At 46.1% G+C, this 144179-nt stretch overlaps 1 long non-coding RNA gene across 1 annotated transcript; it reads left to right on the forward strand.

Annotated features, from left to right (window-relative positions):
* The first annotated feature begins 739 nt into the window (after positions 1 to 739).
* On the forward strand, positions 740 to 78485 carry LOC115091679. Its single transcript, XR_003856793.1, has 2 exons — positions 740 to 1073; positions 78207 to 78485. It is a non-coding gene; the product is annotated as an uncharacterized LOC115091679 (long non-coding RNA).
* The last annotated feature ends 65694 nt before the right edge of the window (positions 78486 to 144179 follow it).

Raw genomic sequence — 144179 nt, forward strand, 5'->3', positions numbered from 1 at the left:
CTGTCCCAGGGTCCCATTATCATTCAGCATTCTTAAACTTTATCACTCGACATGTGCTCATGTTTTGGCAGATATGATTGCCTTTGTCAGGGATTACCAACTCTAGAACAAAACAAACAGGTTAAAAACATTAGCAAAACTTCTTTATTATGCAAAAAAACACACACAAGATGTATTGAATACCTCTCCTCATTATACCCTCCTCATTATACCCTCCTCATTAGACCCTTTCAAAATGGCAACCAGCTCAAATATGGGGCACCAGCTTATATAAGGGTTAGTACAATTTAAATCTCACGGCTGACATAACGTGCGTGAATGTCAAAGCAATGTCAATCTCAATGTCAAAAACAGATGTATATAAATGAATTCATTTTTTGGCTCCAAATGCCATCAAGCCAAAGCCATTCAATTTAGATGTTAACACATGCACCAATCTGTCTCCGTATTAAGACCATGTTGTTGGACCGTATCAAGAGTGTATATCTATCATTGTTTCTTGCGGATCAATAAAGAATCCAGATTGCCTCCAAATATACCCTCTTTAACCATCTCTAAAACAGCAAAGGTGAAATCAGTAAACGAAGGCTGTGCGGCAATGTGCAACCAAAGGGGCCTCGATCCTTTGTTGAGTAATTGAGCTATGATGCTCTATCATTTGCATACGAACAGGATTTGTTTTGCATAATAAAGAGGTTTTGCTAATGTTTTTAACCTGTTTGTTTTGTTCTAGAGTTGCTAATCCCTGACAAAGGCGGCCATGTCGGCCGAAACATGAGCTCACGTCGGTGATTCATTTCAAGAATGCTGAATGAAAATTGGACCCTGGGACATTTTTTTATTTGAGAAAAGTGCACTATTTGATTTTAATGATCAGATATTTTGAAATTTTAATAAGGATGTTAATAAAAGTTTGGTACAGAAAGGATATTGAAATTAGCAGTCCAGAACTGGCAAATGAATGAAATTGTAGAATGCTCATGCTGATACTAATTGGGACCCATTGTGCGGCAAGAGGAGATGGATGAAAATCTGAGTGGGACCTTAGAAAAACTCTGATGCCGTGTTCTTGAGTGAGTATATTGCATACTGTAATATTAGATGGTTTTTCTTGATTTTTGATACTTCAACTGTGTGAAAGTTACAAACCTCCTTTTTTGTGATAAATAAGATTATCTTAATTTGTCCATATCAGACTGTTTCACTATGTAAGTTTTTGTTACTGTTTTATTATGAATGTTATTTGTAATCCTCTGATATTTGTGAATCAGGGGACTATAAATTTTATTAATAAATAAATACATACATACATATTTTCAAGGTCAAGCACAAAGCAAGACTCTTGGTTTGCAGCCACTTGTCACTGCTGACCAACAGGATGAACCAGTGAATTTATTACTTATGACAGGTTCTGAATTGACATCACTTGAAAACTAAACTCCTCCATTTATCCATAGGTACAGCACAGGCAGTATAAATGCAGATTTTCTTACTTGGCCCTACCAAGGTGCCTCAACCTTGTTCTGGAGGGCCCTGTCTAACAGTGAGGGGGTAAGTCAGTCTCTAGAAATGCAGTCTTTGGGCTCTCTGCTGAGACTACCCTCAAAGGTAACAATTAGATGCCAGTTTTTATTTTTCATAGTAGTTGGGCTTGGTAGATCAATTTTAAGTCTATAGTAAATAAAATAGAATTTTATAACCTTATGTAAGTGGGGTAAGTAATCTAAATTGTTGAAAAGACCTCCCTGGAAGCTTTGTTTTTTGCTCCCATTTTCAAGATTGGGTCACTGGTAAGCAACTCATTTCAGAATTTACATTGACATTCAAAATTGAGATGAATGGCAACCATCTGGATAAGGAATACATTAACCACTAATTTCCTTTTGCAAGGTTTTACCAATTGCAACTAATGGATTAGGAAGTTTATTGTGACTTGAGACTGCTCATAGATTGAAAAAAGATTTTTGTCTTTCTAAGAAATAAGCATTTAGTACCAGCAGGATGGGTGAGCAGGAAATTTACTTGAGGTGACTTATGAGAACCATGAGAGAGGGGGAGATCAATTAAAATTAGAAAGAAAAAGTAATTTTATAGGAAGAATCCCAAAGTTCCTGGCTCTGGCAAATAATTATTCAATTATGTGTAGAGCCCCATTGGGATCCCTACTAATAAGCTTGGCCTAGTAGCAAGGTCATGCTGTGTAATGTAGATTAGAGCAGCGGTTCTCAACCTTTTTTCTGTTGGGATACACCTGATAGGTGATGCTCACATGCATGATACACAGAATACATGACCATCACAGGGATAAATGTAAACATATATTCTGCATCCACAGGAATCCCCAGACCGCAAGAATGAGTGCAGAGCAGAACTAGAATATTTCCCATACAATTCACCATACAAAAATATATTCTTATTCTGGTGTCATCTCAGTAACAGCAACACAAACTCTCTCTACTACCAGGTGCATTGTAAAATACAAAATTTGAAAAAATCCCCACTCAGCAGTAGCACACGTGTAGCAAAAGTGCCATACCATAGAAGCACTAACTCTAAGGGCTCAAACAGCAATAGCCCTGCCTATAAAAAGGCAGCAGACCAATGCATATCCTATTGAAAGAAATCAACAAATAAGACTGATACAAATGTCTACATGCTAGTGAAATACCTAACCTCGGTCACACACACACAGAACCGATCTTCATCAAATACAGAATGAAAAACATAAATCACAAATGTGGAGATAAAAACTGGAATGAAAATCCTAAAAAAGCACTCTGCATACAGTGCAAAACTGGAGAACTAGAAACAGAAATACATTTCCTGCTACACTAAGCAAAATACAAAGACAAGAAATGCACCTTTCCAAAACTCACACAGTATGGCTCTTGCACCCCATCACTCCTCTTCCATGCCCTCATCATCCTTCACTTCTCCCAATTATTCCCTATCAATTATCCCCTCACACTCACATCCCTACCATCTGTAACCCTTAGCGTGCTGTCTAGTCCCAAGGGCAAATAAACCTAATGCTCCTCCCATGGCTTGTACTCTCTATCCCAGAGGTGGATTCTTTTTATGGGGGGAAACTCTTGCTCATGGCCCAGCAGTGGAGTGTTATTCCCTGTCTGTTTTTAGCTGCAGCATCACAAGGGGAGAGATGCTAGGACAAACCAGGCAGGACAAGGCACTGGGTGTCAAATTATTATAAGTTTACTGATCTGTTAAAAGTCAAAATAAAATCCATTTTATCCATTGGTATGAAATTATGGATAAAATGAATTGGGTATAGATATGTGTCTCTCCTCTGGATAAGAACATAAGAACATAAGATATACCATACCAGGTCAGACCAAGGGTCCATCAAGCCCAGTATCCTGTTTCCAACAGTGGCCAAACCAAGTCACAAGTACCTGGCAAGTACCCAAACAAAAGATAAATCACAAGCTACTATTCCTTCTTAATTACCATAATAACAGTTTATGGGGGAGTCACGTGGGATGATCTGCTAGGGAGGCCGCGTTCTCCCTGAGCTCCGGGTGCCACGGACATAAATCTACAGACATCATCCCCCCGAACTGGCGATCAGGTGCGAGGCGACTCATTTTCTGCACAGCTCATGTCGATTGCGCATTTCATTAACAAATCCCCACAGCCGATGGCCTCCAGAGGGGGAAAACATGATAAAGACAAAGACAAAACGAAGGCCGCGGATCCCAAAATGGCGGCGGGACCGGGAGACATGGGTCCTACGGTGGCGACACCACTCACAGTGGAAACATTAAAAGCTACGCTGGACGCCACACTTGATGTTAAACTGGCCGGGATCACTCACCAGCTAGAAGAGGTAAAATCCTCGCTAGCGGAGCTACACTCGTGGCTTGATATTTTAGAAGGGAGAATAGTCGGGTTGGAGGAGGGGCTCAAGGTCAATGTTGAGAAGGTCAGTGTGCAGGAAACGGCCATCAAAGACTGCTTACAGAAAATGGACGACCTAGAAAATTGCCTACGCCGGGACAATTTAAGATTTCTGGGTTTGCCCAAGGCAGTGGATGATCAAGGTCTTGGTGAATTCTTAGAAGGCTGGTTACCGGCAGCAGTGGGCCTCCCTGACCTGCAGGGCACCCTCAAAGTTGAAAGGGCGCACAGATTGGGGATCCGAAGCGACTTGGACATGCGTCCTCGTATCGCAATTGCGAAAATTCTAAATTCAGCTATCAAGCAGAAAATCTGGATGGATTATCATCATAACCCAGAGGTAAAATATAAAGGACACAGGGTGCAGATCACACAAGACTACTCCGCCCAAGTCTCACAACAGCGGAAAAAATTCTCCACGATCTATTCACAACTCTTTGAAAAACAGCTGAAATTTGCCCTCCTCTACCCGGCAACGCTAAAAGTATGGTGTGAAGGTAAAGCGCATATCTTTAAACTTCCGGATGAAGCGCAAACATTTCTGAGCACCCTGAAGGCAGGGCACACACCGGCTCCTTGATATGACACTGTTTCGATTCCAAAAACACTCAACTTGAAACTTTGGCGAGGCTAGCCCAGCTGGAGTGGGCATTAGCTCAGTTATCACCTTGATGCCACAACTGTCTACATCAGACATGGGCGCAGCTAGCCCAGCCGGAGTGGGCTCTAGCTATACTTCTGCTCAAAGAACATTTTGAGAGACTGATTCCTCTTGGTCGCAGAAGCCTGAGACCTACATAGGTGATGTAGAGAGTTTGGACCTTTGACTAATGTTCTCTGATACCATTGAACGACTCCTCAGGCACTGACCAAACCAGGGGACTGGCTCCGATCTACTGTTGTCCGTGGCACCCGGACATCCTAAGCGGACCCTCCTGATCGGGTATACCCTAGGGTATTCGATTGGTGTTAATTCTTTGTGCTGCAGGAGGGAAATGGGACAGGGGGAAGGGGGAAGGGGGAAGGGGGAAGGGAATGAGGGCTATGGGGTTTACAAGGGTGGGATGGGGCAAGGCTTGGGTGATTCAACAGGGTGGGAGAGGGGTGAGCTGTGTGGATGGGGAATATATGTGTGCGGTGTGCGTGTCAGACAAATTCAAAGTGCATGGCGTCAGCGGTTGACTACTGAGGATCTTGAATTTACAACTCCTAACTGGGGCAGAGGGCAGCTGGGACCCCCTACCCCAGACCTCTTTTGGGTATTCACAGGAAATGTTGCTTTCATGACTGTAGACTTATGCTTAAATTGGCTTGGGATCCCCTATTAAGCGAAAGAAAATTTTATCTCATTTAAAACGGTTGCATGGGGACATTGCCTGTCTGCAGGAAACACATCTAACCAATGTAGAAAGCCAAAAGTTGAAACGAGGCTGGGTACAGGACTGCTTTTACGCAGCGTCATGCCACCATAGAGCGGGAGTGGTTATACTAATTAGCAAATCTACGGAATTCGTGTTAGAACGTATTATCACTGATCCTGAGGGACGCTATGTGTTGGTGATAGGGAGGTGGAAAGGCCAGTTGGTTACCATTGGCAATGTATATATGCCTACCGATAGTCCACAGAGGTACTTACGAAAATTTGTGGAGGTAATACTATCCCATAGAGAAGGCCTCTTACTTATTGCGGGAGACCTCAATTGTGTGATGGATAGATAGATCCTCACAAGGAGCCCGTTTTGGGAAACATGGGGAAGGTGCGGGAGGTTTTTGTGAACAGACAGGAGTACTTGATGTCTGGCGAGTAATGCATCCCACAGAACAGGAATATACATTTTATTCCAATCCCCCACCAATCCTTCTCTCGAATAAACCACATACTATTCGCAAGTGAAGCCTTTGCAAAAATGACTCGGACGGATATTGAGACTCCAGTAGTATCAGACCATTCCCCCATTTCAGTGTCCATATCCTTAGGACCTAAACTGGTGGGCTCCAAATGGTGGCGTTTTCAATATAATCTGCAAGGGGATAAAGAGTTTCAAAAGTTTTTAACAGACAAGTGGCTAGACTACACAAAGAACAATGCACAACATGCTACAGATCCCCAGTTGTTTTGGGAGTCGAGTAAAGCTGTTATACGTGGCGAAATAATTGGCTTTACTAGCGCCCGCTACAAACGCCTCACTAAGGACATTCTCCACTTAGATAGCCAAACTAAACAGGCAAGGAAGACCCTCATCTCCAACCCATCGGAAGATCATCGAAAGGCTTACTTTCACCTACTCAATAGGCTCAACACGGCATTACGCATCCGCGCCAGCAACACTTTACAAGTGGCCCAACATAATTTTTTTCGCTATGGCAATAAAGTGGGAAAACCCTTGGCTAACTTGGTGCAGGTGGCAAAAGCACGGACTACGATACAGGCTATGACAACATTACAGGGCCAAAGAGTCTCAGATATTAAATCCATTGGGGAAGTTTTCTGCAACTTTTACTCCACTCTTTATACAGCCGACCCGGCCCACTCAGGGGTTGAGGAACAGGATATTTTTTCTGACCTGTGCCTTCCTAGTTTGTCTACCTCTCAGAGAATTTCTTAATCGACCTATTCAATCCTACAAAGTACTAAAAGTTATAAGTACATGGCTTCTGGAAAGTCACCAGGGCCCGATGGTTTTTCATATGATTTCTACAAGATGCTGAAAGTCCATTTGACGGCTCCCTTGACCAACTTTTATGTAGACGATCTAACCAAACACAGCTTCCCACCAGACTTTAATAGTGCAAACATAATAGTCTTGCCAAAACCGGAAAGGATCCCCAAAAACCAGAATCGCATAGGCCCATATCCCTGCTGAATAGTGACTTAAAGATATTGGCGAAAGTATTGGCTGACAGGTTCGCGTTGGTTATCCCACACTTGATAGCAGACCAACAAGTGGGCTTCATTAAGGGTCGCTCTGCTACCAGCCATATAGTCAAAATACTATCAGCGATACAGCTATGCCAGCAGCAAAATACGTCTGTGCTGGCCATAGGTTTTGATAGTGAGAAAGCCTTTGACAGGGTGTCATGGCAGTATATGTTCTCCACGCTATCGCGCTATGGAGTGACAGGAGAATTTGTTAACTATTTACACCTACTGTATACTAACCCACAATCCCGAATTATGGCGAATGGCTCACAGTCAGACCCAGTGGATATTCAAAGGGGGGTACGCCAGGGCTGCCCATTGTCTCCTCTCCTGTACATTCTTACCATCGGCCCCTGTTACGCAAAATTATGGCTCACTCAGATATTCATGGGTTTGCAAAACAGGGCCAGACCTTTAAAGTAGCGGCGTTCGCCGATGACGTCTTGGTGTTCCTGACCCACCCACAAACCACCTTAAGACACCTATTACAAGTGCAAGAGAGATTTGGTATATTTGTGGGTCTTAAAATCAACAGAGACAAATCTGAAGCAATGGATGTAGGACACAATCTACGATCAGGTTGGTTAGGAATGTTTCCATTAAAATGGGCACCTGATGCTCTCAAGTACTTAGGGATTATAATACCCAACAATTTAGATTCCATTTATCACCTAAATATCCACCCGAAACTGCAATATACGATTGATACCCTAAACAAGTGTAGGGGATTGCCATTATCCTTGAGAGGTCGAGTGCGTCTTTATCAAATGGTAATTGTGCCAAAGTGGCTCTATGCCTTTCAAATGCTCCCGATTTGTCTCTCCTCGCCAGACATACACAATCTTGAACAGCCACTTCGTAGTTTCCTGTGTGTGTGTGTGTGTGTGGGGGGGGGGGGGGTAAACGGGCTCGCATACCCTTAAAAATGCTATACCTCCCCACACAGCAAGGTGGAGTGGGATGCCCCAATATATGAACTTACAATCTAGCCTGCACTCTGCACTACGTCAGAGACTGGATTTTTGGTTCCTCTTTCTATCTCCCCAGCACAGTCCTAAAGCTGTGGTATGAAGTGCCATCCTTAAATTTTTTGATACACGCGAAAATAGCTGACGTTCCATCACAACATAAGACTAATATCAGTCTCCACATGTAGGAAGACCTGGGCAACCCTATGTAAAAGGATTCATCAACCACTGCGAATTACACCCTTGTCACTTATACACAATAACGCTTATTTTCCTCCTGGGGTTGAGGACACTCCTTTTCACTGTTGGCATGCAGAGGGTTTAAAATTCCTCTCTCAACTGATCACTCTGCTGACTGGGATATTATATAGCTTCACAGAGCTTCAACAGCAATTCCATATCCCACATACAGATTTTTATGCCTTCTTGCAGATTCGACACTTCATGCAATCTTGGGTACCTAACTGGCAAAATACCTTAATTACTGAAGCCTGCAGAAAATTCTCAATACTAGAGCGCATAAAAGGCCCAGTATTTCCACCTTCTATAAGGAATTGGCCCCGACAACTGGGGAGCACCACCTACGGCTTCTCTACCAAAAATGATCCAGCTGGAGTGATTTCAGTCTTGCCTAAGACAACTTCTTAAACTGTTTTTCAGCAATCCCAGACATTTCCATTAATGAGGATCTGCGGGAGACCCAATATAAATTTTTATGTCAAGGGTTTGTAACTCCTGTCCAAGCCTTCAAATCAAAATTATGTGATTCCTATTTTTGTAAAAAATGTGGGGTTATTCTGGATACCTATTCGCATGTTTTCTGGGAGTGCTCGGCTGTTCAAACACTATGGTTGGAGATTAACTCCTTCTGCATGCGCATCTGGCATTGCACAATCCCGCTGACATCCAAACTATGGCTGTTTGGGGTTTTGGGATGGGAAGTACTCTCGGGTCACAAACACAAACCACTAAGAGCTTTTCTGAACAAAGCAGCTATAGTGGGGAAGAAAGTGATTCTTACCAAGTGGTTAGAAGGCTCAGCTCCAACCTGGGACCTTTGGTTCAAACTGTTCCTCAGGCTCTATACACATCAAATGTAAGCTTATCACCATCAACATACCTCTAAGCAGCTCGACACTGAACAAATTTGGGAACCATTTCTAACCTATCTTCAACCTAAGATACCGAGGGCCTAGACGTTATGTTAAAGACAGCCCTATATGTATTTATGCTATGTAATATTCATCCAAGCGGGGAAGGGGGGGGGGGAGGTAGGTAGGTGGGGGGGATGTGGGGTAGGGAGACGATACGTGGGAAGAGCAAGGGACAACAGTAGAATATGTAGGTATGACTATATCCACTGATGTTATTTACCTTACCATTGCCAGCCCATTCAGGGCTAGAGTTGGCACCTGTTGTACATTACCAGATCTTGATGTAATGTTCTCTTTATATGTTCAGTAACGAATGTTATAACAAATCATTCTACTGTTGATTGTTTATTGCTTATTATGAAAAAAACCCAATACAGTTAAAAAAAAAATAGCAGTTTATGGATTTTTCCTCTAGGAACGTATCCAAACCTTTTTTAAACATAGTTACACTAACTGCTTTAACCACATCCTCTGACAATGAATTCCAGAGCTTAACTATGTGCTGAGTGAAAAAGAATTTTCTTTGATATTTTTAAATGAGCTACTTGCTGACTTCATCGAGCGCCCCCTGGTCCTTCTATTATCTGAGAGAGTAAATAACTGATTTACATTAACTTGTTCATGTCCTTTCATTATTTTGTAGACTTCTATCATATCCCCCCTCAGTCGTCTCTTCTCCAAATTGAACATTCCTAACTTCTTCAGCCATCCCTTCGGAAGAGACTCCCCATTCCCCAAAAGGTTCCCCAGTTCCTTACAAAACTGAATCCCTCTTCCTTGCACCATCGTCTCATCCCCACATTGAGACTCCGGAGCTCTGCTTGTCTCTGGGGACCTGCGTGTGGAACAGGGAGCATTTCAGCGAATGCTACCCTGGAGGTTCTGGATTTAAGCTTTCTACCTAAGAGCCTAAATTTGACTTCCTGAACCTCCCTCCCACATTTTCCTATGGTGTGCACATGTACCATGACAGCCGGCTCCTCCCCAGCATTGTCTCTCTACATTTATAGTGGGGGTGGAAGGGAAATAGAACCAAAAGGTTACTAAGAGCCAAGAGTAACAGATAAGTATGAGAAAAAAAAAGTGCGAAACTTGCTGGGCAGACTGGATGGGCCGTTTGGTCTTCTTCTGCCGTCATTTCTATGTTTCTGTGTTTCTATGATTGGCCTTCTCCACAAGTTCATGCAACCCCTTCCTGCTCAACAGCCCCCATACTCTTGCTCTCTCTTCCACCACAAGGCTCCTCCCTTTCCTCCACCCTATTCAATATATACATGCTCCCCCTCTGCAAACTCCTCTCCAGCCTAAACCTCCACTACTTCATCTACGCAGATGATGTTCAGATACCACTCCCCATGAAAGAAAACTTACAACACACCTTACTGCTATGTAAACCTACTCAGCCCAAATAAATAACCTCCTCACGCAGCTTTCCCTCACACTCAATCACTCAAAAACAGAAATACTATGTGAATCGGAACTGAAATCGGATCCGATTCTGGTTCCGATTCACATCTATAGAGATGTGAATCGGAACTGAAATCGGATCCGATTCTGGTTCCGATTCACATCTCTAATACATAACAAACAAGCACCACACAAAGAACATCCAGGTTCCACACCCACCCAACCACCCAGCCGATGCATTACCGAAGTAAAAGACCTAGGCATTACATTGGACTCCGAGCTCAACCTAAAAAAACATATCACCGCAACATTAAAAGACGGCTACTTCAAGCTACAAGTCCTCAAGAAAATCAAACCCCTCCTCTTCAATCAAGACTACAGGACAGTATTGCAATCCCTCTTATTCTCCAAACTGGACTACTGCATCTCCCTTTTACTTGGACTCCCTTCATCCACCCTCAAACCCCTGCAACTACTCCAAAATGCAGCAGCCAGATCCCTAACAAACAGCAGTCGCTCCACCCACATCACACCCATCCTCAAAGACCTTCACTGGCTCCCAATATTCCACAGAATCCAATACAAAGCCCTTACCCTACTACACAAATCAATATACAATAAAAACACAGAATGGCTAAAAGACACCCTCCACCACCATCACACCCAAAGAAACCTCAGATCTAAAAACAACGGCCTGCTAAACATACCCTCCACAAAACAAGCATACCTCACTGCAACCAGAGAATGTGCTATATCAATAGCTGGCCCTTCTTTATGGAACACACTCCCTGAACAACTCAGATTGGAGACTTCCACCCAGACTTTAAAAAAAAATCTGGCTATTCCAAAAAAACCTTTCAGCCCTCAAGCCTAACTCCCCACCCCACCCCACCTTCCCATCCCAACCTCACAATAAAATGGAATTGTCACAATCCTACTTAACCTTTAGACATGCCCGCGTACCTCAATAAGCCCCACTATGCCTCCTATGTACAGATTTCCCCTATGTAAATAACTAGAGATGCCTACCTCCCAATGCAACTATAGTTATTGCCCTATTGAACTGTTTGAATCAATTCTTTTCAATGTTCACCACTGTTAAAATGTAATTGTATTAACTGTTGATTTGCCTCCGTTCCATGTAAAAATAGTAAGACACGTTCGTCCTACCGTAAAGATGGAACCCTGTGTTCCGGGTAACGGTATGTAAAAATTGCATGCAATAAATAAATAAATAAATATTTCCCCACGTTAACATGTAAACCGATGTGATATATCCCAATGAATGTCGGTATATAAAAGCAAATAAATAAATAAATAAAAACCTCACCCTGCCTAGCATCTCCTACCTCTACCTGCCCACCCCCTACAGGATGAAGAGAGCATTAGCAGCATCACTTCCAGGTCATCAGGGGAAGATAACATTGGTATCCTATTGGGCCCAGAAAAGCAGGTTTGGCAATGCCTCACTGTGATCTGGGTGAAAAAGGAATCAGCTTCCCATTGGGCCAAAAAGAGGAGAAGTCACCCAGACTAAGGAGGAGAAAGCAGCCTCCTGTTGGCCCTGAGACACACTTCCTAGGACCTCGAGATGCACCAGTGTGCCCTGACACCTGTTGGGAATCACTGGATTAGAGGAATGCACTATGTTTACTACAGCACCCCCCATTGAAGGCTGCTGCAATGATCCAATCCAGATTTTATATCAGTGAGCCTTTTACCTCCTGTCCCACCACATACAATCTGCAGGTCTAAAGCCTCGGTCAGGAGCCTAAGCCTTGGGTAAAAGATGTGTTACTAATTTCATTCTTCATGGCTAGTGAGCTACTTATTTTATTTATTTATTTAATTTATTTAAGAGCTTTTATATACCGGTATTCGTGGGGAACATCATATCAGTTTACAAGGAACATTAATGCAATACATGGAACATTGAGTGTGGGAACTTGGAGGTAGTCAACAAACCATGATAACAGGGAAATATACAGTTATAATACAATTAGACGAGTGATAATAGGGAAGAGACAATGTAGAATAATTGTTAAATAAGATATAATATAGGATAAATAGAGTACTTCTGACCTCTTGTAATTTTGGTTGTGAAGGGAAGTTGTATTCGACCCTTCCCATGCAAGGGAAAGGGCAGAGGCCGCTTAATAGCTGGACTAAAGCCTCAGTTTTTCTAGGGCCTTACCTCCTGTAAGATAAACCATGATATTATTTTATTTTTTGAAGCAAGGAGTTTTGTTTAATGACTGGAGGTTTTCCTGAGGTCTTTTGGAGCCCTTTCAGTCGCCCCTGTGCCACTCTGCCAATCAAACTCAGTTTCCTACTTGGTATTTCTTGGAAAAAGAAGTAGATACTCATCAGGTACCATAGTGGGTAGAGAACTGAAGGAGAAAAGTTACCAATTTGGTGCTCACCTGGCGGAGACACAAAAGGGGTGCCAACCTGGTATGAAGAGAAGAGAAGAAGAAAGACGTCTAATCAAGCACGTGGATATCTTGTATGGAAAGGGGAGCTATTCACAATGCCCAGGGACAGCTCTAGAGGTCCAGGAGGAAACAGAGGGAATCCCAAGGAATAATTCAAGGGACTACGGGCACAGATTTGAAGACATTTACTTATTATTATTATTTATGTAAGGTGAATGACAAGAGGAAAATGTACACATTGCCAAATAGTTATTATTAACAAGTGATTCAGTAATATTTATATTGGAATCCTATCCTGCAGCTCTGACACTAGAGTATACATAATGCCTTGGGCCTTGAAGATGTATCCTTCCCCCAAGAGAGGACTTGCATTCAGGGCAGACAGAGAGAAAGACAAGGGCTTAGCCCTGGCATTGAGTGCAAGCCCTGGTCACCTGAAGGATGGACCAGGATGGTGTTACATATGTAAAATTATGACCAGCTGCACAGGAAACCTGGGTTCAGTTGCTGCTGGGGATGCTTGAGAGGCAATGTCTACTGCCCCTGGGAGGGAGTTCCTGTCACACCTGCTGGTCTAGCTCAGACGAACTGCAGGAAACCATGTTACATGGCTCCTGGCTGAGGATTGCTACTGTGGTAGTTGGGCTACACAAAGAGAGGGTGAAGAGGGGCAAATGTGAATGAGGCTTAAGCACCACAGCCCCAATTGAGGCAAACTTCTGTTTAGCCGTAAGCCCAAAGTTCAGGAGAAAACTACTCTAGAAAAACATAATTGAACATATCTCTGCCTGAACATGCTACTTGCTGTCAGTTTGAAGTGACTTAAAGAGTAGAAGAGTGCAAATGTTGGGTGGGGGTGAACAAGTCTTTTCAGTATAAATACCACTTCCTCAGCACACATTATTAATTAAATAACGACATTGTACAAATGATCTTTTACTGGTTTTCAAAGCTACAACCCAACACCCTCTGAAAAGCACCTGAATTTATTAATTTGGATTTTTATATTCTGCTTTTTGGCACTTCAAATTAGATTACATTCAGGCACTATAGGTATTTCCCTATCCCCATAGGGGATTTTATTTTGTACCTGAGGCAGCAGAGGGTAAAATGACTTGCCCAAGGTCACAAGGAGCGACAGTGGGATTCAAACCCTGGCTTCCCTGCTGCTCTAACCACTAGGCTACTCCTCCACTCCAAAAACTGAACTGGAATCTGACACATATTGTAGTATTGTAGATTGCAATGTTTTAAGATAATTTATTATTATGGAAAATGTATTAAAAGAGATCATTGCACAAGTTATGTCCATGTGAAGAAATACATTTTTGTTTCATTTTGAAATTCAGTAGAATAGGAAATCATCTACAACCATAGGGGCAGATTTTATAACCTGCGCGCGCGGGGTACATTTGTGCGCGCTATCCAGTGCGAACAAATGTACACCCGATTTTATAACATGCATGCGCAGCCACGCGCATGTTATAAAATCCAGGGTCGGCGCATGCAAGGGGGTGCACACGTGCACCTTGCACGCACCGAGCCCTAGGGGAGCCCCAATGGCTTTCCCTGTTCCCTCCGAGGCCGCTCTGAAATCGGAAATTGGAGCGGCCTCGGAGGGAACTTTCCTTCCACTCCCCCCCCACCTTCCCCTATCTAACCCACCCCCCAGCCCTACCTAAATCCCCCCCTACCTTTATTTATTTGCAACGAGGGTTCAGCCATTAGGACTGGACATAAGGCCTGGACGGACAGGCAGAGCAAGCGAGGTCAAACACTTGTAGGAACATAAGGCTTGGACTGACAGGCAAAGCAGTTGAGGACAGAAGTCAATCCCACCTAGGGACATAAGGCCTGGACTGACAGGCAAAGCAGTCGAGGACAGAAGTCAATCCCACCTAGGGACATAAGGCCTGGACTGACAGGCAGAGCAATCGAGGTCAAACACTTGTAGGAACATAAGGCCTGGACTGACAGGCAACGCAGTCGAGGACAGAAGTCAATCCCACCTAGGGACATAAGGCCTGAACGGACAGGCAGAGCAATCGAAGTCAAACACTTGTAGGAACATAAGGCCTGGACTGACAGGCAAAGCAGTCGAGGACAGAAGTCAATCCCACCTAGGGACATAAGGCCTGGACTGACAGGCAAAGCAGTCAAGGACAGAAGTCAATCCCACCTAGGGACATAAGGCCTGGACTGACAGGCAGAGCAATGGAGGTCAAACACTTGTAGGAACATAAGGCCTGGACAGTTGATGGTCAGGCACAGCGTTTGAGGTCAGGCCCTTGTAGGGATGTACGGACTGGGCAGTGGATGGTCAGGCACAGCGTTTGAGGTCAGGAACATGTGCTGCAGTGCTTATATTATCTGGAGCATAGGAGGCAGTTGGAGCTGCTGCAAGGCTTTGAATTGCTTTTATTCATCTTGCCATTCACAGGGAAAATTTGGAAACCCAAGCAAAGGCAGGTTTACTTTCAAAAACACTAGCATTTCCATCAACTCTGGTGCCAGCCTTGAGCGGTGAGGGCTCATGATATCCCCTGTCATTGAAAAGACACGTTCACTGGGCACACTGGGTGGTGGACATGACAGATATTGCTGAGCCACTTTGGCTAGGTGTGGCCAGACAGTGGACTTGTGTGCCCAGTATGCCAGCGGATCTGTCTGCATATTCTCTATCGACTCTGAGAGATACCGTGTCACTGACAGCTGTGTTGGTGTCTCCATTGCTTGGGCGGGCTCAGAGTCCCTCATGCCAGCTGCTTTCTCTCTCGCCCGTTGCACAATTGATGAATCTTTATGGGCAACATGCCTTGGGCGTTCTGACGTGGAGGAGGAGGTACTATCTGTCGCTGACACAGTGCTGCTCCTGCTTGGGCTAGCAGCACAACTCTCTGAAGTGCCTGCTGTTTCCACCTCTGCTTCAAGCCTAATCTGTCTCCGCCTATGGCGCTCCTGTTCATGGACTTTTGCTAACAGCAGCTCCTTCACAAATGACAGACAATTGGACTGTAGGGCGAGTTTCCCTTTCACATGGGGATCACAGACTGAAGTGAGCATGTATGTGCGGTCGTCTGTTAAAGGCCTTAATCTGTCTTTCACCTGCTGCTGCAAAACATCCAGACACGGCAGCACCTCAACTGTCATTCCCTCTTCCCGTTTAAAGGCCTCCAAATGTTCATCCAGGAAATTAACTATAGGGATGATGTCAGCCAAGGTGGCACTTCTGGAACTCAGCTCCTCCGTGACATCCTTGAAGGGCTGCAGGATTTTTACCAGCTGAATCATGACTAACCAATCATGATGCCCTAGGGGATTCTGCACACCTATGTCCATTGTACCAGAAAGTTCATGAAGGGGTGTCTGCAGCTCCAGTAACCTCTCCAGCATCATAAAGGTGGAATTCCACCGGGTGGCAATGTCTTAAATGAGACGCTTGTGAGGCATATCCAAATCAGTCTGCTTTTGTCAGAGAACCTGCCCCGCCTTGACACTTCAGTGGAAGTGTGCTGCTATGTTCCTGCACTTCTGTATTAACCTATGCAGGTATTCATTCTCTTTGTCATTGGACTCCAAGCCCAGAGCTGACTTCACTACCAGGTGCAGAGTGTGTGCAAAACATCGGATATTCTTAAAGCGCCCATCGGTTATTGCCTTAACCATGTTTGCACCATTGTCTGTGACAAAGAACCCTGCCTGCATTTTCCTGTCTTGCTGGTGTAGTTGCCAGCCCTCCAGCATCTGCCTGATGCATGCTAGAATATTGGCTGCGGTATGGGCCTGGTCCGTCAGGTGGGTGTGCAGTAAAACCCACCTCCACCCTGATACTTCTTCAGTAATAGAGCTGCTGGCTGTCCCTGCCTCAGCCATGTCCCACCAGTGTGCTGTCAGAGAGAGGTAAGAGTGTGCAGCATTCATGGCGGTCCAGATATCGCAGGTGAAATGCACTCTTCCCTCTGCCTTAGCTAGCAGTGCTTGCATGGAACTGCGACACTGCTTGTACAGGCTGGAGATGACCTTTCTACTAAATGTGGTTCTGGAGGGGATTTTGTAATTTGGAAGTATGACCTTCAAAAAATGCTTGAAACACACATTTACCACTAACTGCAAGGGCTGGTCATCAAGGGCAATCATTTCCTCAATGGTCCTGGTTACAACTTTTGAGGCTGCCTGCCTCCTACCCCGGGATAGCCTTACCGCACTCCACCCCATTTCCTCCATGGTGGATTGTCGCTTCTGCCACATGTCAGGGGGTTGCTGGCCTGCCACCTGACTGCTAGAAGGGGATGAGGGCATGGGCTGACTCTGCTGCTTTCCTACCACTGCACACTGGTTGGAAAAGGTCCCCCCGACTGGTACTGCCACCATCCCCAGATGGCAGTAATCTTGTTGGGTGTTGCCTCTTCATATGATGGTTCATGCCAAAATTAGATAGATGTCCCATTTGCTTGCCTCTGCTAATATCCCTGGTACAGTAATTACACCGAGCATAAAGTGGGTCTTCCGTCACTTTAAAGTCTCTCCAGATTTCAGATGTCTTTCGTGATCCTCCCCTCTCTAACACCTTGGGGGTGGATGCTGGCACTGGAGCTGAGGTAGTGGGTGCACCCTGAGAAGCAATGCCAAGGGGGTCCTCAGTCACCCTCTTTGCCTGTGCTGACTGCTCTTCCTCCTCCTCCTTATCACTTTCATCTCTCCCCTGCTGCATATTTGGGGAGGCTAAGACAGGACTGATTCTACCGAAGATTCGTCAGCTATTACTTCTTCCGTTTCTGATGAGAATCCCACACAAGAAGATTCTTCATCTGAATCAGAAGCAAACAGTGACTGTGCTACCTTGTCAACGCTAAGTGTTAGTTGAGACTTCTATCCCCCTGCTGCTTTTGGGTGTCTACATTTTGTCTGGCATGACTCTGCCTCCCCTTCCCTCACCTCCAAAACTACAGGGCCAGAAACAAATGGTGGCGATGGCAATGCATCATGGCCAGATTTCATTTTTTTTGGCATGGAACTGCCATCCGCTACAAAGAGTTTAGATTGCGACAGTTGCCTTTTTAGCTGTACTGGTGGTGTTGCACTAGTGTCTTTTGAGGTGCCTCCTCTGCCAGTCCCAATCACTCGACTACATCTCTCTTTCCCTGACATTATGGATTTAATGTCACTAAGTAGTAACACTGCCCACTGTCACGGTGCCTGGCTGTGCACTAATGTGTGTGGCGTGTACACAGAGATGCTGCTTGCTTGTAAGCACAAAAGAGGCAGACTCCCTGGGCACTTGACTGCACAGACCCACCCAATAGTTAGGTTCAGTCTGTTAAAACTACCCACTGCCCACTGTCATGGTGCCTGGCTGTGCACTAATGTGTGTGGCGTGCACACAGAAGCGGCTTGCTTGTAAGCACAAAAGAGGCAGACTCCCTGGGCACTTGACTGCACAGACCCACCAAATAGTTAGGTTCACGGTGCCTGGCTCTGCACTAATGTATGTGGTGTATACACAGAGACGCTGCTTGCTTGTAAGCACAAAAGAGGCAGACTCCATGGGCACTTGACTGCACAGACCCAACAAATAGGTTCAGTCTGTTAAAACTACCCACTGCCCACTCTCATGGTGCCTGGCTGTGCACTAATGTTTGTGGCGTGCATACAGAAGCTGCTTGCTTGTAAGGACAAAAGAGGCAGACTCCCTGGGCACTTGACTGCACAGACCCACCCAATAGGTTCAGTCTGTTAAAACTACCCACTGCCCACTCTCATGGTGCCTGGCTGTGCACTAATGTTTGTGGTGTGCATACAGAAGCTGCTTGCTTGTAAGCACAAAAGAGGCAGACTCCCTGGGCACTTGACTGCACAGACCCACCCAATAGTTAAGTTCAGCCTGTTAAAACTACCCACTGCCCACTGTCACGGTGCCTGGCTGTGCACTACTGTGTGTGGCATGCACACAGAAGCTGCTTGCTTGTAAGCACAAAAGAGGCAAACTCCCTGGGCACTTGACTGCACAGACCCACCCAATAGTTAGGTTCAGTTTGTTAAAACTACCCACTTCCCACTGTCACGGTGCCTGACTGTGCACTAATGTGTGTGGTGTGTACACAGAGACGCTGCTTGCTTGTAAGCACAAAAGAGGCAGACTCCCTGGGCACTTGACTGCACACACCCACCCAATAGTTAGGTTCAGTCTGTTAAAACTACCCACTGCCCACTGTCACGGTGCCTGGCTGTGCACTAATGTGTGTGGCGTGCACACAGAAGCTGCTTGCTTGTAAGCACAAAAGAGGCAAGACTCCCTGGGCACTTGACTGCACAGACCCACCTAATAGTTAGGTTCAGTCTGTTAAAACTACCCACTGCCCACTGTCACGGTGCCTGGCTGTGCACTAATGTGTGTGGCGTGCACACAGAAGCTGCTTGCTTGTAAGCACAAAAGAGGCAAGATTCCCTGGGCACTTGACTGCACAGACCCACCCAATAGTTAGGTTCAGTCTGTTAAAACTACCCACTGCCCACTGTCACGGTGCCTGGCTGTGCACTAATGTGTGTGGCGTGCACACAGAAGCTGCTTGCTTGTAAGCACAAAAGAGGCAAGACTCCCTGGGCACTTGACTGCACAGACCCACCCAATAGGTTCAGTCTGTTAAAACTACCCACTGCCCACTCTCATGGTGCCTGGCTGTGCACTAATGTTTGTGGCGTGCATACAGAAGCTGCTTGCTTGTAAGCACAAAAGAGGCAGACTCCCTGGGCACTTGACTGCACAGACCCACCCAATAGTTAGGTTCAGCCTGTTAAAACTACCCACTGCCCACTGTCATGGTGCCTGGCTGTGCACTAATGTGTGTGGTGTGTACACAGAGATGCTGCTTTCTTGTAAGCACAAAAGAGGCAGACTCCCTGGGCACTTGACTGCACAGACCCACCCAATAGTTAGGATCAGTTTGTTAAAACTACCCTCTGCCCACTGTCACGGTGCCTGACTGTGCACTAATGTGTGTGGCGTGTACACAGAGACGCTGCTTGCTTGTAAGCACAAAAGAGGCAGACTCCCTGGGCATTTGACTGCACAGACCCACCCAATAGTTAGGATCAGTTTGTTAAAACTACCCACTGCCCACTGTCACGGTGCCTGGGTGTGCACTAATGTGTGTGGCGTGCACACAGAAGCTGCTTGCTTGTAAGCACAAAAGAGGCAGACTCCCTGGGCACTTGACTGCACAGACCCACCCAATAGTTTCAGTCTGTTAAAACTACCCACTGCCCACTCTCATGGTGCCTGGTTGTGCACTAATGTTTGTGGCGTGCATACAGAAGCTGCTTGCTTGTAAGCACAAAAGAGGCAGACTCCCTGGGCACTTGACTGCACAGACCCACCCAATAGTTAGGTTCAGCCTGTTAAAACTACCCACTGCCCACTGTCACGGTGCCTGGCTGTGCACTAATGTGTGTGGCGTGTACACAGAGATGCTGCTTTCTTGTAAGCACAAAAGAGGCAGACTCCATGGGCACTTGACTGCACAGACCCACCCAATAGTTAGGTTCAGTCTGTTAAAACTACCCTTTGCCCACTGTCATGGTGCCTGACTGTGCACTAATGTGTGTGGCGTGTACACAGAGACGCTGCTTGCTTGTAAGCACAAAAGAGGCAGACTCCCTGGGCACTTGACTGCACAGACCCACCCAATAGTTAGGATCAGTTTGTTAAAACTACCCACTGCCCACTGTCACGGTGCCTGGCTGTGCACTAATGTGTGTGGTGTGTACACAGAGATGCTGCTTTCTTGTAAGCACAAAAGAGGCAGACTCCATGGGCACTTGACTGCACAGACCCACCCAATAGTTAGGTTCAGTCTGTTAAAACTACCCTCTGCCCACTGTCACGGTGCCTGACTGTGCACTAATGTGTGTGGCGTGCACACAGAAGCTGCTTGCTTGTAAGCACAAAAGAGGTAGATTCCCTGGGCACTTGACTGCACAGACCCACCCAATAAGGTTCAGTCTGTTAAACTGCCCAGTGAAGCCCAGTGCACAGAGAGACTAAGTAATTTGAATTAAAAAAAATCAGTTTAAAAAAGCTGGAATTTTTGTCACTCCAGAAAAATGGATGAAATTGAAAATAATATATCTCTCCAAGCCAGCCCAACACCCTAAATGGTGGTCAATGCTAGCTGACCTAGCACAGCTTCTCATCTCAGAGATCACCAAAATAAACAGCTTGAAAGAAACAGGACTAGCTGCCCTGCCACTGCAGCAAAACAAAGAATAATTAGCTTTTTCTTTCCTTAACTAGCTTAACTAGCCTATCTCTCAGTGCAGCCTTCTCTTACACCCAGCCCACCTCCCCACAGCATCGCTGGAAATAAGTGCGTGGCTCCTCGTGCTGATGTTTATATACTGCTGGCTCATCAGTAAAATCGACAGAGAGCACTGAATGACCGTGCTACTGGCTGCATTCAGTGCATGTCAGAAAATGTGAGAGCGGATACGCTGCATTCTGGTATCCATGTCGACCTGTCCGACCCTTTCCTGTGAGTCACAGTGACTCATAGGAAAGGGTCGGATAGGTCGGCATGGATACCAGAATGTAGGGCATGTGCGCTGCCATTTTGTGAAAATCATAGGTAGCTATTAGCTAATGGGGGCAAAGAAAAGCACGCGCCGCAGGGCACACCGAATTAAACTGATAATAAGTTAAATATGTGGGGAGTCGCGATGCGTTTTGCCTCCCCAAGTATTTAACGGATAGGACAAAATACGTTGCGGATCGCCACCCCTACCCTGTAGTACTTCATGGGACATAAGACAGGGGATATGATTAATATATAAATCAGGCACAGGAAGCAAACTTTTCTCAGAGGAAAATACCGTGTTTCCCCGAAAGTAAGACAGCGTCTTACTTTCTTTTTACCCCAAAAAGTCCCACTATGTCTTACTTTCAGGGTATGTCTTATATTGGAAAAAACCTGTAAGACATCCCCCGAAAGTAAGACGTAGTGTTCAAAAAAAAATAAAATTTTTTAAATACCTGTCGGAGGGCCGCGTGGGTCCAGGCGGCCGGCGGCGGGAGCCGGGTGGTCGCGTGTTAAATCTAGGCCGCGGGCGGGTGGGCGCTTGTTCCCGGGGGGGGGGGGGGGGCGGGTGGACGCGCGTTAGTTCGAGACGGCCGGCGGGCGGCGGGTGGTCGCGTGTTACATCTAGGCCGGGTCGCACAGGCGCGCATTCATTCACTGCCGGTGGGGGCTGCCTCGGCAGCCCCCCCCGGCAGTGAATGAATGCGCGCACAGGCCCACAGCGCCTGTGCGACCCCTGCGATTCGGCGCTGGGGGCTGCCGGTGGGGGCTGCTTTCGGCGCTCAAGGCAGTCACATGCTGTGACGTCACGGCATGTGACTGCCTTGAGCGCCGAAAGCAGCCCCCACCGGCAGCCCCCAGCGCCGAATCGCAGGGGTCGCACAGGCGCTGTGGGCCTGTGCGCGCATTCATTCACTGCCGGGGGGGGCCGGCCTAGATGTAACACGCAGGGGTCGCACAGGCGCTGTGGGCCTGTGCGCGCATTCATTCACTGCCTGTGCGACCCGGCCTAGATGTAACACGCGACCACCCGCCGCCCGCCGGCCGTCTCGAACTAACGCGCGTCCACCCGCCCCCCCCCCCCCCGGGAACAAGCGCCCACCCGCCCGCGGCCTAGATTTAACACGCGACCACCCGGCTCCCGCCGCCGGCCGCCTGGACCCACGCAGCCCTCCGACAGGTATTTAAAAATTTTTATTTTTTTTTGAACACTACGTCTTACTTTCGGGGGATGTCTTACATTAGCTGACCCCCCTAAAATTCCCACTACGTCTTACTATCAGGGGTGTCTTACTATCGGGGAAACACGGTATCATCCAGCAGCACAAGAGGTCACAGCATGAAGCACCAAGGGGTAGATTTGGAAGCGAAATGAGAAATTATTGCTTCACAGAAAAGGTGGTGGATGCATGGAAAGGTCTCCCGGTAGAGGAGGTAGATACAAAAACACATGTGGAATTCAAGAAAGCATGGGATAAGCACTGAAGATCCCTGGATGCAAAGAATAGAGAGATCACGTGGGGGTCTAGATCACTGCACCAGGAATGAAGATGGGCAGACTAGATGGGCCTTATGGTTCTTATTCGCCATCATGTTCTCTTTTTCTTAAAGTCACAAAAAGACAAGTCCAGAACTAGTCTCTTTATTGCACAGCATGATCAGGTAATATGCATACCACAAACATTTATTTTATTTTACTTTTTTGGAAATTATATATTAGATTATTGTAAAGAACTCAAAATAAAATGAAACACTGAAAAAAGAAATTTTAATAGCCCATAAATCCTGTTAAATTTCATGTCATGTTTGTTTAGCCTGGAAGCTGAAGTATCAATCTTTTCATCCAACAGAGGGCTTCCAAATGTAGCCATGCATTCAAGCTTTATGTTCTGCAACTTTATCCCATCAGTGATATCCTGTTTTTACTTCACTTTTTGTTAGCTTACTAAAAGCAATGCTGTACAGTCCTTTTTAACTGAATGTTAAAGATTGTTCCAGTTAATGCAAGTTCTAGATAAAAGGGAGTTTTCTGGATAATGGAATATATGAAACCAACCAATTTTTGGATAATAAAAGCTTTTCTGGATTACAGAACATGGGCCAAAGCCTACGGTTTATTTATTTATTTATTTGGGATAAGGGTAGTAGTCTTTGAATATAGGGGCTTTTGGTATAGGATGCTCTGTTGCACTTTTATGGGTGAATTATAAAAGAGTTGTTCACATTAAAAGGCCTATAAACATGAGTATCTGGGCTGAGCACAAGGAACTCATACTTTAAATTCAGCAAATTATGTGCATATATGCGTGAGCGCAAGCTACCCAACGCACAGAAAAAAGGGCGGAGTTAGGGCAGGACAGGGGCATTACAGGACAGTGCCAACATTTATGTGCATAAATACGGAGTTTAAATTCCACGCCCACAGCATATGTCTGGCGGTTACCCTTATTTATTTCTGCTCTTGATGAGTCTGGAGAACAAGTCTGAAGAAAACCCATTTTAAGCCTAAAATGACTTGGTGAAGGATTAGGCTAAACTGGGGGGGAGTGCAGGCTGAAGAATCCGAGGAATCTGGATGACCTAGAGATAGACTGGGCCAACTGGTGGACTAATTGGTCAAAATGGCTATTTCTTTTACTTGCACATTTTTAAAAATCTGCTTAGCTGTGCTTGTTAAAGCCAACAAATTCCTAAGGAAGATACGCAATTAACATTTGCTCATGTAACCACTCAAAATTAGGAGCACACATACGCACGCTATGTGTATTTTAGATAGGATGATTTACAATTCTTGCATGTGTGCTTGCTCGCACATACACACGTATGTGGGCACATGTGTGCTCATTTTAAAGTCACCATCTTGGTTTTTTAATAGAATCGGTTTTAATATGAACATAACATAAGAACATGCCATACTGGGCTAGACCAAGGGTCCATCAAACCCAGCATCCTGTTTCCAACAGTGGCCAATCCAGGCCATAAGAACCTGGCAAGTACCTAAAAACTGAGTTTATCCCATACTACTGATGCCAGTAATAGCAGAGGCCATTCCCTAAGTCAACATGATTAATTGCAGTTAATAGACTTCCCCTTCAAGAACTTATCCAAACCTTTTTTAAACCCAGCTACACTAACTGCACTAACCACATCCCCTGCAACAAATTCCAGAGTTTAATTGTACGTTGAGTGACAAATAACTTTCTCCGATTAGTTTTAAATATGCCATATGCTAACTTCATGGACTGCCCCCTAGTCCTTCTATTATCCAAAAGAGTAAATAACCGATTCACATTTACCTGTTCTAGACCTCTCATGATTTTAAACACCTCTATCATATCCCCCCTCAGCTGTCTCTTCTCCAAGCTGAACAGTCCTAACCTCTTCAGTCTTTCCTCATAGGGGAGTTGTTCCATCCCCTTTATCATTTTGGTTGCCCTTCTCTGTACCTTCTCCATCACAACTATATCTTTTTTCAGATGCGGCGACCAAAATTGTATACAGTATTCAAGGTGCGATACAGAGACATTATGACATTTTCCGTTATATTCACCATTTCCTTTCTAATAATTCCCAACATTCTGTTTGCTTTTCTGACTGCCGCAGCACAATGAACTGACAATTTCAATGTATTACCCACTAAGACGCCTAGATCTCTTTCTTGCGTGGTAACTCCTAATATGGAACCTAACATCGTGTAACTTATAGGATGGGATATTTTTCCCTATATGCATCATCTTGCACTTATCCACATTTAATTTCATCTGCCATTTGGTTGCCCAATTTTCCAGTCTCACAAGGTCCTCCTGCAATTTATCACAATCTGCTTGTGATTTAACTACTCTGAACAATTTTGTATCATCTGCAAATCTGATTACCTCACTCTTCGTATTCCTTTCCAGATCATTTATAAATATATTGAAAAGCACGGGTCCCAGTACAGATCCCTGAGGCCACTGCCCACCTCCCTCCCCAGAGCCTACTCTCTGTTTCCTGTCTTTTAGCCAGTTTGTAATCCATGAAAGGACATCGCCATCTATCCCATGACTTTTTATTTTTCCTAGAAGCCTCTCATGAGGAACTTTGTCAAATGCCTTCTGAAAATCCAAATACACTACATCTACCGGTTCACCTTTATCCACATGTTTATTAACCCCTTCAAAAAATGAAGCAGATTTGTGAGGCAAGACTTGCCCTGGGTAAAGCCATGCTGACTTTGTTCAGTTAAACTGTGTCTTTCTATATGTTCTGTGATTTTGATCTTTAGAACACTTTCCACTATTTTTCCTGGCACTGAAGTCAGGCTAACTGATCCGTAGTTTCCCGTATGGCCCCAGAGCCCTTTTTAAATATTGGGGTTACTACTCAATGTTGCGTGCCCAGTCCGCGCCCGGCCCGCACTCGGGCCTGCTCACCTCACTAGCTCCTCTGCAGGTCATGAGTCGGCCTCCCCAGCGGCAGCCGCGAGTTCCTCCAGGCTTTGGAGTCCTGTGGTGGCAGTTGCCGGGCCTTCCACTCCGCACCAGGCCTCACGCCGGATTTCGGCATCCTCAGTAGCGTTGGCCACGCCCCTATGCACACGCACGCAGACTGCCCGGCCTCTTGTAGGGCCGGGGCGGGTCCTAGCTCCGCGGCGTGCCCTGATTGAACCTGATTGAACGTACGATATAAGGAAGTCTCTGCCTGCACTTCCTTGCCTTGGCAATCGGGTCTGCACTTTAAGTGTACTAGTTTGCCTCCACGTTCACAGTCCTGTTCCAGTCTTGTTCCAGCCTTGTTCCAGTGTCCTTCTGTTCCAGCATCCTTCTGTTCCAGCGTCTGTCCTTCCTGTCTCCCCAGGTAGTACCCTCGGACTGTCTCTCTGGTACTGACCTCGGCCTGCTCCTTGACCATTCTGTTCACTTCCTGGATCCTGACCATTGCCTGCCTTGTGACTTCGTCTGACCTCTGGAACCTGACCCCTGCTTCGTTGACTACTCCTTGGACTGATCCTCGGATTCTGACCCCGGCTGCCATTGACCACGTCTCCTGATTTTAGCTTTGTCCCTTGCCTTGTCATCACCTACGCTGTACTGGCCTTCCTTGTTTCTCCAGACCTACAGCCTAGTGACTGACCGCGCTCCCTTGCTGCTCGTGAGCACACCTCTCTACTACCTGTCCGGGAGACCTTGCGAGGCCCACCTAAGTTCAAGAGGCCCGGGTCCCTAAGGGCTCCACCCTGGGGGACCGCGGGCTTCCAGTGGTGAAGCTCATCCTAGCCTCCGGTACTCCGCCCCCTGGGGGTAGGTGCTTCCTGGTCCCTACCAGGGAGCCGTTCTCTACTGCTCCAGGACAAGGGTCCACCTCCAAGCGCAACACTCAAGGGCTAAACTCATTTCTCAAGTGTGAATATCCAAAACAATTAAAGCATATTTGCTGGGAAGGACTACAGCTCTCTAACAAAAAATCAGTAGCAGGGTTTTCTCCACATCAGCTAAAGCTGAGGTTATCTTGTTATTGAACAACACAATCAAATAATTTTCCCACCATGAATGTTCTGTAAGGAGTAGATCTTGTTCCATAATAAATTAATAAACAAATAAATTATCTAGCTAGCTATTTATTTATTTCAAATCATTTGTATTCTGTACCCTCCAAAGTTTGGGGCGAGTAACATAGAAACAACTATAGTAACTGCTTTTGTTGTACAACACGATGAAATAATTTTTCAAACGCAAAATCCTTCCCCAGCCCCTGATTACATACACAGCCATAAAAGAGAACATTGAAAACAAATACCAAAGCAAAGGAAATTCACAATAAGCTGCCGTTCCAGTCCCTCATGACTCCTGCAGCCTGGCAGCCGAAGGGAGGCTCATGAGTGCACAGATGAAAGGACCCCGGTGCTCTTCTGTAGTCTCTCTCTCCTTCCGATTGTCTTTCCCAGAGACTGATATTGTAAAGCTTCAGGCTGATCACATAAGCCATGCAAGTCTAAAAAGGTGAAATGGGAAATGTAATTTAGAAGGCTTTTTGTTTGGTCCCCAGCTTGGTTTTGCTTTTCCATTTTTTCTTTAATGGGAGGTTGGGAGGTGGGGGTAGAATGTTGTTAGGGAGAAAGTTTAAAAAAATGCGGAATGTAAACCAGTGGAAATGGAAGAGGCAATACAAAACTAAAGATTACATCTTAGGAAAATAATTTTTTTCATTTTACACCTATGGAAAAATTGTTAGTTTAAATAACTTATGTCAAACCCTTAATTAACATTGTTTGAATAACTTGCAAGTCCATATTTATTTATTTAACTTTTTTCTATACCGATATTCATGATACAAATCATATCATATCGGTTCACAAGGAACAAGGGGGTTATAACATTAACATTGAAGAAGAAGCAAAAGTTACAATAAAACAAGGTTGTGGGAACTTGGGAGCAGAAGAAGCCAGAGGCAGAGGTTTAAGGTAGTAAACTTAACAAGGATATACTGGAAGTGCCTTGTGTCAGATATAGAGTGCTCTGTACAAGTGGCACTTATATATATACTTATATATATATGATAATTTTATTGGACTGGATGCAGGTTATCCAATAAAACTGCATGCCGATGCTGTCATCTTTCATGCTGCAGTACTCCATTAACTTTCCTTCCAGATCCGGCTCAGGGTCATGGACTAGCACAGCACTGAGTGGTATTCACTGGCAGGAGATGAAAACTGTGCCCAGTGTGTGGTGGAGAACAGCTGCTGAAGTGGGAAAAAGAAATATGTTTTAACACAAGGGAAGGAAGGGGTGTTAGAGGTCAATTAAACGCAGGATCTTGCATGCTCAAATATCCAAGAGAGTGAAGTACAAAGGAGGAAGATGACAAACACAGTCTCTTAAGCATAATATCCTATCCTATAAGTACTCGTTCTCTAAGACTAGCAGCTGGGTTACATCCTTTATCAGTTTGAACATAAATAACTGGGCTGGCTGGACAGGCCAATTGGTCCTTTTCTGTTGCCATTGACTAGGTTACTCTGTAAAAGCAAAGAATTTAAACTGTTGCAGGACATATGACTTCACTGTATAAGTTAATGGGAGATTGGGAGATGGGGGAAGAATGTTGTTGGGGAGACAGTTAAAAAAATGCTGAATATAAATCAGTGGAAATGGAAGAGGCAATATAAAACTAAAGATTACATCTTAGGACTGGAAGGCTCATCTGCATACTGCTTCCAGCATCCCCCAGGAGAGGAGTCCAGAGGTCACCGCAAGCGATCCAGGGATTGAATTCCACAGCCCCAGCTTCCAGAGGGCCCGCACCCTTTGCATTTGAAGAGGACCAGAAGGCTCATCTGCATACTGCTCCCAGCATCCCCCGGGAGAGGTCACCGCAAGCGATCCAGGGATTGAATTTCACTGCCCCAGCTTCCAGAGGCCCTGCACCCTTTGCAATAGAAATGACCTGGAAATATTCTTTAGGTAAATATCAATTTAAGGGTGTTGTAAATCTGATGCCTGGTGGGCGGAGCAATCAGATAGGAGGAGCGATCTGTTATGGATCTGCTAAGAATTTAGCAGTCTGTTATCAATTCCCCTCCAGAGGGGAGGAATAGTAATCTGTAGTAGAGTGACTCCTGTCAAAGGAAAGAGTAATTGCAATCTGTTAGGAACTCCATGAGGAGTTAGCAATCTGCCATGAACTTGCTCCTATGGAAGGAGGAGGTAGCAGTCTGATATGCTCAGCTCCTGTAGAGGGAGTAGTAAACTGTTAGAGTTAAGACTGCGGAGTAGCAATCTATTATGAATCTGTTGCTGAAGACTCCTGATGGAGAGAGTAGCAATCTGTTACCAGCGGAGTGCTTGAAGAAGGCACTCAGCTGTAGAGGAAAGTAGATAGGTGGGTCCTTGGGCCTATGGCAGATGACTGCGCCCCCAGGAGGATATCCTGAGAGGGACCACTGGCTAGGCTGGTGTATGGAGACAGACACAGAATAGTTCTTTTATTAGACAGGTTAGTAGAACCACCAGAGGTGGCAGTAGTGAGCAGATATGCCCAGCAGGGCTGAAGTCCCTCAGGTACTGGAACAGCGATCCCAGGGTTTTTGTGCTGTAGAGAAACTATAGATAGTGAGTAGATAGTGTATGCTGTGTTCTTATAGCCAGAACTAGATGTCAAAACTCACATTTGGTCCGGATCTGCGAGGGCGACGAGTGGACGACCGCCTTTAACACACGCGATGGTCACTTTGAATACCTTGTGATGCCGTTCGTTTTTCAGAGATATGCTTTACCAGTGTGAGGTGTATACCTCGACGATATCCTCGTCTTCTCTCAAGACCTCCCAAGCCATCACCAGGAAGTCTCTCGTGTCCTCCAACGACTGCAAAATAATCAACTTTTCACCAAGCTTGAAAAGTGCTCCTTCGAACAAGAGACCGTTCCTTTCCTAGGTTACCTAGTGTCCAGTCAGGGGTTTTGAATGGATCCTCAAAAATTAAAGAGCATTCGTAATTGGCCTCAACCTACAGGCCTCAAGGCCCTCCAAAGATTCCTTGGCTTCACCAATTACTATCGCTTTTTTATAGAGATGTGTATCGTGTGATCGATCATCTTAATGATCGATTTCAGCTGGAGGGGGGAGGGAATCGGATCGTCGCGGTTTTGTGTTTTTAAATATCGTGTAAATCGTAAATCGGGGGGAGGGCGGGAAAACCGGCACACTAAAACATCCCTAAAACCCACCCCGACCCTTTAAAATAAATCCCCCACCCTCCCGAACCCCCCCAAAATGTCTTAAATTACCTGGGGTCCAGTGGGGGGTTCCCGTTGTGATCTTCCACTCTCGGGCGTCGGGCTTAAAATGGCCGGCCATATTGCCGTACAGCAAAATGGCGCCGGCCGTACGGCAACACGATTCGAGTGCAGGAGGTCGTTCCCGGACCCCCGCTGGACTTTTGGCAAGTCTTGTGGGGGTCAGGAGGCCCCCCCAAGCTGGCCAAAAGTCCCTGGGGGTCCAGCCGGGGTCCGGGAGCGATCTCCTACGCTCGTGACGTCGGGGAACAGGAACCAAAATGGCGCCGGCGCCATTTTCTATCAACGCGCCCGACGCCCGAGAGTGGAAGATCACAACGGGACCCCCCCACTGGACCCCAGGTAATTTAAGACATTTTGGGGGGGTTCGGGAGGGTGGGGGATTTATCACCGACACAAGCCGCCATGATCACATCACTCCAGCTCTTCAATCTTTGCACTGGCTACCTGTGGCTTACAGGATAATTTATAAATCTATGTCGCTGATACACAAAGCCATTCAAAACAGAGAAATGCACTGGTTCACAGATCAACTACAATTCAAAACGTCTTCCCGCCCAATGAGATTCCAGAATTTAGCCAAACTAAATATCCCAGCACCCAATCTGACTAAACTTTCTAGTACAAAAGAACGATCTTTTATCATTGCTGGATCAACATTATGGAACACCATGCCCTCTGAATTACGCCAGGAACTCTGTCACAAAAAATTTAAACAAAACCTTAAAACCTGGCTATTTAAAAAAGCCTACTATCAATGATCTGAATCCTCAACTACTCCTCCTAACTGCCACAATCTCTCATATAGTGCTTATATTCTATTAATACAAAGTTATATACTATATTGTATTCGTTCAGTTACCATGTTATATTGTAAAGCGCAATGCTGAATTACTGTTTGAATGTAAACCGAGGTGATGTTATTCACGTACCCCGGTATAGAAAAATCTATAAATAAATAAATAATAAATAAAATAAATTTTAAAGGGTCGGGGTGGGTTTTAGGGATGTTTTAGTGTGCCGGTTTTCCCGCCCTCCCCCTTCCCCCGATTTACGATTTTTGACGATAAATCAGGGGAATTCCTATTAAATATCGCCTCTAACGATTTTTGACGATTTAAAATATATCGGACGATATTTTAAATCGTCAAAAAACGATTCACATCCCTACTCTTTTATCCACCATTATTCCACGCTGACCGCACCACTCACAGCCATGACTCACAAGGGGGCCAACCCCTCCCAGTGGTCACCTGAAGCGATGACCGCCTTTCAGGACCTCAAGTCTACTTTCCTTAAGGAACCCTGTCTCTGCCATCCGGATCCTACGCGCCCGTTTGTGGTTGAGGTCGACGCCTCCGATGTTGGAGTAGGAGCCATACTGAGCCAATACTCCACTACTCACACTCTACACCCCTGTTCTTTTTTTTCCTGACGCTTCTTGCCAGCGGAATGTAATTACTCCATTGGGGCTAAAGAGTTGTTGGCCATCAAGCTGGCTTTTGAGGAGTGGCGGCCCTGGCTCCAAGGTGCACAACACCAGATTACCGTATACACGGATCATAAAAATCTCGAGTATCTACATCATGCTCAGCATTTAAACTATCGCCAGGCCCGCTCTTCTTTACTTGATTCAATTTCATACTGCGTTATCGCCCAGCCAATAAGAATGGTGGTGCCGACGCCCTCTCAAGATCATTTGTCGCTGAGGATGTTCCTGATACCCCTCAGCATATTATAGACCCTGCCAAGTTCATTTTGTCTGCCACCTTCCCAGTACCACCGGGAAAGACAGTGGTCCCTCGCCCCTAAGACGAAAGGTTTTGCAATGGGCTCACGACTCTCTGACCTCCGGACATCTGGGTTAGTCCAGGACCCTCTCCATTCTTCAGCAGTACTACTGGTGGCCTACAATTTGGAAGGATACTCAAGCTTATGTAGAATCCTGCCCTACGTGCATCCATTATAAACCTCCAGCAGGAAGACCTTGGGACTCTTGCAACCACTTCCCATTCCGAGCGAACCCTGGACCCATATCGCAATGGACTTTTTTGTGGATTTTCCTGTCCCCAAAGGGAATAACACCAAATGGGTCACTGTTGATCATATGGGTTTGTGGCTTTACCTGGCCTTCCTATGGTGCCCCAGCTGGCCAAATTGTTCTTTCGGCATGTGTTCTGGCTTCACGGTCTCCCCAAACATATTCTCTCGGACCATGGGGTTCAATTCACTGCACACTTCTGGAAATCTTTTTGCAAGAAGTTTAATATTTCATTAGATTTCACCTCGGCTTACCACCCTCAATCCAATGGCGAAACATAGAGGACCAATAGAACTCTAAAACAATTCTTGTGAGCCTACGTGAGTTTGCAGCAACGTGACTGGGCTGATGTCCTTCCTTGGGCGGAGTTCGCTTTAAATTCCCATCTGTCCACTTCCACTGGGTTATCGCCCTTCCAAGTGGTCTATGGGCGCCAACCTTTGCCACCACTCCCGCTCCCGCTCTCTGTGGCATCTCCAGCAGCACAAGCAACTGCCCAAGAATTGCATCGATTGTGGCAAAACACCCAACAGCTACTCAAACAAGCTGCCCAGAGATCAAAGTAGGCCTTCGATGCCCATTACCGTGCAGCACCCGTTTCAGCCTGGGGATAAGGTATGGCTCAGTACCAAATTTATTTGGCTCAAGCTGCCTTCAGCCCACTTTGCTCCTAGGTACATTGGCCCCTTTCTGGTGCTCCGCTGACTGGGTCTGTTACCTACCAACTCTATCTGCCTTCCTCGCTCAAAATTCACAATGTCTTTCATGTTTCTCTACTCAAGCCTCTGATTCTGTCAGGATTTTGTAAGAAACCACCGGACCCCTTACAGCTGTCCTCAGAAGCAGATGTCACCTATTGGGTCCGAGACGTCCTGGACATTAGGAAACATGGAAGAAAATAGGAATATCTCCTCATGGTCCTGAGGAAAACAGCTGGGAACCCATGGCCAATATCCTGGACAAGGATCTCCTTCGGCAATTTCACGATAAGCATCCTCGCAAAACCAAACCCCCGGGGAGGGTCCTTAAGAAGGGGGGCACTTTTATGCCCATCGGATGCAGACGGCTGCGACCGTGCTTACTTATATCCTGCACCATTCTTCAGCCCTCCCCAGGTCTGCTCGCAGCACAGGCCAGTCTCTACCGCCCCGTTCCCCATGGATCCTTGTGATGGCTCAGATGCCGCCGCCACCCACGTCGTCTCTGGGCCTTCCTAAGTGCATGTGCGTGCCACCGGTCCCTCCTTTGAAGCCTCTTAAGCGGGAACCTCGGGGTGTCCCTGTTTGATGATGTCATCAGATCAAGGTACTTAAGCTCCACCTTCACCCTCAGCTAGCCGACTTGGCAACAAGTTCCATATGTCTCTACTATCTCCTGCTCCTTGTTCCTGTGGCTACGCTATTGGACTTTGTTGGACCTTGGACTTTGTCTGGTACCCGCTCCTTGGGGGCCAGTCTGCACTCTCTAGAGGGACCTTGTCTCCTGGCCTCCCCTGCTCCTCGCGCTGGCCCTGCGCTTCCTGAAGTTCTACTCTGCAAGGCTCCCCGTTCCTCGGGGCTGCCCCCTGGAACACACTTAACACTCAGGAGTTTACTATTGTGTTTCCCCGCTCCTCAGGGTTGTGCCTATATGCTGTGTTGGATTGTTAGTGCTTCCCCGCTCCTCGGGGCTGCGCCCTCGTACTATACAAGAGACTCTCAGCACCGTCCCGCTCCTCGGGGCCGTGTTCTCATGCTACATTGAGATTGTCCACGCCTCCCTGCTCCTCGGGGTTGCACTTACTTGCTACTAAGATTGCCAGCACTTCCCCGCTCCTTGGGGCTGTGCTTCTCTATCATACTGAGACTGTCTGTGCTCCCTGCTCCTCGGGTTTCAACCTACATCATCGTTGGAGACCTGACTCAGGCTTCCCTGCTCCGCGGGTTGGCCTACGTCACTACAGCTGCATCTTCCTCGCTCCACAGTTCCGCCCCTTGGGGGTGTGTCTCCAGTATACCTCCTGCACGCCAGCCTCACACCTGCCCGCTCTGCAGCCTGCCTGGCACCTTCCCTCTCGGGGGTCTCAGTCCAGGTACTATCCTCAGCCTGCTTGTGTACTGGGGAATTCCTCCTGACTCCTCGGGACTTCTCCACAGTCTCACCCAGAGCTCCCTGCCATGCCTGACCTCGCCTCCCGACAGTGTGGGCCTGTGGGGCTCCTCTCCACAGGTGGTAAGAACTCATACCTCGGGCCAAGGCTTCCACATACCCACAAATCATAACAGATAGGGAGGATCAACTTGGTGGGGGGTGTGGCACTTTATGTACGGGAGGGTATAGAGTCCAACAGGATAAAGATCATACAAGAGACTAAATGCTCAGTAGAATCTGTCTGGGTAGAAATCCCATGTGTGTTGGGTAAGAGTATAGTGATAGGAGTATACTACCGTCCACCTGGACAAAATGGTCAGACAGATGATGAAATGCTAAGAGAAATCAGGGAAGCTAACCAATTTGGCAGTTCAATAATAATGGGAGATTTCAATTACCCCAATATTGACTGGGTAAATATAACATCAGGACTTGCTAGAGACATAAAGTTCCTGGATGTTATAAATGATTGCTTCATGGAGCAATTGGTTCAGGAACCAACTAGAGAGGTAGCTATTTTAGATTTAATTCTTAGTGGAATGCAGGATTTGGTGAGAGAGGTAACGGTGGTGGGGCCACTTGGCAATAGTGATCAAACATAATCAAATTTAAACTAATAACTCAAAGGGGGACAATAAGTAAATCTACAGCTCTAACACTAAATTTTCAAAAGGGAAACTTTGATAAAATGAGGAAAATAGAAAAAAAAAGAAAGGTGCAAAGGTTAAAAGTGTTCAACATTCACATTCCGGATGACTCCCTCTCCCAGCATGAGCAACTCTTTATACATCAAGTCTGTACTGCTACAAAGCTAGAAATCGCCACAACCTTGAAAAGGCCCCACCCACCGACTTTGTCTGAGCTGTTGACTCGAATAGATAGGATGTGCTTGATCTATTGTCTGACGGCTTTCAAATACCATAATCTGCACAAATTTGATCTCACTTGGAACTCATACCTCATTTGGAGACAACCGAATTCAACGCTCAACACCACTTGAAGAACACCCATCTTCGATTCCACCTGATTCGATAGACTTATAATCATGTATAACTCTGTGTAGCATGAAGGGGGGTGGGGGGTGGGGAGGAAGACCGTGAGTTAGTTATGTACATAAGAACATAAGAATATAAGAACATGCCATACTGGGTCAGACCAAGGGTCCATCAAGCCCAGCATCCTGTTTCCAACAGTGGCCAATCCAGGCCATAAGAACCTGGCAAGTACCCAAAAACTAAGTCTATTCCATGTTACTGTTGCTAGTAATAACTGTGGTTATTATCTAAGTCAACTTAATTAATAGCAGGTAATGGACTTCTCCTCCAAGAACTTATCCAATCCTTTTTTAAACACAGCTATACTAACTGTACTAACCACATCTTCTGGCAACAAATTCCAGAGTTTAATTGTGCGTTGAGTGAAAAAGAACTTTCTCCGATTAGTTTTAAATGTGCCACATGCTAACTTCATGGAGTGCCCCCTAGTCTTTTTATTATCCGAAAGAGTAAAAAACCGATTCACATCTACCCGTTATAGACCTCTCATGATTTTAAACACCTCTATCTTTAGTCTTTCCTCATAGGGGAGGTATTCTAAAATTCCCTTTATCATTTTGGTCACCCTTCTCTGTACCTTCTCCATCGCAATTATATCTAGCTTAGGATAAATGTTATGCATGTTTTATTATTGTTACTGACTGACAGCAATAAAACTGTTAATAAAAAAAAATAAAAGTGTTCAACATGCATGGACATTGTTTAAAAATATAATTCTAGATGCACAGTCCAGATGTATTCCATGAATTAAGAAAGGTGGAAGGAAGGCAAAACAATTATACTGGTAAACAAATTTATGGTAGCATTTTGTTTCCTCCACAACCTTCGATGAAACAAGTAGATTTTAACAAGCTGAAAACAAATATGCATTTATTATGTCTGTATCATGTACCGTTTGCCAGAAAAGTGCGATATACATTAAGAATTGTTACGTGTCTGTAGTGGCATAAGCTATAATGGCAATGTTGGCACCAGAAACACCAGAAACAGTCAGTTATATGATCTTTCTGTTCCCTCCATATCATTGGGATGGCAAATGGCATGAATGGTCGCACACCTTTCAGCCAAGCTCGCATACTGGCACAAGATGCACAACATATGGTTCTAGACGATATCATCATAAAACCAAGAGAAAACCTCAAAGATCTAGGAATATGGATTGACCCTGAACTGAACCTCATACATCACATAGCTATGAAAATTAAAGAAGGCTTCTACAAATTACTGATCCTTAAGCACCTAAAACCACTTCTGAATCCACCAGACTTTAGAACCATTCTCCAATCCCTGATCTTTTCAAGCTTCGACTACTGCAATGCCCTACTCCTTGGACTCCCCAAAACTACCACACACCCATTCCAAATTCTTCAAAATGCCACCGCAAGAATTCTCACCGGACACAAAAAATTCAACCACATCACACCAACTCTAAAAGAACTTCAATGGCTACCCATCGAAAAACGGATAGAATACAAAACACTACATAAATCAATGCAAACACTGAATTCACCACCCTAAAGAACATTCTTCAACAGCATAAACCTCGACGAAACACTAGATCCACAAACAAAGCTCTATTCGCAATACCCCCAGTATCATCTGCCAAACTAACCACCATAAGACAGAGGGTTTTATCAATAGCTGGACCCCTGCTATGGAACACACTACCAGAATACCTAAGGATGCAAAACAATTAAAAAATATTCAAAAAAACACTAAAAACATGGCTATTTCAACAAGCCTACAAAGACGCATTGGTTAAACAACACAGGCACATGAATCTCAATGACACATTCACTCTTCTAAAACCAAGCACTTCTTTCACATTATGATTTGAATTTCAATGTACTTTCCACCTTTGTTCATATCTAGATCTTAATGTATTAACTACAGACTATCATCCATTACACTCACTGTGATTAATATTATATCGATGTCCAATTACAATTTATTATATATTGTTTATTATATATTGTTATATTGTATTATTATATATTATATATTGTTTATATATTATATATTGTTTATTATATATTGTTTCAGCAGGCATAAATCTGGCAACAAAGGTAGGAGGGGGGGTTTAGATAGGGCCGGGGGGGTGGGTTAGGTAGGGGAAGGGAGGGGAAGGTGGGGGAAGGGTGAAGGAAAGTTCCCTCCGAGGCCGCTCCGATTTCGGAGCGGCCTCGGAGGGAACAGGCAACGCGCGCCGGGCTCGGCGCGCGCAGGTTGCACAAATGTGCACCCCCTTGCGCGCGCCAACCCGGATTTTATAAGTGCGCGAACAAAAGTACGCCCTCGCACAAATTTATAAAATCTACCCCAATGTTAGGAATTATTAGGAAGGGAATGGTTAATAAAATGGAAAATGTCATAATACCTCTATTTTGCTCCATGGTAAGACTGCATCTTGAACACTGTACAATTCTGGTCGCCACATCTCAAAAAAGATATAGTTGCAATGGAGAAGGTTCAGAGAAGGGCAACCAAAATGATAAAGGGGAATGGAACAACTCCCCTATGAGGAAAGGCTGAAGAGGTTAGAGCTGTTCAGCTTGGAGAAGAGGCGGCTGAGCGGAAATATGATAGAGGTCTTTAAAATCATGAGAGGTCTTGAACGAGTAGATGTGAATCAGTTTACACTTCTGGATAATAGAAGGACTAGGAGGCACTCCATGAAGTTAACAAGTAGCACATTTAAGACTAATTGGAGAAAATTATTTTTCACTCAACGCACAATTAAGCTCTGGAATTTGTTGCCAGAGGATGTGGTTAGTTCAGTTAGTGTAGCTGGGTTCAAAAAAGGTTTGGATAAGTTCTTGGAGGAGAAGTTCATTAACTGCTATTAATCAAGTTGACTTAGGGATTGGCCTCTGCTATTACTGGCATCAGTAGCATGGGATCTTCTTGGGTACTTGCCAGGTTCTTGTGGCCTAGTTTGGCCTCTGTTGGAAACAGGATGCTGTTGGAGCTTGCATCGGCCTCGAGCTCAGGATGCTCAAGGCTTGGCATTCCTGTTGCGCTGATGATGGGACGGAGCGCAACCTAGGGCTCTCCAGCATGGACAAGGAGAATGTGTGCCCTTGCGGTGAAGACAGTCCAAGTCTGTGAATCAGGAACCTCGAATCCTCCACTGACCTGCACGCCCATGAGACCACCAACACAATGGTGGTCTCTGAGTGGTCCTCTGACCATTCCAAGCCCTTTTGGACCTGCCACAGGGTATAGCAGAGGCTGCAGGCTGGACAGAGGTCACAGCGGAAGGAGGCCATAGGCACTGGAGCTTGGAATGAAGACTGGAACTTGGAGTGAAGACTGGAGCTTGGGACGGAGACAGGAAACAAGAGGGATGAGGAAGACCCTCAGGTGCCCTACACAGCACGTGGGGCTGGTCACGGACCACACTGTCCCCTTCGCGCCCTACACAGCCGAATGGCTGGTCACGGACCACGAGGAGAATGGGACAGGCTCATGAAGTCTCATAGCGCAGGTTAGTAGAAACCCCTCAGATCCTCCGTAGTTGGGACTTGGGAAATGAGATAAAAGCTTGGAGCTTGGAAACTCAGAGTAAAAGCAGGGAATCTCCGGAGGCACGGGTCCCACCGGACCTGGAGCATTAGGACCAGGAACATGGGACATCAGGACATCGAGGAACATCAGGACATCAAGAAACATCAGGACATCAAGGAACATCAGGACATAGACCAGGAAGATAAATGAAGATCCATGGAAGAAGGTCAAGATGCCAGGAAGGAGCTGCAAACAAGAAGTCCTTGGGAGGACTAGTCCAGGAGGACTAGCTCCTTGCCGAAGCAAAGACTGACTGACGGAGAAGCCCTTTTATAGGGCAGGAAGCAGGCAACTCCCTGGGAGGAGTTCAGATGGGCCACACTTGGCTGGTCCTTTAAATAAAGGAAGAAGCCGCGGGCCCGCCCCTTAGGAAGGAAGGGGCAGGACCCTGGACAGCGACCATGGTTGCTGCTGTGACGCTGAGCCGGAGAGAAGAAGCTGGGTCTCAGGGCAGGCCCGATAAGGAAGCGGCATCATCCAGGCCGCAGGAAGGCTCCGGGAGCGGCTCCTCAGCCGCAGGAAAGTCCATGGATGCGGCCTCCATGCAGCGGGACCAGATGGTGGCATCAGCGGCTTCCGGACCATGAAGAGGAACCCCAACGTGGCTCCTTCCGCGCCGGCACGGTGACGGTCCCGGCCACGGGAACCAGGCTAGGCCCCAGCTTCTGTGGCCTCCAGCCTATCAAGTAAGCGCCTCCCGTGGCTCCAGCTGGAGGAGCACAACAGATGCTGGACTTGATGGACCCTTGGTCTGACCCAGCATGGCAATTTCTTATGTTCTTATGTAATTGTAAAGTACACAATTTTAATGTTAATTTTGCATGCTGAAATTTGTCAGTGTATATATTTTTAATGGTGCACAGTAATTGCCCTAGTAACAACAACTTGAGTGAGCCCAAACCTGTTAAGAACATAAGATATTTATTTATTTATTTATTTTATTTGTTTGTCAGTTTTTATATACCGTTGTTTGGAGCAAGCCTTCCCAACGGTTTACAGCGATAACAACAGTTTACATCAAACAGGGTAAAAAACTGTATACATTATAACAGGAGAAACTTGAACAGATGTTTAGGTTAGAAACTCTGTGCATGATAATAGTATATTTACATGATAATAGTATATTTACATGATAAAAGCATATCTACAAGGGTGTGGATTGAAAGTGAGAGATATGGGGGGAGGTGGGAGGGTGAGGAGGGTGGGAGGGAAGGGAAGGGAGAGAACAGAAAACTAGGGGTGAACGCAAATGACAATAAATCGCAAATGACAATAAATCGGATATTGAGGGGAGGTGGTGACAGCTATCAGGATAAAGATTCTAGGATAATGCATGTATCTGTGAGGGTTGGGGTGCTTCGATAATTTGTAGAAAGTTTTGAATTAGGTTGAGTTGAGTGGGGAAGACCATTATTAGAAAGGGGTTGGAGTCGGAGGAACTGTAATAGTATAGTATATGCCATACTGGGTCAGACCAAGGGTCCATCAAGCCCAGTATCCTGTTTCCAACAGTAACTAATCCAAGTCACAAGTACCTGGCAAGTACCCAAACATTAAATAGATCTCAAGCTACTATTCTTTATTAATTAATAGCAGTTTATGGATTTTTCCTCTAGGAACTTATCCAAACCTTTTTTAAATCCAGTTACACTAACTGCTGCAACCACATCCTCTGGCAATAAATTCCAGAGCTTAACTATGCGCTGAGTGAAAAAGAATTTTCTTCATATGTTTTAAATGAGCTACTTGCTAACTTCTGGTCCTTCTATTATCTGAGAGAGTAAATAACCGATTTACATTAACCTGTTCAAATCCTTTCATGATTTTGTAGACGCTTATCATATCCCGCCTCAGTCGTTTCTTCTCCAAACTGAACAGTCCTATCTTCTTTAGCCTTTCCTCATGGGGGAGCCATTCCATGCCCCTTATCATTTTGGTTGCCCTTCTCTGCACTTTCTCCAGTGCAATTATATCTTTTTTGAGATGTGGCAACCAGAATTGCACACAATATTCAAGGTGTGGTCTAACCATGGAGCGATACAGAGGCATTATGACATCCACCATTTTATTTGCCATTCCCTTCCTAATAATTCCTAACATTCTGTTTGCTTTTTTGACTGCTGTAGCACATTGAGCCAACAATTTCAATATATTATCCACTATGATGCCTAGATCTCTTTCCTGGGTGGTAACTCTTAAAATAGAACCTAACATATAGCAAGGGTTATTTTTCTCTAGGTGTATCACCATGCTCTTATCCAGATTAAATTTCATCTGCCATTTGGAAGCCCAATCTTCCAGTCTCACAACATTTATTTATTTAGCATTTTTAATATACCGAGGTATAGCAGAGTTGCCTTCACTCCGGTTTACAATTATAACAACCTGTTACATTAAAAAGATTTAAAACATTTACATTTAACAAGCTGAGAACTGTCATATAATATTAATATAAAACAAGGCAAGATATACCAAAGGATAGGTACATTGAAGACTGAGTTCAAAACTGAGTTCAAGCATAATAGTAGAACAGTAGCAGACTTCTGTAGGAGGCAGGATAAGTTGTCAGAGGGGAGGATTGAGTGATAGGAGGCTATGAAAGGCTGTGGTATTAAGTTTTGAGATCATTGTGCAAGCTGTCATTATGAGATTGGCAGAGTAGCCAGGCTTTTAGGTCTTTCTTAAAAGATTTTGGGTTTTCTTGAGCGGTGAGGTATTGCGGTAATGAATTCCATAACTTTGGGCCGATGATGGAAATGGCTCTGTTTCTGGTGGAAGAGAGTTTGGCATGTGGGAGTGATGGAGTCACTAGTTGTAATTTACTAGTTGATCTTGTTGTGCGTGGAGAATAATGGATATGAATGATGTCATCAAGTGCCGTGTAGTCTGCTTTGTAAATTGCTTTCTGTAAAGTTGAGAGGACTTTAAATTCGATTCTTTTTTCAATTGTGAGCCATTGTAATTGGTTGAGAACGGGGGTGATATGATCGGATTTTCTTTTACCCGTCAGGACTCTGGCCGCAGCATTCTGAAGAAGCTGTAAAGGTCTTAAGGATGACTTGGGTAAGCCAATTAGCAGAGAGTTGCAGTAGTCCAAACATTGTCCTGCAATTTATCATAATACGCTTGAGATTTAACTACTCTGCATAATTTTGTGTCATCCGCAAATTTGATCACCTCACTCATGGTACCCCTTTCCAGATTATTTATAAATATATTAAAAAACACTGTTCCAAGTACAGATCCCTGAGACACTGTACTGTTTACCGTTTTCCACTGTGAAAACAGACCATTTAATCCTACTCTCTGTTTCCTATTTTTTAACCAGTTTGCAAACCACAAAAGGACATCACTTCCTATCCCATGACTTTTTAGCTTTCTTAGAAGCCTCTCGAGGGAATTTGTCGAACCCCTTCTGAAAATTAAAATATACCACATCTACCGGTTCACCTTTGTCCACATCTTATTATTCACCCCTTCAAAAAAAGTAAGAGATTTGTGAGGCAAGACTTCCCTTGGGTAAATCCATGCTGGCTGTGTCCCATTAAACCATGTCTATCTAAATGTTTTGTGATTTTATTCATTATAACAGTTTCCATGATTTTTCCAGGCACTGAAGTCAGGTTCACCGGTCTGTAGTTTCCTGGATCACCCCTGGAGCCTTTTTTAAATATCGGGGTTACATTGGCCACCTTCCCGTCTTCAGGTACAATGGATGATTTTAATGATAGGTTACAAATGAATTTAAATAGGTCTCGTATTTCATTTTTTAGTTCTTTCAGAACTCTGGGGTGTATGCCATCTGGTCCAGGTGATTTACTACTCCAGTTTGCCAATCTGGCCTACCACGTCTTCCAGGTTCACTTTGATTTGGTTCATTTCATCTGAATCGTTACCCTTGAAAACCATCTCCGGAACGGATATCTCTCCAACATCCTCTTCAGTAAACTCAGAAGTTTATTAGAATTGGGCTAGTTAGTACTTGGATGAGAGATTACCTATGAGTGAATTCACATCTAGGAGTACAACTTTCTCTTCTAATTCATCACCTTTCTCTTTAAGCCACAATGTTTTCTGTCAGAAAAGCCACAAAATGCTTCTGCACAATATTGATTTGACATAATCAAACCCAAATTCCAACAAATGCTCAAAGATTCACAAAACATGATGCAATATGTAATATAATACCTTACTGGGTCAGACCAAAAGTCCATCAAGCCAACCATCCTGTCTCTCAAAGAATAGATTCAATACTTTTTGCTCGTAACCCGGGATAAGCAGTGTCTTTCCCAAGTCTTCATGGCTAATAGTGGTTTATGGATTTTTCTTCCAGGAACTTGTCTAAATCCTTTTAAAACCCAGCTATGCTAATTGCTTTCACTACATATTCTGGCAACAAATTGGAAAGCATCAAGTATTCAATTATTTCATGACCACCTTCTCAATAACTTTGGCCAAAAATGGAAGTGAGAAAACTGGATGATAGTTACTTAAATATTTAGGGTGTTATGCGTGCCGCCTGTGGCAGCCCCTCAGTGCGGCCCTCTCACCTTTTCAGATGGACTTCAGCTCCTGGCTCCTCTTCACTGGTGGCGGTGGGCCGACAGCTCCGATCTCGGGTTCCCTCCAGTGCCTCCGGCCCTGCCATGCTATCCAGTATTGCCAGCCAAGATGTCCCTGTTCGTCAGGCCTCTCCGCATGGCCCGTAGAGAGATGCCACCATCAGCGCCACGCCCCTTCCTAGGCGTGCGCACACATCAGTAGTTCTTTTAAAGGGCCCGCGGCGGGAACCTGGTCATGGACCAGGTTCCTGACACCAGACTCTTCAGAGTATTAAAGCTCTGGCCTTGCTCCATAGCGTTGCCTTTGCAACAGGTCTCCTCGTATTCCGAGTAATTGTTGCAGATCCGAGATTCGTCTCTTCATTGTGTCCTGTTTCCTGTGGTTCCTGGTTCCTGTTCTCCTTGTTCCTGTTTCGTCTATGTGTTGGACTGACTCTTTGGATTTGACCTTCACCACACCTGACTTCCCCTTCTCTCCAGCCCCAGACCTCCGCTACGCCTGACTACTCTTCAGTTTCTCTCCAGCCCCAGACCTCCAATATGCCTGACTACTCTTCAGCTTCTCTCCAGTCCCGGACCTCCGCTACGCCTGACTACTATTCAGCTTCTCTCCAGCCCCAGATCTCTGCTATTTCTGACTATTCTTCAGCTTCTCTCCAGCCCCGGACCTCTGCTATGCCTGACCACGCCTGCCTTCTCCGTGCCCTGACCCTTGCTTTGAACAACTATGCTACAGACTATCCTGTATCCAGAGTTCCACATTGCTTGCCACAGCTTCCACTTGCCGCCGGCTCTGATCCTTGCCTGTCAGTGACGCCTCCTCTCACCTATCCTCTGGATGTGGACTTACAAGGCTTAGGCCTTCTTTTGCTTGAGCGCCTCCAGTTACCTATTGTTCCTTTGGCGCCTGAGTTCCAGTACCGAATCCTGTCTAGGATAGGACTACGCCATTTACCGGCTGCTGTCTTTGGGCTGAATCACCTTCCACCTCTAGCTAACTTCGAGGCCCACCTAAGTCCTGCCAGCCCCGGCACCAAAAGGCTCAACCTGAGGGGAATGAGGGCTGGTATAGGTGAAGCTCCAGTGGCCTCTAGCTTCAGCCCACTCCATCTGCTGACGGTGGGGACCTGTAGGTCTAGCCTGTGGGTTGCATCAACCCCACCTCAGCCCAAGGGTCCACCTCTGATGCAACATAGGGTCCAAGGCTGAGTTCTTTAGAATAGGCCTGAGAGATGCAAACATCAGAGGAGTTGGTATATAACCTTCAGCTAGTGAGGCATTCATCAAATGGGCAATACAATGGCCCTTTCTTAGGACCTTCTTGATTGCAACTTCTATCCAATGAGCACAGGCTCATTGGACAGAAGTTGATTTTTATGTTTGCAATCACCATGGTCACATCCCAAGCTGAGGTATATTCAAACGTTTCCCAATCATTTCCTCTAGATGACAAAATATCACCTGGTTGAATGAAGATGAAACGATTAGTAGAATGGTTAAATGATGAAGCAAAAGAGGCTACTAAAGAAAAAAGGCATCTAAAAAAATGGACGGCAGAGCCAAATGAGAAGAGTAGGAAATAACATAAGCACTGCCAAGTTACAGTGGGTATAAAATAGTAATAAGGCAAGCCAAGAAAGAATTTGAGAAGAAACTTGCCATAAAGGCAAAAATTAAAAACCTTTTTATGTATATCAAAAGCAAGAAATCTGTGAAAGAGTCAGCTGAATCACCAGATGACCAATGGGAAAAAGGAGTGCTCAGGGAACAGAGCCATAGCAGAAAACCTAAATGAGTTATTTGTTTCATTCTTTACTGAAGAGAATGTTGGGGACACACCTACACTGGTAACTATTTTTGAATATGATGACTGAGAAGAGCTGAAGCAAATAGCTGTGAAACTGGTAAATACAATAAACTAACTTGACAAATTAAAAATTAACAAATCACCAGACCCAGATAGTATTCATCCCAAAGTTCTAAAAGAATTTAAATATGAAATTGTAGATTTGATACTAGCAATCTGTAACCTATCATTAAGATCAACTACTGTGCCTGAAGACTGAAGGGAAGGGGGCCACTGTAATACCAATTCACTAAAAGGGCTCCAGGGGTGACTCTAGAAATTATAGACCAGTGAGCCTGACATTGATACTAGGCAAAAGGGTAGAAGTTATTCTAAAGAATAGAATTACTGGTCATATGTGTAACCCTTTGTGGTATTTTAACCCCAAGGGCACACAAACTAATTTATTAGTATTTGGGGCTGCTCCGGCTAGCACTCCTCCCATGTCCTGTTTTCTTCTCCCAGAGGTGGATTCTTTTGGTGGGGGAAGTCACTTGTCTTTCTTCTATGTGTAAATCCTTTTGTGTGTTGATAGCTGTGGTATCCCCCTGGAGGGAAATGCTGTGACAAACATACAGGACTAGGCACTGGGTGTTAAATAATAATGTTATTGATTGGTAAAAGTCAACTTAAAGTCCATCTTTAAATAAGTGTGCAGGTACAGTTGATTTTAGTACAGTTAGAGTAGGTGGGTAGGTGTCCTTTACTTCATCAAACTGGCAGAACGTCCCATGGTGCTGTAAAGTGTGCACAAAAGCTCTCCTAGCTGCCTACCGGGATTCCTATGACTAGGATCCCTTTTTTAACATGACAAAACAGTCCTACCTAAGGCTCTAGATCATCGATTATCCAGGCCTGTGTCCTGGTCCCATGGAGGTGGAGATTCTGATGGGGTCTCCATGATCTTACTTGACTCCATTAGTTGTTCTGAATGGTGACTCCTCAGATTGAAAAGTCTTTAGCTTTAGGGACCTGCCGTTCCAGCCTGGAGGAGGAGTGGCTATAAAAACCCTCCTCACAACAAAGAGATATTGCTTACTTAGTCAAAAATCTTTCAGGGCTTGTGTCCTGCTGTCACAGGTGCTTGCCTATTCATGAGGTGAATGGGTTCACTGATCTTCAGCCCCTGACTTCTGAGTCCAGCCAGCGAGGATGACCTTCCCCAAGGGAGCAAAGGTACCTTTAGGCCATCAAACGCCTCACAAAGCCAAGCCTGTCACAGGTGCTTGCCACATTCAGGGAGTGAATGGGCTCACTGGTCTTCAGCCCTGGAGTGGGAGTTCCGCAAGGGTTACGGCAAAAATAACTTCCTCACTGCAGCTAAACACCGAGGGACCCTCTGGCAGGTTATGCACAGAGGAGATTCCCTTCAAAAAGTAAAAGCCTAATGAGGCAGGGAGGTCTCACGAGGGAGAGAAAAACATAGAGTGTCTGACCTGATCTGCCTATAGTCACATCTAGAATTGCAACATGGCCATGTTATAAAGCAAGGAGAAACCAATACCAGCTTTCCTAGGTGGGACAAGGGCAAGAGGGATGGAAACATGAGTTATTAAATAACTGGAATGGAACTAAGGGCATATAGTGGCGGATGGGAGGATCATGCTACATAGGAATAGACAGTTTAAAGAGGAAGAGCCAATACCGATTCAGCAAAGGGAAGTCTTGTCTTACTAATCTATTCAAATTTTTTGAACATGTAAATAAATATGTAGGTAAGGAATGATATAATGCAGGGGTAGCCAAATTTGATCCTTGAGAGCCACTTCAGGATATCCACAATGAAAATGCATGAAAATTGCATGGAGGCAGTGCATGCAAATCTATCTCATGCTTATTCATTGTGGCTATCCTAAAAACCTGGCCTGTTTGTGGCTCTCAAGGACCAGAGTTGGCCACCCCTGATATAGTGTATCTGGATTTTCAGAATGCATTTGATAAACCTTATGAGAGACTGCTCAGGAAATTAAAAAGTTATAGGATAGAAGGTGATGCCCTGTTATGGGTTGGTAATTGGTTAAAAAAGGGCTTCCCAAACCTTTCCTGGGGACCCCACAACCAGTCAAGTTTTCAGGATATTATATTCACAATGAATATGCATAAGATAAATTTGCATATCATTGAGACTCAGTATATGAAAAGTTATCTCATGCATATTCATTGTGGATATCCTGAAAACCTGACTGGCTGTGGAGTCCCCAGGTCAGGTTTGGGAAGCTCTGGGTTAAAACAGGAAAAAGAGTTGGGATAAATGGTCAATTTTCCTAATGGAAAGAGAGGTGAATAGTGGAATGTTATTGCAGTAATTTTACTTAATATCCTCCTTCCTGTGATTGTGTCACATTTGATTGGATTATGTTCACCACTGACATGCAACTTTATCTCTTTACCCCTTCTACCAAGTCCTGTGTTGCACGGGAAAACTACAGTAGATCTAAAGTAGTTCCCCCTCTTGTTTTGGTTCCAGGACTCCATGAAGTAGTCATTTATGGCATCTATGAACTTTACCTCTTTAGCATGTCCTGATGAGATATTTATCCAATCAATATTGGGGTAATTCAAATCTCCCATTATTATTCCATTGCCGATTTTATTAACTTGTTTAATCTCTATTAGAAATTCACAGTCTCTTCTCCTAGCCAGGTGGGCATTAGTATATCCCCACTGCTATATTCTTTCCCATCACACATGAAATTTCTAACCATAAAGATTCCAAAGTGCAGTTTGTTTCCTATGGAAATGTTATCCTGCTTGACTTTATGGCATCCTTAATATACAGTAGTACCACTTTCTACCAATTTGGTCTGCTCTGTAAATTTGATACAGTTCATACCCGGGAATTACAGTACATTAGGGAAGGTAATTTTATAACTACCCAGTGTAGGTACCTTTTACCTACAGATTTTAGCCAGAATTTTCAAAATGGGATTTGTGGATTATTTGGTTATGTGCATGGACATACATGTACAAAGCAGGTTCATGTTTGTGGATGTAGATTTATATGTATACTTTTGAAAATTGAAAGTATGGGCATAAATCACTTTTTTACCCTTGGAACATCCACTTTACCTAAAGTAAAAATATTTGCAAAAATGGTTTTCATGCATCCTTTTACATACAGAAATTCCCTCTCCCTGGTTGTTTTTCAAAGTGCAATTAATATGCATAAAACAGTGTTTTCTGTGCATAAGGCACTTTAGAAATCAGTTCCTAAAAGTATGCTTTTTATTTGTATTGACAACCTGCATATGATTAACAGTTGATACAGGTAGTTTGGAATCATTTGTATTTGTTCTATATTTAAGTGCATCTGAGCTACTTCAGCTCATACCACAAACTATGGGATACTCTATTTTGATGGTATCTTTAGGAGATACCATGCACTTCTGAGTGACTGTCAGATTCCCCCATAGTCTAGTTTAAATGCTGCTCTGCCTTCTTTTTGAATGTTAGCATCAGCAGCCTGGTTCCACCCTGGTTAAGGTGGAGCCCATCCTATCAGAATAGGCTCCCCCTCCCCAAAATTCTCTCCAATTCCTAACAAACCTAAACCCCCTCTTCCTTGCACCATTGTCTTATTCATACATTGAGATTCTGGAGCTCAACCTGCTTCTGGGGTCCTACGCATGGAAACGAGGACATTTCTGAGAATGCTAGTCTGGTATTTCTAGATTTCAGTCTCCTACATAAAAGTCTGAATATGCTTTCCAGAACCTCCCTCCTGCACCTTCCTAGGATCCTGGTACCCACATGGGGTACAAAAGCCAAAGTAGAACTTCCCAGCCCTCGGTGGCTGTTTTTTTTGCTGCCAGTAGACTCAGGATTTTGAGTCAAAGATCTTTTGTATTCCAATGTTGATCATCTAACACCTCGGCCATCTTACACTCTTGCAATCTGTCTGGTCTATGAAGATCTTCAGCCTGGTTTAGACCTGCAAGGTTCTCAACTCCAAAACTGCAGCTATCCCATGCAGCCTTGTGGCTAGGCATGGGATAGGTGGATGCTGAAGGGAACTAAGTGGGGATCCTGTGTGCTCTGAGTACAAAGGAGGAAGACAAAAAGTCTGTTCCGGATAAGGAAAAATCTTGCAGGTGGTTCACTCTGTGGCTGGTCACTGGGAAACATCCATAGCAATGTGGACAAGTTAACTGGACTGACTAGATGGGCCAAGTGATTTTTTTCTGCTGTCATTTACTATGTTTGCATCAACGTGGGCAGTTTAATTATTGTGCCCCCTCCCAAAAAAAACCCCCAAAACTAAATAATATCACAACACCTCATCTTGTTAAAAAACTAGAATTTTGGAAGTACCTTTACTGTCTGTTAACACAGAAGACGGGTAAGTATGTAAACCTCCATTTCATCAGACTTGGCTAGGATGGCGGGGCGGGGCAGGGGTGGGTCAACTTTTAAAAATCTCTCAAAGGCAAGAGAAAATAGTTTAATTCAAAATGTACGTCCATAAAATGGTACTTCTGTTTCTGTCCCCTATCACAGATATAGTATGAAATTCTTTCTCTCAAAGCTTAGAGCAGGGGCTCCCTGAAATATGGCCTGTGGAGCACATTTTTCTGGCCCTTGGATCAGGTTTATTTTCTTTTTTTTTAAACACACCACTGAGACAAATGCAGCTAGACTGTTGTCCTTGATCGGAATCCCCCCAGCAATCCCTCCAGTGCTGAGAGCTCACGGGGTAGAAGCACGCCGAATCTTGGGCACATAAGGTGGTATGCGAGAGGGGGTCACACTGGGCAGGCAGAGGCACTGTCTTCACAGTCTTCTTCAGGTGCCAGGCCCAGAGCAGTGATGGCAAGTGGTGGCAAGCAAGAGAGAGACCAGGGTATGAAAAAGCAGCAGTAGGAGAGATCCAGGTCTGAACAGCAGTGGCAGGCATGAGGTCCAGGTCTTGAGGATCAGTGGCAAGATAGAGGACACTGAGTGGCAGTGGTGATGGTGAGATGAAACAGAGGACTTGCCAGGTCCCTTCTCCTCAACCGCCATCCCTGCTGCCTCCCTAGTCTCCCAGCTGCCCAGGATATACTCCTCTTACTTGGTAATCATGAGAGAAAGACTCCTTTATTGCTGGAGTATGTTAAGGTGGTGCATACTAGTCTTGCGTCACCGCGGGTAACAGGAGTTGAGCGCTCGGAAAGCGGGAGGGGTATCGGAATGGGGGGAGGAGGAGATTTAGTGGGAGCTCGGAAGCGGTGCCCAATGGCAGGGGAACATTTTGAAATGCTCCTTTGGGATTGGGTGCTGCCATAAATGTACACCATTGAGCTGTGGTTTTGCGCCTCAGATGGTCCGGGCCGGCTGAGGCAGCAGTGGCATTTCTGTTTCGCGCAGTTTTTCTTCTGAGGTGGCCATTGGTTTTCATAAGGTTGGGCAATTTTGGAATTTTAATCCTCCCGTTTTGTTTGTGGTTGACCTGCAGTGTCCTTCATTCCCAGCCAGTTCTTAAAATGAGCAGACCTGCGAGGGACCGGGCTCCCCATGGCAGTACCCCCCGGCCTGCTGCAGGTGCTTCTTCGGGCCCTTTCACGGTATCCCTGCTGCCTGAAGCCTTTCGCCCTGCCCAGTCAGCTCGCCCTGGCAGTCTGCTTCGCGCCGTGTTGGCCTTCCCCCGGTGCAGCCAGCTCCCTGACTCCCAGGCCCCCCCCTTGAGCTAGCGGCTTCCCCCAGCCCCTCCCCGACCCCCTCTGTGACTTGGGCTGATGGGTGAGAGTGGGCCCCGAGTCAGCTGATATCAAGCAGGCACCCTCCCACCTCCCTCCCCCCCCTTAACCCTGCCTGCGCCTGTTCTGTTCTCCCCTGCCAAAAGTTCCCTGAACACTGACATGTGTCTCCTTTCCCCTGAGTCCCCTGTGTGGGCTCCCGCTAGCGCAGGTCACTCCACAATGATTTCAGCGGTCCCAGCCACTGCTGCGGGGGCCCCCCCTCATGGTTTGAAGGTCCCAGCCCACGTGGCTTCTGATAGGGCGTCCGTGCCACTCCATAGGGCTAAGGGCACCCCGCCTGGTATATGTATTGCAATTGGGGGTCCCCTGCCCCCACACGTTCCACCTTACTCGCGCGCGGGAAGGGAGCCACTTCAATTAGGCCTGGCAGCACTCTCCCAGCCCCTGCCAGGCCGGTGCTACCATCGGGAGGCGCAGCACCTAGGAAGTGAGCCAGTGCATCGGCAAGTGAACAGCTCCTGTGTTTAGCTAGGAAGGCAAGGAGTGACCGTTTAGGCAGGCGTCTAAAAGGAGCAGGGTCCTCGGCGAGTGACCAAAGTTTAGACCCCCCTTTCACGCTTGGCAGGTCAGAGGGTGTTTTGGGTACAGTTGGTGGGTGGCCTACTTGGAATGTGCCCAAGACACGGTTCTCGTGATGCAGGCGTGGGTTTGCCAGAGCGTAGTTGGGGTATGTTGGGAGAAGTGAGTCAAGGGGCAGCCAGGGCATTGCCTTTCGGGCAGATGGCAGCCCAGGGATCTGGGGTGAGGGCTCGGTTAGGGAGTATACCGTGGGGGCAGTCTTGTTTTTCAGAGGCAGCAGATGAAGCGTTGCCTGGGATGTCTTGTCAAGAAGAATGGCGGGAGCAGGAGCATGATCCAGACGCTTGAGTTGGAGATGGAAGCAGTGCATCGTTCGTGGCTCGGCCTGCATATGGAGGTGGAGTTGGAACAGAGTTGTCGGTAGCAGGTAAGCATGTTCGCAATCCGGTTCATTCAAAGCTTGGGCGTAAGAAGCGTAAGCATATAGTGCATGACAGCAGCTCCACGTCTAGTTCGTCATCGAGTACTTCAAGTTCTTCGGAGCATGGGCCCATCTACCGAGCTATACTTGAGGAGGGGCCGAAGCATGAAGCAGGGTTGGGAGCAGTGGCACCGTTATCTGAATTATGGGAGGGAGTCCCCAGGAGGATTAGGAAGCGCATTTGCAAGAGGAAGTATGTAGACATTTTCCGCTTATTAGAAGGTAGACGTAGAGTCAAAAAAGGCAGGAAGGAGGCAGGAAGGAAAGGCCTAAAATTTCTAAAAATATAGTAAACTGGGTGCGAGGTTTTTTATGGCTAGCCAGTGTAGTTGGGCATCATGATCCGTCGCAGTATGGCGGACTCCTCGCGTACGCTGACAATATTGTTGGGGCGTTCAAGGATTATGAAGGTTGGGCTTGGCTCAACTATGACGAAATATTTTGGGACAAGATGGCGGGTAGCCGCCATTTGTCTTGGAGCAGCCATGACATTCATTTGTGGCTTACACAAATGACTATCAAAGGGGGGCGTGTTAGTAAAGGTGTGAGAGTATGCCGAGCGCAGGGGGAGAGAGTGGAGGTTTGAATTCCTTTCGTGCCGCTGGGCATGTTGTTAAACAGGGTACAGGAACCAAGTTAGCCACTAGGGGATCGGACGTTTGTTGGCGGTTTAACAAAGTCGCCTGCCTCTTTCCGAATTGTAAATTCTGGCACGTGTGTTCTGTATGTGGAGGCGCGCACCCAGCCACCAAATGTTCCCAGAGTACAGGCAGCGCTGTACCGAGATGGGGTAAATGAGGGAGTATTACAAAGACGGAGTCACCGATTGTGCTACAGGAGATATGCAGGTGACTTCAGATTTACCCTAATAGAGTAGCGGCAAGTTTCTTAAGTAGGGGATTTCTGGAGGGACTTGTTATCCCTTATCAGGGCCCCGGGGAAGGAGATAGTGGGAGGAATGCAAGATCAGCATCCAGTTATGCAGAGGTTGCCCGAGCTAAATTAGAATCGGAAGTGCAGTTGGGGCGGATTGCAGGCCCATTTGTGTGTAGGCCATTTGATAAAATGCATTTATCGCCATTAGCAGTTATTCCTAAAAAGGCGCCAGGTAAGTTCCGATTCATTTTAAATTTGTTGTCACCGACAGTTGCGTCAGTAAACGATTTCATCCCAGAAAGCGTTGTTCAGTAAAGTATGCTTCATTCGATAAGGCAGTAGAGTTAGTCCGGGCGGCGGGTAGAGGTGCACTTATGGCAAAGGCAGATATTGAAGCAGCTTTTAGATTGTTGCCTATTCACCCTGCGTGTTTCCATTTGTTAGGTTTTTGTTTTGAAGGGCACTATTTCGTGGACCATTGTCTGCCTATGGGTTCTACGGTATCTTGTGCCTTTTTTGAAGTTTTCAGTTCTTTTCTTCAGTGGGTTGTAGAACAGTGCACGTGATGTGCCAGTGTGCTTCATTATTTGGATGATTTTCTGTTTGTGGGGCCTAGTTGGTCTGAGTCTTGCCAGACTCAGTTAGTTTTTTGAAAGTGGCCAGTGGGTTGGGGGTTCCTATAGCACATGACAAGATGGAAGGGCCGGTGACTCAACTTACATTCCTGGGTATTGAATTGGATTCAGTTGCCATGATTTCACGTTTACCAGAGGATAAGGTGGAGAAGTTAAGGGGTTTGGTGCAGTTGGTTCGGAAAGCAAAAAAAGTAACATTGCGTAAGATGCAATCGTTGACCAGATCACTTAATTTTGCGTGTCGGGTGATTTCCATGGGCCATGCTTTTATTCATAGACTATCGTCAGCTACTGTGAGAGTGCGTGCAGGACATTATTTCATTAGGGTAACCAGGCGGGTAAAAGATGAGTTAGGAGTGTGGGCTGCTTTTTTGGACTCGTTTAATGGGATATGTATAATACAGGAGACAGAAGTCTCGAATCAGGCATTAGAATTATATTCAGATGCACCGGGTTCTTGTAGTTTTGGTCTATATTTTCAGGGGCAGTGGTGCGCAGAGCCATGGACAGTATCATAGGTGGCAAATGGCATCACCAGAAACATAACATTTTTAGAATTGTTCCCCATTGTGGTGGCGCTAGATATTTGTGGTGAGAGACTTGCCAATAAGCGAGTAGTATTTTGGTGCGACAACCTGGGAGTAGTATAGGCGATAAATAGACAGTTGGCCAAATGTAACAGGGTGTCTTTGCTATTGTGTGAATTGGTTTTTTGCTGCCTAAGCTGGAATGTACAAGTAACGGCAAGAGATGTACACGGGACGAGAAACATAATTGTGGATGCCCTTTCTCGTTTTAAGTGGCAGGTCTTCAGAAAGGCGGCGCCTCAGGCAGAGTCAGAAGGAGTACATTTCCCGGAGCATCTTTGGACACTTGGCCTGATGCAGCGTGGTCATTGATCTGACAATCCATTGCCCCAGCCACTTGGGCATCTTACACAGGAGGATTGGGGTTGTGACATGTTATTTATATACATTAGGGTGGCGGGGTGGCCCGATGGAGGAGTCAGGTATGGTGCGATTCATTTTGTGGACGAGAGAGAATGGGTATTCCTTGGCATCAGTGCGGTCTCAGATGGCGGGCTTCACATTCTTCCAGAAGATACGAGGCTGGGGCAATCCATTAGTAAGTTTTGTTGTAAAAAGACTCTTAGGGGGTAGGGCAGGGGAGATGGATAAACGGTTACCCGTACGATATGAAGATCTTATCGAGTTAGTAGGACAGCTCAAAATACGAAGTGCTTCTGTTTAGCACAGCGTATGTAATGGCTTTCTTTGGAGCCCTGCGAGTACAGGAGTTGGTGGCTAGTTCAAGAATAAATGTGCAGGGCACGGGTATACGGGCTGATATGGTTTGGGTATACGAGGAGAAGGTTAAATTCTGCATATGTTACGATTCCTCCTGTAGCTGTGCCACAGGAGGCATCTCACCTTTTTCTGGAGGCCGCTCCGAAGCCAGGGCCTCACCTGAGCAATTGTCCGGATCCTGCTCCACGGCCTGGGAGGCCTTCGGTGTTGTTCGGGGCCTACTCGAGGTCTGCTCCAATGCAGCCTGGATGCTCTGGTGTGGGCCACTCCCTTCTCCTAAGGGGGCAGGCCCACGGCTCCTCTCCACTCTTATAGAGCCAGCGAGGGACGGCCCATCTGGACTCCTCCCAGGGAGTTGCCTGCTCCTAGGCTATAAAAGCTTTGCTCCAGCATTCATGTTTTGCCTTGCATTGGAGTTACACGATTCTGGATGTCTCCACTTCCAGCGCTCCGTCAGGCCTTCGTTGTTTGTTTCAGCCTGGTGTCCGGTGTCTTGCATGTCCTGATGTTTCCTGATGTTCCTTGATGTTTGTTCCTGATCCTGATGTTTTAAACTTGCTTCAGATTGCCGGTGTGCAGCAACCTGCTTCAGACTGCCGGTGTGCAGTACCTTACCCTGGACTGCTTGTGCAGCACTTTTCCTTTCCTGCGGATGTGGGACAGGGTGGTCCGTGACCAGACCAGTGGTACTGGCTGTGTAGGGTGCCCTGAGAGACCATGCTACTGTCTGAACCCTCTATGTTCCGGAGTCTGCGTCCAGTCTATGGTTCCTGAGTCTTCATTGTCTGTTTCTGAATCTCCGTCTGCCCACCCCTGAGTCCGGCCTGCTGCCTCTTGCCATCTCAGTGGCAGGTCCGTAAGGGCCAGGAACGGTCGGAGGACTGTTCATCACCAACAACCCACAGTTGATTCCAGAGGCATGCAGGTCCGGCTGGGGTTTGGGCTGTCTCTCGCCACCCACGCTACACCTACCCTTGGCACGGGATCATGCCAGGGGCCCAAGGGCACACTCTCTCTAAGGGGGACTGCTCTCCCAGCGCTCCCTGTAACAGCATACATCGTTCAAAAGTTGACCAAACAGGTAGGGGGCATATGATAACGTTGATACCAGCAAGGGATGCGGCCGTTTGTACCGTTAGATGTATTTAGGCTTATGTGACAGTCAGGCCAAGGAGGCCAGGTTCTTTCTTAGTAGACGCAAATGGGGAGCTGTTAACAGCTTTTCAATTTTCTATTATCCTGAAGCGGGTAGTTCAAGTGTTGGGCTGGGATGTTAAGCGTTATACGTCCCATTCTTTCAGAATCAGAGCAGCTACTTCAGCTGCAGAATTGGGTTTCTCGGATCAAGCAATCTGAGCCATAGGTAGATGGAGATCCACAGCTTTTGCTTCGTACATGCGGAAATAAGTAGGTTACTGAACTGGGCGCATATGTTTAATCAATTTTCTTGTTTTGCAGAGTTGCGGGGGGTACCCTTCGTTTGAAAATGTGCCTGGGTTGTGGGCCATTCTTTTGTGCATTGGGGTCACCATCGGGCAGAAATGAGTCCTTATGGTGAGCATCTTACATTGGATGACAGAGGATGGAGGATCCAGTGGCTTGGTAGACGTGGAATGAAATGGTGTCAATTACTATCCTTTTTGCAAGAGCAGGTTCAGGAATGGGGTTGCCCGCAATGTTTAATTATCCATTTGGGAGGAAATGATATCGGGAGTTGGTCATGTAAAGAGTTAGTGGCGATAATGAGGAAAGACTTGGCGTCAATATTAAATAAGATGCCTTTTACGCGGGTGGGGTGGTCAGTCATCATAGTTCGATTCTGCCATAAAAATGATCCTTTATGGAAAAGAGGGGTACCAAAATTAAATAAGCAGATTGGTAAATGGATGTTGTGGCAAGGAGGTTTCTGGGTGTGGCACCAATGGTCCTGGGAAGGATTGGCAGGTTTTTCCCGATTGGATCAGGTGCATCTCTCAGATGTTGAAATTGACTTGTACATTAACGCCTTGCAGGAAGGATTGGAGCAAGTGATCTGTTAAAGGATAAGGGCCGCAGTTGGGGGGGGGAACAAGACCAATCAAGTTGGGCTTGTTCAGTGGCGGAAAACCAGAGCTCAATGTTGTCAAATGTTGTTTATTTACTGTAAAGGGGCATTCGGGGGGGGGGGGGAATCGTGTAGTTTGGGGGCTGCTACATGAGATGGCCTATGAGCAAGAGTGGGGCCGATGTTCAAGCCGCGTGCTTATCTTCGCTGGGACGAGGTGAGGTAAGACGAGACATTGGACAATGATTAGCCCTACCACTGGGGGCTAGGAGTCTTCGAGGGGTGGGGCCTATTGGGGTCATTTTGGATCACTGTTAAAAGTTTAGGGCTTGGGTTTAAGTTATAAACTGCGGCCTTTAATAACCCAAGAATAAAGTGTACTGTTATTTGTGAAGGTGGTGGTGGTGGTGGTGGTGGTGGTGGGGGTTGTTACCAGGGTATGCGGTAAGAGCGTCTCAGATCTCTATTTTACTGCCAATCTGCTTCTTTTTCCCTGCTGGCAGCGTGTGAGAGAGGCCTGTATGGCTGACCCCCACCGAGTCTCTCCTGCTGGGCTGGGCTAACACTGCTCTCCCTGGGCTAGTGGCTTAGAGCACATCATTACTGAAGGGCAGAGAGAAGGGGAGATGCTAAGGAGTGAGAGAGAAGATGAGAAAAGAGAGATGCAAGAAAGGGAAGGTTGGGAGGAGCAAATGCCAGGGAAGACGGAAGGTATGGGGCAGGGTTGTCAACTTCTGAGAAATATATAAATTGTATTATTGACTCGCTACCTGCCATCACCTTGGGAACCCTGCTATTACCTTTCTCTCTCTTCCCCAGCATTTTAATTCATTCATCCCAACCCCACTCGTCAGACTCTGAGGAGGTAACTTGCCTCTCCCAACCTTTGGTTTTCTCAGTGCTTTGAAATTTCTCTGTGGCCTTTCTCAGAAAATGTTTGGGGACCCCTGGCTTAGAGGATGATTTTCAAAGCCATTTCTGCAGGTAAAACAATGCTTTACCTATGGAACTGGCATATTATAAAATTGCCTAAATGATAAATGGGAAATAAGGATGTGATTGTGTTTTCATTGGAATTGGTAGTTCACGAACATATATTTTTTTATGCACATAACATTTTGTGCATGTAAAATGGCATTTACTCACATAAACTACAGAAACAAATGAAATGAACAAAAAAAATGGTAAAGAAAAAAAAGCTGAAACAAATGAACAAATAGAATGGAATTTTTTTTTGTGTGTGTGTGCATTTCCCAAGTATATAAACTTATTCATCTATGTCCTGAATGCATTTATATGTATCCAGCCTGATGGAGGCACTCCCAGGGGCAGAGATGGGGAGAGGTTTGGATTTACTACTTTTGTAGTTTCAAAACTATGCACGTACATTTCATGTACCCAAATTAGCAGGTGTAACTGTGTACAGGTAAGTTTGGTGGCATAATTTTCAGACTTTTATTTATTTATTTTATTCCTATTCTACTTTTTTTTTCAGGCAAAGTGAACATATGCATGTAAGTTTGCGTTGAAAATTGGTGCAACTTATGCACATATTTGCCAATTTTCTTATTCTGGCTGTTACAAAGTTACCTCCCCTCCCAATATGTGCAGGGATGCAGTTCTAAATAGGTTGTGATGTGGTCTACGTCACCCCATTCCCAGCTATAGATCGAAAACCAGAACTCATTAGTAGCTCCTATGGAATAAGTACTTCAAATAAAGTTACAATGAAGTAAAAAAAACAAACCAAAAAAGAAAAATACATTTCTATTCAGTGGTGGCAGTCTGAAAAGGGGAGGGTCAGAACCCCACCCAAGTACAACTCAGTTTGTAATCTGAGACAAGTACAAGAGAAACGGCAACAGAGAATGGGTGGGGTAATCAGGGACAGAAGGATTCAGACGTGAGCAGCCAGTTGCTGAAACTATAAGCCAGGGGTGTCCAACTCCACACTTCGAGAGCCACAAACAGGCCTGGTTTTCAGGATATTCATAATGAATATGCATGAGGTAATTTGCATGCACTGCCTCCACTGCAAATCTATCTCATGCATGTTCATTGTGGATATCCTGAAAACCTGGCCTGTTTGTGGCTCTTGAGGACCATAGTTCGCCACCCCTGCTAAAAGCTCACCTATTGAGTTAGGAAATGGTATTACCTGCTAAAGCTGCTTGTAGATATTAAAAAGCAATGGTCCTTTATGCCACTGTCTCCTGAAGTTAAGGAGTCAGAGGTATCTGATAAACCGAGACCTTAAGTTTCAGTTTTTATAGTTCACCCAGGAATCTACCAGTGTTTATTTTAAAGAAAAAACTGGGAGAAATATCAGTGGAAAGCTATGACTCATTTTTTTCCATTGATTTTTTTTCTTTCAAATTTTTGTTTGTTATAACACTCACAAATTCCCAGGAAAATGAAAATAAAAACTGAAAATGAAGGGCCCTACTGAAAAAGATGCCTCTAGAAATTAAGGATTGTTTCTGCTGCCATTTCCTGAAGCTTCCTTTGAGGGTTATGGAATCTGCACTGGATTTTAGTGCTACCTTTTTGTTTCCTCATGTTATAAAGCAAGAAAAAATGGTTCTGAGAAAGCGAGAGAGAGAGAGGTGTAAAGCAAGGAGCAAATGTTCTGTCCTGTCACCTGGATGCCATTTTGCCTTAGCACTATTTTTGATAATCTGAGTTCTGATACTATCCTGAATTTATGGAGAATGAAAATGTTGACGGAGCTCTCCCTGAGAAATAAAGGACCAGGAATACTTTCAACTCTATGAGAATCCTATAAGGACAGGAGAGCCCAAATGAGTGGGAGGAACCTTTAGAAAGGGGGAAATCTCCCCCCTGAATTCCCTTCCCCATGAGCTTACACTACAACTGGGTTTTTGTTACTAAAGCCAAAAGGACAGAACTAAAAGTCTGTAAGGGGAGACAGCGATTTTTTTTCTTTTTTTTACAGGCATCCTTAGACTGCTTTTAAAAGAAAAATAGCCCCTAATAGATTTTAAGCAGCTGGCAAGAAATCTACAGCTTGTTGAATGAAGTTGAACTGTAAACATATGTTTCCTTATGGGACCATAGATGCGATTCTCCAGCTAGGCAGAGTGTCAGCCTTTCTGCTCATTGAAGAATCAGTGAGACCAATGCTTCTTGAAAGAAGATCTTAGAGTCTGTGGAAAAAGCCAGTCTTTCCTTCTGCTCCAAGCTGGAATATAGAGGGATGTGAGTCAATCAGATCTGGCTTCTTACACTGTTTGTATTCCTCAAAAGAGATCAGGATTCTGGTACCAGAATTCACAGTGGGGAGCAGTTAGAGAGCAGAGCAAGCAGAATTGGAGCTGGTGAGTGACTGTATCACTTTTTTGGGAGATAACACAGTCCAGAGAGAGAGCAGGAGCAGACTGCATTATGGACCGGAGGTAACAGGAGAGGAAGGAAATTGCTCTCAGCACTATTGGAGCCAAGTAACCTGTGCTAATATCTCTTTTTCCACCCTCCTGGTGTTGTAACGTGTTGAAGTTGAGAGCCAGTTGTTTAATCCCGTCCAGTTGTTTAATCCCATTTGGCTGGGCTTTGCAAATCTGAAGTGTGGGGTTTCAGAGATGAAATTGTCCCATGTAAGAGGGATGAAGTTTGGAAGAGTGGTCTAGTGCTTAGAACAAGGAGGCTGAGAACCAAGGAAGCCAGGATTCAAATTCTGCTTCTCCCGCTGACACTGCTTGTGACCTTGGGCAAGTCACTCGATCCTCTGGGGAAGGGACTCATCATACCTGAATATTTTATCACCACTGTACAGTATTGTGTATGTCTACTAGCACTACTAAACTAATGGGCCCAATATTCAAACCTAACATTTATGGCAGGTCTAACTTATCCGATTAACTTAACCAGGTACACTTAACCGGATAAGTAGTGCCGCACCATTACCCCCATTGCCTGACCCTGGTTCATCCGGCTATTTACTTAGCCAGATAAGTGACTTATCCAATTAAGTGGTGACTGTTGAATATAGCTAGATATTCAGCAGCCGTCACTTAGCAGGATAAGTCCCCACTTATCCAGCTAAGTAGCACTGAATATCAGCCTCAATAAGTATTATTAAGTAATTTCAGTGTTTCTGGACACAGACAAGCAAAGAAAAAAAATTGCAAATTCAGCTCTAGGAGCAATTGGGAATTTCATTCATTCAGCACAACAGAGATTAGTCTGGATCCAGGTGTAATGCCCCCATGTCCAGTCACCTTGTAGGGGGCTCCATCGGGTGCTTGGTGCGTGGTGCCTCCAAATGAGGAAGAAGGTATTAGTGGGTGGGATTTCCCTCCCTTCACCCCAGGAAAACCTGAAAAACAGATGGAACTGTAAACAGGGCTGGCAGTATTTACAAGTATGTCGTGTATTAGACTACACACATTTCTACAAGCTATCAAGCAGCACATTTAACTACTTGGATGTATTAGAAACATAGAAATGACAGCAGAAAATAACAAAATGAACCACCTAGTCTGCCCAACAAGCTTATACCAGTATCTCCTGCACTGTGCAGGCTACCCTTGTGTTTATCAGATTCCCAGATTGTAAAGGTCAGGGCCAATCCATTTTCCCTTAACCCTTGCCATGGAAGCAGAGAGCAATGATGGAGCTGCATTAAAAGTATCAGGCTTAGTGATTAAGGTAGTAAAAGCCACATCGGCAAGTTACCCCCATGTTTATTTGTCCCCCAAACTAAAAGTCGGGGCCTTCTTTGGTTGCTATCTAAATTCAATTCCCTTTTTCCCACTGTCCTTGAAGCAGAAAGCAATGATGGAGTTGCAATAAGCCTGATACTCAGGTCAATCCAGTAACGAGTGGTAGGAAGAGCTGCATTAGTGCCCGGCGCACCCGCGGTTGCCGCACGCACAGTCCGGCTCACCTACCGCTCGATCCTGTATGTAAATAGCTTGCAAATGCAAGCTGCGTCTAAGAAGCGTCTGTGAAGCGTTAGGCCCGCGCAACCCATTTTACTGTATAGAGCGCTATACAGCGCCTATACAGTAACCTGGGTGCGCGGGAAATTAAGAGAAAAAAAGAGACAAGAGGGCTCAGAAACCTGCAAAATAAAGAGAAGCAGCAGGACCACCTGGTGAGTGATACTGCTCCCACCCCCAGCCCAGCACTGTTTTCAGGCGTTTAAATTACAGACGCTTCCCTGGGCGTCCCTCTTTCTGCCAGGATCCTTTCTCAGTCTCTGTCCTCCTCCACTGCAGGGGCTCGTGCGGTCGGCACAGCTCAGTCGGGGCAAGAGCCCGCTCACCCCTCCCTTCTGTGAGCCAGCAGTGAACAGTGAACCGGGAAATTAAGAGAAAAAAAGAGACAAGAGGGCTCAGAAACCTGCAAAATAAAGAGAAGCAGCAGGACCACCTGGTGAGTGATACTGCTCCCACCCCCAGCCCAGCACTGTTTTCAGGCGTTTAAATTACAGACGCTTCCCTGGGCGTCCCTCTTTCTGCCAGGATCCTTTCTCAGTCTCTGTCCTCCTCCACTGCAGGGGCTCGTGCGGTCGGCACAGCTCAGTCGGGGCAAGAGCCCGCTCACCCCTCCCTTCTGTGAGCCAGCAGTGAACAGTGAACCGGGAAATTAAGAGAAAAAAAGAGACAAGAGGGCTCAGAAACCTGCAAAATAAAGAGAAGCAGCAGGACCACGTGGTGAGTAATACTGCTCCCACCCCCAACCCAGCCGTCTAGCCCAGCACTGTTTTCAGGCCCTTAAATTGCAGACACTCCCTGGGGCGTCGCGCACCAGGCGTCGCGCACCCGAAGGAGCGCAACCTAAGGGGCTTGCCCCTTAGTGCGCTCCTTGGAGCGTCCCAGAGCAAGAGCCATTACCCACCCTTATCCATCCATCCAGCGATCACACATCCACTCATCCAGTCTCCAGCGCACTCATCCAGTCCCCAGAGGCACTCATCCAGCAGCACTCATCCAGTCTCCAGAGGCACTCATCCAGCAGCACTCATCCAGTCTCCTGCAGCACTCATCCAGTCCCTAGAGGCACTCATCCAGCAGCACTCATCCAGTCTCCAGAGGCACTCATCCAGTCTCCTGCAGCACTCATCCAGTCCCCAGAGGCACTCATCCAGCAGCACTCATCCAGTCTCCAGAGGCACTCATCCAGTCTCCTGCAGCACTCATCCAGTCCCCAGAGGCACTCATCCAGCAGCACTCATCCAGTCTCCAGAGGCACTCATCCAGTCCCCAGAGGCACTCATCCAGCAGCACTCATCCAGTCTCCTGCAGCACTCATCCAGTCTCCAGAGGCACTCATCCAGTCCCCAGAGGCACTCATCCAGCAGCACTCATCCAGTCTCCTGCAGCACTCATCCAGTCTCCAGAGGCACTCATCCAGTCTCCAGAGGCACTCATCCAGTCTCCTGCAGCACTCATCCAGTCTCCAGAGGCACTCATCCAGCAGCACGCATCCAGTCTCCTGCAGCACGCATCCAGTCTCCTGCGGCACGCATCCAGTCTCCAGAGGCACGCATCCAATCTCTAGCAGCACTCATCCAGGCTACAGAAGCACACATCCAGTCTCTAGCAGCACATCCAAGCTCCGGTAGCACTCATCCAGCACCGATCCAACCTGAACAATAATGTACTACCGACCACGCACCTACAAATCACTCATCCCAATCATGATTTCCCCCACTACACAGTTACTAGGCCTCACCCTATTCACCATAATCCTATTCAACGCCCAATCTCTCACCAACAAAACTCTTATACTCAACGACATACTGCAGGACACAACCCCAGACGTTTGCGCCATAACAGAAACATGGCTCAAATCCACGGACATCACACTCATTAACCAATTACCAACGCAGACTTACGATTTCTTCTCCATCCCAAGACAAAAAAAAAGAGGAGGGGGTATCTTCCTAGCTGCAAAAAAATCCTTAAGGTTCTCACACCACCCCATCAGTACAGTAACTAAACTAGAACTAGGATTGTTCAAATCAGAACAACTCCAAATCCTGCTAGTCTACGCCCCGCCAGGCTTACTAGAGTCAGACTCCTCTCCTATCATCGAAACCATAACTCTGCATCTCAATCTTGACTCCCCTGCTATAATCCTGGGTGACTTCAATTTACATGTTGACAAAGTTCCCCTCTCTACAAACTGTGAAGCCCTCCTCACCGCACTGTCAGCGATGGGATTCAGACAACAAATCAATAAACCCACCCACAAAGCAGGCCACACGCTCGATCTACTCTTTACAAACACTGGTATTTCTCTTACAAAACAACCAAATTGCAAAAAAGTCCCACGGTCAGATCATTCTCTAATCTCCACCAGTTTTTCCTTACCTCGATCAGACTCCAAACTCAACTCAAGACCCTCTTTCCTATACAGAAAACCTTGCAACTCGGAACATCTAAGTAAAGCTCTAACCTCGGATCTACCACTCATTGAAGTATCTACCCCTAACGCTGCCCTCCAATCCTGGTCCAAAATAACAAAATCTATAGCAAACACTCTCTGCCCACTGACAACCAAAACAAGGTCTGCTAATACATCCAAACGTCAACCCTGGTATAATGATGAACTACGAAAACTCAAACAATTACTTCGGCAAAAAGAAAGAAAATGGCGCAAAGCCCCTTCACCAGCCTCACTCTCTGATTACAAACGATCACTCCATCTTTACAAAAGTACCACGTTGAAAATCAAAAGAGACTACTATGCCCGAAAGGTTCATCATCTCAGCTTTGACTCAAAAGCTCTATTCGCCTTCGTTTCCAGCCTCACTAAACCTATCACTCCAGATATACCACCCGAACAAGCCCAGACTAAAGCAGACGAATTGGCTCTTCATTTTAACAAAAAAATATCTGATCTCCTTAATCAGCTGATTCCAAACACTACGTCTCCAGATAACACATATCTTCCCCAAAATAAAGACATCCAGCTTAATGCCTTTGAACCCATCACAATCACAGAGATACAAAATGTATTAAAAAGAATGAAACCGTCATCACACCCATTTGATCAAATCCCTACCAAAATGCTTCTTCTTATCCCGGACACAATAGCAAAAACCCTAGCAGATATTATAAACTGCTCCTTATCACATGGCATCTACCCAGATGACCTAAAAACTGCCTCAATCAAGCCACTGCTAAAAAAACCAAATCTAAATGCATGTGATCCCAACAACTTCCGCCCTATTTCCAACCTACCATTTATAGCTAAAATCATGGAAAAACTGGTAAACACCCAACTATCCAACTACCTAGAGGACCACAGTATTCTGTCCCCAAACCAATATGGTTTTCGCAAAGCCGCAAGCACCGAAACGCTACTAATTTCACTCATGGACTACCTACTCTCTGGTATTGATAAAGGCCAAGCATATTTTCTAATCCTCCTTGACTTCTCGGCGGCCTTTGACACCGTCAACCACGCCCTTCTTCTAAAACAGCTGGCAAACATTGGTTTAACAGGTGCCACACTAAACTGGTTCAAAACATTTCTAGAAAACAGAGGATACAGAGTCAAAATTCATAATAAAGAATCCCAATACCACCCTTCTAATAGAGGAGTACCGCAAGGATCATCACTTTCACCCACCCTTTTCAATGTCTACCTGCTACCACTCTGCCAACTACTAACAAAATTAAGCCTGAAACATTTCCTTTTTGCAGACGATGTACAGATCGTAATCCCTATAAAAGAATCAATCTCAAAAACAATGGAATACTGGGACAGTTGCCTATTAGAAATTAAACTTCTCCTCAACAGTCTAAACCTTGTACTCAATGCTTCGAAAACAGAATTCCTGCTCATATCACCGGAAAACAATAACACACTTCCTAAACCACCCACACTCCTTCAAACAACCCACGTAAGAGACTTAGGAGCCATCCTAGACAATCGTCTCAACCTCAAAACATTCATTAACCAAACCACCAAAGATTGCTTCTACAAATTACATATCCTGAAAAGAATAAAACCGCTGTTTCACACTCAGGACTTCAGAACAATCTTGCAAGCAATAATCTTTTCCAAACTAGATTATTGCAACTCATTACTATTAGGCCTCCCAGCTTCTTACACCAAACCTTTACAAATGGTTCAGAACTCTGCAGCCAGAGTCCTTACAAATTCCAGGAAAATTGACCACATTTCACCTATTCTCAAAAACCTCCATTGGCTTCCGATCCACTATAGAATCATGTACAAAACCATTAACATCATATACAAAACTATCAACCAACACACGCAACTTGACCTACAAATACCACTTAAAAAATTCACCTCCGCCAGGCCTATCAGGGAACACTACAAAGAGTCACTCCAAATTCCAAAGGCCAAAACCTACCAACATAAATCCTTGAGTCTCAGAGCCTTCTCATCAGCAGGTCCAGCTCTCTGGAACTCGATCCCACCTGATTTGAGACAAGAGCCATGCTCTTTAACATTTAGGAAAAGACTAAAAACTTGGCTTTTCAAAAAAGCATTTCCAAGCCTTGAATAAAACCTCCTCTCACTAGCACTAACTCGTATGCAATAATGGAATGTAAACACGAATCAACCAACCTCAAACCCTCTCTCACTAATTCCTGCTGAATATTTATCATACTATTACCATTCACAACTGTCATATTTATTCATTTGATTACCTATGTACCGTTTCATAGTCTTATTTTTTCACTTGCTATTCTAATGTATCAATAGGCTGAAATGTAAATATTGTGCTGTTCAATTTCTCCCCTTCCATCCCAAGTTTATTTTCCTTGTTTTTTGTAACTTTCCCTCTCCCTTTTTCTGATTCACTGTATTTAAAGTTCAAGGTTCTTATTGAAAATATTGTTTTTTACGTTACGTTATGCTTTACACTCCTTGTTATTTGTAAACCGGGTTGATGTGATGCCTATCATGAAACTCGGTATAACAAAACAATAAATAAATAAATAAATAAATAAATAAATAAATGACATTTGAAATGACAGGTACCAGGAAGTGGACGGTTCTCCGACGCTCGGGATTGTCAGCCCTCTCTCCCCTCCTTCCGAAGCAAGGCGGCAGCCTTGCTCCGGGAGGAGGGGAGAGAGGACTGGCAGTGTAAAGCGACGAAGTGACTTACTTTTTTTGTAGCCCCCCTCCGGAGACGGACATCGGCGAAGACGACCGCGGCTCCCCTGCCTCCAGCTGCCTGCGAAGAAGGACGCACGGGCGAAAGCGGCCCCTGTGCGTGCAATTGGGCCGCTCAAGACGTGACATCACATGCCGTGACGCCAAACGTCATGACGTCACATCTTGAGCGGCCCAATTGCACGCACAGGGGCCGCTTTCGCCCGTGCGATGCGTCTATCTTCGCCGGCAGCTGGAGGCAGGGGAGCCGTGGTCGTCCTCGCCAATGTCCGTCTCCGGAGGGGGGCTTCAAAAAAAGTAAGTCGCTTCGTCGCTTTACACTGCCAGTCCTCTCTCCCCTCCTCCCGGAGCAAGGCTGCTTTTCGCGCCTTGCTTCGGGAGGAGGAGAGAGAGGACTGGCAATCCCGAGCATAGGATTGCCCGTCCTCTCTCCCCTCTCTCTCCTGCAACTCTTTTTTTTTTCTTCGCTTTTTTGCTTTTTTTCGCTTTTGTTGCTTCAGGAGGAGGGAAGAGGACTGGGGCTGCCCCGGAGACCAGCACCCATGGATGCGGCCAGGGCAGGTGAGCAGGGGCTCGGGGAAAGTTTGCCGCCTACCCTTACCCCTGCCTCTAACGCAGGGGTAAGGGTAGGTGGTAAGTTAGCAGGTTAAACGCGCGGCAAAACAGCAGGGTAAAAAAGCGATAGTCGGGGCGCGCGTTACTGGATGGTAGGGAATAGCTAATTCGATCGTTTACATTTAATATACATGCCGCATGCGGAAGGGGTTACCCGGGGATTTAAGGACGCGGTAAGAGTAGGTTGAAGGGGATTGTGGATCGCAGGAAGGGCTAACGCGGCCGGAAAGTGAGTAGAAAGCGAGTTAGGAGCGGGGTAAACGCGGCCGCACTTTACTGGATTGACCTGACTGTAATTTGTTAAGGATAGCAACTGCCACACCAGCAAGTTACTCAATGCACTCTTTTCTTCAATTCCCTCCTCTAGCCTTTAGGGATCCACAGTGTTTATCCCAATGCTAGGGGTGTGCATTCGTTTGCAACATATTGGCAATCCACAACGTATAGGGCCATATTCGTTGTATTCGTGGGGAAGCGAAACGTATCGCAATTCCCATGAATACAACGAATCTTCACCGAATTATTTGGCCGTCTAAAGGAGCGAATTTAAACAAAACCCCCACCCTCCTGAGCCCCCCAAGACTTGCCAAAAGTCCCTGGTGGTCCAGCAGGGGTCCTGGAGCCATCTCCTGCACTCGGGACGTCGGCTGCCAGTATTCAAAATGGCGCCGATAGCCTTTGCCCTTACTATGTCACAGGGGCTACTGGTGCCATTGGTCAGCCCCTGTCACATGGTAGGAGCACAAGATGGTGCCGGCCGTCCATTGCTCCTACCATGTGACAGGGGCCGACCAATGGCACCAGTAGCCCCTGTGACATAGTAAGGTCAAAGGCTATCGGTGCCAATTTGAATACCGGCAGCCAACGTCGTGAGTGCAGTAGATGGCTCCTGGACCCCCGCTGGACCACCAGGGAGTTTTGGTAAGTCTTGGGGGAGGGGGGTCAGGAGGGTGGGGGGTGTAGTTAATTAAATTTTAGCCGGGAAACGAATAAGAATGGAAACCATGAATGAAACATAGAAACATAGAAACATAGAAATGACGGCAGAAGAAGACCAAATGGCCCATCCAGTCTGCCCAGCAAGCTTCACACACTTTTTTCTCTCATACTTATCTGTTTCTCTTAGCTCTTGGTTCTATTTCCTTTCCACCCCCACCATTAATGTAGAAAGCAGTGATGGAGCTGCATCCAAGTGAATATCTAGCTGATAAGTTAGGGGTAGTAGGGGTAGTAACCGCCGCAATAAGCAAGCTACACCCATGCTTATTTGTTCTACTCAGACTATGTTATACAGCCCTTATTGGTTGTTTATCTTCTCCCCTGCCGTTGAAGCAGGGAGCTATGCTGGATATGCTTGAGGTATCAGTTTATTCTTCTCCCATGCTGTTGAAGCAGAGAGCCATGCTGGATATGCATCGAAAGTGAAGTATCAGGCACATTTGGTTTGGGGTAGAAACCGCCGTAACAAGCCAGCTACTCCCCGCTTTGTGAGTGTTAACCCTTTTTTCTTCTCCCCTGCCGTTGAAGCAGGGAGCTATGCTGGATATGCATGAAGTATCAGTTTTTTCTTCTCCCCTGCCGTTGAAGCAGAGAACTATGCTGTATATGCATAGAAATAGAAGTAACAGGCTTATTTGGTTTGGGGTAGTAACCGCCGTAACAAGCCAGCTACTCCCCCCTTTGTGAGTGCAGATCCTTTATTCCACATTTCCTCTTGCTGTTGAAGCTAGAACGATGTTGGAGTCACAGTAAGCATGTGTATGTTTATTGAATAAGGGTATTGTCTCCAGGCAGTAGCCATCATTCTGGTGAGTCACCCACTCTTCATTGGCGGCCTCTTGACTTTATGGATCCACAGTGTTTATCCCACGCCCCTTTGAAGTCCTTCACAGTTCTGGTCTTCACCACATCCTCCGGAAGGGCATTCCAGGCATCCACCACCCTCTCCGTGAAGAAATACTTCCTAACATTGGTTCTGAATCTTCCTCCCTGGAGCTTCAAATCGTGACCCCTGGTTCTGCTGATTTTTTTCCTACGGAAAAGGTTTGTCGTTGTCTTTGGATCATTAAAACCTTTCAAGTATCTGAAAGTCTGTATCATATCGCCTCTGCTCCTCCTTTCCTCCAGGGTGTACATATTTAGATTCTTCAATCTCTCCTCGTACGTCATCCGATGAAGATCCTCCACCTTCCTGGTCGCCCTTCTCTGTACCGCTTCCATCTTGTCTTTGTCTTTTTGTAGATACGGTCTCCAGAACTGAGCACAGTACTCCAGGTGAGGCCTCACCAAGGACCTGTACAAGGGAATAATCACTTTCCTTTTCTTACTCGATATTCCTTTCTCTATGCAGCCCAGCATTCTTCTGGCTTTTGCTATAGCCTTGTCGCATTGTTTCGCAGACTTCATATCATTAGACACTATCACCCCCAAGGACCCTCTCCTGCTCCGTGCACATCAGCCTTTCCCCCCCATCGAATACAGTTCATTCGGGTTTCCACTCCCCATATGCATGACTTTGCACTTCTTGGCATTGAATCTCAGCTGCCATATCTTCGACCACTCTTCCAGTTTCCTTAGATCCCATCTCATTCTCTCCACTCCTTCCGGCGTGTCCACTCTGTTGCAGATCTTAGTGTCATCCGCGAAAAGACAAACCTTGCCTTCTATCCCGTCCGCAATGTCGCTCACAAAGATATTGAACAGGACCGGTCCCAACACCGATCCTTGCGGTACACCACTTAAAACCGCTCTCTCTTCAGAGAAGGTTCCATTTACCATCACACATTGTCTTCTGTCCGTCAACCAATTTGCAATCCAGGTCACCACCTCGGCACTCACTCCCAAGCTTCTTGTTTTTTTCACCAGTCTCCTGTGCGGAACCGTGTCAAAAGCTTTGCTGAAATCCAAGTATATGATATCGAGCGCTCTTCCTCGATCCAATTCCTTGGTTACCCAGTCAAAAAAGTCAATCAGATTTGTCTGACAGGATCTTCCCCTGGTGAATCCATGTTGCCTCTGGTCCATCAATTCTCCGGACTGTAGATAGTTCACTATTCTCTCTTTCAGCAGTGACTCCATTACTTTTCCCACCACCGAAGTGAGGCTGACCGGTCTGTAGTTGCCAGCCTCCTCCCTGTTCCCACTCTTGTGAAGTGGGACCACCACCGCTCTTCTCCAATCACTCAGCACCACTCCCGTTTCTAGGGATCTATTGAACAGGTCACACAGCGGAGCCGCCAGAACATCTCTGAGCTCCCTCAATATCCTTGGATGAATCCCATCAGGCCCCATGGCTTTGTCCACTTTCAGGTTCTTTAGCTCTTCCCACACATTTTCTACTGTAAAAGGATTTTCATCTATTCCACTTCCCACCAGTTTTTTGTTGTGTAGAGATGGTCCTTCTCCAGGGTCTTCTTTAGTGAACACAGAGCTGAAGTATTCGTTTAATATTTCTGCCATTTCTTCGTCTCCCTCTACACATTGATCATTACCACCTTTCAATTTCACTATACCACTTTGGATCTTTCTCTTTTCGCTGATGTATCTGAAAAATGTTTTGTCTCCATTTTTTATCTCCTTGGCAATCCTCTCTTCCGCTTGACTTTTTGCCAACTTGATTAATTTCTTTGTCTCCCTCAGTTGAATCAGATATTCTTCTTTGTGTTCCTCCCTTTGGGATCTTTTATATATCTTGAATGCTGTTCTTTTAGCTTTAATTTTGTCAGCCACCTCCTTTGAGAACCAGATAGGTTTCAATTTTCTTTTGCTTTTCTTTACATTTCTAACGTATAGAGCAGTTGCCTTGGTGATTGCTCCTTTTAGATTGGTCCACTGCTGATCCACATCTCTCTCGTTCTCCCATCCTTTAAGTTCTTCCTCCAGGTACTTCCCCATTTCCTCAAAGTCTGTGTTTTTGAACTGTAAAACTCGGGTCTTTGTGGTTCTTTTCCCTATTCTTTTAGTGATATTAAACCAAACCGTTTGATGATCACTGCTGCTGAGGTGGGCACCCACCTGGACATCTGAGACATTATCTGCATTAGTGAGCACTAAGTCGAGTATAGCTCCTTCTCTGGTGAGTTCCAACACCATTTGTTTGAACAAAGATACTTGCATGGCATCCACTATCGCTCTACTATTTTTAGTTTCTGCAGATGGGATTTTCCAGTCTACATCTGGCATATTAAAGTCACCCACGATCACCACTTCTCCCTTCTTACCTATCTTATGGATGTCTTCAACCAGGTCTCTGTCCAGCTCTTCCTTTTGGTTTGGAGGCCTGTAAACCACTCCAATATAAATGGATGCTCCGTCATCTTTTTTTAGGTCGAGCCATAGAGCTTCTTCCTTACCCCAACTTCCTTGTAGCTCAGATGCTTGGATGTTGTTTCTGACATAAAGAGCCACACCTCCCCCTTTTCTATCCTCTCTGTCCTTCCTTAACAAGTTATAGCCTGGTATTGTTGTATCCCAATCATGAGATTCTGTGAACCATGTCTCTGTGATAGCAACAATGTCCAATTGTGCCTCAGCCATTAGGGCCTGCAGATCTGGGATTTTATTTCCCAAACTATGAGCATTTGTGGTCATAGCCTTCCAGGTACTCTCTTTAAGGTTATTGCTATTCCTGGACTCCTTATAAGATATTAGTTGAGATTTGCTATTCACTTCACTCTCTCTTTTTTTAGTTGTGCCACTGTTGACAGAGTTATTCATCTGAATTAGATTTTTCTTTTGGTTATGGATCATGAAATACTGCATGCATTGTGTTTTTTCTCTCATTTCTGGTAACACTTCAATGTTTTTCTGAAGAACTTCTTCAGTTTTTAATATAGAGATGGCTTGTTGTTCTTTTTGCATTTGGTACATTGTGTGTCTCCTCATCACAGGTCTAATTCTACCTGAGCCCACAGTATTCCTGGATTTTAAAGAACTTAATGACCTGTTTGAGTGGGGGGGTGTACCTGTTGGCTGCCCATCTGTCAAAAATGGGTGACTGTGGGGCCTACCTGAGCCTAATGAATCTCCTTTTCTTGACTCCTGGTTTTTTTGTGATATTGGGGAATTATGTTCTGAGTAATGCAATGTGGGTGTATTACTTTTAATTGAAGCTAATTGATCTTTAATCTCAGACAGCTCCTTTTTCAAGGAAGAGAGTTGTGCACAAATTGGGCAAGCTCTAAGTGTCCAGATGCTTTCCCTCAGAATAAAGGCTCCACAGCAGTTACATTGGATAGTCCTCATCATGGGAATTTGTGAATTGTATTTTCTTGACTTTTACCAATGCACTAATTTATCTCGCCGCCAATGGTACTTTAGGCAGTCTTTATTAGAAAACAAGCCCCAGGGGTGGGTGGCTAGAGGGGCAGGGTGGGAGGGAGTCAAACAGTTAAGCCTGGTACAAGCTGGGTTAAGCAGGGCACTTCTGGACCGCTCCTTGCTTTTGGCCAATTGTTTTAAAAAACAGTCTTTATGCCCCAATTTTTGTTTGACCAACTTATTTATGCCAGCTAATTTCAAAACAGAGAGACTTAAACAGTTTACAAGCTGGAGAGCGATTTGGTATGGGGGGTGGGGTTTTTTTTTGTTTTTTTTTCTTTTGGATCAGGGCCCCCCCTTGCCGAATGCAACGTATCTGCCCCCCCACGAACACGAATACCGAATGTAACGTATGCACTCCCTCTGCACATCCCTATCCCAAACACTTTTGAATTCCTTCACTGTTTTCGTTTTCACCACCTCCTCCACAAGGGCATTCCAGGCATTCACCACCCTCTCTGTGAAGAAATATTTCCTGTCATTGGTTCTGAGTCATCCTCCTTGGAGTTTCATTTCATGACCCCTAGTTCTATTGATTTCTTTCCAGTGGAAAAGGTTTGATGATTGTGCATCATTAAAACCTTTCAGGTATCTGAAGGTCTGTATCATATCTCCCCTGCACCTCCTCTCTTCCAGGGTATACATAGTCAGATCCTTCAGCCTCTCCTCATAAGTCTTCCAATGCTGACCCCCTCACCATTTTGATCACTCTTCTTTGGACCACCTCTATCCTGACTTTATCCTTTTTGAGATGTGGGCACCAGTACTGAACACAGTACTCCAAGTGAGGCCTCACCAAGGACTTGTACAAGGGGACTATCACCTCCTTTTTCTTACTGGTTATTCCTCTCTCAATGCAGCCCAACATTCTTCTGGCTTTAGCTATTGCCTTGTCACATTGTTTCACCATCTTCAGATCACCAGACACTATCACACCAAGGTCCATTTCCCAGTCCGTGTGCATTAGTCTTTCACCCCCCAGCACATACAGCTCTTTTGGATTGCCACACCCCAGATGCATGACTCTGCACTTCTTGGCATTGAATCCCAGCTGCCAAATATTTCTCCACTCCAAGGTTTCTTAAATCACTTTTCATACTTTCTACTCCTTCAGACATATCACTCTGTTGCAGATCTTAGTATCATACACAAATAGACAAACTTTACCTTTTATCCCTTCTGCCAGGTCGCTCACAAAGATATTGAACAGAACCTGTCCCAAAACCAATCCCTGTGGCACTCCACTTAACACCTTTCTTTCTTCAGAGTAGATTGCACAATTTATCACCATATGGAAATGAAAGCACCTCTTGTGTGCCCTTTGAACCAATACAGTTACCCTCCCCCTGTTTCCCTTTCCATTGTAACTTGTCTCACACATGTGATTAAATGCAATTGAATCTGCAGCTATTGCCAGTCACAAGGAAAGGGGGAGATCCATTGCATTTGGACTGCTGCTGAAATCTCCTCTTCTCTACCTCTGCTCTGCTATTGGGTCCATGCTCTCCTGGGGACCTAACACCACCTCCTGATCCACTGCTGGAATCTGTGCCCTCCTGAGGGAGCCAACTTTGCCTCCCAATCTGCCACTTGTTGCGTCGGAGGTGGACCCTTGGTCTGAGGTGGGATTGAAGCAACCTGTAGGTAAGGACTTACGCGTACCCACCATCAGCAGGCGGAGTGGGCTGAAGCTAGAGGCCGCTGGAGCTTCACCTATACCAGCCCTCGATCCCCTCGGGTTGAGCCTTTGGATGCCGGGGCCGTCAGGACTTAGATGGGCCTCCAGGTTAGTGAATAGTGAGAAGTGGTTCAGCCCAGAGACAGCAGCCGGTAGATGGCGTAGATGGCGTAGTCCTACTCTGGACTGGATTTGGTACAGGAACTCAGGCGCCAAAGGAACAAGTAACTGGAGGCGCTCAAGCAAAAGAAGGCCTAAGCCTTGTAAGTCCACGTCCAGGGGATAGGTGAGAGGTGGCGTCACTGACAGGCTAGGATCAGAGCCGGCAGCAAGTGGAAATTGTGGCAAGCAGCGTAGAACTCTGGACACAGAAAGTTCTGTAGCGTAGTTGATCAAGGCAGTGGTCAGGGCATGGAGAAGGCAGTTGTAGTCAATCATAGCTGAGATCCGGGGTTGGAGAGTAGTCAGGCATAGCGGAGGTCCAGGGCTGGAGATGAGCTGAAGGGTAGTCAAAGCAGAGTCGAATTCCAAAGAGTCAGTCCAACACATAGATGAGACAGGAACAAGGAAGACAGGAACCAGGAACCACAGGAATCAGGAACACGGATTCTCTATCAGCAACGAGTACGAGGAGTATGAGGAGACCTGTTGCAAAGGCAACGCTATGGAGCGAGGCCTGAGCTTTTATACGCTGAAGAGTCTGACGTCAGCATCCGGGGCCGTGGCCAGGTTTCCGCCACAGGCCCTTTAAAAGAACTAGTGATGCGTGCGGCGCACCTAGGGAGGGGCGCGGCCCGAAGGCGGCATCTCTCCGCGGACCACGCCGAGAGGCCCGACGAGCAAGGACATCCTGGCTGGCAACACTGGGGACCATGGCAGAGCTGAGGTACTGGTGGTGACCCGAGGCCAGAGCTGGCGGCCCACCATCGCCAGCAAAGAGGAATCAGGAGCTGGAGTCCGCATGAGAAGGTGAGAGGGCCGTGCCGCGGGTCTACTGCGGGCGGCACACGTAACACCACTGGGGTTCACATCCTCATGGGGAACACAATGTCACCTGCCAGGAACCACATCATCCTGGGGGACCCAATGCTATCTCTCAATCAACTGCTGGGGACCATGCCAACCTGGGAGTCCCAGCTCTGCCTCTAAGGCAGCCACTGAGATTCCCACTATCCTGAGTGACCCAACATCTTGAGACTTTTTCATAGTTTGTAGAGTTTCTATTGCTAGTTGTGAGGCTGGGGACCTCTTGCACTGCAGGCATACTGGTCTTGATGTCTCAATGCAGGATTGTTACACAAGGTAATACTCACTCAGGCTGATACAGAATGGTGCACTCGGCTGAGTGCACCGTTTAGCCCCCGTGTTTTTGACATGCTATTATTACCCCTTATAGTGTAAGGGGTAATAGGGCATGAAAAACACGCGGCCAACCCCCCCCAAAACTAATAGTGCTCATCACATGCAAATGCATGCTGATGAGCCTATTAGTCACCTTAAATACGGAAAGTAAAATGTGCTGCCAAGCCGCACATTTATTTTCAGAAATTAACGCCTGCCAAAGGCAGGCAGGCGTTAATTTCAGACAGCACCAGGTACGTGTACAGAAAAGCAGAAAAAACTGCTTTTTTTAACTCCCTCTGACTGTTTTCCGAACCCGTGGCTGTCAGCAGGTTCGACAACCGATGCTGGTAAAATTAAGCATCGGCTGTCAGACCCGCTGACAGACGCCGCTTCCGTCAATAAGGAGGTGCTAGGGACGCACTAATGTCCCTCGCGCCTCCTTATTAGCGCGGGCCCTGATTTAAATAAAGAATCGCGTGTCGGGAGAGCGGGTGCTCGCCTCGGAGCGCCGGTTCTCCCATGGACTTTATTGAATCGGCCTGTATGTTAGGCCAAAGCTTAAATCCAGTCCAAGTCAATTCCAGAAAAATTCTTCAAGGACAAGCATAGGCAAACTTGAGACACAGCTTCTACTTATTTACAGGTTTTAACACTGGACTTTAGGGTTTTCTCATCACAGGACAGAGCAAGACATCAGGGGCACACAAGGGAAAGAATTGACAGGTCTTCCCCCAGGAACCCAAACAAACACTTGTCCTCTTAGACAGCTAAATGCCTTGAACATTTTACTTTCCAGGTGTCTTGGCGTCCCTTTTGAATCCCCCAAGGTCAAATCTGGATCCTTAGGAGCAGGACCCTACCCCAGGCTGTCTGTAGCTCAATACATAGAACACCAGCCCCAAACCAAGCAGACACTGGTTCAAGCCAAGCCATAATGTTTTCACTTTATCACTAGGGTTTATAGCTCAGCTAGGGTCTTGGCTTGCCCATTGTTCGATGGCCCCAGCTGAGCTCGTAAGCTGCTACTCAGTTACTACCCACCTAAGAAGAACGTTTCCTCTCAGCCACAAGGCAAAGACCACGTCAGGGCATCGAGAGAAATCCCAGACACTCTCTTTACCTACCTGCTTTTATTTTTCACGCTTGGCCTAAAACCCATAAGCCCAAAGGTTTTGACCTCTCCCCCCTTGTTGTTCAGGGTGAGAATCTGTTTGATAAGAAATCTTTCAATACATTTCCAACAGAAATTCCTCTTTTAATAAAAGTCCTGCAATTTGGAACTTGGCCATTATTTGTTTGTGAAGTGATATTTGACTGTAACTCAGCGGTAAAAGTCAGAGGACTGGTTGTATGCAAATCCCTGACCTGAAACGCTGACTTATACCCTCTACAATAAGAGCTTGATCCCCTTCACAGAAGGGGGTGCAAGCCCCTTTTCAGCCTGGTTGACTTTCCAAGGCTGACAGTTCTTGTTACACGGCCTCTTCCTATTGCAGTTCATTTCAATAGCAGGATGCTGCTCCCCTTCTCCCCAGCAGCAGTGTTTAAAATGTGACTTGGTACCAAGTTCATAATTGGATTGCAATCTTAAATAGTAGAGATTACTGAGTACTATTTGGTGCATTTTTCTTCAGTAGTTCTTAGGGATGACCTTTTCACTGTTTGCTTTTCCTCTAGCTAAATCTTGCCTACACTGTTCATCATTCAGAAGTAGGCTCTTCTGATAGTCTTTGGTGACCTTTATTCTATATTTCATGTTTTTGCTTAGCTTTATTTTTGCCTACATGTTTATTTAATTAGTCTTATATTCAGTGTACTTCCTTATACCACCATGGGAGCCTGGAAAATCACGTGGGTGGGTTACAAGGACAACAACGGGGTACCTAAGTTAAGTGGAGAGTGGGCATAGCCTCCCTGACGACTCTAGTAGATCACAAACTACGGGGTTTCTAATATTTATTATGGGTTCCTTGTGTGCCAGTTTCCCCCTCCCTTGGCAGCAGTTGAGGGGGGGCAGTGCATGAGGAAGACTCCATCACGCTCTCTGCAAGAGGGGCTGGGAGCGAGCGACCTTTTCACATAGCTGCAGAAAACAGCAAAAGCAAACAAGGAAAACTAACATTACACTATTTTCTAAACTGTAGCACCTTAACAAAATTTCTTTTCATTTCACAGAAAAAGCACACTTGGAGCAGAGTGCACACAGATAAATGACGGAATTAGCACAAGTTTGAAAATTATAAGCACCAATCAACAAGGCTTCAAGCTTAGCTACTGTATAGTTCAGAGAACAGTATGAACTGGAACATTGGTTGTATACAAAATTTCTTTTGTGCCAGGTTTTTGCTTTTTTTGGATTTAATGTGCTGACATTGGCATTCTGCCAGCGTTCTACTAGAACACCTGGTAACATTTTGAAAAGGAGATGATTAAAGTTAGGATGTAGTGCCATCATACTTTTGAATTTTTTTTTCTCACTGTGTTTTTAACCCATGCCTGAAATCTTTTAAGTGTAAAGCACAAAGTGCTGATCCAGGGATTTTCCCCAGTGGTGTTCTAGGGGCATAGATTTATGGCATCAGCTTCACATTGAACCAAATGATGGCTGAGATGGCTCCTCTGTAGAGCTCATAACCACGCAGCCAAACTTAGCACTTGATCCTCTTCCAGGGCCCTCATCACAAGCCTCTGGTCAGGTACAAGCAGTATCTTAAGGAAGGATTTGCCTATCTGTAAGAAAAAGAGTACCGCCAAACCAGGGCTTTTCAAATGGGGTCATAACACTTTCAGCTGGGGTCACAAATACCTCAAATGGCTGCACTCTTTAGGAAGTCAGTGTAGGGCCCATGAGCCAGCACACACTCCCATGCCTTGCAGTGGCCTTGCCCTCACATGTTTCTATGCTAACGGGAAGCCCTGCACGAGGAGAGCTTGCAAGGGCTCACAGACCACATACTGATTTTCGTTAGCTGCTGCTGCTGCTTTCAGATTACCATTGGGCTTGGGACCGGCCATGAGGAAGCAAGGGCAGAGTGTGTATGGGCTGGTGGAGATTGACACTGATTCTCTCTCCTCATCCACCACTGAACCTTCCCAAGAGAAAACTGTTGCCTTTGTCATCAGCCTGCCCTCTCTTCCCACCAGCTGTCATCCACCTTTGGTTCAGGACCCAATGAAAAATTTGTCGCTGACCCTGGCCAAGGGGATGTTCAGAGAAGAGGTTATTTTCAGTGGAGGGATCAGATGCAGGAGGGGTTTGAATCAGGTGGAGAGAGATTGGCCGTGGAGGGTAAGAGAGGGGGGAATGACACAAGGTCAACTGGGAGATGTAAGAAAGGAGCTGGGGTGTGAAACAGGATCAGCTGGGGGGGGGGGGGGAGGGTGTGTGAAAAGGGTTGGAGGGACGAGAGAGAGAGAATAGTTTTCGTATGTGAGGTTTACTATATTATAATTTAATTCACTTTATTCATGGCTTTCTGAGGGCCAAGCCCACACCCAACATATGTTACAATAGGCCTGATACCATAAGGGATCCAAGGGTCTTTTTTGCAGGGTTGGCACCACAGCAGTGCATATAAATATAATACACATGTTGATGATATTTTTACCTCAGAAGATTGTAATTTGAATGTCCTTTTTCATGTAAAACCAGTTACTATAAAGGCTTAATTTTTAATTGTGTGAAGAGAGCCGGGGCTAGTTGGGGGGGAGGCATAAGGCTGTAAGATTTGCCTAGCATGCCTAACACCCTTACATTAGTCCTGATTGGAAACCCAATAAAAATTAAGCATTAAAAATAAAAAACAGAACAATGAGGGTGCAGCATATTAATTGTTCACACAAGGCAGCAAAAATGATGGCACCAGCCTGGCTCTGAGTTAGCATATGGATGTACAAATGGAGTTAATAATCAGGGCAAGAGGCCCACTATCAATTATAAGAACCTACCACTTAAATATATATACACTTTCTTTGAACAACAGATGTAAGAATGAATTATCTTCTACATTACAGCATGCAGCAGAAATCCGTCTTGATCATGACCACACTTGTACTAATTCAGGGGGTTCTGCATTAATAAATGAGCATCCTGGAGGAGAGTGTCGGGACTATGGGCTTTGTCCGGGGTTTCCAGTTTCCCCACTGATGCTGGTGTCCCTGCTGCTGATGTCATCCGCAGGCATTGGGTTCTGCCTGGTAAATCCAGCGTACTGCAGCTGAAGTTGGGGACGAGCGCTTCGAGGAAGCTAGCACACATCTTCCCCTACCTGGACCGTGGGCTTTGTCTGGGGTTTTTCTCACCGCTGCTGGTGTTGCTGCTGCTGCTGATGTCATCTGCAGGTGTTGGGCTCTGCCAATAAATCCAGCGTCCTGTGGCGTGCCAAAGCCATGTACCAGGACCAGTTTTTTCTTTGTATTTTTTTTTTCCGAGATCTAAAATTCTAGTGTTGCTTTTTCCTTGATGCTTCTGTAGCGTGGCATATGGGCAGGAAGAAGAAAGGAGCTGCCTGGACTTTCCCATCCAAGCCAGTTGACTCTACTCCATTGTCTCAACCTAGACTTGAAGCCTTCAACGTTTCAAAACAAGGCACTGCAAATAGAATGCTAGGAATTATTAGGAAAGGAATAAAGCCTAAAACAGAGAATGTCAACATGCCTCGGTATTGTTCCCTTTGAGTATTGTGTGCAATTCTGGTCACTGCTTCTCAGAAAAGTTATAGCATAATTAGAAAAGGTATAGAGAAGAGCGACCAAAATGATAAAAGGGATGGAACGATTCCCCTATGAGGAAAGGCTAAAGAGGTTAGGACTCTTAAGCTTGGAGAAGAGACGGCTGATATAGACAAAAGATAAATACTTAAAATAAATAAATAAAATGAGAGATGTCTATTACATAATTAGGGGACTAGGGGGGACACACAATAAAGTTATTAGGTAATACATTTACGACAAATAGGAGAACATATTTTTTGTACTCAAGGCATAATTAAACTCTGGTATTTGTTGCCAAAGGAAGTGGTAAAAGCTGTTAGTGTGATTGGGGTTAAAAATGGTTTAGAAAAGTTCATATACCATTATTAAGGTGGACTTGGGGAAATCTATTGCTTATCTCTTTGAGTAAATGGGTGCCTGTGGGTAGAGTGGAGAATGTTAATGGAGAGTTTATGGCAGGGGTAGGCAACTCTGATCCTGAAGTGCCACAGATAGGTAGGTCTGTTTTTCAGAATAGTGGAACCAAAAAACAGAGAGGAACAAAGGAATACTATAGTGAAAACTCAAACCAAAACTCAATCAATCCTTTTAGTACACCTGAAAAAAACATACATCTATGCATAAGGAGAAAAATATTTCAGATGCCCATTTTAATAGGACTGGCTTGTCCTACTAGGCTAGGAATCAATCATCAGTCAGAACACTACAATTAGTGCTTATTAAGCTCTTTTTTTTTTTTTTTTAGCAATTTTCATAAATTTTATGTAATATTTACATCCTGAAGCAATCGCTTGCAAAATCTGAAAAAAAAGACTTATCTTTGAAAAGTGTATCACTAGTGCAAAAAATTCTAATACAAAGGACTTCCAAAATAGATGAAAGAAAAGCTTCCAGATTTAAAGAGTTCATTCAACATGGCCAGCATTTTGCTGGTCATAGCAGCTTCAGGAACCAAGATTCACAGGTATACACTTTATTACAGAAAACACCCTCCGTGACTCCTATTTTGGAAGTCCTTCGGCTATAATAGATTGTAAGCCCTCTGGGGATAGGGAAATACCTAAAGTACCCAAATGCCGAAAAGCAGAATATGAATGAAAAAATAAATAAATGATTGATTCCTAGCCTAGAAGGACAAGCCAGTCCTATTAAAAAGGGCATCTGAAGTAGTTTCCTAGACTTATGTTTTTTCAGGTGTACTAAAAGGATTGATTGGTAGGGATGTGAATCGTTTTTTGACGATTTAAAATATCGTCCGATATATTTTTTTTTGTAACTTGTTTTTATTGAGTTTTAAAGAACAGAAAACAGAACATACAATGATTCACAGGTGTACAGCCTTTACATGAAATCGACCTCAATTACAGAAGACAACAAAATCCCCGGTAAATCCCCCTATTATCCGAGGCTTCTGGCTACTGTGAATTAAAAGAGAGATTTAGAAACAATCAGCAAAACATGAGTTAGGGTAACTCTGAGGACTAGTAAAGGTTCATGAGAAAACCCTCATTCTGGGCTATTCAGCCAGGCCAAACAGACCCCGTTTCCCAGCAGTTCCCCGTGAGGCCTTTGAACTCATCCACACCTAACAGAACCACAGAACAACAGAACACCCCATTAACTGTTCCCGTAAACTTCTCCCCTCCCACCTCCCCCCCCTTTTTCCTTCCCTCCCACCCGTGAGAACCTGTGTGAGTACCAAGTGATGTGAGAGTGTGACTGTCCCATACACAAAGACCGTGGGGATTGGGCATGTCATTATGTAGAGCGTTAGGCCGATTAATGAAGAAAGGAAGAAAGAACCCACAGCCCCCCTCTCCCACAAACCCAAATCTGAAGACACTCAGGTGCCCGGCTCCCCCTCAGGTGATTATGGAGGGCCTTAAGTATGTCTCCAGAGGATGCCAAACATTTCCCAAAAGCTTCAGCTGTGTGGCCGAGGTCTCTTGTGCACAGACATGTTCTAATGTGAACAATTTGATCAGAATCTTGAACCACCGTTCGTGTTGTGGGGCCTCTTCCGATATCCAACAGGCTAGGATGGCCTTCTTACCCGTCAGACTCGCTCTACGAACGAACTGCAACCCTGATTTTCCCAAACCCGGGATACTATTTCTGTCTACCCCAAATAACCAAAGCAGTGGGTCAGCAGGTAGGTCCAATGAAAGCAGTGAACTGCAGGTTGCAATCAGCTCCCTCCAAAAAAGAGAGATCACACTACAAGTCCAGAACTGATGAACATAGGTTCCTGTGTCCATTTTACACTTCGGGCAGGCAGACGAGTCCGTTATACGAGCTAAATAAGCCCTATCTGATGCTACATAATAACGTCGTAGGAACTTAAACTGAATCTCCCTGTATAAGACACTCCCTGACCAGTCATGAAGCCGCTCGAAACATTTCACAAATTCCTGACTAGTGAGAGTGAACTCAGGCCACTTGGACCACTGCTGCCAACTCTGAGATGTGGTGTCTATCGGGAAATGCAATAACAAGGATCGAGTAAATGCGGCAACAGCTATCTTTTGGGGTTTATGCACCGGGAGAACCTTATGTACCACCCCGAGTTGGGCAGATCCCCCCATTAGCGTCTTGTGCGCCTGACTGAAACCTCGAAGCTGCCTATAAGCAAAATGGTCGGAAGGGGATAAGTTAAATAATTGTTGCAAGTCAGGGAAAGAATGAAGTTGGTTCTCTTCCATAGAAACACATTGGTAGAGCCATAACAATCCTTTCTCCTTCCATTTGTGGAAGGTGGTGGCAACCATTGCCGGCTGGAACAAAGGGTTACCACAGATCGGTAAAAGGAGAATGAGCCTCGAGGGTAGCTGTGCCTGCGTGCATAAATAAGCCCAAGCTTGTCGACAGGCCCTTAGAAGAGGTTGTGTCCCGAGCCCTATTGGTAATTGTGCTCTAGGGAGTTGGAGTAAGGGGTTTAAAGTTTGCTGATCCCACCACGCGCAGAGAAGCCGTAGGGGAGCCGATATATTTTAAATCGTCAAAAATCGTTAGAGCCACGATACAATAACAATTCCCCCGATTTATCGTCAAAAAATCGTAAATCGGGGGAAGGGGGAGGGGAAGGGGGAGGGCGGGAAAACCGGCACACTAAAACACCCTAAAACCCACCCCGACCCTTTAAAATAAATCCCCCACCCTCCCGAACCCCCCCAAAATGCCTTAAATTACCTGGGGGTCCAGCGGGGGTCCGGAATGACCTCCTGCAATCGAATCGTGTTGTCTTCAGCCGGCGCCATTTTGCGCCGCCATTTTGCAAAATGGCGCCATTTTTGCAAAATGGCGGCGCAAAATGGCGCCGGCTGAAGACAACACGATTCGATTGCAGGAGGTCGTTCCGGACCCCCGCTGGACCCCCAGGTAATTTAAGGCATTTTGGGGGGGGGTTCGGGAGGGTGGGGGATTTATTTTAAGGGTCGGGGTGGGTTTTAGGGTGTTTTAGTGTGCCGGTTCACGATTTTAACGATTTTAACGATATTTTAAAAACCCAAACGGCGACGATACGATTCCCTCCCCCTCCCAGCCGAAATCGATCGTTAAGACGATCGAGGACACGATTCACATCTCTATTGATTGGGACTCTTTTTCAGTTTGAGTGTTTTGGTTTTCAGGATATCCACGATGAATATGCATCAGATATATTTGCATATCATGGAGGCAGGGCATAAATAACCTGATTGTCTAGCAATTATTCGCTCATCATGACTTTTTTGCTGCTACAGAATGAATTAGAAGGAAATGTAACCAAGATATCTTCAGTATATAAGGAAAATCACAGTAATAGAGGAGTTTGTTTCAGAGTTCCTCTCCATACAATAATTACCACATGTTTTCTGTTTGACTCTAGAATTAATAAGCCTGCATAGCAGATTAGAAACCAATCTATTTGGCTAAATCAGTACTGCTAGTAAATGGCATTGATTCGTACCTGGCTCCTTTTTTTCCCTGAAATCTGCAGTGAGTCACCAAATCTGACAGATTGAGAGAATTCTTTTCTTGCCTAATCCTATAATGGCTAGGCAGCAGATATACAACCTCTTCTCCAATCTATATGCAAAATACATGGCAAATCAAAGATGAAGCTCTGATTGCAAGCACCAGAAATAATCGGCTTATATGCAGAGGTGTAATGAAAGTGCAAAACCATACAAACAGCACTCATGCTTCAGGAAGTCAGGCCGATATGATTTCCCAGGCTACTTTTGTGTGTGTGCTTTTGCTTTAGTGCATCATCACGTGGCCTAATCAGAATCTCCACCTCAATCTGAGTTTCATCCCTACTCTGAAAAATGAGATATCCATTTTTGACTCAGACTTTTTTTTGGGTTTTTTTTAAATGCATTGACACCTTCAGGGTAGAAACCGCCATCTTCTGAACTCATTCAGCATTTTTGTTAGTGTTTTCCGAGTCATACAAATCAAGCAGAGCAGGCAAATGATGAACTGAGAGGTAAGAGCGGGGGGTGGGGGAGTGGGGGGAGGAAATGATATTTATAGTGTTCATCCTTAGCTTTCAATCTGATTCTGCACCCACTAAGGTTATTTCATGTTTCACATAGGATGTAGCATGACAGCCCTTCACAGTCACTCCTAGAAGAGGCTCCTGCATCTCTGCCATCTGTACCAAAGCCAGGTGATCTTTCACAACTTTAGCCCAGAAGCTCACCCATGTACTATTTATTTTTGCTTGCGCTTCTAGGTCCTATGAAAGCATTTTTGCCCTAGATTCAAAACGGGAAAACCCCTTTAGTACATCTGGTACCTAGTGTTCAACTTGGAAGGGCCATCATGGGCATTTCACATTCAGATTTTTCCTTTCATAGAAATGTAATCCAGGGGGGTTACCAAAGAGGGCCGCTTGGTTTGTGAGGAAGTGTGTGTGTGTGAGAGTGTGTCAATTTCCAAAAACTGTTGCTGTGCCCAAATGTTGACGCTATAGGTTATAGTGTGGAAAAACATCCATGTCGGGGTGCTGCTGTTAATGTGTGTAGCAGCCCCATAGCTTTAATGGCAAAAAGGATGGCACATGGTATTGCTTGTTAATGTAGTAGAATAAGAGAGGGAAAACTATTTAAAGGTTGGGGGGCCTATGTAGTAAAACTTAAAATGCATGTTAAGGACCTCTTGTGCATACTAAAAATAGTGTGCTATGCAGAAGGCCTTAATGTGCAAGTTAAAACAGTCCTTCAATAAACTAACATGCATGCATTAAAATGAGTTCATATCTGAACATAAATGAGGGGGCATCATATGCCAATAAGGCCTTAACATGCACATTTTTAGTAGCATGGTATGCTTTTCTGACACACTATTTACCAAACATTTAACACCAGCCCTAGACCAGGTGTTAAATTTGTAGCCATCCGGCTACAAATTTAATTAGGCCAGTTGGCACAGGGGATTCCCTCTTGACACAATGCACAAGGGGCCTCTGAGGCGCAATGCCCCACCCCCAACCGCATGTGCATGTTGCAGAATAGCACGAGAAGTTAGCCAGAATTCTTTTTTAAATTGCTCACAGCAGGTAGTGCTGAGGTCCCAGTTGCGGCAGCTGCGACTAGGCCCTTACCTCCTTGGTCCCAGCCCGTCTCCGAGGGTCTGCGGCCTGTTTCGCGGCATCCCTGCGGGGGGGGGGGCGCCGCCGAGAAGCCCTGCCTGGACGCCTTCTCCCTAGGTGCGCGCAAGCCGCGCTTATGAAGGCCGTTTCCCGCAACTGAAGGCTCCGCCTTATCTGTGACGTCAGTCGCCGCGGCCTATGTAAAGCCGCCGCGGAGCCCAGGACTTTGCCTTGCAACGGGGTTCCTTGCTGTTCTCTGTTGCGCTGTGTCCTGGAGTGTGCTATTGCGTTAGCAACTCCGTTCCTGCCTGAGACTTGTTTCACTCCGTGCCCAAGTCTTGCTCCTGTCTGGTTCCAGTGGCCAGTCCTGCTTCATCTCCTGTCTGGTTCCAGTAGCCAGTCCTGCTTCAGCTCCTGTCTGGTTCCAGTAGCCAGTAGCCAGTCCTGCTTCAGTTCCTGCGGTCTTCCAGCACTTGATGAACGAGGTGCTACGGGATTTACTCAACATCTGTGTGATCGTCTACCTCGCCAGGTGCTCCAAATACTCAGAGAGCACAGTTTATATGCTAAGCTTGAGAAATGCAGCTTTGAAAAAACTTCCTTGCCATTCCTGGGGTATATCGTCTCGGCTGACGGCTTCCAGATGGATCCGGAGAAAGTCACTGCAATTAGGAACTGGCCGCGGCCGAGGGGCCTCAAGGCATTACAACGTTTCCTTGGCTTTGCTAACTTTTATCGGCATTTCATCCCCAACTATTCCCGCATAGTGGCTCCTCTGACTGCGCTCACCCGGAAGGGAGCCAATGTGGTGGACTGGCCTGCCCAAGCCTGCCAAGCCTTTGAAGATCTGAAAAGATCCTTCCTACAAGACACATGCCTCCGCCATCCTGATCCCAGTCGGCCGTTCGTGGTTGAGTTGATGCCTCGAATGTAGCTGTTGGAGCAGTGTTGAGCCAGCACTCCGACACTGGACAGCTTCTCCCGTGCTCCTACTACTCAAGGAGGTTCTCCCCGGCTGAGAGTAATTACGGGGTCAGCAACAAAGAACTGCTCGCCGTGAAACTCGCCCTGGAAGAATGGAGGCAGTGGTTGGAAGGAGCCAATCACCCCTTCACCATTTACATGGATCATAAGAATCTCTCTTTCCAATGCCAAGCCCAGCGTCTGAACCCGAGACAAGTCCGGTGGTCTTTGTTCTTTGACTGGTTTGACTTCACTCTGCGATATCGCCCTGGCTCAAAAATTGTGCGAGCAGACACCCTGTCACGGTCCACCGAGGTTGAAGAGACTCCTGAGGCGCCCCAGTACATTTTAGATCCCAGGAAGGTGTGTCTAGCCACCACCTCTGTGTCTTCCGTAGAAAAGACCATAGTCCCACGCCGCTCTCGAAGGGCCGGGCTGGCATGGGCCCAAAATCCCTCACTGGAGGGCATGCGGGCTGTACCAGGATGCTAGACCTCCTCAACCGGTACTATTGGTGGCCAACGGTAAGACAAGATGTTCGTCTCTTCGTCGACTCCTGCCCCACCTGCGCCTTGCAGAAACCGCTTGGCGGGAAACCTAGAGGATTGTTACATCCATTGCCCATCCCGGTGGAGCCCTGGATGCACATCTCCACTGACTTTGTGGTGGATCTCCCAGCATCAGACGGGAACACGGTCATCTGGGTTGTAGTGGACCGGTTCTCCAAAATGGCACATTTTGTTCCCCTGTCGAAATTGCCTTTAGCGCCTGACTTGGCTAATTTATTTGTTCAACATGTGTTCCAACTTCATGGTCTTCCCCAGGACATCGTATCAGACCGAGGACCACAATTCACTGCCCGCTACTGGAAGGCGTTATGTAAACGCTTCAAGGTCCAGTTGAGTCTCTCATCAGCCTTCCACCATAAGAGTAACGGGCAGACCGAACATACAAACCGGACTCTGAAGACCTTCCTGCGTTCCTTTGTAAACGAAAGACAAGATGATTGGGCCAAACTACTTCCATGGGCGGAATTTTCATACAACAATCATACACACTCCGCTACAGGAAGTTCTCCCTTCCTAGCTGTCTATGGGAAGCAACTTCGGCCGCCTTTGCCCTCGCCTGAACCCAGCGCACTGCCAGCAGTGCAACTCTCTGCCCGCCAGCTACTTGCCCTCTGGACGTCTATCCAAAAGAAAATGCAAAGAGCTGCCCGCGCTGCCAAAAAATGGGCAGACAGCCACCGTCAGCCAGTACCAGTCTACCTCCCAGGGGACCGTGTTTGGCTGAGTACAAAGAATCTGCAACTTTGGATTCCTTCCCACAGACTCGCCCCCAGATTCTGCGGTCCATTCCGCGTTGCCGAGCGCGAAGGAGCTGTTTCCTATCGCTTGCGCTTACCCTCCTCTATGCATGTGCACAATGTCTTCCATGTGTCGCTTTTGAAGCCTCTCATCCTCTCCAGGTACCATCCCCAAGCTCCCGAATCTGCAGATCCTTCCATGCCAGGAGATACCACCTACCAAGTTCGGGAGGTTCTAGGTCAGATTTCATCAACGCCGCTGGGAGTACCTCATCGCCTGGGAAAGTTGTGGATCTGAGAACAACACATGGGAGCCCGCCCGCAACATCCTTGATAAGGACTTACTGAAAGCCTTCCATCAAGACCATCCAGGTAAACCCGGGCCTGCTAAGAGGGGGCGTAAGAGGGGAGGTACTGTTGTGGTACCAGTCGCGACAGCCGCGACTAGGCCCTTACCTCCTTGGTCCCAGCCCGTCTCCGAGGGTCTGCAGCCTGTTTCGCGGCATCCCCGCGCGGGGGGGGGGGGACGACGCCACTGAGAAGCCCTGCCTGGATGCCTTCTCCCTAGGCGCGCACAAGCCGCGCTTATGAAGGCCGTTTCCCGCCACTGAAGGCTCCGCCTTATCCGTGACGTCAGACGCGGTGGCCTATGTAAGGCCGCCGCGGAGCCCAAGACTTTGCCTTGCAACGGGGTTCCTTGCTATTCCCTGTTGTGCCGTGCCCCAGAGTGTGCTATTGCGTTAGCAACTCCGTTCCTGCCTGAGACTTGTTTCACTCCGTGCCCAAGTCTTGCTCCTGTCTGGTTCCAGTGGCCAGTCCTGCTTCAGCTCCTGTCTGGTTTCAGTAGCCAGTCCTGCTTCACCTCCTGTCTGGTTCCAGTATCCAGTCCTGCTTCAGTTCCTGCTTGCTTCCGTACCTGCCTGCTTCAGTTCCTGCCTGTCTCCTGATCCCTGCCTGCCTGCTCCAGCTCCAGCTTCTGTGATCTCCTAAGTCCCAGCGGCCAGGCTCCTAGGGGCTCCTCCCGGGGGAGTACAGGCTTCCAGGGTGAATCACCTAAGTCCCAGCGGCTGGGCTCCTACGGGCTCCTCCCGGGTGAGTACCGGCTTCCAGGGTGAAGCTCACGTCCAGCTCCTGCCTGGTATCCGCCTCCCGACCTGTCACTCAGAGACTATAGTACATCTCTCCCCAGTCTCTCACAGGTCGGCCCAAGGGTCCACTAAACAGCTCACAACAGGTAGGGAGAGAACCCAGCTCTCTCCTGCACCAATCTTCATTTGGCCAACATCAGATGGGGTAAAAAAGAGAAAATGACCTTCAGGGGCAATGTAAAGGGCACCAGTAGCCTGGTGGTGGGGGTGTTGTCATGATTTGGAATCCTCTTCATGGGGTCGGGGGTGGAAAGGCTTGAGGCTCGGAGGACCCCTTTGTGCTGGAGGGGTGGAGGGACATCAGGCCTCAGAGGCCCCATGTGCATTGAGCTGGGAGGGGAAGCTGCTAGAATTCCCCCTTGCTAAGTGATCCTTTCATTTTTGGGGAATCAGAATGCGGAATATTGATATGTTGGAAGTGTGCACTGGCCTTAAATTTTATTTGGTTAGGGTGGTGCATACTACTACTACTGTGGCCCTGATAGTATGGTAAAAATTTAACCACCATGTAACCATGCATGTTACATTTTTACCGACTTGTATTTTAAGGAAGAAAAGTTTCAGCACCATGTGGGCAAACAAAGACCACGTAGGCATTTAGCCATGGAGTTTTCACCAGTTTTAAAGAGAAAGTATGCACGTACTTCCCCTTTATAAATTGTCCAAGGACTGTTTGTCCAAGGACTGTTTTACAGCCAAAAGAACGTGTGTTGTGCAGACTGAGTTTTACTGCACAGTGATGAGAAAGAATCAGATTTTCCTCATTGTTAAACCCATTTATTTGGTGAAAAAAACAACCAGTAAGTATGAACCCACAAGCACAGTTACTGCCATGTGTTCATTTCAAAAGCTGAATTAACCCTGGAGTCAAGGCGGAAAATTACTACTTCCACTAATCCTTTCTTTTCCAGGTAGAGGCACCAAAGCACTACGGTTGTCAGAAGCTGCCTGTCAAGGGGACTCCTGGAACCTCAATTCCGAACCCAGGAAATGGTTAAATATCTCAGAGTTTCCCCAACTGGTATCCCATTGCACACTGGTGTCACTTCAGACCTGATCAGCTGTGCCACAGAACAGTCATCACTGCCTGATACTCGGATTTAGGGCAGCACCTGGGTTCTGCTCTCAGCACCTCACAACATCCAGAATCATCAGTGGTGGCTCTTAAAAATGTAGGATAGGGATGGCAAACTCCAGTCCTCGAGGGCCACAAATAGGCCAGGTTTTCAGGATATCCATGATGAATATGCATGAGAAAGATCTGCATGCACTGCCTCCACTGGATGCAAATCTTTCTCATGCGCGCTCATTGGGGCAGATTTTAAAAGCCCTATGTACGTAAATCCAACTGGATTTACGCGCGTAGGGGGTTATGCGCACCGGGCCTATTTTCAAAAGGCCCGGCAGTGCGCATAAAGCCCCGGGACGTGTGTAAGTCCCGGGGCTTGAAAAAAGGGGCAGGGTATGGGCGATCCATGGGCTGGGCGGACCAGGGGTGGGGCTGGAGGGGGGCCGGAGCCTCCAGGTGCAACTTATAAAATAAAGGTTAGGGGGGGTTTTAGGTAGGGCTGGGGGGCGGGTAGGTAGGGGAAGGGAGAGGAAGGTGGGGGGGGGGGGGGCGTAAGGAAAGTTCCCTCCTAGGCCCCATTACCTCCAAGGCCCTCCTAGGCCCCATTACCTCCAAGGCCGCTCCAAAATCGGAGCGGCCTTGGAGGTAATGGGGAAAGCTAGCAGGGCCCAAGGGCTCAGTGCGTGCAAGGTGCACTATTGTGGACCCCCTTGCACGTGCCGACCACGATTTTATAACATGAGCGCGGCTACGCGCGCATGTTATAAAATCGGGCGTACATTTGTGCGCGCCGGGTTGCGCGCACAAACGTACGCCCGCATGTAGGTATTAAAATCCGGCCCACTGTGAATATCCTGAAAACCTGGCCTGTTTGCGGCACTCGAGGAGTGGAATTCGCCATCCCTGATGTAGGAGCTCCTTTCTGAGAACATGTGTAATGACACATGTTTCTTCTTCCTAGCTACAGTATGGGCCCTGGAGTGTGGGGAATTAATGAGCAGCATGCAGGGTATGAATAGCCAGGTCTCGCTTTGTGAGGCACATACAGTGCATACACAGAGTTCCTCTTCATCTTCCCCCTTCCTTAGCTTCCTCTTTTGAGTCCTTCCAGCCTCTGTCTTATCCCCAGATTGAGTGAGAACTTGTACTGAGGCTGGATGTGACTAATTCTGAATGTTTGGAGCAGAAGCAGTGAGGAGCTGTGGCAGCCACATGCAGCAAAGTAACTAACCAAGTTCGCTGCCCACACCATACTGACTTCTCTCTTCTCCAGCACTTGAATAGAGAGGAAACTCATCCATTGAGACGTTCCACCCCCTTAATTTTAAAATTTGGAAAAGTGCTGGGGCTTTCAGTGCTTCCCGAGCTCTTCTTTTGACCATATGAGTCCTCTTCATGTCTGCACTTCCTGCCCTGTGGAGGCAGGTGTCCCACAAAACATTTTTAATGTAGATGTGCCATAGGCATGAAAAAGTTGGGAAACATTCATACAACAGAAGTGGTGCTATTGAAACCTAGAATATGATGACAGATAAGGACCATAAGGTCAATTTAGTCTATCTAATTTATTTCCTGGAACAGTGCCATAGATTGCCTTCTTGATATATGGCTTTTCTTCACTTCTTGGCGGCTAAAGGATCTTCTGTACTTCTCATGCTTTCTTGAAATCTGTTACTCTTTTTTGCCTCCACCAGCAACACTAGGAGACTATGCCATAAATATACCAGCCTTTCTGGGAAGTATTTTTCTGCCTTACGCCTAAACCTATCCCCTTTGAGCCTCATATCATGACCTACACCTTCCTCTCTATTGAAAATTTGCTTTCCATGTATTATGTTGTGAACAATGTGAGCATGATCCTGTTTTGCTGTGGCGCAATCTCATGGGCTGTGCCCTAAAGCTTGCACTGACAGCAGGTGAGCGAGTCTTAGTATGGGCCAGACTATGACGGAGTCCAAGAGTTTAGACCAAGTCAAAGCTGTGGCTGAAGACTTGATGGATGCTAGAGAGAAGCTGAAGTCTTGAGGAGGCAAAAGCTGAGGCCGATGACTTGACATGGGCTGAAGACTGGATTAGGCTGAAGACTGAAGTGGAACTGAAGACTGGAACAGGCTGAAGGATGAAGCAGAGCTGAAGACTGGAACAGAGTGAAGACTGGAATAGGCTGAAGGCTTGGGCAAGACTGAATACTGGAACCAGGATGAGATGGGAACCAGGAGACCTTGTTGAGGCAAGGTTGAAGTGTTTGAAGAGCCCTTTTATAGGGCAAGCGGTAATAACATAATCAAAGGATGCCGCAGGCTTTTCCCGCCTTAGGTCCTTGAAAAGAAACTATTGCATGCACGTGTGTGCGTGCCTAGGAAGCAGAAGAAGAACAGCGGCGTTTGCTGCACATCAGCGGAGTTTCCCTCCATGAGGAGCGGCAGCATTGGGCTGGTGGTATTGGAGTGAGTGAAGCTGCTTGAGGGGCTCTCTCGTGAGTGGTGAGCGTAACAGTACCCCCTCCTCTAAGCCCACTCCTCAGGCTTCTTCTTTTTGGCTTCTGAGGAGGTGAAGGTACTTCTTTACCAAATGTGGGCTTGGTGGGTCCCGGCACAGATCTGAAGATTGATTTTGAAGCTGGACTGAAGAACCATTCAAGGCTGAAGGCTTGGATGAAGATAATATTGAAGACTTGGATAAAGACAAGACTGAAGACTTGAAAGAAGACAAGGCTAAAATTTGGACAAGAACTGAGGCTGGTTCTGATTGATGGACAAAAATTCTTTGGCAGGAGGACAACACAGTTCGGAATTCATGTAAGAACAGGACGTACATTGGAACGGCAAAGCTGGCACTTCAGGCGAGGTAGTTCAGAGTGAAGTGCTCAGAGACAAGGATGAGACGATATAAAGATCCTGTCAGGATGTACCCATTGGTCAATCTGTAGGGTGCTCAAGCCAATGGACAGTTGATTGAGTTTAAGCCAAGGTAGTCCAAGTACAAGGAGACTAGATGCTTTAGATAACATGTAGAACTGAAGATTCTCTCGGTGAGGCCCAATTTGCATCATGGGCCTGGAGGCTGTGGTCACACGACTGGATAAAGATTCTCTGTAGATGGATGAAATGATACAGGGGGTGGTTAAGCTGGTAGTAGGGCAACCATATTGGCATACAGGGATTCTTGAATAAAGTTTCCCCCAACTCTGAAGTCTTCTAAAGCTTCAGTCTGTGAGTATTTTCCATACGTGAGACACATGGTATCATTAATTGTGAAGAGGGAGCAGGATGGTGAATTACTGCCCTCCCAACAAGGCTTCTTTTTACTGAATTTTCCGGTCTCATGGGAGATCGACTAACAAAATGGTCTTGTGTAGCACAGTAGAGACAGAGATTGTGTGATCTTCACCTTTCTTTCTCATCGAGCAAAAGTCAGGTATTACCAAATTGCATGGGTTCTTCAACAGCAGTCATCCTTGGCGGTTCTGAAATGGACTGTAAGAGATTCAGAGGCCTGAGAGCCACAGAAGAAATTCACTGGGAGGTCTTTTTTTCACAGGCTTGTTCCTGGAATCTCAGGTCTATGCAAATAGCTAGGGCAATAAATGCTTCAAGAGATGGAAGAAGGTCCCGAGCTGCTAATTCATATTTTATTCTCCCGGATAATCCTTGCCAGAAAATGGCTTGGCTTTCTTCACCCCAACTGAGTTTGGAGGCTAGAGTATGATATTCGACTGTATACTTGCCAACTGAGCTTCGTGGCAGTGGACGAAACACACCCGGACTGGTTGAAGATCAGGCTAAATTTCTGAGTAAAGTTATCCAAATTCCTGACAAGTAAGTCATCTTGTTCCCACAAGGGAGAAGCCCAGATGAGAACAGGACCATCCAGTAAGGAGAGGATATAAGTATTCTTGATATGTCAGAAAAAAAAACCAAGCCAGCTGTAATTCAAAATGTATCTTGCACACGTTGAGGATTCCTCTGCACCCTTTAGGATCACCACGATACCTTGGAGGTGGCAGAAGTTGAATCATGGATTCCCCGGTCTGGATGGATGCCAGTGCAGGATTCTCCAGAGCTAGAACTGAGATGGAAGCTGGAGTTGAACTTGTATCATATCTAAGCGCTGAGACAGAGTGTGTAGAGAGTCCTTTACTTGATCGAATTGCTGCTGGGCCTGTTGCATGAACTTGTGGAAAAGGCCAATCATAGAAACAAAGAAACATAGAAATGACGGCAGAAGAAGACCAAACGGCCCATCCAGTCTGCCCAGCAAGTTTCACATTTTTTTTTTTTCTCATACTTATCTGTTACTCTTGGCTCTTAGTAACCTTTTGGTTCTATTTCCCTTCCACCCCCACTATTAATGTAGAGAGCAGTGTTGGAACTGCATCTAAGTGAAATATCTAGCTTAATTAGTTAGGGGTAGTAACCGCTGCAATAAGCAAGCTACACCCATGCTTATTTGTTTACCCAGACTATGTAATTCAGTCCTTGTTGGTTGTTGTCTGTATATAGATCCACTTTTCTTCATTCCCCCTGCCGCTGAAGCAGAGAGCTATGCTGAATATGCATTGAAAGTGAAGTATCAGACTTTCTCCCCTGCCGTTGAAGCAGAGAGCTATGCTGGATATGCGAAATCAATTCCATTTTTTCCTTCTGCATCTGGGTGATCAAGGCAACAATGACCCATCGCAGAGACGCGTTCACTGAACTCATGGACTTAGCAATCTGTTGCGAATGATGTGAGCGTGAGCTCCTTTTGCTGTGGTGCAATTGATGCAACTCTTGGGCTGTGCCCTAAGGCTTATGTCGATGTTGGGTGAACAAGTCTTAGCATGGACCAGACTGTGACAGAGTCCAAGAGTCTATACCAACACAAAGCTGGGGCTGAAGACCTGACAGAGGCTAGGCAGAAACTGAAGACTTGAGAAGGCAAAAGCTGAGGCTGACGACTTAGCATGGGCTGAAGACTGAAATAGGCTAAAGACTGTAGCATAGCTGAAGACTGGAACTGGCTGAAGATTAAAGTGAGGCCGAAGACTGAAACCGAGCTGGAGACTGGAACAGGACTGAAGACTGGAACCAGTTGACGACTTGAACAAGACTGGATACTGGAACCAGGAGACCTTGCTGAGGTGTGGCTGAAGTGTTTGAAAAGCCCTTTTATAGGGCAAGTGGCAATGACATCATCTGAGGGCACCGCAAGCTTTTCCCATCATGAGCCCTTTAAAAGAAGCTGTGACGCATGAGTCCATGCCTGGGAAGCCGAAGAGGAATGTGGCGTCTGCCGAGCATTGGCGGCATTTCTCTGCCATGGGGAGCAGCAGTGTCAGGCTGGTGGCATCTGTGTGAGTGAAGCCGCTCGTGGAGCTCTCTTGTGAGCGGAGAGTGTAACATATTATTTATACAAATACTTCAATAAGAATCAGAATATGGAACTTGGGCTCTTTCTTGAAAAATCCAGGGCACCAGCATGTTCCAGCATTTGTTCATTTCTTCCAGTGACTATTCACCTTGTGATTACATTCTCATGATAAGAATGTAATCACAAGGTGCACTAAGGGGCGTCGCGCCTGCCCTTTAGTGCACCCCTTCGTGCGGCCTTTTCCTTATCCTATCCTTTTGATTGGTTCTAGCAAGCTTACGGCGCTCAGGCCTAACCTCCGCCCTCATCTGCACTCTGTGCCGACCTTTGAGGTCCGGCCCAAAACAGCTACTTCCATTCTCCCGAGTTCTGTACTCCTCGACCAAGATCGCAAGCCAGCTAGAATTTTGACTTTCTTCCCCAAAGGATCTCCTCCTCCATTGCACCCTCTAGTGCACTCAGTATCCCTCTAACTTGGGAGCTCGCACCTCGCCGGCTCCGAAAGTCCCTCCCAATACCATCTCCTTGCAATGACCTCAAAAGGACAACAATTATATAAAAATTCTTAAATAAATAAATTAATCTATTCTCTGCCTCATATGGTCATTGCTCTGTTCAATTCAGCATTTTATCCCTGTTTTATGTGGTCATTGCTTTGCTCAATTCAATATACTAACTCTGCTTTATATGGTTTTGACCTTGCAATTTAGCATTCTAACCCAGCTATATATGGTCATTGCTGTCTCACCTCAGCATTCTGATATTACCCCTCTCCTTTCTCCCCTATCCGCCCCAATGGCCTTGTACACTATCCCCCTCATCCACCTCCCTCACAACAGACATCTTTACCATCAACCTCCCATATTACATCCCCTTATAAATCCCTCCTCCCCATCCTCACCACTCCCCTAACTCAAATATTAGGACTCACGACCCTTTCAATTATCCTTTTCAATGCACAATCCCTCTCCAAAAAGACACCAATCCTCACCGATCTCCTCACTGACTGCAAACCTAACATCTGTGCCATTACTGAAACGTGGCTCAAGGAAACTGACACAGTCCTCCTTAATCAGTTACCTACCTCTTACTACGATATCTTATCCATCCCTAGATCCAAAAAAAGAGGGGGTGGGCTCCTCATTGCCTGTCAAAAACACCTTAACCTTAAGCTAGCTCATATAGCTTCCTCCCCTAAACTCGAAATCAGCCTCTTCAGATCCCCCCAAGCTACAAATCTGTCATTTATGCTCCCCCAGGCCTCCTCGAGCGTGATCCCTCCCCTATTATTGAATTCCTCTCAGACAACATCAACATAGAATCCCCAGCCATTGTGCTCGGAGATTTCAATCTCCATGCTGATTCCATTCCCCTCACCTCATCCTGCTATATCTTCCTCTCCTCCCTCACAGCCATTGGTTTCAAACAGATAATCACTACGCCCACCCACCAAGCCGGTCACTCACTTGACCTCATCTTCATTAATCACTGCTTCCAATCCAATCACACCCCTAAATGTTCTCCGGTACCCTGGTCAGACCATTTCCTCATTGAAGCTCCTTAAATACATCTGCTGCCTCCAATCCAGTGCAAAGTTCCACCATAGTATTCAGAAAACCCTGCTCCAGTGAGGAACTTTCCACCTCAATATCAAACGCCGTACCTAAACTAGACTGCTCCAGCCCGGAAGCTGCACTTGCCTCCTGGAATAGCATCACACTTGATATAGCCGATAAACTATGTCCTATCTCCAAACATGAACAACAACCCACTACAAACAATCGCCAACCTTGGTACACAACAGACCTAAAAACCCTAAAAAATAAGCTTAGACAGCTGGAAAGAATTTGGCGTAAAGACCCCTCTCCACAACACGCCTCCAGATACAAATCTGCCCTTCACCACTATAGAATATCTATACTTAACTCTAAATGTGATTTCTACGCAGCCAAAATTCACCAGTACACATACAACCCAAAGGCACTCTTCTCCTATGTGTCTGATCTTATAAAGTCAACCCAATCCCCCATCCCCGATAATGAAGCCTCCTCTAGATGTGAAGAAATTGCTCAGCACTTCCTTACAAAAATTTCCAACATTCTACTCAAATTCCAATACACAGCCCCCTTCATCCTCACCTCAACCCACCCTAGCCCAGACCACTTCACCACCACCCTGGAAGCACTGGAACTCACCTCTGCCAAGGAAGTTGAATCTATTCACAAAAAAATCAAACCCGCCTGCCATCCTTCAGACACCATCCCCACAAAAACCCTCCTCTCCATTCCGAACACCATTGCCAAACCCATTGCCGACATCATCAACTCCTCCCCTGCCTCAGGCGCTGTCCTAGATATCCTCAGGCAATCGTCAAACCTCTTCTTAAAAAACCCTCTCTAGACCCTAAAGACCCCTCCAATTTCCGGCCCATTTCTAACCTTCCTTTTATCGCTAAGATTATGGAAAGGATAGTTAACACTCAACTCTCTGATTACCTTGATAACAATAACATTCTGCATCCTGCCCAGTTTGGATTCTGCAAGCATCTTAACACAGAAACACTCCTACTCATCCTTTCCGATCACATTATCAGAGGCCTGGATCAGGGTAATTGCTTCCTTCTGATCCTCCTCGATATATCTGCCGCCTTTGATACTATCAATCATAACCACCTCCTTTCCCGGCTATCTGAAATAGGCATTTGAGGTGTGGCCCTTCTATGGTTCAAATCCTACTTATCCAACAGAAAGTTTGCTGTTAAAATTGGTAACGCGAACTCAGCACTCTACCCTCTTTCCCAAGGCATTCCACAAGGTTCCTCCCTTTCTTCCACATTATTCAACATCTACCTTACACCCCTCTGTCAGTTGCTAACTGACCTTGGCCATAAATTCTATCTCTATGCTGACGATGTCCAAATCATCATTCCTATTCACGACTCCCTATCCGACGCCTTGACACACTGGAATAAATGCCTCACCTCCATAAACAACTTCCTCACTAACCACCTTGCTTTAAACACAACCAAAACAGAACTTCTACTCATATCTCATCACCAACCCCCCAAACCACTGATTTTCAATGACCCAGCTTTCACGGTCTTATCCTCCCAGCCATACGTAAGAGACCTGGGGGTCCTCCTGGACCAGCAACTAAATCTAAAAAAAATATATCAACAAAATTCTCAAAGAAGGCTTTTTTAAGCTTAACATTCTCAAAAAACTCAGACCCCTGCTCCATTATCATGACTTCCGGACTGTCATTCAAGCCACCCTCACCTCCAAGATTGACTATTGCAACTCCTTGCTGCTGGGGCTTCCTTATTCCATCATAAAACCTTACAAATGCTCCAAAACGCAGTTGCCAGGGTCATTACCAACACACGGAAATCTGCACATATCACCCCCATTCTCAAAGACCTCCACTGGCTCCCTATCCCCTCCCGCATTCTTTTCAAAACCCTCTCTATAATTCATAAATCTATCTACTCCCACAATTCCAATTGGCTAGATGGTCCCTTCCACCTCACACGCTCGAAAAGGCCTACTAGGACCAGCAATAAAGGAACCCTCCAAGTACCCTCTCTCAAAAAGGCTCATCTTTCTTCCACAAGAGATCGTGCAATCTCCACTGCAGGTTCCAAACACTGGAACTCCCTACCTACTCTACTCCGCCTTGAACTCTGTACCTCAAAATTCAGAAAGAAATTAAAGACATGGCTTTTCAGGCAAGCCTTCCCTGACTAGTCATCACACACCATGCAGTTACCTAACTCCTGGTATACCCTAGCCTCAATCACTGTAGTTCCAATATTCTGGATTCCCTTCCATTCTCTTTCCTATATAGCATACCCCCTGTATTTATTTTAATCCCCTTACCATCCCTTTGTATATTCTGTACATACATTTAATCACTACTACTTGATATACGAAGTTGATTGTTTTTCGCTTTATTTCTCACTGACTTTTTGGTTTTTTGATTTCCCCCTCCCTCTACCCCTGCTAATTGTATTTTCCTACCTGTCAGTTCAAATGTAAACCGGTATGATGTGGTCCACTAATGTCGGTATATAAAAGTTTTAAATAAATAAATGAGATCAAATTCCCAGCTGGGGATTAAATTTCCTTCATTAGTGAAAAAAAATACTGCTCTGAAAACCCTATAATCTTTCAGGTCTCTGCCCTCCTTGGCCCTGAAGTTATTTATATGGTGATAAGTGAGGAAACAATTTCTAGCTGGTAGAGTTTAAAATATATATATATATATTCATATACATGCACACACACGACAAATATATCATATCACCACCCTAGAGGCAATGTTTGATAAGAAAGAGCCACAAAAGACCTCCAATATTATTTTGTTTTCTTTTCTTAAGCATACGGTAAGCCAGCCCATGAAGTTCCATAAAGTTGATTTTTTTTGGTGGGGATAAAAGAAGAAATAATAATTTAACAGTAAAAATAATAGGTGGAACATATACAAACCTTTTGTATCAAGGATTGCACTGTAGCAGAGTAGTGAGTCAATATTCTCTGCTCATTTGTGCTATGATAAAAAAACCAAAGATCAGAACACAACTGATGATCATCTCTGTTGTTTTCGCTTCTTCTTTCCTTTTCGCCTTTGTACTGCTTGGCAATTACCCACATTACGAGACTGACTGTCGTTTCTGTTTAATAATCATGCTTTTGAAACTCAAGCAGCACTCCCCTGCTCAGCTCTGCCGACAGGAAATCATTAACACTGAATAAACAAAATGTAGATGCTTAATTGTTTTTATTGAAATAAACACTCTGCTGCAACCTCCTGCTGTTTAATGAATGTGTACAAGGTTAGCCAAGTGCATCCTCCATCTTTGATTACACTGCTAGCTAAAAATAAAGGCTTGCAGTCTGTCTGTCTGTCTATCTCTTATGGCCTATTAGAACATAGATTTCAGATTTAGTTCCCTACCCTTCCCACTTCTCAAGCCAGTAAATATTTTTATTTTGCACAAAATGAAAGAAAACTCAGGCTCAGTCTGAAAGTTATGACTCTTTTCTCGGGCTTTTCAAGGCTGGCTCTTCCATTAGGTAAACCAGGCAGTTGCCTAGAGCGCCAAAAATTGTGGTTTTATGATTTGTTTTGTTTTTCGGTGGGGAGCAATAATCCTGGAAAACCTCAGGTGCCTCCTGCCCTCTTTTAAAGAAGGCACTGGGTACCAACTGCAAACATATTTAAAACGTGCGGGTGGGCACTTCCTGATTGTTGATCTTGTGCATTGTGAGATCAGATGTCAGAACATCAGATGTGCTGGTCCATGAGTTTTAAAAATATTTGTGGTGACCCACTGGCAGAGCTCATCTCTCTAGTGACCAAGAATGTAGGAAAATCCAAGCCCTGTAGTAGGTGACAGAGCCAGAGAAAGGCAACCAAAATGGTGTGGGACCTGTACCAAAACAGTTACGAGATGAGATTCAAGGACCTAAATATGTTTACACTGAAGGAGAGGAGAGACAGGGGTGATATGATTCAGACTTTTAAATACTTAAAGGTATTAATAATGCAATTATGCTTGGCGGTTCGTGGGTCGGCCCCACGAATCACTTAATTCACCCCAAGACTCCGCGGACTTTACATGCAGTAGAAACACCGCCAATGCCATATTGCCCTGCTCCCACGTGCTCTTCCTTAGGTGCACGTGCATCGCTGGCACCCCCCCCCCCCCAGTTATAGGCTCTGCAGTGGGAACAGAAGCCTGGCGCTGGGTGATGACAGCAGCGTGGCTGGGTATTTAACTCCAGCTACACTGTACGCTGATGTCACAGCAACAGGTCACCTGCATTCCTGCAGAACATGTTGCTCCTGTATTCCCAGTTCTTGTCTGCGTCCTATGTTCCTGCTTCCTTCTCCAACCTTGCCTTGTTAAGCCTTATCTCATCCAGCCTTCCTTGTCATGTCCTGTTTGTCTCATCCAGTGACCCCTATGTATCTTGTTCATCCCTGACTTCCAGATACTGACCTCTTGCCTGGACCTGAACATGATTACCTGCTACCTGGACCTGTTCACGTTTGTCTGCTACCTACCCTGACCTTGGTCTGTATCCGTCTTCTCCAGTCTTCTGCCTGTCCTGACCCCGGCATGTCCTCAGACTTGTTAGGAAACGATGTGTTCCTTGCCGGTCTGCGGTGTTTCCTTGGCGCAGCGATGGCCGCCATTGGCAGCAGCAGCGGCTCCCTTGCAGGCCGATACAGTACAGTGCGCTCCGATGGAGCGCACTGTTAGCCTGCTCTTGGACGCGCGTTTTCCCTTACCCCTTATTCAGTAAGGGGAGGAAAACGCGCGTCCAACCTGCGGCACCTAATAGCGCCCTCAACATGCAAATGCATGTTGATGGCCCTATTAGGTATGCGCACAGTATACAGAAAGTAAAATGTGCAGCCAAGCCGCACATTTTACTTTCAGAAATAAGCACCGACCCAAAGGGTCCTGCCAAAAGGAGGCGCTACGGACGCACTAGTGTCCCTAGCGCCTCCTTTTCCCCGTTTTTACCAGGTCACCTAATTTAAATACAGAATCGCGTGCACTGGCGAAGGGCCGGTGCGTGCGCCGGAAGAGCGGGCGTTCGTCCGCTCTCCCGCAGACTTTACTGTATTGGCCCATTGGAGAGGAGCTCAATGTGAGGCATGCTTCATTTTGGCTCCTCCTTCCCGCCGCGCTGAACATCTCTGCTGGACGTCCCCGTGGAAGAGGTCAGAAGCAGTCAGCATTTAAGTGGCAGTTTCCTGCAGCTCTTTGCCTCGGTAACAGGTTTGGTGAGTAGGTGTTTTGCTGGTTCTTCTGGATTGTGCTGATTGTCCTGCTCCTTGTATTCCCTCCCATTTCCTGGTCCTGCCTTGTGAGTTCCTGTTGTGTGTGAGTTCTGTCCTTGGGCTTCCCTTCGCTGCATCGACCCATTGCTTGATTCTGGACTTGGATTGTTTGCTGTCTGCCCCGATACTCTGTCTGATTCTGGGTGGGACTGTTTGCTGCTTGTCTTGGTCGACTGTTTTATCCTGGTTGCTGACCACTGATCAATCGTCTTCACTCCAATCTCCATTCCAAAGTAAAACTGTTAGTCTCTTCCGTTGGATCCACAAAAATCACAACAGTTTGTCGAGGCCATGGATCCGGTAGATCTAACAGCCTTACAAGCCATTCCTGGCCAGGTGACCCGGGTTTAGCAACAGCAAGGAGTTCTGGATCAAGTGACAGGAGTTCTTGAAAGACTTGCAGCACGAATGGATGCCCTTGCCATATCCTCGCCAGCACCGGCTCCTTCCAGTTCATCTACAAGTGCAGTTCTTCAATTGCCCCCTCCTCTTCATTTCAGTAGTGATCCTCAACTTTGCAGGGGATTTATTAACCAGTGCAAAATGCACTTTTCACTCCAGGCACCACTATTTCCCACTGACAAAACAAAGGTCATTTTCATTTTTTCTTTGCTGGCGGGTTCAGCACTAGCTTGGGCATCTCCACTTTGGGAGCGAGGTGATCTCTTATTGGATAACTTAGAACAGTTCGTTCGAGATTTTCATTTGGTTTTCTATGAACCAGGATGTTCAGCCTCTGCAGCTTCTGACCTATTACAAATTCGTCAGGGCTCTCGCTCTGTATGCGGTTCAGTTTCGGACTTTGGCTGCTGAACTTCGGTGGGGAGATGATAGTCTTATAGCCATCTTCCACCAAGGACTATCAGAATCCATAAAGGACAAGTTGGCTGGACGAGATCCACTAGATTCTTTAGAAGAATTGATCTGGCTGGCAATACGTCTGGACCTTTCAGGAAAGATCCCGGGAGAGAGCCTCCCTTCGTCATCTGGTGCGATTAGCACCTACTTTTCAACATCCAGTTCTTCCCACAAAACCTCAGGAATCTAGACCCCCCTCCAAGGAACCCATGCAAATAGACTGAGTTAGGATTTCGCCTGAAGAATGACAGCAACATTGGCAACATAATTTCTGTCTATATTGTGCGGAGGTTGGCCATTATGCGGCTTCTTGTCCCTTGGAATCGGGAAACTCTCGGACCTAGGGTTGGTAGGAGAGGCCACCCTGGGTCATTCAGCTTCCTATTCACAGATCCTAATTCCTGTAAGTCTTTCCATGAATAAGAACCTGATACATCTTCAAGCCTTCTTAGATATGGGGGCAGCCAGGAACTTCATTGAAGAAAGTATAGTGCAGCAGTATCAAATTCTTACTGAACCTCTGAAAGTTGCTCTTATGGTATCTTCTGTTTCAGGGGAACCCCTGGTGGAGATGATTTCCCAAATCACGATACCTCTATGAATACAGGCCTTCTACATCAAGAAAGGATCCGTTTATATGTGCTACCTTCCACTATCAATCAGATCATTTTGGGACTACCATGGTTAATGTTACACCAAACTCACATTGATTGGAGTTCCTTGCAATTGGCTAAATGGAGCTCAAAATGCCATGATAATTGTTTGATCCGAGTAAGGGCACCAACGCTCAAAATTCAGTGTTCAATTCCAGCTCCACCCGGGTTACCCGCCCCGTATGCAGAATTTGCCGATGTCTTTAGTAAATAGTGAGCCGAGACCTTATCCCCATATCGAGACTATGATTTTTCTATTGAATTACTTCTGGGGAAAATGCCCTCTCTGGGAAGGGTATATTCACTATCAGTTCCAGAAACAGAGGCTATGAATCAATATATTGAAGATAACTTGGCCAGAGGGTTCATCAGACCTTCTTCATCTCCGGTAGGAGCTGGATTCCTTTTTGTTGGAAAAAAAGATGGGTCTCTACGATCTTGTATTGACTACTGGGGCCTGAACGCCATTACTAAGAAGAATCGGTATCCCCTGCCACTCATCACGGAGCTCTTTGATCGACTCAGGGGAGCACAGATATTTACTAAATTAGACTTACGGGTGTTGCGCCCCTGCCCACGCTTCACGCGGACAGGGCCTTACCTCCGTGGCCTGTGCCGCCGCTGATGCTGCTCTTTGCGCCCTTGGGAGGCTGCTGATGAGGCCTGGCCTCACGGCCTGGGCCGCTGCCCACACCTGCTCTCCCGCGGCTTGGAAGCCACCGCTGACTCCTCCGTTCTTTGCGGATTGGGAGCCGCCGCCCACGCCATCTTCGGCAGACCTGGAGGCCTGATCCTCAGCGGCAAGGATGCCGCCGATGTTGCCTGTCTCTGGGCCCTCCCTCTACGCAGCTGAGACGCCGCCGACACGGTTGACTCCTTCCTGCTTTGGCGTCTGCAAGGCCGCTGTCCAGGGTCCTGCAGACTTCCTCTGACTGATCCTCCTAAGGGGCAGGCCCGCGGCTTTCTCCCATTCTTATGGGGCCAGCCAGGCGAGGTCCTCCTGGTTGCTACTCCCAGGGAGTTGCCTCTCAGCCCTACTTAAGGGCTTGTCCGTCACTTCACCTTTGTCTTCGCATCTATCCAGATGCCCCTGAAGACGTCTCTTCAGTCCTGATGTTATTCCAACCCAGATGTCCATGAATCCAGATTCTGATCCTGGTTCCAAGTCCGGATGTCCGTGAGTCCACATCCTGATGCTGTTCCAAGTCCGGATATCTGTGAGTCTAGATTCCGATCCTGGTTCGAAGTCCGGATGTCCATGAGTCCAGATCCTGATGCTGTTCCAAGTCGGATGTCCGTGAGTCTAGATATGGTTCCATGTTCCAAGATGTTCCATGTTCCAAGATGTCCCACGTTCCAAGATGTCCCATGATCCAAGCTGTTCCATGTCCCAAGTCCTGCAGTCCATTCTAAGATGTTCCTAGTTCCAAGATATTCCTAGTTCCAAGTTGTCTGTGAGTCCAAGTCCAGTGATGTTCCTTGTCCCCTTCCTGTTGTTGTCCCGATCCTGATGCCCCAGGTCCTGAAGAACCCATTCCTCTGGAGAGTCCTTGTTTTTAAAGTCTGAGGTTCGGTCCTCAAGTGCTATGTGCTAAGTTTTATCTCCTTGTATCCAGTCCCGACTCCGGAGGCCCTGAGGAGTTGCTTCGCTCCTGTGCTATGAGACTTCCTGAGCTCGCCCCACTCCCCTTGTGGTCCGCGCCCAGCCTCCTGGCTGTGTAGAGCACGTAGGGGACAGCGTGGTCCGCGACCAGCCCCACGTGCTGTGTAGGGCGCCTGAGGGTCTTGCTCATCCCCGCCTGTGTCTTTCTTCTTCTTCCGAGTCTACAGTGTGGTCCGCGACCAGCCCCACGTGCTGTGTAGGGCGCCTGAGGGATTCACCTTCCTCGTCCAAGTCTATGTCTCCCAAGTCTACGTCTCCAAAGTCTACATTCCAAGTCTTCATCTTCTCGTCTCTACGTTCCTAGTCTATGTTCCAAGTCTACGTTCCAAGTTGTCACCTCCTCATCTCTTCAGTCCCAAGTCTACGTCTTCCAAGTCTACATTCCACGTCTACGTACCCCTCAAGAATCCCAAGCTCCATGTTGTACTCCTCAAGACTCCCAAACTTCACGATGTACTCAATAGTCCCAAGCTCCACGTCATACTCTTCAGTTTCAAGTTCCAAGTTCCTAGTCCTTGCCCAAGACTTAGCCTTGTTTTCCTAGATCCATCCAGCTCTGCTCCAGTGCCACCCATTCCCGCACACACACACACCTCACCATGGGTGCGACTCATGTCCCGACCTGAGCCGCCCTGTGGCCCAAGGGTTCCGCTCTCCCATGAGCTATGTGATGCATGCCAAGCCCGCACCATCGGCCCCTGAAGGCTGCACTCGCAACAACGGGGTGCTTATAATTTGATTTGTATTCGAGAAGGAGATGAATGGAAAACTGCCTTCAACACACGCAATGGCCACTATGAATATTTAGTCATGCCATTCGGACTTTGCAATGCTCTAGCACTATTCCAAGTCATGGTAAATGACATATTTCAAGACTTTTTATATTCACACATTGTTGTATATTTGGATGATATTCTTATTTTTTCCAAGACATTGAACAAACATAAATGTCTGCGCAAATTATATGCCAAGTTAGAGAAATGTTCCTTTCACCAAGAAGAATTACCCTTTTTGGGATATATAATTTCCCGAACTGGGTTACTGATGGACCTAGAAAAGTCAATCTTAGACTGGCCTCAACCAGTGGGCCTCAAGGCATTACAACGTTTTCTGGGATTTTCTAATTATTACCTTCAGTTCATCCATGGATATTCCTCATTGGCAACTCCACGCACAGCCTTGACCCAAAAAGGGGCAGATATATGCAATTGGACCTTAGAGGTGGTTCAAGCCTTTCAACAATTAAAGAAATAATTCATCAAGGATCCCTGTTTGCAACATCCAGATCCTATCGGATCATTCATTGTTGAAGTAGATGCTTCCTCCGTAGGAGTTGGAGCAATTCTTTTACAACCAGATGAAGCTGGGAAATTACCTGTGCCTATTTCTCGAAAAACTTTTCTTCTACCAGGAAAAATTATTCCATAGGTGACTGGGAACTTTTTGCCATTAAGTTAGAATTAGAAGAATGGCATCATCTACTGGAGGGAGCCAAACATTTATTTATTTATTTATTTAGACATTTTATATACCATTGTTCCATATCACAATGGTTTACAAAATAACATTCATAATTTTAGAACAGAATTAACACACATAGAGTGAAATGCTCCAATATAAATTATTCTGCTAGCTAATACATATAACAAAACATATAACAGCTAATCCATCTTTGCAATCAGTACATTGTAATTCATTTTTCATTGCATCTGTCCTACTTGCTTCCAGCCCAAAGAGCTCTCATTATTCTTAGTATTGAAATTACTTCGCTTTCTTCTCACAATTTATTCCTCATGTATCAAACTAAACCCTCATCCTTCTTGTAGACATAGCATAGTGGGAGAATGACACCAGATGATATATGGAATCCTGTCCTACATGTGCAGCCAACAAAAATCCCCAAACTCGACCCTGGGTTTACTTCAACCACTACCAGTCCCTAAGAAACCCTGGACCCACATCGCCACTGAGTTTTTCATGGATCTGCCCTCTTCTGAGGGAAACAATAAGATTTGGGTAGTGGTTGATCGCTTTTCAAGAATGGCCCACTTTGTTGCTCTCCCTGGACTACCATCTGCACCAGAGTTGGTGCGATTGTTTGCTCAGCATGTTTTTCGATTATATGGAGTTTCTCATCACATCTTATCTGATAGAGGAGTTCATTTTACTGTACATTATTGAAAGGGCCTCTGAAAAAAATTCTTAATTCAACTTGATTTTTCCTCAGTTTATCATCCTTAATCTAATGGACTAATGGAGTGAGCTAATCAATCACTTAAAACCTTTCTGCGATGTTATGTGAACCAGCATCAGGACAATTGATCCTCCTTACTTTTATGGGTCGAGATGTGCATAACAATCATGTTAATCAGGCCACAGGGATATCACCCATTTATCTGGTCTTCAGACGACATTCTCAAGTACCACTGCCTGTTGCTACTACATCAACATGTCCAGTTGTCAGTCTTGCTACCCAAGAATTACTCAAATTATGGCAAAATACTCGTCAGCTTCTGGAACAGGCAGTGGCTCGCGCTAAAAAACAGGCAGACAGGAAGCGACGACCAGCACCACAGTTCCACCTAGGAGAATTGGTATGGTTAACTACCCGTAATCTCTGAATACGAATGCTCTCATTAAAATTTTTCTCCTCGATTTGTGGGCCCTTTTCCAGTTAACAGACAAATAGGAAATGTCTTTTATAAACTCAGACTATCTTCCACTCTTCGAGAACATGATGTATTTCATGTATCTCTTCTTAAGCCTGCAATTCTGTCTTGGCCAACTAGGAAGCCGAAACAACTTCACCTACAATATTTGATGATGACACACAGTATGAAGTAGACAAGATCTTGGATGTTAGGAAAGGAAGAAAAGAACTACAATACTTGATCTCCTAGAAAGGTTATGGCCCGGAGGAAAACTCCTGGTAGCCCATCAGTAATATTCAAGCTTCTGAACTTATTCATGAATTTCATCAACGCTTTCTATTTAAGCCCAAGCCTAGGAGGCAGGAGAAAGGACATTGCTGGGGAGGTACTGTTAGGAAATGACGTGATCCTTGCCTTGCGGCATTTCCTTGGCGTGGCGATGGCCGCTGTCAGCAGCAGCAGAGGCTCCTTCATAGAGTAGCGCGATGTGAGGCATGCTCCATTTTGGTCCCTCCTTCCTGCTGCGCTGAATATTTCTGACGGAAGTCCTCGCGGAAAGGGTTAGACGCAGTCAGCATTTAAGCAGCAGTTTCCTGCAGCTCTTCGCATCGGCAACAGGCTTGATGAGTAGGTGTTTTGCTCCTTCTTCTGGATTGTGCTGACTGTCCTGCATCTTGTGTTCCCTCCTGCTTCCTGGTCCTGCCTTGTGAGTTCCTGGTGTTTGTGAGTTCTGTCCTTGGGCTTCCCTTTGCTGCATCGACCCATTGCTTGATTCTGGACTTGGATTGTCTGCTGCCTGCATTGACCCATTGCTTGATTCTGGACTTTGTTTGCTGCCTGCCCTGACCCTCTGTCTGATTCTGGATGGGACTGTTTGCCACTTTTCTTGGTTGGCTGATCGATTCTGGTCGCTGACCATTTGTCAATTGTCTTCAGTCCAATCTCCATTCCAAGGTGATTGTTAGTCTCTATTGTTGAATCCACAAAAATCATAACACTTATGCTCTATTGACTGCCCTAGGGACCCACCTAAGTCCTGCCAGCTGCCAGATCCCAAGGGCACAATATGTGGAGGAGGCGGCTAGTATAGGTGAAGATCCAGCCTGTTCCACCTCAGGGCGTGTTCACCAACTGGTGGCGTTGGCTTTGCAGTTTCGACTAAGAGGCAGCATCAACTACATCCCAGCACCAAGGGCTCTTCCCCACCACTCATCACAGGTTGCTGAGGCCATGAGCTTGGCAGACTCACCTCAGGCCTCTGCTATTGCTAGGTTAGCCCACCAGCTTTAGCAGCGGAAGGCTCTCTGGAGTCCCCACAACATATCATCAATCTTGCGAAGTTTGTGGTTGCTGCCACATTCACAGTTCCTCCTGGGAAGACCGTTGTTCCCCAGTACTTGCATCAGAAGGTTCATCAGTGAGCCCATGACTCCCAGTTGGTGGGTCACTAGATATCACCCGAACCTTGGAGTTAATTTTCTGTCACTATTGGTGGCTCCAGATGAAGACCGATGTGAAGCACTACATAGATCCAATTGTACCATGAATAAGAATGTGCGAGTTTGAACTTGGGCGTTGTTACAGCTGCTGCCAGCCCCCACAGCACCCTGGACCCACTTGGCCATTGACTTTGTCATTGACCTTCACCTCTCTTTGGCAACACCACCATATGGGTGGTGGTGGACTGATTTTCTAAGATGGCACATTTCACACCCCTCCTGGGTCTCCCTTCAGGGTCTGAACTGGCTAAACTCTTCATCCAACATATCTTCCAGTTGCATGGGCTCCCTCTTCAATTCCTCTCAGACTGGGGAGCACAATTCATGGCCTGCTTCTGGAAAAGCCTGTGCAGGAAGTTTGGAATTACATTGGATTTCACTTTAGCTTACCAACCAGAGAGCAATGGGCAAACTGAGCAAGTAATGTTACGCGTGCCATCCGCGGCATAACCATGGCACGGCCCCCTCACCTTCTTACACAGACTCCAGCTCATGGTTTCTCCTCGCTGGTGGTGGTGGGCTGCCGGCTCCGACCTCGTGCCACCCCCGGTGCCTCCAGCTCTGCCATGGTCCTCAGTCAGCTAGTCAAGATGCCATTGTTCGTTGGGCCTCTCCACGTGGTCTGCGGGGAGACGCCACCACCCACGCCACGCACCTGCCTAGGCGCACATGCGCGCATCGCTAATCCTTTTAAAGGGCCCGCGGCAGGAACCTGGTCACGGCCCCGGATGTTGACATCAGAATCTCCAGTGTATTTAAGCTCAGGCCTCACTCCATAGCATTGTCTTTGCAACAGGTCTCTTCGTACTCCTTGTACTCGTTGCTGATAGAGAATCCTCTCTATTCCTTGTTCCTGACCTTCGTTGTTCCTGGTTCCTGCCCTGTCTTTGTTTGGACTGACTCTATGGATATCGACTTTGCCTTGTTGGACTACACTACAGCCTCTCTCCAGACCCAGACCTCCACTATGCCTGACTACTCTATTGCTTATCTCCAGACCCAGACCTCTGCTATGCCAGACTATGCCAGACTTCTTCGTGCTCAGACCATCGCCTTGATTGACTATGCTATAGAGTTCTCTGTGTTCAGTATTCTACATTGCTTGCCACGACCTCCGCTTGCCGCCGGCCCAGATCCAAGCCTGTCCTTGACGCCTCTCCTAACCTTTTCCCTGGATGTGGACTTACCAGGCTCTGGCTTATCTTTGCTCAAGCGCCTCCAGTTACTCTCCGTTCCTTTGGCGCTGTTGCGTTCATGCCTCTTCTCGCCCCTCGCTCCACCCTCTCTACCTTGGGAGCGACTCCCTTCGGCTCTGAAGGACAGTTGCAGCCGTGGCTTCTCCCTTCCTCTTGGTCCTGGTGTCCCCGGGCTGGCTTGAAGCTACGGATCCGCCATGTTCTTGCTGACGTAAGGGCGCGCGCGCTCCAGATTTTGTACCAGCAAGGGTGCGAACCTCGGGGGCGTTCCCCCGTAGTGATGTCATCCATTTTCACTTTAAAAGGTCTTTGTTTGCTAACCTCTAACGAGTTAGCAAGGAACTCCAACAGGACTTGCTTCGGCAGTACACGATACTTGCAACAACGATCCGAGTCAGCCAGGGGAATCCTTCTCCACTGCTCGGCCTTTTCAAACTTACCAGGAGTACCCACTCCACGGGGGCTCCGCTCTCTCTTCTTGTTTTCAAATTGCCAGAAATACTCAGAAGACTCTTCATTGCCTGGAAGCGATCGCAGACGTGAACACAGTGAGTTCTATTGAAGATAGGAATTGGTACTCGCTCCACGAGGGCCTACATTCCTATAGCACTGAAGACTCCCTTCCGTCCAAGACGTTATTGCAGGTACAGAGATTGAGAGTTATATTGGCAAGACTCTTCATTGCCTGGAAGCCATCGCAGACGTGAACACAGTGAGTTCTATTGTAGATAGGAATCGGTACTCGCTCCATGAGGGCCTACATTCCTATAGCACTGAAGACTCCCTTCCATCCAAGACGTTATCGCAGGTACAGAGCTATTGAGTTATATTGGCAAGATTGCAGATAGGAACCGGTACTCGCTCCACGAGGGCCCATGTTCCTAGAATCTTTTACAGATTCTCTTCTACTCTAGAAGCCATATCATATACAGCTATTGTGAGTTCTTATCACAGACTGTTTGTGGGAACCAGTGCTCGCCTACGGCTCCTGTTCCTGAATATACTGAAGACTCTCTGTGGCATAAAGACCATTGCAGACATCTACTATTGTGAGTATACCATCTTGTATCCAGTATACCCTGTCTACTCACTACTTCTAGTCTCTCTACAGCTCAGCGACCCAGAGATTATATTTCAGTATCAGAAGGACTTCAGTCTTGCCGGACACATTGACTCACTACTGCCACCTCTGGTGGTTCTACTTTCAGTCTAATAAAGAACTATCTGTGTTTGTTTCATACTCCAGCCTAGCCGATGGTCCCTCTCAGGATCTTCTCCTGGGGGCGCTGACATCTGCCATCGGCCCAGGGATTCACCAATTCTACTAAGTGTTACTCCTTACACTAATAGAGCGGTATTATCATCTGCCACTCTGTGGGAGTCAACCCACTACAGACCATTAGCTCAGCCTACGGAGTATTATACATTGCTAGCTTCTCCCCTTGGAGGAGCAGCCTTGTAGAGATTGCTAACTCCTTAGCAAGAACCGTATAAGATTGCTAACTCCTCCCCTTTGGGGGAGCAGGTCTATAGCAGATTGCTAACTCTGCCCTCCTGGCAGGGTGAGCGATAACAGGCGCCCAAGTTCCAGTACCGTACCCAGTCAAGGGTAGGTCTACACCATCTATCGACTGATGTCTCTGGGCTGAACTGACTACTCTCACAGCCGAACCTCAAGGCCCAACTAAGTCCTGCCGGCCCCAGCAAAGGGTTCAACCCGTGGAGAACAAGGGCTGGTATAGGTGAAGCTCGAGCGGCCTCTACCTTCATCCCACTCCACCTGCCGATGGTTGGGACCCATAGTTCTCACCTATGGGTTGCTTCAACCCCACCTCGGCCCAAGGGTCCACCTCCGATGCAACAGGTTGCAAAGGCCATGGACTCAGTGGAGCCACGTGCCCTCCAGGCTGTAACCGACCTGGCATCCAAGGTACAAGAACAGCAGCAATTCTTGGAGGTACTGGCTGCCTCCATTGGACGTCTTCATACCCGGCTTAATTACCATCCTAGTGATGGCTCCTCCTCATCCACAGCCACCTCCATCGATGCCTCGAGCCTTGTTGGCACTTCCAGCGGCCTCACGCTTCAATGGTGACCCCAGACTCTGCAGAGGGTTTATTAACCAATGTTATATACAATTCTCTCTGCAACCCTCAGTCTTCTAGGACGAATTGATGAAAGTCACCTTCATTCTATCCCGCCTTGACACTGGCTTGGACTTACCTTGTGTGGGAACACTCAGACTCCTTGTTGAAAGAATTGACTCAGTTTGTGGCTGTATTCAGACAGACCTTCGATGATCCTGGGCGACATGCCATGGCAAGCACCAGCTTACTACATCTCCGTCAAGGTCAAAGAAGTCTTTTTGTCTATACTATTGAGTTTCGAACTTTGGCTACTGAGCTCGCTTGGCAAGAAGACTGCCTCCGAGCTATCTACCTGGATGGACTCTCCCCGCAGCTGAAAGATGAGCTGGCTGCATGGGAGCTCCCTTCCTCTCTGGAGGACCCTATAGACTTGGCAGGCCGAATTGACCATCATCTCCAATAGCGTCACCGGGAGAGTCTGATGCCCAAGAAGCCTTCGCGGGTTCGTTCCCATTCACCACCTCTTACCAACCCTGCTCTCAGCAGTGATACTAGGATGGCTAAGACAGAAGAGCCTATGCAGTTGGGTCATGGGCGGCTGGCACCAGAAGAGCGCCTCCGGCAGAGGCAAATTCGTCTATCTGTATTGCGGAGCACCTGGCCACCATCTACAGACTTGTCCTATCCATCTGGGAAACTCCTTGGCCCGAGGTCAGTAGGGGTCCTGAACTTGGGTGCAACCTCTCCGGCTCCTCAGTTACCCTGATCTGGGATTCCCTGTCCTTTCCAGTTCTTGCTGTGTTGACTCCGGAGCAGGAGGTAATTTAATTCTCAAGGACCTTGTTCAGCTTTTGGGCATAAAGACTTGCTCATTTGAAACGTCGCTATGTTTTGCTTCTCTCTATGGAGAGCCATTACCCGGCCGAATTTCCTTGACTACGGAACCTGTCCAGTTACGTACTGGAGCCTAGGGATGTGCAGACCAAAAGTTTAAGTTCATAAGTCCATAAGTCGAAAGGGGGTCCCATTTGCGGTCAATATGGACATATGGAGAATTCCATAAGTTGAGTCTATGTCCATATGTGCAAATAAAAATTTAAACCCCTCACCCGCCTTAATCCCGCCCTCCCCCCCCAAGACTTACCAAAACTCCCTGGTGGTCCAGCGGGGTCAGGACGCCATTCCTGAACTCCTTTGCAAGGAGCACGTGACGTCGGCGTCACGTCGGAGTGACGCGGCGTCACGTGATTCCCCTCGGGTTCGCTCCCGGACCCCTCGTTGGGCCCAAAAGGCACTTTTGGCCAGCTTGGAGGGGCCTCCTGACCCCCCCAAGCTGGCCAAAAGTGCCCAACGAGGGGCCCAACTTTTGGCCAGCTTGGGGGGGCCTCCTGACCCCGCCTGAGGCCGTCTCAGCCTTCCATCGTCTGAAGGACGATGGAAGAGTCCTGTCTGCATCATCCTGACCCAAATTGTCCGTTCCTGGTTGAAGTTGATGCCTCCGCCACTGGGGCTAGGGCAGTCCTGAGTCAACGCACCACCTCTGGTACCGTAGTTCCTTGCTCATTTTATTCTCGTAAATTTTCATCCACAGAGCAAAATTACAGCATCGGGGATTGTGAGCTGCTTGCCATAAAACTGGCTCTCGAAGAGTGGCACCCATGACTAGAGGGCGCCCAACACAAATTTACCATGTTCACTGATCATAAGAATCTGGAACACTTGAGTCAAGCACAACGTCTCAATGTCCGTCAAGCTCAATGGGCCTTGTTTTTCTCCAGATTTGATTTCGAACTCCGCAACCGCCCAGCCGACAAAAATCTCCGGGCAGATGCCCTATCACGATCCTTCAAGCCCGAAGACACTCCGGAAGGACCTACTCATATAATAGACCCAGACTGTATTTGCTTATCTGCCACTCATCCAGTTCCTGCTGGAAAGACAGTTTTGCCCCAACGACTCCAAAAAGAGTTCTCCACTGGGCACATGATTCCAAATTCGCTGGTCACCCAGGACGAGCATGAACCTTGGCACTGCTCCAGCAGTTCTTCTGGTGGCCCACCATGGTCTCCGACGCGAAAGCATACATTGAATCCTGTAATATCTGTGCACAGCAAAAACCCCCAGTCGGTCGACCTTGGGGTCTTTTACAACCACTTCCAGCACTCGAAGAACTGTGGACTCACTTGTCTATGGATTTCATCGTGGATCTGCCGCCTTCAAAGGGTCACACCGTAATATGGGTCACCATTTTCTGTTTTTCAAAAATGGCCCATTTTGTCCCTCTGCCGGGCCTACCATCTGCTCCAGAGCTAGCATGTTTATTCTTCCACCATATTTTTAGACTGCATGGCTTACCCAAGGGTATTGTTTCAGACCGAGGTCCTCAATTCGTTGACAGGTACTGGCACTCCCTCTGCCGAAAATTCGGTATTAACATCAGTTTAACGACTGACTATCATCCCCAAGCCAACGGGCAAGCTGAATGAATGAATCATTCCTTGAAGGCCTTCCTGCACACTTACATCAATGACCAACAAGAAAATTGGTCAGACCTCCTATCCTGGGCAGAGTTTTCTCACAACTCTCACATTGCCACCGCTACTGGAACATCACCATTCTTAGTTGTCTGTGGGAAACACGACCACCATTGCCCATACCTCTATCAGTGCCGTCCCCTGCAGCACAGGCGACTGCGGATGCCCTTAAGACGTTATGGGAATAGACAAATCTCCGCTTGCTTCAGGTTGCTTCCTGGGCCAAGAGAACTGCTGACAGTCGACATCGCTCGGCTCTTGAATTCCTCCCTGAATTCCTCCCTGGTCTGGTTAAGTTACTCAGTGTATCCAACTTTGAATTCCATCTCAGAGATTTGCTCCTAGATATATTGGTCCCTTCTCTGTTACCTGATGCATTGGATCTGTTACATACCAGCTACGGCTGTCTCCTTCACTGGGAATACATAACACATTCCATGTATTGCTCCTAAAACCTGTGATTCTGTCCTGGCCTGCCCAGAAAGCCCCTGAGCCACCTCCATTGGTGGGAAACTGATTCGACGTATAAGGTCCACGAAATCCTAGACGTCCGCCGTAGGGGCCGCCGGTGGGAATACCTCCTTTCCTGGGAGGATTATGGACTCGAAGAGAATTCATGGGAACCAGCTCAGAACATCCTGGACAAAACTCTCCTCCTGAATTATCATCGTGCCCATCCGGGCAAACCCCGACCTCCAAGAGGGGGGCGTAAAAGGGGGTACTGTTACGAGTGCCATCCATGGCAGACCCGCAGTGCGGCCCCCTCACCTTCTTACCCGGACTCCAGCTCCTGGTTCCTCCTTGCTGGCGGTGGTGGGCCTCCAGCTCCAACCTCGGGCTGCCCCCAGGGCCTCCGGCTCTGCCATGGTCCCCAGTGTTGCCAGTCAAGATGCCATTGCTCATCAGTCCTCTCTGCGTGGTGAGCGGAGGGACGCCGCCACCCACGCTGCACTTTTCCCTAAGAGCACGCGTGCATTGCTAATCCTTTTAAAGGGTCCGCAGCGGGAACCTGGCCGCAGCTGTGGATGTTGACATCAGACTCTCCAGTGTATTTAAGCTCAGGCCTCACTCCATAGCGTTGCTTTGCAACAGGTCTCCTTGTACTCCAAGTACTTGTTGCTGATAGAGAATCCTCTCAATTCCTTGTTCCTGACCTTCGTTGTTCCTGGTTCCTGTCTTCATCGTTCCTGCCCTGTCTATGTTTGGACTGACTCTACGGATATCGACTTTAATTTGTTGGACTACGCTACATCCTATCTCCAGACCCAGACCTCTGCTATGCCTGTCTACACCAGACATCTCCGTGATCCGACCATCGCCTTGATTGACTACGCTATAGACTTCTCTACATTCAGAATTCTAAATTGCTTGCCACGACCTCCGCTTGCCGCTAGCCTAGATCCAAGCCTATCCTTGACGCCTCTTCTAACCTACTCCCTAGACGTGGACTTTCCAGGCTTCGGCCAATCTTTGCTCGAGCACCTCCAGTTACTCTCCATTCCATTGGCGCCCGGGTTCCAGTACCGTACTCAGTCCAAGGTAGGCCTACGCCATCCATCGATTGCTGTCTCTGGGCTGAACCAACTACTCTCACAGCCCAACCTCGAGGCCCACTTGCTGGCCTTGGCACCCAAAGGCTCAACCCACTGGGAATGAGGGCTGGTATAGGTGAAGCTCCAGCGGCCTCTACCTTCAGCCCACTCCACCTGCCGATGGAGGGAACCTGTAGGTTCTCACCTACAGGTTGCGTCAACCCCACCTCGGCCCAAGGGTCCACCTCTGACGCAACAAGTAAATCAGAATCTCAAGGTCTTTATCTGAGCCTGTGTGAACCAGCAGAAGGATAACTGGCATCCCTCCTCCCATGGACTGAATTCTGCCCCAATAATCATGTGTGCAGCTCCACCGGGTCATCATCCTTCTATATAGTATTCAAGCATCATTCTTGTACACCTAAGCCTGTCTCAGTCACCATCACTTGCCCAGCAGCCAACTTAATGAGGAATAAACTCCCTCTGGCAGCCTCCTGGAGCAAGCGGCTGAGTGGTTCAAGAAGCAGGTGGACAAGAAACGTCACCCAACACCCTAGCTGCAACCAGGCGACTTGGTATGGCTCAGCACAAAGAACCTATGCTTAATAATACCCTTGCTGAAGTTTGTACCCAGATTCATGGGCCCATTCCCTATCCTGCACCAGCAGGGACTGGTGGCTTACAAGCTAAAATTACCCTTGTCTCTACAGATCCACGATGTCTTTTGTGTATCCCTGCTGAAACCTGCAATCCTTTTGTGGCCAGGCAGACCATCCCTCCAGCCCACTGACGTCTCAGCGGAAAAGGATACTCAATATGAAGTCCAAGAAATCTTGGTTTACCTGAAGGTCTGGAATCAGGTTCAATATCTAATCTCCTGGAAAAACTATGGGCCTGAAGAAAGGTCCCGGAAGCAGCCTCCAACCTCCAAGCCCCTCAGTTTGTACATGGGTTCAACAGAAGAATCCCTGAGAAACCCAAGCCCAGAAGATTGAGGAGGGAGGTTTGGGGGGGCAGGTACTGTTGTGTTCGGCAGCCCACAGGTTGACTCTGTGACCACCTCACTCATCCCAGGACACCGCAGACTTCACATGCGACGGAGACACCGTCGATGCCATCTTGCCCTACTCCCGTCCGTTCCTCCTTAGGAGTATGCACACGCCTCTGACCCCCAGTTATAGACTCTGCAGCGGAACAGAAGCCTGGCACTGGGTGATGACATCAGCACAGCTGTGTATTTAAGCCCAGCTGTGCTCTATGCTGATGCCTCAGCAACGGGTCTCCTGCATTTGTGCAGCGTGTTGCTCCTGCATTCCTGGTCCTTACCTGCTTCCTGTGTTCTTGCTTTGTCATCCAGCCTTGCCTCACACAGCCTTGCCTTATCCTGTTTGTCTCATCCAGTGTCCCCTGTGTGTCTTTGTCCATCCTTGGCCTGACTTCCTTGATACTGATCTCTGGTTTGGAACAGACCATGACTGAATGCCATCTGGACCTGACCTCTTTCCTGGATCTTACAATGATTGCCTGCTGCCTGGACCCAGCTTCTAGCTTTGGACCTGACCATGCTTGTCTGCTATCTGCCCTGACCTTGGCCTGTCTCCGGCTTCTAGTCTGCTGTCTGTCTTGATCACGGCATGCCTTCGGACTCTTGATGTATTGATCACCGTAGGGACCCACCTAAGTCCTGCTGGCCTCCAGAACCCAAGGGCTCAAGCTACGGGGGAGGCAGCTGGTATAGGTGAAGCTCCAGCCTGTCCTACTTCAAGGTGCATTTACCAGCTGGCGGTGTGGGCCTCGTAGGTTTGCCTATGAGGCAGCATCAACTGCACCCCAGCGTTCAGGGCTCACTTCCACGCCATTCATCATAAAAATGCACAGGAATCAAACCCTTTTCGATGGAAAAAAACCTGTGGCACAAAGGGTCATAATATGAAGCTCCAAGTGTTTCTTATTAGGTCCATTGTCAAGAAGTATTTTTTCATGGAAAGGGTGATGGATGCATGGAATACCCTCTCAGTAGAGGTAGTAAGGATGAGGTTGGTAATGGAATTCAAAAAAAGCAAGAATAGGCACAAAGGATTCTTAGTGGGTGACAGAGATAAAGAAAAGGGTAACCCATGTTGACTAGGGTAACCTGCACAGTGCAGCAATAATTCAAAAGAAAAAAAAAAGAAAAGCTTCCGGGGCAGACCACTTGGGTCTTTTTCTGCTGACATTTACTATCAGGCATTTGGACGCGCGTTTTAGATGCGTTAGCATTACCCCTTATTCAGTAAGGGGTAATAGCGCGTCAAAAATGCGCGTCCAACCCCCCCGAAACTACTAGCGCCCGCAACATGCAAATGCATGTTGATGGCCCTATTAGTTATTCCCGCGCAATTCAGTAAGTAAAATGTGCAGCCAAGCCGCACATTTTAATTTCAGAAATTAGCGCCTACCCAAAGGTAGGCGTTAATTTCTACCGGCACCGGGAAAGTGCACAAAAAAGCAGTAAAAACTGCTTTTCTGTTCACCCTCCGACTTAATATCATGGTGATATTAAGTTGGAGGTCCCAAAAGTTAAAAATTAAAAAAAAAATTTTAAATCGGCCCGCGGCTCGCAGGTTGAAAACCGGACTCTCAATTTTGCTGGCGACCGGTTTCCAAACCCATTGCTGTCAGCGGGTTTGAGAACCGACACAGGCAAAATTGGGCGTCGGCTGTCAAACTCGCTGACAGCTGTCGCTCCTGTCAAAAAAGAGGCGCTAGGGACGCGCTAGTGTCCCTAGCGCCTCTTTTTACCGCGGGCCCTAATTTGAATTTTTGTTTTTACTGAATCGCTCGCCCGCTCTCCCATGACTTTTACTGTATCGGCCTGTAAGTTATGTAGCTGAAGTCTGCAAGAGGCCCACGGTTGCTGAGTGTTTGTCCCTCCAACAGCCAAAGACTGCAGAAGGAGGCCTGGAGCTGCAGCAATTAGAAGGGGAAGAAGAGTGGGAAATGAATGCTGGATAGATGTGGGGTGGAGAGAGAGAGAAAGAGGGCATTCTGGATAGGTGGGGGGTGATGAGAAAGAGTGCTGAGGTTATGTGGAAAGAGAAGATGTTGGGTGGGTAGGGGAGATTGTGCTAAGTGAGTGGGGTAGAGAGAGTGTGCTGTGTGTGTGTGTGGCAGGGTGGAGAGAGTGAGGTGCTGACTGTGTGGCAGGGTGGAATGAGACAGGTTGCTGGTTGGGTGAAGGTTGTTACGGGACCGGGCCGTGCCCCGGTCCCTCCTCCTCTCTCAGGCCCACGCGGACTCGTCTTCAGCCGTCCAGGCCCAACATGGCTGCCGCCGCAGCTCTTCCTTCGCGAGGGAGACGCTGCCGACCCGACGTGCTGGGCCCCGCCCCCTAGGCGCGTGGGGGCTCGGCTCTTAAAGGGGCCTGCGCGGGAAACCAAGGAGATGGCCTCCAGATGACTTCAGACGCTACAGGGTATTTAAACCCTGCAGCTTGGTAAGGCCCTGCCTTGCAACGAGGTTCGCTCAGTTTTTCTGAGTCTCTAGTTGCTGCGTTGGACTCCGGGTGGTCTCCGCTGACTCCTGGCTTCTGACCTGGCTCCGTTCCTTGACTACATCTTCAGCTTTCGCCCCGGCTTTGGTTTGGATCTCCGATTCCTGGCTTCTGACCCGGCTTCGCTCCTGGACTCCGACTTCGGCTTCTTCCACCACCTCAGGTATCCGGTACTCGCTGGCCCAGAGGATTCTCCTGTCCCAGCGGCTCGGGCTCTCACGGGCTCCTCCCGGGGGTGAAGACTCTTCCAGCCTTCTGGGCCCAGCCGTCCTCTTCGTTCACCTCTCCGGTCGCTGCCCGGATCCTTAGTCACATAGGGTCCCTCCTAAGTCCAAGAGGCCCGGGTTCCTACAGGATCCTCCTGGGAGGACCTCGGGCTTCCAGTGGTGAAGTCTTCTCCAGAGTCTCTTCAGTGCCGCATCCCGGCTGTGACGCTTCCTGTGGGTTCCCACAGTATTCCATCTACCGTCTCAGCCGGCCCAAGGGTCCTCGAAGGTAACAAAGGTGGGGTGGAGAGAAAGAGCAAAGAGATTGGATATGCTGGTATGCTGTGCAGGGAGTGGATGGAAGAGAGGAGGAAGATGCAATGTGCGGGGGGAGAAACCTAGCTGGTTTTCAAACAGAAGGCACCTGTGTACATGGTGTTTGAATATTGATTCGCTGTGTGGTTAGATGTACGCGTGTATTCTTATGTGGAGTTGAATGATAGCGTAACATATCTATGTTAGCCACACGCCTACTCCATGCAAAATTTTTTAAGCTTAAATATATTTGCATCGTTTGCAAACATACCTCCAAACTGCCCCTAAGATCACCTCTTTTTAATGAGGATAACAATATATGTTTTTTTGACGGTACATATATACATTCAGGCAATTCAGAATCTGCTAGCTGGGATTCAGCCAATCTATTTCCGTTACAGCCTGTGCAAGACAGATCCTGACTAAGCCTTTGGCAATTCACTCTTTAAGCTGTAAGAAAAAGAACAGAATAGCATTTCAGTCAAAATCATCACCATGGGTATTGTAAAAAAATGCATTATTTGCTTCTAAATTTTCCGGAAAAAGCATATAGCTCTAAGAACATTCTTGTATAGTACAAACTTGGTAAATTTTAGTCTCAGCTGCCCAGCTGAAGCAATGATATCACGGTCCCCCACCCCCCATTGCTTTTTATGGAGTTGGTATGCACAGGTTGAAGACTGAAGAGTGGTTAAAGTGTTTTGGGGCCTTTCTCCTTTGTTCAGTTGTAACATATTCAGTGCGCTTCCTTCTCCTGATTTTGGATGTCAGTGACATCAAGAGAGTGACTGTATCAGAAAAGGCATCGTGAGGTTCATGCACTTCGTAGGGAAGCGAATACTGTACCACACAATTCTGACTGGGGGCTGATCTAAAAGTCAGTATAAAGAGATTTTATGCAACTTTTCTGCTGGGCCTTTTTTTTATTTGCCAAAGCTGACAAATAATTTTCTGCTAGAAATTTTCTAAGACCTAAACAAGGGTGGATTGAGCCCCATAATGATACAGAAGAACCCTCCTTAAGGCCTCTGAGTATCTGCAAAGTTTAAAGGGGTGTGTAAAATTTGTTCAGTAAAGCACATCCTCATGTGACAGTCAAATATCCCCAGATAACATCAATATTTTCTTTTGGATGATACAAAAGAAAACCACTGGCTGGATATCTCCAGATAGTTTTCCATCCATGCAGCTCAGAAACATTGCATAACAGAGGCCATGATGAATTCTATGTTATATTCAATTCCTTGATACAGTAAATTTCTACTGCGTCTTAACGATTCTCAGGTAAAATCCCTTTCTGCTATGCATCCATCCTGTATTCCACACACATCCAGAAGTATATGAAAGATATAGTTCAAGGAGGGTTCCACTAGGACGAACACTTCAATATCTTAATTTTCCATGAACCTGAAGATTAAAAAGCTGTTAAACAACAGTATGTCACACTTCACCATCCTACATAATTTGCACTCATCTCTGGCATACCTAATGAGAATTCATATATGTCATGGCCCTTATTCAATAAAGATAACTTTCTACAGGGAAAAGTTATTTTCAAATGAGAACCAAAGTAGGCAGGGCTGGTGCTTCAATTAGGCAAACTAGGCGGTCGCCTAGAGTGCCAAGATTTTTGGGGTGGCAAAATCCCAGTGTGAGATCCAGAGGAGTGCTGTACCAGAGCCACTGCTGTGAGTAGGAGGGAGTGCTGGGCTGAAGCTGCCACCAACAGATAAGTTGGAGGGTAAATAACCAAAGTTTTACCTAGGTCGCCAAACAACCAATACAACAATATCTCCCAACCATCCCTGCAGGGCACATGCTAGAATTGGTTCCATCAGGGCCGGATTTATATTTTAGGCACCCATAGGCAGCAGGGGTGGGAGGTCGAGCCTCATCTCCACCCAAAGTCATCAGAAGTACAAAGGGCTGTGAATCAGAGAGGGCGAGGGACTCCAAATAACTCCTGTCCATTTCATCTCCTCTCTGATTCACCCCCTTATTTCCAGGCCATAGTGGTGCTCTGTCCCAGCAGCAGTAGCAACAACTTTAAAAAAGAAATTAAGGAAGTTCAGCATGGGGCCTCCAGCAGCCCCTCGCGTGCACAAAGCCCTGCGGTGCCCTGCCCTCTCTTCCCAAACAGGCTTCCTGTTATTATGGAATTCCAAGCGAGAGTCAGGACTGCTGCAGGGCCTTTATCGTTCAATGAGTGGTTGGAGGCCCTGCCCTGAATTTCATTCTTAAAGATGAGTTGCTGCTGCTGCTTCAGCGAGATTGGAGCATTGCTGGCTTAGAGAAAGGTCTGAGTAAAGGCATGGGAGCAGTGGCAAACCTCCCGGGGCCATCAAAATTTGGCACTGGGGTAGTTGCCTAAATTTGGGCCTGGGTGCAATAAAATACATCATCAGGGACACACTTTTAATTCAAACTTCTTCATGATTTGCGTAATGCTGTATACTATGGGACTGATGCATGCAGGTATACTGATGATGCAAATTATCCACAAAGGGTTGTATCATCTTTTGCAATGGTAGCAATATTGTGCAATTTAAGACTTAGCTGGAAAAACAGCAGATTTTGAAAATCCCACTGGATTCACTGCTGCGCTTATCTGGCTAAAAACTTACAGGACAAACCAAATATATCAAAAAATTGTACGCCACTAGAATCAGCGACCTACGTAATAATATAAAGAATCAAAAGCAAAAGCTTTGTCACTGATGTGTAATGACAGATTAGTGAGTTATTTAATTCTTAAGTATATGAAAAATAGATTTAATAACCTACACTGTGTGGAATACTATGTTTCACTATTTTAAATCAACCTGTATTTAAATGGATATATGGGAGGAAATAGAGGAAAGTTTCATATATTGTGTAGGTGTCCCAACACCACTGTTTTGTGGTTATAATCATTAACCATCCTCCACCTCCATGCTAAGTTTTTTTTAAATATTTTTCGTAAATCTTTATGTGTTTCTCTAGTCCCAATGAGCCTAAGACTCTTCCGTGGCCAACGATGTCAGTAAATTTCTATGTTAACTACAGTTGGTAAAGCTTTGTGAGAGTTAAACAATACTACTTTGTGGAGAGCAAACCGATCAGACTTCCCCGATATGTGGTTGGTGTGTCATACAACCTTTCAAGATAGTCCCGACACAAACTGTCCGTGTTTCAAACGTCCGTCTTTCCTCATGGGAGATGTTAACGCTGAAAAACCAACTTGCTGGGATCTGAATCTCTCCATACGATGGTTCCACGAGTGCTCTCTGCTTTCTCTTCTTAAACGATGTTATTCTGACGTTGCCTCCGGAAGGATAGTCTATCAGTATCTGTGACCCCTTTTTATATGTATCAACTGCAACTTCAATAGCCAATCAATGAAGAGAGTGAATTTCAGCCGTCTCGATCGTCGGGAAGCGTTTTGGATCTTTACCCTGAAATCCTCTGTTCCCCGGGGCATGAATGACGAACTAAATTTTAACATCCTGCTGTAGCGCAAACACCATGAGACTTTTTAAAAACACACCATTGTGCGATATTGTGATTCAGCAAACAGCACCATTACTAGATTGATACAGGATCTGTTTATATGCCGTAGGAGCATAACAGCAGCTTTTTGGTGGGATGGTTTAATCTCGGCTATTTCCTCCGGGTTTGTTAAGGTATGAGTTTTCATATACACACAGTTCCCTTTCAGGTCGGCCGTGCACGTCATCAGACCACGTGAAATGTACTAATGCAAGCTAGAGGACGTCTGACTTCAATAGAGTTCTTTCAAGTCCATTGATCAGATAACTTTTCACAAGCAAGTTCTCTATAACGTCGGCTAATGACGTCACAACTCGGCTGAAATTTATAGCAAAATGATGAATCTAGGTCTTAGCCAGGTGTGAATATTTTATTTTATTTATTTGTTTGTTTGTTTGTTTTTATATACCAGTGTTCGATCTGGAATATCACATCGGTTTACATTGTAACTTGGTTTTAGAAAGGGGGAGCCTTCCTATTTCCATTATAACTTAGAGAATGCTTCTCATTTAACATTTTAAATTCAAATTCAAAGATAGTGCATACAATAAAAATTAATCGGAAACGAGAACAATATGTCTTCAACATATAATATGATAGCACATGATTAATTAAATATATATATATATTTATTCTTGTCTATTCCTGTCCTCTTCCTCCCCCAGTTTCAACAACCTTGTTATATTGTAACTTTTTACTTCCTCTGCACTGGTTAAAAAAAAACCCCAAAAAACAAAGTTATTGCACCCCCCTGTTATTTGTAAACCGGCATGATATGATTGCATCATGAATGCCGGTATAGAAAAGCTTTAAATAAATAAATAAATAAATAATTCTAATAGTAGTTTTAGCAGCAATGGTAACAAACGGGAAGAACGTTAAGACCAACAGGATGTGATGTGTCTTGGAATACAGCAGCATAAGTTATGTTATCTACAATGGTTGAAATATAACTAAGATGGGTTACAGCGAAGCGTTCTATAGGGGTATTTTATAGAATAAAAACAAATAATGTAGCTTACAGTGGTTTGGCAATAAATTCAATGAGTGTCCGTGAAGCAGAGGTAACTGTTTTTAGTGCCTGGTAAGGGTGGTATGGAGCGAATCAGGGCTTGGTGAAGATTAGTAAAGATGTCAGTAGATTGGATTAGAGGTATATATAATGAGAAGAAGTGATCAAGGGATAAACATAGCGGGCAGTTTCAGCAGGGAAGAGATTGTAGATGGAAGGGGTGTGTGCTTTCAGCGTATGTATGTGTAGAAGGTGAGGAGGGAGGAGCTGGGGGGGAGGGAGACGGGGGGGGGGATGACTGGGTGGAGCAAGAAGTACTTCTTAGTGGGGGGGGGGGGGAGGGAGGTTATGATGGTGTAGAGAAGGTCTTACGGAAGAGCCATGTTTTGAGATTTTTTTTGAAGGATTGTGTTGTAGGATCCAATCTTAGATATGTTGGTAAGTTGTTCCAGTGTGAGGAACCAGCTACTGATAGGGCGTGTTCTCTTATTGTAGTGAGGTGTGTTACTTTGGGTGAAGGGATTGGGATAAGTCTGGTGTTGGTGGAGCGGAGGTTCCTTTGAGGGTTGTAAAAATATAAGAAAGCATTTAGCCAGTTGAAATTGTCGTTATAGAGTGTTTTGTGGATGAGGGTAAGGACTTTATATTGTATTCGGAAAGGAATGGGTAGCCAGTGTAGCTTTTTGAGGATAGATGAGATGTGGTCTGATCTTTTGCTGTTAGTGAGTAGTCTTGCTGCAGCATTTTGCAGCAACTGCAATGGTCTGAGGGTGGCTGCTGGCAGGCCAAGAAGGAGGGCATTACAGTAATCAAGTTTGGAAAATAAAAGTGCTTGGAGGACAGTTCAGAAGTCATGGGTGTTTAGGAGAGGTTTGATTCTTTTTAGAATTTGCAGTTTGAAGAATCCGTCTTTTATTATAGAATTGATATGATTTTTGTTCATCTTCTAGGAAGATGCCTAGATCTTTGGTAGTGGAAACTATTTGCTTCTCAATCTTGGATGCTGCGAGATTTTGACTGATAGCAGTGATGGATTTGTTTTTTATGTATAACATTTCAGTTTTTTTGTGATTGAGAGGGAGAGAGACATTTGTGAGAGTAGTTGGGTTATCTTTTGTAGGTGGGTATTCCAGAGCTTTAAGGTGGTTTTTCAAGGGTTTCTTTCAGCAGGAGCAGGATTTGAACATCATCTGCGTAGACGTAGTAGGCTAAGCCTAGTTCAGTTAGGAGCGTGCAGAGGGGCAGGATGTAGAAGAGGGTGGATGAGATGGAGGAACCTTGTGGGACACCATGAGGAAGGGGGATGGGTTTGGATTCTGATGCATTAAGAGTGACCGTATAGGATCGGTCGGATAGGTAGGATTTAAACCAATTAAGTGTGGAGTTGCCTAGGCCGATTTCATTTAGTCTGCTTAATAGGATTTCATGGTTGACGGTGTCAAATGCCGCCGAGATGGCTAGTAGGATCAGTAGGTAAGAGTGTCCACTGTCAAGTCCCTTGAGGATGGAGTCGGTGAGAGTGAGAAGAAGAGTTTCGGTACTGAAATGCTTTCTAAATCCATGCTGGGCTGGAAAAAGAATGTTCTGCTTTTCCAGGTGTTCAAAGAGTTGCCGGTTGATGATTTTTTTCTAGAATCTTGGCTATGAACGGAAGGTTTGAGATGGGTCTGTAGTTTGACGGGTCAGCTTTGTCAAGCTGAGGTTTTTTGAGGTAGGGCTTGATGATGGCGCATTTTACTTATCTGTATGTAGAGGGGGCACTCATTTCTCAGTGAAGTTCCAGTAATGACCCATGGAGGCATAGAGCAAGCTGGCTGTCATTGTCAGGCTGGTACTCTGCAGATACATAGCTGTTTTGGCTAGCTGGCTAGAGAAGAGCTTTCATAGTCCAAAAAAGTTGAGGCAGCAGGGTTACGATGTTAAGTCCCTGGCCCTGATGGAGTGCCCAAGTTTTTATATTATTTTGCTGTGTTTTGCAGCTACAGCTTATAGTAAGGGGCCAGTGGTAAGAGCCACTACCATAGGAGAAAGAGAAAAACACTGGGCAGGTGAAAGAGCATGCAGCTGGAGCATGAACCGGCTCCTGCTGCAATCACAGTGACAGAAGAGAAGACAGAGCCTCTTGCCACAAAGGAAAGCTTTGGCCACTGGGGATAAGAGACCAGCGGGAGCAAAGGTGAGGCTTCCACTGCTACCGCATTTATGCTTTGGGGAGGCTGCTGATTTGGCTGTTTTTGCCAGGCCTTGGCAGTGACACTATGAGCAGACCGTGAACCTGGAAATGACATCTAGATCAGGACTTCGCTAAATGGCCAGCTATAGGGGGTATAAAAGAAATATACATTTGGCCAGCACAAGCAACAGGGTGCCATAGGGAAACAACTGCCAATTTATACTTGAGGGGACATTTATTTGTGTGAAAGAGGCTCACAATTACATCAGGGCACAGAGAGGCCAAGGTAATAAAGTGTGCCCAGCCTAGTTACACATGGTTGAACGTGTGTTCTGGACATGCTAGACCAGCACCCGATGCAATAAGGAGATTAGCGAGTCCAAAACACGCATCAAACAAATGCGTAGCTGATAGCACCCATCACATGTAAATTCCATGTAGATGAGGCTATATTAGCTATTACACCCCCCCCAATGCACAAATTTGCTGGGTGTCCAACGCACTCTTTTTAATGCAGAAAATTTAACTCCAGCCCCGGAGGTGGCATAAAGTCAATTTGCGAGTGAAGGGCTCGTGAGAAATTAAAAATTACAGTCCTCAGTGGTTCCTCCTTAGTATTTTTGTGACACTTAAAGGTGGTGTTGTGGTGTTTGAAAAATAAGGGGCGGATTTTAAATGCCCTGCGCCCGTAAATCCGGGCAGATTTACGTGCGCAGGGCCCTCGTGCGCCGGCGGCCTATTTTGCATAGGCCGCTGGCGCGCGCAGAGCCCCGGGACGCGCGTAAGTCCTGGGTTTTTTTAAAAGGGACGGGAGGGGGTGTGTCGGGGGCGTGTCCAAATGACGCAGTGTTTCGAGGGCGTGACGTGGCGTTTTGGGGGCGGCGACGCAGGCGTGGTTTCGGCCGGGGGGCGTTCCAGGGGCGTGGCCACTGCCTCCGGACCAGCCCCCGGGATCGGAATACGGACGGGGCAGCCGGCTGACGCGCACAGATTTACGTCTGCTTTTCGCAGGCGTAAATCGTGGAATAAAGGTAAGGGGGGTTTAGATAGGGCCGGGGGGGGTGGGTTAGGTAGGGGAAGGGAGGGGAAGGGAGGGGAAGGTGGGGGAAGGGCGAAGGAAAGTTCCCTCCGAGGCCGCTCCGAAATCGGAGCAGCCTCGGAGGGAACAGGCAGCGCGCGCTGGGCTCGGCACACGCAGGTTACACTAATGTGCACCCCCTTGCGTGCGCTGACCCCGGATTTTATAAGATATGCGTGGCTACGCGTGTATCTTATAAAATCCAGTGTACTTTTGTTTGCTCCTGGTGCGCAAACAAAAGTACGCGATCGCGCAATTTTTAAAAATCTACCCTTAAATGTATATTAGCTTGATTAAAAAAAATAATTCTGGACACACAATTTAGATGCATATAGAAAGGGGTGCTTAGCTATGGGCGTCTTCAGCAACCTCAGCAAAATCGGCCAGAAGAAGCGGGATAAAAATGGACACTTGTATTGAGCGCCCTTTGTAATTGTGGGTGCCCATTGCATTTGAGTGCTAGGGACAAACAATTCTTCCCTAACGAATCCTTTTTTTTATGCAGCCCCTCATTTAAATACTGCATCGGGTGCCCAGGAGATGTGACTGTGTGTGCGTTAGGAAAACGGCAGCTCAAAATGAGTGCTCATTTTCAATGTGCATTTTATTGCATTGACCCCAGGAAGGGCACAAAGGCTCCGAGTTATGCTGGGGCCCAGGAAAAGCAATATGAGAAGAAACAAAAGGAAGGAATGCACCCACTCATTTGCCAGAAATGGAGGCTGTATACTGTATCAGTGAAGTTGAAAGATACAGGGGAGAATGATTTAACCAGTATCTGCTGGCTAACTGAGCAGGTTTAGCCTCTTACAGGAAAATAAAGATTTATAAAATGTGGTTAGGTTGGGGAAGGAAATCTAAAAGGTTTTAAAAGGGACTATTTTTTGCCGATATCAGCAGTTGCAGTGATTTTAGTATAGTAAAAGGGTTACAGTTGAAACAGTTTGAGAGAGGGTAAAAGAATTTTGATGAGGAAGGAACTGTGCAGTGGTCATTTCTCACAATCCTTCAGGAAATTGCCTTTTTTGGGGTAAAACTGCCAATACTAAATATAGAAGGCAGTTTTAAAGTAAAGCACTAGTTTGACACTGATTGGGGAAAATTTTAACCAGTTTTATTGGGTTTATTGAATGAGTATGATGAGTTATTTAAACACCACAAGATGCAGTAAAGTTAATATAATTAAGGATCAGAAACGTGGAAAAGCAGTGTTTTAGCAAAATGTTTGAGAGTAAAAATTCTAAAGGTGTTTTTAAATAGTGGCAACATGATATAAAATTTAGGAAACAAGCTCATTATTTTCCCAAAACATCTTGAAGAGCCTCTCAGATTGGAGATTAACCACTCTCATGTTTCAGTCTGCCAGAGAGAAACCTCGAGAAAGGAAAATCTGGCCGAGACCATGAGGACAAACTCAGAATATAGAGGCTGATTTATTTTCCTTGTGAGGAAAAAAAAAATCACTGCAAGTGATAATAGCCAGTTTAAAAGTTTTTTTGTCTTTTCTGTAAAGAGAATGCATACAGAAAATTGTGTCTGACTGTAGTATCAGCCCAGGAATCCAGGTCAGTGGGAGAAGGGAACCATGGTACACAAGGGAGTGAGGGGGCCAGAGAGTAAATGAGATGTACAAAAGTAAAAGTAATTGAGAAGCTTGGAATTATGTTTGCACAAGGGCAATTCTTAATAAAATAGGAATTTACTATCTTTGCTGCCTTTTTTTCATTTAGCTATTTGTAATGCAAAACAACAAGGTATCCTGGAAAAAATTAGCTAATTACAGTAAACAATTTGTGAAAGAGTCAAGGCAGTAGGTATTTTTTAATTGTTTTTTTTCAGGTAGGATAATAGGTCCTTTTTTTTTTTTAAAAGAGAAGATGGTAAGTTGCCACCTTCAACTGTCAAATTTATGAACACTTAGAGATGCTGTTTAATGTCTTTGCTGAAGCGGTTTTTGTACATGGGCCTTTTATTACCACTCTTAACCATTAGAAAAACATAGAAACATGTTTTCTTGATGCTAGAAATTGAATGAGCAGTTTGCCCAGTTTATTTCCTGCAGTAGAGCCAAATAGACCCCAGTTGATCTCTAGCTTTCCATTCCCATCTTTGCAATTCATAATCCCCTGTAATTGTCCTGTGCTTTATAGAACTCTTATTGCTTTTGCCTCTATCGCCTCCACTGAGAGATTGTGCTTTGCATCCACCACCCTTTCAGGGAAGAAATATTTTCTGATGTTACTCCTGAGTCTACCCTTTTGGAGCTTCGTATCATGACCATTAGTTTTAGAACTTATTTTACATTCTTTATAAGCAAGTTTTGAAATTCACAAAAACACAAGCACACGCTTGAACATGGAAACACAGTCCATGTTGAGAAACAAATTAAAGAAATAGAAAACAACAAACAACAAACATCTAGTACTCAAATAATGGGCTTAATTGGAACACAAACCACGAAGGGAGTGAAAAGGAAATGTTTATGGAAGTGAAAAAAAAGGGAAAAAACTCTAAAAGAAAAAGGCTTAAGTGATCCTGGTAAAAAAAACCAACTTAAACTCTTGGTCATTCTATTGATCAGTGATAGACCCTATAATTTTTTTGGAATCAAGGAAAAGTCTAAGCTGCTTCCATACAAAAAAATCCATATTTAACCTGACAGTAGTGAACAATGCATTTACCAGGATAATGCAAAAAGAAACAAGTGCTAAGAGAAAGATCTCCTGCGGCATTCTCAGGAATAATCTCCTTCTTTCCTGCAAGGCTCTCACCATGTCAGGAAATATCCAGATCTTTTGATCGAAAAATGATGATTCAGATTTCTTATAAAATAACCATGTAACTTGTTCACTTTAGCAACTAAAGAGTTAATTTCAGAAGCAGACATCCTTAATAACTTGTCTAAGCTTACAAGGGCCTCACATATTGCATCCAAAGTTATCACTGGCGATTTCTTTAATGGAGGGGGTGCTTTCAATACAGCAGTAGCCAAGGTGTTAACCACAAGACTTTGGACATCTTCCCATAGCTCCTCTTCACTTGATGCTAGTTCCCCTCTCTCCATTACTACAACCTCTCTTAAACTAGGCAAGATAACCATATCCAGGAATATTGGACAAGAGCCAGCTCCCTCATTGGCAGTCCCAGCACCTGCATCATCAACCTGCGCCAAAGCCGATGCCAGGCTCTCTTCGTAATCCCTACATGCTGGAGCTTGTCTCAAGGGAGGAGATAGCAATGTCTCTGCCCGAGATAAATCAAATCCTCCCAAGGATGAAACATCAATGAGACTATTCACACTTCCCTTATGCTCAGGATCCTTGATTACAAACGCACTTATTTTCTGCTGAATTGGTAGAGGGTTTGCCAGTTCAGCCCTCCCTCATTTTTCTGTACAGTACCCCAAAAATCTGTACAATCCAGAAAAAGTCAGGACAGTTGGCAACCCTAGAAGATGGACAACAGAGAAGATAACATAGCCTACAGAGAATGTGGAAATTGTCACTCCACTAAAGCTTCAGAGGAGATAAATGTGTTTACACAAATATAACAAATACCTTTGAAAAGACTAGAAAGACAGCTAAAGTAGAACAAAGTTGCAAACAGAAGAGATAACAAGTTATGAGAAAAGAAACATACGCAGAAGATTAAGAGGAAAAAAGTATATTTATCTGAGGCCTGCATTGATGAGATCCTGAGAAACAGATAAAAGAAAAACAAAAGAATCAATTCTTAGTATAGCAGAAAGAAAATTCACAAATATAATTAAAAGGAGGCAAATAAAGTGATTTGACTTATCTGAGTAACAGCATCCTTAAGTCTTGATTCTGAAATACAACGAGAACATTGTTTTGAAGTAATGAGTATTTAGTAATTGAAATGCTCTCAATGGCTTTTAAATGTTTTCCACTAATTTTAAAAGTATAAAGTACACTTCAGCTTAACATCCTGAATAGCATGTATCTGTTTTTAATTTGCTTTTAATTTATGCTTTTAACCTGTTTTTAATGCCATTATCAACTGTTTTTTAATAATTTAACAATACATTTTTTTAAACAAAACTCGACTTGGTGGGAAAAACACCTCCAAAACACAGCACCTTACTTATGTATTTTTTAAATGTAACTATCCTTTGCTTTTTTCTTCTTACTTCCAAAAGATGGATAGATAAAACGATATTCAGTGTTATCCAGCTAAATTACCTGGAAACTCTAGGACTATCTCATGATACGAGGCCCCAAAAGGACAGACTCCGAAAATATTTCTTCACTCTAAAGTTATCTGGGCCCAATACTCCAGCTCCCTACCCCTCCAAAATACTTAAAAGCATGGATGGGCTAGCATGTAATCTCTCTCTTCAAACTCTCTTCAGCCCCCAAATTACAAAAAAGATGTGGAATATAGTGACCTAAAGTTGGCCTCCCTCCCTCCCCCCCCTCCATCATATTTAAATGAACGGCACCAATCCCCCTCCTACCCCCTACCTTGCCTTCCCCACTCACCCATAGCGTCTACTGCAACCTCCCCACTGATTCGGACCCCCCAGATCTGAACTGGGAGCTGGTTCAGCCTTTCTTGCTACCAGTGTTGCTCTAACAGTAATATGAGAAGTTTATACTTCCAGAATTTCTGTCAGATCAACTGAAAGCCACCAGAAGCAGATTATACCTGCTTTAGGCTTGGGTTTGGGGTGAGGGTCCAGGGTTTTTCCCATCCCAATTCAAGAAAAAAACAAATGTGAAAGTAGCTTTGCACACTATCTAACATTTCTCTGGTGACACCATTTTGGGAAATTTTTTTTTGCATTTTGGGGATACTCCCCTATCTTTTCATCATTCCCCTTTTGGGATCGGTCTTGCCCTGTGTAGGCTGGGGGAGCACGCTCAAAGCAAGCTCTTGGGGAGAGACCATCTAGAGTTAGGAGACTTATCTTGATTCAGGAGTTTGGGGATGTTCCTGGTACGCCTCATAGCTCACCAAAGTGAAGAAGTTTTTTTTTGTAGACTTCATAGTTCACCAGTTGAAGAGAGTAGAAGGATGCTGAAAGGTCTGTAGATTTTTGTGGTTTTTAACCAGCATGCCCTTGTTGGAAGGGCTGGATTCTTCAGTTACATCCTGGCAACCAGTTAACAGTGGTGACTGAGACTACTGGCTTGGAAGACGTTTTGGTACTCAGTTTTAGTGAGGAGGTTTTTTTTCCATTTTCATCTCTTGCTTATGATGGTAAGGGAGAAGAATTTTCCCATCAAGGGGAGGGCATGGATATTGATTCAGACCAGAGAAGACATAAGAGGATAAGCACTATGGATACAGAAATCGCAGCCTGTAAGGGATAGGGTGTGTGTGAGCCCTTAGTGCTACAGTGTAGTTGATGCAGCCTTGAGGGTGAACCCTGGAAGCCTACGCAGGCAGCTGGCAAACAGTCTCAATAATGGGCCAGTCTGGAGCTTTACCTATACCAGTTGCCTCCCCCTTGGGTTGAATTCTTGGGGTCTGGCGGCTGGCAGGACCCTAGGACAAAGGTCGTGGCTAGAGTCCAGAAACACACCAGAATCTGAGTAGGTGGCAAGCTTAACAGTGTCAGAGATAGGCCAACGTTGGGACAAGCAGTGGCGCAAGGAAAGTCAAGTCCAGGCAAGAGGTCAGATTCAGGCACAGGCAATTGTGGTCAGGTCCAAGCAAGAGGTCAAGATCTGGAGTGACAAGCCGAGGGTGGACATAGACACCCAGAAAACAATGAAGACGACAACAAGAAATATAAGCTGGACAGACTGGACTGGTAGACAAAGCTGGACCTGGCTGGACTGGAAGGCAAGGCTTGACAATGCTGGGCTGGAAGACAAGGCAAGGCTAGAAAAGTGAAGCAGGAACCAGGAATGCAGGAGAAACAACACACACTGCACAGGAATGCAGGAAACTGTTGCTGAGGCATCAGCCAAGCTCTAATACAGGGCCAAGGCGCGTGATGTCATCAACGGTCGCCGCAGCCATTTTCCCGCCATGGGTCCTTTAAATGAAGAGATTTTGGGCGTGCGCGCGCCTATGGAGGGAGGTCCAGAATGAGCAGTATGGTGGCGTGGAGGACTGTGCTCGGCAGCATTCGTGCCACGCTGGTGTCCAGCAATGTCAGGGTGAACCCCGATTCCTAACACTGCCCTTGGAATTATATTGAAGAAGCCCATACCTCTTATATTGATGATTTTTTCCATTTTGGCATGGATCCTTGTTGAATATCACAATTGGACTCCAATTGATTCAACTAGTTGAGATCTTCTCCCTATATGAGTACCCCATTGAACTGTGATTTGGAAGAGTGGGTGAGAGTGTCTGCCGATATTGTGCATCTAGAGCCCTGGAGATTATAGCTCCTCCCCAGCACATAAGGCTGGAAGTCTGATGTACGGGAGAGATAAAGGTCTGCGATGGTGAAGCTGAGCTCTGGGACTTTTCTGTAGCCTCTGTTAGGGAGCCAGGACCCAAGAGATGGTTACACAAATGACAACAAATCTTTTAGGGAGAAAATGTATCAAATGGTAAATTTCATTATTCATTTTTCATGCACACTAATTGATTCAAACCGTCCTTCACAATCCTCTTCTCCCCTAACAGTGATAGCAAGTTCCAGTCCTCACTGGACACAAACAGGATTTCTATCGTGAGTATTCATTAAATAGATTAGCACACATATGATCCAAAAGTGTATTATTTGGATATCTTGAAAAACAGGTCCTTTTGTGGCACTCGCAGAATGGATTTTATCAATTCTATCCAATAGTGATGGGACAATATACATTGAAAACATTCTTTCATCATCTGCAAACCAAGGTGAAAATATTACAAGATGTAAAGTTGCACATTTATTTATGTAGATTTTTATATTCCACTTTTCAGCACCTCAAAGTGTACATTCAGGTACAAGAGTTATTTCTCTATTCCTACAGGGCTTACAATCTAATTTTGTACCTAAAGCAACAGAGAGTCAAGTGACTTACCGAAGGTCACAAGAAGCAATAGCAGGATTTAAACCCTGGTTTCTTTGCAGCAAAGCCCACTGCTCTAATCACTAGGCTACTCCTCCACATCATTGCATTCAGTAGTGTAGTCTAAGTGCCCTACTAAGAGGCCGATGCAATACAGTGTGCTCAGCCGAGCGCACTGTATAACCCGCACACTGACGCGGGTTAAATAGGCGCTAATCCACCCCTAATGCAATAGGGGGGATTAGCGCCTATTTAACCTGCATCGGACGTGGAGTGAATGCAATAGCGCTCATCACATGCAAATGCATGTGAATGAGGCTATTACTAATTCACTCTGTATGCAAAAAGAAAAAGTGTGCGTCTCAGATGCACATTTTGCTCTCAGATATTAACGCCTGCCTGGAGCAGGCGTCAATATCTGTACTTCTTTTACCTTCAACTGCTTTCCTGTACTTCTTTTCTTAAGTGAAAAAAAACCAAACCTCGGCAGTCCGCTGAGTTATGAAGACTGATGCCAGTAAATTTGGTGTCGGTTTTCATAACCGGCCATCTGCCAGTAATGAAAATGGCTGGTGAGGTCCTTTTGAGTAAAGAACCTATATGGAGAAAATATTTGCTATGCATTGCTATGGTAGGCAAAATCTTATTTTTGTGTTGTCATTTTATTTAAGCACTCTCAGTCTGCAAAATCTAGAAAATACCCCAGAGTTCTCTGCAGTGTGTATGGAAGTGTGACAATTCACACTTCACTTACAGGCCGACACAGTACAGTGTGCTCCGGCGGAGTGCACTGTTAACCCGCGATTGGATGCGCGTTTGACGCGCTAGCTTTACTCCTTAAATGCATGTTGATGGCCCTATTAGGTATTCCCGCGCGATTCAGTAAGTAAAATGTGCAGCCAAGCCGCACATTTTACTTTCAGAAATTAGCGCCTACCCAAAGGTAAAAACTGCTTTTCTGTGCACCCTCAATATCATGGCAATATGAAGTCAGAGGTCCCGAAAGTTAAAAAAAGTTAAAAAAAAAAATTTTGAAATCGGCCCACGAGTTGAAAACTGGACGCTCAATTTTGCCGGTGTCCGGTTTCCGAACCTGTGACTGTCAGCGGGTTTGAGAACCGACGCCGGCAAAATTGAGCGTCAGCTGTCAAACCCGCTGACAGCCGCTGCTCCTGTCCAAAAAGAGGCGCTAGGGACGCGCTACTGTCCCTAGCGCCTCTTTTTGCCGCGGGCCCTCATTTGAATACAGAATCACGCGCACAGGAGAGTGGCCTGTGCGCGTGCCGGGAGAGCCCGCTCTCCCGTGACTTTTACTGTATCGGCCCGTTAGATAGTAACCTATCATCCAAAGTCAGCCTGTGGGGAGGGCAAGCTGGTTGGTTGCCTAGGGTGCCATGAACCGAGGAGCTTTGGTGTCCCTATCCCACCACGTCTCGAAGACATGACCAGCAAATGTGGCCCTATCCCACTGTGGCCCAAAGAGAGGGGGAAGCCCTGAAAGTGCGTGGGTATGAGACAGAGTGATAGCCTGTGTGAGTGTGTGTGTGAGACAGAAAGCATGTTGCATGTGTTTCTGTGAGAGAAGGAGTGTGTATAAGAGCATGGATGTGTGTATGAGAGAGGGTGTGTGTGAAAATGACTGTGTATGTATATGTGAGAGCCGGTATTGTGTGCATGTGAGGAAGCCTATATGAGAATGCCTGTGTGTGTGGGGGTGAGAAAGTCTGTGTGTAACTGTATATGTGTGAGTATGAGAGAATCTGTGTGCATTTGTGTGTGTGAGTGAGAGCTTGGGTGTGTGTGTATGAGCGCCTTTGTGTCACACATAGGTTCTTATACACATAGACTCACACACACACACACACACACACAAAATCTTCTTGCTTTCTATCTCACTCACACACACACACACACACACTCTCTACACAGTTGGAGGAAGAGGGGTGCGGAGGGTGCCATCAACTATTTTAGCCCAGAGTGCCATTTGCCCTACTATCAGCCACAAAGTAGTGAAATTCTATGTTATGGTTTATTTTGGCTTTGCATATGGATTGACATTAAAACCAATGTGGGAAAAAGTAATTATGACATGTTAAGGAGTTGTCAGACAAGTAACACAACATCACATGAATTTCAAATCTTTAGATGGCTATCATCGAGAGATGAAAATTTGACCACCTTTTTACATCTAGCAATATCTTTTGTCTCTAGAATCCAATCCTAAAAGGAAATATCAGTTACATGGTTCTCTCTTACTCAGACATATGGGACTGAGTGTTAGGTGATGCCCTTGTGGGATGAGGTGCTTAATTTGCTTGAGAAGGTGCCATATGCTGCTGCTGCTGCTGCTGCTCTAGAGGTTTGAAGTCCCTGCAGCCATATTACCCAGCCAAGCTTGGCAAGACATCTGACAGCTTGGATGATTCTTTCCCGCACGTTGATTCTGTGCACCCAGCATTGCTTAAAGTTAATCTGTGTTTGGCTGTTTGCAGGAACAGGGCTGTGTGTGCATATTTATGAGTGCTAATGTGCATGAATTTGTGTGCCTACGTGCATATTTGTAGTTATACTGTACTTGTTCCCATGTAGACTTATAAATATGTCAGTTTGCATACATACATACAAAATTATGTAGCTTACAAGTGTCCCTGCAATTAGAGGGCAACTGGCAAAAACATTACTGTATGGTGACTTGATCTTATTAAATTCACTTGCAACCTGAATCAACGCTTCTCAACAGAGGGTTGGTAAGTAAGGACACAATAGGGCTACATTTTTTCATAAGGTTTAACTGGCTAACTTTGAGAATTAACAGGTTAAAACTCTACTTTTAAAAGTTTTCTCCTGCTGACCAGTTAATTTTAACCCTCCTAAATTCACAAGGCAGTCCAGTTTAGCCAGGGAAGAAAGGGGTGGCTGCAGAAGCATTCTGGGCTGTCTCCTGACTTACCCTTAGCTCTGGTTTTCAGTGCTAACTGGCCAAGTTGAGCCACTCAGCCCTGCTTGTACAAAGAGTAGGTCTAAATCTAACTGCTCAAATTTTGACCGGCTTGAGTTTAGGGAATTTCTAGCCAAACATCTAGTTGGTTAGGTTCATTCAAAAAGTTACCTAAAAATGTCCAATTAAAATTAACTGGTTATCTTTGCTACTCAGCAGCTTTATTGAAAATTGACCCGAGTGCCACTTCTATGGAGATATTTGATCCTGTTTCCTTTTCTCCATTTGAAAAATGGACAGAATATTCACTCCCTCTCTCAGGTTCCTACGTGCCACAGCCTGTTCAGATTGGAGATTGTAAGCAATTGTCACTCAAAACCCATCTGTTCTCACCTGCACGAGGCTATTCTGACTTTTCAATTGCTCTAAAATGGATGTTCCAGAAGTGTTTATCTGGGTCTTGCTAACATTTGAGTTCAGACTATGGAAAGGGTTGTCTTTCCCAGTCCATCAAATAACAATGTAGAAAAGCCAGTGAAATTTCAAACCATCTTCGTGCTAGCCAAAACAACAAACCCTCCTTACTGCTGGTTCCTGATAAATTCTATGCAGGTAAGACTCACTCATGATGTCTGTTATATCAAATTTCCAGACAGCCTAAGTATTTGGGGGTATTTGGAGCAGCTGTTAACAGTACTGTTGGGTGCTACTAAGCTGTATAAAACATTGCTCCTTAATCTCAGTCCACTTTAGCAGCTCTTAGGCTGCACAAAAAATAAATACATAAATAAAAATCAGATGTGATTCCCATCTCAGAGGTGGTTGCAAGCCTGTATCCAAAGGGCTGCAAACTATTTTCCTATTGCGACTCAATTTACAGTCTAAAAATGCATAATATATGGAATGCAAGCATTCCTAGATGATGTAACGCTACAGTAGAAGCAAAAATGTATTAAATAATTCAGTTGGCAGTTAAAACAAACCACTTCATTAAGATGCCTGTGCTTCATTTTCATTTTTTCTAAACTCCTGAAGATGTATTATTACTAAGGTTTTTAGAAAGCTTCCCCTATTTACCTCCTTCTACCATTATAAATCTAAATAAATTGGGATGTTGCTGTGCTGACCTCATGCAGGGATACACATAAAAAGCAGAATATGGTATGCACAGCTGATGGAGGAAAGGTAGTATTTAAAAACAGAGGCTAGAGCCCTAATATAGGCTCATACTTCTGATTCCAAAAATGTCTGAAAATATAAGCAACATGACACATTAAGAAAAAAAGAGAGCAGGCTGACTCAGTGGAGGCACTGCCATTAGAAACGATCCTGGTTTGATTCTCCGATCAGGTCTTTTTACCCTGGGTGAGCTGGGTAAGCTGCAGAGGCAGCATTCATACTGACGCCTCCCAACCCCACGGGGAGGCATGGTCATCAATAAGGGCAACACCTGGTCGTGCCCTGGGACCTTCACTTACCCTGCCCCGGCCTGGGCCGCTGGCATCTCGTTCGGGCCTGCTCGGGCCTCTGATGCGGCGCTCCCCTCTCGAGGGAGACGCCGGCGTCCTGCTGCGGCTAACCCCGCCCCCTACGCTCGCGCATGCGCGCGCCGGAGCTCCCAATTTAAAGGGACCATCGTGGGAGACTCCAGCACCGCCTTCAAGCTGACGTCAGATGCTGCAGGGTATTTAAACTCTGCAGCCACACTCCTACCTCGCCTTGCAACGAGGTTGACTCTTCGGAGTGACTAGTTGTGCTTCCTGTTCCCGGTTCTTGCTTCTTCTCGACATCTGATTCCTGGCTCCTGACCTTGCTTCTTTCTCCGACTCCGTCTTCTGCTTCCATCCCTGGTTTTAGCATTTCGACATCTGATTCCTGGCTCCTGACCTTGCTTCGTTCTCCGATTCCGGCTTCAGCTTCCGTCCCTGGTTTTGGCATCCAACATCTGACTTCTGGCTCCTGACCTTGGCTTGCTCCTGGACTTCGGCTTCGTCTCTTCCACTGCTGCAGGTATTTGTTTGTCACCTGCCCGGAGGTTTCTCCTAAGTCCCAGCAGCTTGGGTCCTCACGGGCTCCTCCCGGGGGGGACCGCGGGCTTCCAAGGGTGGTCTCTTCTGACCTCCTGGGTGCCATCTCTTCATTGGATTACCTCGGCAGGCTGCTCTTCTGATCCTTGGTCGCATAGGATCCACCTAAGACCAAGAGGTCCGGGTCCCTACGGGCTCCTCCTGGGGGGACCTCGGACTTCCAGTGGTGAAGCCATCTTCGAAGCCTCTCCTCTGTGCCGCCTGCCGGCTGCTACACCCACTGTGGGCATCCACAGCATGATACCCGCAGCCACAGCCGGCCCAAGGGTCCACGATCCTAACAGGAAAAATACCTAAGGTAATTGTGGATAAAGGTTCATGGTGCCAGGTTCCTATTACTGGTTTGAAAGAACAGAGGAACTACTGGATCAAACAAAAAAGACAAATGAAACAGTGCCAGGAACATAGCAGCTGATATTTGAGTACTGAGGCTTTAATGCATATCCTGGTTCATGAAATAAATGTGCATCACATCGATCTAGAAATTTCAAACACTTGAACAATAGACACAGAGCATGCTCATTGCTGCCAGAACAGCAATTCTTTTTATTTTCACGGAGCTAAGGCTTATGTATTGAAACCACATAATCCTCCTCCTTCCCTTCCTCCTAAAATGTAAATAGTAGACAAAGACAGCAGTAAGTAAAACTGGTCCAATATGACATTCATACCCAGCATGGATATCCTTCTGTTTCAGGAAGAATGAACAAAAGCTTTCACTGGTAATGAAAGAAACAAATCTTTGATCAATTTGGGGCCGATGCAATATTTTGGCCCAGAGAGCGGGCGCTGAATAGTCAGCGCCCGTTTTCTTAGCACGTCATGCAATATTTAAATTAGGGGTCGCGTTAGGAAGGAGAGCCCGAGCGCGTCGGCCGTCCGCTGGTTAGGAAAATCAACGCCGATAAACTCGGCGTCAGATTCCCTAAACGCTGCACAGCCAGGGGTTCAGGAAACGGACGCTTCTTAACTGAGTATCCGTTTCCTGCACTCGACTGACGGTGCTTTTTTTTTTTTTGTTAAATTTCTTTAGTTTTTCCCTCTTACCAAATATCACAACAATATTAAGTAGGAGGCAGTACAGAAAAGCAGTTTTTTCTGCTTTTCTATACTGGTTTAAGGAGCGCTCAGCTATTAATGCCTGCTCCAGGCAGGCGTCAATTTTTGATTGCTAAGTGTGTGTCCTAGACGCACATTTTTTTTTTTCATTGGGAATAGCTAATAGCCTCATTCACATGCATTTGCATGTGATGAGCGCTATTAGATTCACTCCGCTTTGGATGCGCGTTGTGGAGGCTCCAATCCCTTATTGCATAAGGGGATTAGTTAGCGCCTATACAACCCGTGTCCAACTGCGGGTTATACAGTGCGCTCGGCTGAACACACGGCATTGCATCGGCCCCATGTGCAATACTCATCTACGCAGCTTTCTGGTGGTTTTCTCATATGTACATTTTATCACTGGAAGCCACTCTCTCCTGGATTATGTGCCCTCCCCAGCTAGAATCCATTTCTTGATGATCTTACGATTTCTACATGGCAATTTTCTGCTAAGGGCTAGTTAGTCTAATGCCAGAAGACAAGGGGGAATCTATTAAAGAGACTGGCTGTGCACTTTGGGTTCTATGAACCCAAATTATTTTTGGCTTTAAAAGGGTGACTAGCAGAGAAGGGTGGATTTTGCTAAATAGCAGCTACAGTGTTGGAAAAAGCACATTTCCTGAATAAGAAGAGTATTTGTGGAACACCTTCCACAAATATTTGGACTGCCTGGGAGAAGGGTGGGAGCCTGGGAGGTGGTAATGGGGGGAGAGGCGAGGGGAATGTGGATTCTATTGTTAACTCTTTAGACATGTTTTAGATTGCATTATAACTACATGATGTTAATGCGGGATATTACGGGGCCATGTTTTTATTTTTTCCATTTAAGGGCTTGATCTCTAAAGATAACCATACACACTATGGCCAGTTTCTATACCCCCCCCCCAAAAAAAAAAAGGCTATCCACTGAGGGGTAATTTTCCAAAGCATTTGTGTAAATGCACTATACCAGTGTAAGTGGCTTTTGAAAATTGCTACACTACATGCCATTGAATTGTCTATAGGTTTTACCCACATGTGCACTTTATGGAAGTAAATGGCTTTTGAAAATTGCTATGATAGTATGTTACATTTACATGTGTAACTCCTTTGAAAATGACATCCTAAGACCTTAGCATGCACAGAAAACAATTATCAGAGGATGTTAATGGTAGACACAAAATTTAGCACATACTGACATGGACATGAGGGAACATCAAATACAAAAGAGACTTCAGTCGATGAATGGTAACAGTGTGATATGCTGTCCTTTACTCACTTTTTCCCCAATGGGCCTGCAAAAGCCTAAATGTTAACACCTGCCTTCACCTGTTAACTTTTTAGTGCAAACGCTACCTTGTGAAATCCCCCTTGCTCCTCTAACCCTCCCAATTGAATGCCCCACCCTCCAACCAGCAGAACACACATCCGCACATCCCGCCTTGGCCATCTCAGTGATTTGACCTGTGCTATGCTTGGGGGACGGGGAGGGGGAGGTTGCCATTTCAGCCTTTACCTCAGGCAGCGTATTGCCTTGAGCCACCCTGGTCCATTCCCATCCTGGA

Source organism: Rhinatrema bivittatum, chromosome 5 (assembly GCF_901001135.1).
Source record: "Rhinatrema bivittatum chromosome 5, aRhiBiv1.1, whole genome shotgun sequence".
Taxonomy (NCBI): Eukaryota; Metazoa; Chordata; class Amphibia; order Gymnophiona; family Rhinatrematidae; genus Rhinatrema; species Rhinatrema bivittatum.